This window comes from Gobio gobio (assembly GCF_949357685.1).
Source record: "Gobio gobio genome assembly, chromosome: 5".
In the NCBI taxonomy this organism is placed as follows: Eukaryota; Metazoa; Chordata; class Actinopteri; order Cypriniformes; family Gobionidae; genus Gobio; species Gobio gobio.
In genome coordinates this window covers 43,393,423-43,520,399 of record NC_137101.1, presented here as the reverse complement: position 1 = coordinate 43,520,399, position 126,977 = coordinate 43,393,423, and the positions used below count along the sequence as shown (strand labels likewise).

At 38.9% G+C, this 126,977-nt stretch overlaps 4 protein-coding genes across 4 annotated transcripts; all 4 read right to left on the bottom strand.

Annotated features, from left to right (window-relative positions):
• Nucleotides 1–7,282: 7,282 nt before the first annotated feature.
• Nucleotides 7,283–15,179, bottom strand: LOC307126309 (uncharacterized protein; the record flags this gene model as incomplete). Its single annotated transcript, XM_079816772.1, has 20 exons — nt 14,320–15,179; nt 14,057–14,196; nt 13,733–13,937; nt 13,525–13,629; nt 13,174–13,364; nt 12,936–13,077; nt 12,071–12,712; nt 11,573–11,853; nt 11,378–11,497; nt 11,246–11,293; nt 10,634–10,714; nt 10,480–10,557; nt 9,334–9,384; nt 9,201–9,245; nt 9,000–9,064; nt 8,675–8,879; nt 8,059–8,247; nt 7,852–7,940; nt 7,671–7,736; nt 7,283–7,292 (listed from the first exon to the last, which is right to left on the bottom strand). Exons 1-20 carry the CDS (start codon nt 15,062–15,064, stop codon nt 7,283–7,285), a joined length of 3,498 nt encoding a protein of 1,165 aa, XP_079672898.1. The 5' UTR covers nt 15,065–15,179.
• Nucleotides 15,180–31,158: 15,979 nt separating this feature from the next.
• LOC307126543 (uncharacterized protein) lies at nt 31,159–48,571 on the bottom strand. Its single transcript, XM_079817129.1, has 3 exons — nt 48,412–48,571; nt 40,657–40,802; nt 31,159–33,048 (listed from the first exon to the last, which is right to left on the bottom strand). The coding sequence occupies exons 2-3, from the start codon at nt 40,739–40,741 to the stop codon at nt 32,264–32,266; spliced, it is 870 nt and encodes a 289-aa protein (XP_079673255.1). The 5' UTR covers nt 40,742–40,802; nt 48,412–48,571; the 3' UTR covers nt 31,159–32,263.
• Nucleotides 48,572–49,039: 468 nt separating this feature from the next.
• Nucleotides 49,040–81,909, bottom strand: LOC307126540 (uncharacterized protein). The gene is made up of 3 exons (XM_079817123.1): nt 81,854–81,909; nt 80,518–80,622; nt 49,040–53,571 (listed from the first exon to the last, which is right to left on the bottom strand). Exons 1-3 carry the CDS (start codon nt 81,888–81,890, stop codon nt 52,766–52,768), a joined length of 948 nt encoding a protein of 315 aa, XP_079673249.1. The 5' UTR covers nt 81,891–81,909; the 3' UTR covers nt 49,040–52,765.
• A 22,182-nt stretch (nt 81,910–104,091) lies between these two features.
• On the bottom strand, nt 104,092–116,560 carry LOC307126523 (tripartite motif-containing protein 16-like). Its single transcript, XM_079817086.1, has 6 exons — nt 115,918–116,560; nt 110,955–111,050; nt 110,635–110,868; nt 110,075–110,234; nt 108,422–108,469; nt 104,092–104,952 (listed from the first exon to the last, which is right to left on the bottom strand). Exons 1-6 carry the CDS (start codon nt 116,488–116,490, stop codon nt 104,414–104,416), a joined length of 1,650 nt encoding a protein of 549 aa, XP_079673212.1. The 5' UTR covers nt 116,491–116,560; the 3' UTR covers nt 104,092–104,413.
• Between the last annotated feature and the right edge of the window lie 10,417 nt (nt 116,561–126,977).

Sequence of the window (126,977 nt, the reverse complement as noted above, 5' to 3'; positions counted from 1 at the left end):
TGCCACAAAAATTTCATGTGGAAGAACAAAAAGCGAAGCTTTAGTTCAAAACGTCCTAGCACCTTACAGCCAGGAGCGTTTAGCTACAGAACTGAAAAATACCCCGTATTTTTCTGTCTGCTCTGATGCATCAAACTCGGGGAGCGCCAAACTATATCCATACACAGTCCAATATTTCCACGAAGACGAGGGTGTTAAATATGGGCTATTGGAATTTTACGAAGACCCCCATGAAACCAGCAGTGCTATCTATGAACAAATTTTGGATATCTCTGAAACAAATGGCTTGTGTGTCAGCCAGATCACCGCATATGGTGCTGACAATGCATCTGTAAATTTTGGCAAGCATAATTCTGTTTATCAAAAACTGAAAGAAGTCAGCCCACACATCGTAAAGGGCAACTGCAAATGCCACCTGATCCACAACACCCTGAAAAACGCGAACAGAATTCTCAGCGCTGCAGGTTATGATGTTGAATCCATTGTCCTAAAAATCTACAGTGAATTCTCATGCTCAGCCAAAAAAGTAGAATCTCTGAAAGAGTTTTGCGAGTTTACTTCAGTACAGTACAAAGAGACACTGAGGCATGTTCCAACCCGTTGGTTATCTCTATTGCCAGCAATTCAGCGGATCCTAGAGTGTTGGCCTGCCCTCACTTCTTATTTTTTGTCACTGGGAAAGAAGGATTGTCCTGACATTATCTGGAAGGTTGTATGCAGAAGTGGTGCTGATGATGCCAACAGCAATGATGAGGATGATGTGACAGTGTCTGGATGTTTTCTGTTGCTCATGCACAATGTAATGCAGGAATTTGACAGCGCAATTCTGAAGTTGGAAAATGAGAGCGTTACTCTACTGGATGTTCACGGAGTAATTAGCCGATTGCGCAGCCAACTAATCTCGTGTCGTGCAGACAGATTTTATGGTAGTAAAACAAAGCAAGCATTCCGAAAACTAAGTGCAAGAGACCAAACGGAGTTTGCAACACTGGTCGACAGCTTCTTTGAAAAGGCTGTTCAATACCTGGAGGCTAACTTTGATTTTGATGATCCAGTTATGTCTAACGCTAGCTGTCTGCGACTGAGTGGTCCAATGGAATGGGATGCTCTCGAGCGACTGGTCGACAAATTAGCTTTGAGCATTGACGAAGACAAAATGTATCAGGACTACACTGTACTGAATGATGTATTTGAAAGCATTCCAGAAGAGCTGGCACCAGACAATAAATGGGCTTTTTTTTTCAAGAAGGAGAAAGCAGCAACTGAATTGCTCAAAGTGGTATCATTTGTTTTTTCTGTCCCTGTCACCAACGCCTATGCTGAGCGTGTATTTAGCCACATGGAGGATGTCTGGTCAGACAAAAGGAACAGGATGTCAGTGGGGTTGGTCAAAGCCGAACTTCAAGTTAGATTAAACTTTAAATTATCATGCTTGGAGTTTAAAGCATTCATTGAGGGACAGCCGGGACTTCTGCAGGCAGCAAAAAGGGATGATAAATACACATGGAAAAAGAGGTGCGAAATGTCAGTCTTAGGTTGCCCAAATTTACAAAAACAAAAAGTTGTTTATAATCTATTATAATACATGTAACCATGTTTTAATTGCTAAAGAGTATTGCCTATATTTCTACAAATGATTGGATTTTATAATAGATACTTAAGTTAATTATACAGTTAAAGTTTACACAATGTTTATACAAAAGTGTATTTAATGTATGTATTTAATGTAGAAAGTAGTCCCGAGTGAGTGCATCTACGTCAGGGAGTGCATCTACGTCAGGGAGAGCATCTACGTCAGGAAGTGCATCTACGTCAGGGAGAGCATCTACATCAGGAAGTGCATCTACGTCAGGGAGAGCATCTACGTCAGGAAGTGCATCTACGTCAGGGAGAGCATCTACGTCAGGGAGTGCATCTACGTCAGGGAGTGCATCTACGTCAGGGAGTGCATCTACGTCAGGGAGAGCATCTACGTCAGGGAGAGCATCTACGTCAGGGAGTGCATCTACGTCAGGGAGTGCATCTACGTCAGGGAGAGCATCTACATCAGGGAGTGCATCTACGTCAGGGAGTGCATCTACGTCAGGGAGTACATCTACGTCAGGGAGAGTATCTACATCAGGGAGTGCATCTACGTCAGGGAGTGCATCTACGTCAGGGAGAGCATCTACGTCAGGGAGTACATCTACGTCAGGGAGAGCATCTACATCAGGGAGTGCATCTACGTCAGGGAGTGCATCTACGTCAGGGAGTGCATCTACGTCAGGGAGAGCATCTACGTCAGGGAGTGCATCTACATCAGGGCAAATATAGGTAAGAGAGGCAATAGGGAGTCCTACAACTGTTAACATAGTATATTTGCAAATATGGGTTGATCCCCCCCCAAAAAACTAAACAAAAACAAATTTAATCTGAGTGTCCCGGTTTTTCACAAATCAAAGGTGGCAACCCTAGTCTCAGAGCAGTACGTTACACACGTATTCTCATATGATCACGTTGCTGCACGATATTCATATTTTACTTGATGCATCAAGATTTGACACCCCAAATCAAATTTAGTTTTTTTAAATCAGTGAATCATTTGGGTTAGTGTTTTGTCAAAAGTAGCGGTACTTCTGTCTTTTCCGCAATACATTTAGTACAAAGTATGTTCAGTACCTGCTAATAGGCAGCTATTTTCAAACACTCCTGTGTATATCAGTGACTACGTTTACATGCTCCCTCATAATGCGATTATAATAGGATTTTGACAATATTGCGATTAAACTTTACCTGATGTAAATGCAATTCTTCGATCAAACTAATGCGATTAAGCTCATAAACGTTGTAACCATAGTCGCATTAAACTAGGTGGTGTATGCGGATTTTAATCACATTAAACAGGCATGTAAACACATTAATCAAATTATTACCATTCTAACCAAAGTGTGCATGTGTGCGGACGTACACGGATACCGTGTGTTGTTCACACAACTTCATGAATAAACTTCGGGACATTAATCGGAAATTTTCTCTTCTCCAAATATTACTAATAAAATCGCACTTGTTGTAAGAAATTATTTGACCTTCTTCAGTTTGCTCAGTCTTTATATAATTACCATGGATTTCACAAAACAAAGCTTGAATACACACGTCAGAAGGTTTGTGAGCTTAGAAGATTCATACTAATATTAAGCATAAAATGTTCATCTGCGACTCTGGAAGATGCCATGAAGCCAGCTAATTTTATGAACGTCAATGCAAGCAGTTAAAGAAACTGCAGGATTAAAAAAAAAAACTTTTTTTTTTATTTTTTTTTTATCAAACTCCAAGCCTAGCTTTTAAAAAAAGGACACTCTCTCTTAAAAGTTAGTGAAATTCTCCACTGTCATGCTCTTACTACAGAAATTACATAAAGTAGTCAGAATACATATCTCACACAGTATTATGCACCATTAATGATTTGAAATGCAACAAGGCATCGAAAAACTTAATAAAGAAGTGCAGAATCAGCCTTCCAGGAACTTAGCCACAAGACAAGCACAACTATAGACGTTTCGCCAAGTTAACATTGACAAAGATCATCCTTTTCAACAGACGATGTGTAGGAGAGGTCTCCAAGATGTTTCTAAAAAATGTCCTTCAAAGAGATTACTCATACACTTATGAAGAGCTGGGACTTTCAGCCTATGAGGAGCGTTTGTGCAAATATTTCACTAGAGTTGAGCTGAAAGGAAAGAGAGGTAAAGCTCTGGGACTGCTTGTTGAGAAGCGGAAACAATGTGGTGTGCTACAAGAAAATGAATACATCTTCCCATTACCAAAGCATACTAGTTACTACAGAGGTCATGGTTGTGTTAAAAGGATATTGGAGTGTGGCGCAATACTCACACTACCAGCAACACGCAGCAAATAAGCAACGATTGCATTCAGGCGAGTTCTGTTGTTCTGAAATATTCGGTGTCTGAGATTTTCGGTAACACTGGGTAGAGCTTACATGAATATTCATAAGAGTTTCCTGTTTTGCATTAAAGATATTAGTACTCAAAAAATATTAGTGCTCCTCAGATCACAGAAACTTCAACATCAAACTAAATTAAGCTTTTTAATACATTTTCATTTATTACAATAGTTTGTAGATTATCATCACTGTTATGTTTGATTGAATGATTACAGCCGCTGGCTGCGATTTATCGTTAGTAGAAGCTCCAAGTAAACAAGCCAACACCCGTTACCCAGTATTTTTCTTGTTTTACATTCAACGTTCTTTAAAATGGTTTTATTTGATAATTTATGTAAATACATCACAAGGTTCTGTGGAAAGTAATCAAGGTTATATACATTATATTTGTCATCACAGACATAACCCATCATCCACTATTAATATAATAAAAACCTGCACTGTAAAAAAAATTCAGGTCTCCAATTGAAAATTTTCTAGTGAGCAATCACATCTAAAATTTTCAGTTGGCCAAATTAAATTTCTGTGAATTGATGCAATTTAGTTCAATTAAAATTCAAGAAATTCAATTTGGCCAACTGAAAATTTTAGATGTGATCGCTCACTAGAAAATTTTCAATTGGAGACCTGATTTTTTTTACAGTGTGATTAATTTAGAAGGCATACTGTAGACCCAGGTTTTCACGTATGCGTGCGATATTCGCCTGCATACAGGAAAAGGTCAAATTTCCTCCTAGAAGATGTGTTTCTGCAAGCTAGGAAATTTGGTATAATTCAAATATATAATTCAAATATACATACACATTTGTTACGCCTTGCAAACAAACACCCCACATGAACTACCATCTGGCTGTAGGCTGTGTGGTAATGTCACACACGTCCTTGTGGCACCCTGAAAACCCTTTTGATCCATGAAACTCCTTTTATTAACGTAAGAAAAATGGTTATACAACTTATACCTGGTTAGGGGCTTTATATTCTTATTATTGTGGCCAGCCTAAGGCACACCTGTGCAATAATCATGCTGTCTAATCAGCATCTTGATATGCCACACCTGTGAGGTGGATGGATTATCTCGACAAAGGAGAAGTGCTCACTAACACAGATTTAGACAGATTTGTGAACAATATTTGAGAGAAATAGGCCTTTAGTGTACATAGAAAAAGTCTTAGATCTTCAAGTTCAGCTCATGAAAAATGAGGGCAAAAACCAAAGTGTTGCATTTATAATTTTGTTCAGTGTATATAATATTTTTTATTATTTTACATATATTTCTAATTTGACATCCAATAACTCAGGAATGATATAAGGTAGATGGAAATTTCTTTTTTTGGTGAAGTTTCTCTACATGTGAGCTGCATCTGGATCAAATTTTATGGTGATACGATAAAGTAGCCTTTTTGTTTAGCCCTTGACACTCAAAAGGCATTTTTAAAAGAGTTGTTTTCTGAGTGACATACACAAAAGTAAAAACTCATAACTCCAAAACTGTAACAAGGAGAGTCAAAAGGTAGGATTACAGGGCCACCGCTCCCTATACACAGAGTACGCAGTTTGCGTAGGGCACCAATCTCGGTTGCTCAAAAAACAAAAACAAAATATTAATAAATAAAATCAACCTTTTATTCAATATTAAAGGAACTGTGTGTAAGAAATGTATTTCAATTAATCATAAAATGGATATGTCACTAGACATTAAGAAATCATGTTAATTTCAAATACTTATATCACTGACAACAGTTGTCCGGCAAGGATATTGTCATTTTAAAAGTGAAGTTGCAGCCCTCAACTGATGTTGATGTTGACATGTTGGGTTTTGGCCTGAAGCGCCACCCTCCACCTATCTACCAATCACGAAGTCCGTAGTCCGTTCGGCATCCGGCATCCGAAGTCCGTTCGGCATCCGGGTTGCCAGCTCTGCTCTAGTTACCGCAGCTACAAACTTTTTGGATAAAAAATGTCAAATTTTACAAAACCTAAAAGACCTCGTTATGAATCAGAAAAACGTTGTGACAATGTCCGAAATAAAACAAGGATAGGAGATGCCTTTGAAAGATGGAGACGGCTGAAAACGGAGAATAATTTGAAGACTGATGCCAACGTTGCTAATTTTCTCCTGGACAGGTAAGGTTCATCTATGTTTGGCTAACTTGTACTTAATGTAAATGGACATTTCAAATATTCATGACAGTCGAACAAAGTTATGCATGTTCGTGCAAAGTAACGTTAGGTTAGCGCATATGGAGGAGGTGGGTCATTGAATTGAAAAGGTAACGTTAAGGAATTGTTTGGGAAATAAAAACGGTGAGTCGTCATTGCTAACATTAGTGATGCATTATCAGAGCCCGTCTCTCTGTCATTATGCTATGACGCTGAGGAAAACAACATTAGCACGCCCATTATGGCAATGTGAAAACGTATGAGACAGTAGCCTAACGTTACCTCTGTAAAAAGGATTCTTTATTCGTTCTTTGCATATATAGTGGACAACACATGCTGCAAGTTGACCTGTATGACACATAGTGACTTAGGCTTGTGCTTGTACTTTCATTAATGACAGATACCTACCGTTACAAATTAGACTAACAGCTATCTTACTGTTCTAACAATGTAGTCACATACGAGCGTTCATATTTACAATTATATTTGGCTAATCGCCATTCGTAAATTTTTGCGGTACATAATTACTTCACAAAACATCTCTCATGAAGCATAAACATAATTAATAGAAAGAAAAAAAAATTGCTGTGTAGGACTCATCACTTGCCATTGGAAGCTCCTTGTAGCAGCCTACGTTCCTCGAGTCAGGGGGGATACACCCAACATTATCCGTCTGCAATAACGGAGGCTGCACTTTCAGGACCGCATTTCTAGGACCGCATTTCTAGGACCCTATTTTTTTGTGACAGCGCCACCTACCGTGTCGGAGAACTGCAATCCAAGGAACGCATTTCCAGGACCCTAGTTTTGGAGAACCGAAACAAATGCCACCAAGGCAATATTTTGACAAATTTTTTTTTTTTTTTTTTTTTTTAGGTTTTTAAAGGTTTATTACACCCAAATATTGCTTTATTGCAATTAAATCTGGTTTCTAGGACTGTTGACTAATTATTGGGTCCAAGTTGCATAATTTAATAACTCATCAAGTAAAATAAACAAGGAATGGTATAGCCTTTTCAGTCAATCACATTTTCAAGTACAGAGGGAATACACAAGGATGACTCTGGGGGTAGATTTAAGATTGTGTATATTTTATAAAATAATATATAACAAGTTACATTTGAACACACAAAAAACTAATTTGTTCATGACGTAAACCGAAGAACTTCATGGACAACTTCTTCACTGACTCCTAAGAGAGAGAAAGAAAGAGAAGTGAATGAAATAAGGAATATTGAGTTGAACTTGTTCAACTCAATAATTTTTTATTTAAAATTTTAAAGATCTTAGTCACCACAGAGCACACACATTATATACAATACAAAATTATATCAATCTCCATACCAAATAATGTTCATATTACTGTTATTGCATACTGTTCAAAGATTTGGGTGAACAGGTTCTTGAAACATTCATGTCAATAAAGCGCATCTGAACTGAGAAAAAAAATATATAGATAGATGCAAGAAATCTGAATAGAAATAACATGTCATTTCTACAATAATATGACTTTTCCTGTCCTTTTAATATTTAAAGCACACATTGTGATGTATGCTGCAGCACTACCTACCAACTGGATGCTCTCCCCTCTTTTCTCAATTGTTTGTCTATTTTTCTATTAAACTCCTCCACTTCACTGAAATAGTAAATAAAGAACATAATCACTGCTGGGTTAACAGAATGCTGTAAAAAAAATAAACAAAAAGGATACATTGGACATTGTGTAAAAACAATACATTTTCTATTCTTACCTGTAATGATAATGTGGACCAGAGAGGAAGGCCTGCTCAGCATCCTGCAGTGACAAATTCTGAAGCCCAGCCAGGCCATATATGATGGCCTATCAAAAGAAATGTGTTAATTGAAATATGGTCTGTAGATATGCAGCATATGGTATAATGTACAGTAGAGTTTGAAAGGGCAGAAACATGCACAATACATTATACTGTTATGCATACCTCTGGAAATAGAACACCACAGATGAACTGCACTTCATCTGTGAAGCTCAGTTTCGTTGGTGTCTTATGTATTACTGACTTCAGAAAAACAAAAAGGTTGTCCTGTTGTCCTTCACTGTCAAGGTAGACAGGCACCTGGCGAAAGGACTTTGGAGGGTACCACTTTGAAGTCTTCCCATTGAGTACGTCCTATGGACAAATTATTTTGCCACAATTATTTAAGTGTATTGTGTGGTAGCCGTTAGTGAAGGAACAACTGACTTTAACGCTAGAATATGCAGAATTGGAGAAACAAGCAAGACTAAGGTAGATTTTGAAAGCAATCAACCAAAAATATTCCACCCCATACATTTTGGGCTTATTTCAAAGCCAAACCTCCAAAACAAATTAGCATGCACTGCCTAAATACTGCTGGAGGAAGACTCTGCTGAAGATCAATGAGTGCATGGGCAGAGTGTGGGCAGGTACGTATTTAGAGGTAGGCGACCAATCATAGACAGGATTTTTTTTTGCCTGTCACTGCCAATAAATGGGGCGCATAGTTGACAATATTTTTAACAAAAGCACTGGTTGATTTATTTACTGCGAGTCTGTAATGATGAATATGTCTAAGTACCACCAAATGCTGTTCAGCTCCCGGTGACTGTACAATGAAGTCCACCAGTCTCTTTTCTTCTGCAGTGCGGTCAAAGACAGCCTGCATGTGGGCTGGAATTTCCTCAGTGATGGCACGCTTTCTTGGCACTCTGAATATTGGCTGAAAGGTTCCCTGTAACAAGCTTCTGGCCTCATCAGTCCAGAAAGCAAACCTTTGGCCATACCTTTCAAACATCAACAAGATTAATCTAGAATATTGCATAAAAATGTCTTTGGTGTCTACTTATCATTAACTTAATGTAGTCATCAGGTGAATATATACATATTGTTTAGGGCTGTCATACCCATCAATTTTAAAACGCTCCATAAGAAGAAGACACCACCACTTCCGAATCAAAGGCATGTCCATCTGAAAGAAATGTGACAATGATAAGGAGAGTCTTTAGTTTTTAATTTGTCCCTTTCCTTCAATATAAACATGCATGTATATAAGAAACATTTAAAGTATCAATTTCATCCTTATATACATTTCTGAATCAGCTCACCTCCTGGAATTGAAACCCTGTGCCTGTCACAATGGAGAGTGTATACTGAAACAGAGAAGAATGAAAACATCTTATTTACTATGTTGACAGAAACATGCATATGCTTACCACACACACACACACGACACTTTACCATAAGCATAAAAATCCCACAGTCATTGCCACAGATCTGCCGTGGCAAGCCCTATAATCAACCAAAAAAATAAGGAACATGAGACATGACTGGTAGATCAAAGCTACTGTCTTCTCTGTCAGATGTCTTGTATTTGAAATGCAGATTACAAGCAATCATATTTCATTGTAATATCAAATTATGCAATATATTATTCACCACAATATCATGTCCAGTCTTCTCAGTCCAGCTCCCTGGATCAATTTTCTGAGCAAGATTTCTATATAAAAAAATTAAAATAATAATTTGAAACAGATAGATGTGACAACCACTGAGACATTATCAGCTGAAACATATCAGTACAGGCTATAGGAACGTAGCCAAAACATATCAGTACAGGCTATATGAACATAACTAAAACATATCAGTACAGGCTATAGGAACGTAGCCAAAACATATCAGTACAGGCTATATGAACATAACTAAAACATATCAGTACAGGCTATAGGAACGTAGCCAAAACATATCAGTACAGGCTATAGGAACGTAGCCAAAACATATCAGTACAGGCTATAGGAACGTAGCCAAAACATATCAGTACAGGCTATAGGAACGTAGCCAAAACATATCAGTACAGGCTATATGAACATAACTAAAACATATCAGTACAGGCTATAGGAACGTAGCCAAAACATATCAGTACAGGCTATATGAACATAACTAAAACATATCAGTACAGGCTATAGGAACGTAGCCAAAACATATCAGTACAGGCTATAGGAACGTAGCCAAAACATATCAGTACAGGCTATAGGAACGTAGCCAAAACATATCAGTACAGGCTATAGGAACGTAGCCAAAATGTAAATTGCTATATGAACATAGCAAACAGTAAGCCTCAAATGTGGACCTAAATATGGCTCTGTACTCAGCATCACCAAACCCAGACTCATGGAATGTGTACTGCGAGTCTAAAAAGAGGATCTCTCTCAGGAGTGGCTTCATGATCTATAATGTGATAATGGTTAAAGACATTCACATACGTTTAAAAGTCATTAGGACAAAGAGTAGAGCTGCAGTTCACTTTGTTGGAATACACATGAACTAACCAACTTAATTACCAATACGTGTACCATGTAGTATGTAGTAACAGTAACATTCCCTTACACAGAGAACAAAGTGTTCTGGCCCGTTTGCTTCGGTCCAACCTGGAAAGACTAAGAAGTCTTTCATGTCGACATCCTCCTAATATTAATGAAAAATGTTGTCATTATGCAGATCTACATTTTTGTGACACCATACATATTTTATATTCACTCACTGGGAAGTTGTCAGTCATGTTGCTTTGTGTATCTTTCCATGTAGGAACAACGAACATGTCCTCTATATAAATGTCTTTGCCCTATGAGGAAAAAAACAGCAACTTTAAAAGTAGACAATAAAATGACAGAATAAACTAGATGAGACAAACTAAGTTAGCTTGAAAAAGCCAGAACGTTTGGAGTAGTTTTAAAAGCTTGAAGTTTGAAATAGTTTAAGTTTTAGTTTAGTAGTTTAAAAGCTAGCTAGTGTGTGTGTGTGTGTGTTTGTTTGTGTGTGAGAGAGTTTGTGTGCGAGTGAGTGAGTGTGTGTCTGTGTGTGTGTGTGAGTGAGTTAGTTAGATAGTTAATTAGTTAGTTAGAAATTTAGGTAGATAGAGATAGATCGTTAGTTAGATAGATATATAGTTAGTTAGGATAGATAGATAGATAGATAGATAGATAGATAGATAGATAGATAGATAGATAGATAGATAGATAGATAGATAGATAGATAGATAGATAGATAGATAGATAGATAGATAGATAGATAGATAGATAGATAGATGTTAGTTAGTTAGTTAGTTAGTTGAAGAAAAAGTTTATATAGCAAAGTTTATATAAAAGTTACATACATGTTGCTGAGCCGCTTCATGAATCAATTTAAAGCAGGCATTCCCAATCTGCAAGAAACAATTAAAACTCATCAGTGAACAAGCATAAAAGCAAATAAAAAACCTTGTGTTTATTAACTTCCCAGTACTCACATGAGAATCCATGTCTCTTAGCAACCCCAGGCTCCAGAATTCTTCACGCGTGATACATAAGGGCCCTTCTTTCACAATGATTTCCGCTGCAGGCCGTCCGGTGTCCAGCACATAATTGAGCTGCAAATTACAGATATTATTATTATAATAGTGTGTGACATGAAAAACAATTACTATTTATACTAATTAACTTACCAGTTTGTCCTGGATAGGATTCCATTCTTTTGCAAAGGGCTTAAATGTCAAAGAGTAGTCAATGGCCGCTGTTGGGGATGTGCCGAGGGCTGTTGTCCAGGGCGTGCCGAGGGCCGTTGTTGGACGCGTGCTGAGGGCGGCTGTTGGGGGCGTGCCGAGGGCCGTTGTTGGGGGCGTGCCGAGGGCCGTTGTTGGGGGCGTGCCGAGGGCCGTTGTTGGGGGCGTGCCGAGGGCCGTTGTTGGGGGCATGCTGAGGGCGGCTGTCGGGGGCACGGGTTCTGCTGAATTAAAAAGTAGAAAATCACAATATATTAATTCATTAACAGTCATATGTGTTAGTGCAAGTCTAAGAATGTCCAATGTACCAGGTTGAGCAGTGGAAGGTGTCTTTATGACAGTAATTTCGAAAAATATAAATAAATATTTTAACTGTACAAAACAGTGAATAATAATGTGCTGTATTTGTGATAGATTTGTATATGAAATTTGAAAAGTTACCCAACACTGCCTGGCTGTGGATATTCATAGCTATCTTGGTATCGAAAGCCTTTTTTATGTCGCCCAATCGTTGTTTGTTTTTGTGACAATTGTAGTGGTGAATGATATTCCTCATGAGAAACAGATGATTTGAAGGCAAAGCCATGTTTAAGAAGTAATTGTTTTTTTTCATTTTTGCAAACAGCTGTTCCGCAACTTGGCTGTTGACTACTCCTGCAAGTTGCGGGACCAGGCCAAGCTTCCGCAGGGCATCACGGGCATCCTTAGTGTTATCTTCATGAAAACGATCATACAGAGCATAATGTTCTGCTGACCCAGTTATGGGATGGCCATCGCAATCTGGGACCACTTTCTTGCACTTCAACCAAGGAAGTGACACCTTTAGTTTCCCCTCTTTGGCTAGTGCAATGTTTTCTGGAGTTGGGGCCTTCAACCGTCCTTCAAATGGGTTGAAGGGCAACCTTTCTGGCTCTCTCAGATTCATATGTGTTGCTAGTCCACGCGCAAAGTCATATATTATGACATTTGGCATGTATTTCCAAGAAAGCAGCATGTCTGTGAAGTCACGTGGGCTTTCAGCCCTAATGTTGCACTTTATACTGTATACAATGCCACAAGGGCACATAATCACAGCCCAACCGCCTGAAATGGAAAGAGGCAGAAATTAACAGATTGTAAAAAGACAACCTTTGTAAATTCAACTAAAAAGTTTTTCATCCTCATTGATATGTGTATGTGAAATCACTTTCACACTTCAAAGAGTAAAACCACTTGAATGTTTTTTTTGTCATGTTTTTCCACCCTGTGAAAAACTTTAACAATAATAGTATCTTACAGAAACAGAACACTGTAAAGTTTTGCTTACCTGATGCAGCCCAGATCTTTTGAAAGACCTTGTCATACGTGTGCCTTGACTTTAATTCATTCGACAGTCTCAGGAGGAGGTCATTTCGCGATCCAGAGGAATCCAACCCACACTCCCTGCATAATTTCCTAACCACATGAACCTGTCAAACAAAATTAAATGTGTGAGAAGCAGCATGTTTTCAGGTAAAATAATATATCACTCCTAAAAAGACAAATATAATCAACTGTTTTTTTACCTTCTGCTTGTACAGCTCCTCTGTCAGGCGGTCTTCAGAAACTGTTAATTCACAGACCTCAGCTGGTTTCGGCGGACGCACTTTTTCAAACTCAGTATTAAGGACTCGGTTTGAACAGCGTGTGTTTTGGCCTATCCACGGCGCCCAAAAGTGGAAAGATGGCGGAACTTTAAGTGGATTGTGTAGGTCACCTTTGGAAATATGAAAACACAAGAAATATATTAAAACATCTTGATCTTGACATCTTGATAAATGTAAACATGTTTTAATTTGTTAATTAGTTTGTCACACAATTCTTCAGTCATTGAAAAGGGTGTTACATGTTGACAAATTATTCTTGGCTTGTATTACTTGTTATAAATCCTCGACTGATCCTTTCCATTGAAAGTGCCTCCCAAAAATGCTCCATATCAACTTCTCCATTGAAGTCCTCTGGAGGTTGTGCAAGGTCACTTACTAAAGAAATAATGTGAAAAAAAATTACACAAATAGTAAATTCTGAAAGTAACCTGGTCAGTAATTTACATCTAAATCAGTCTATTCCATGAAAACATTTTACCTGACAAATGAAAGGCTCCCTTTTTATGGAGGTCCATGATGACCACTGGAGGATGATCCCCACAGTTTACACAGGAATAATGATAATCATGATCAGTGAGTGCTTCAAAATGAAGATACCCATGAAGAACGGTATTAGCTGAGGGAAACTTCACCCCTGTAGTCAATTCTAAGTATTCTACCACCCTGCTCACTGCAGTATGCACCTATGGGAGAAACATTTTAGTGAATATACAGAAAATGTTCTGTTTAAATTTCATATATTTACCCATTAAAAAGATTCATTCACATGTTATATGTAAATGAAATAAAATAAAATAAATACCTGTATCATGTTCCTTATGTTTAAGCATAAAGACAAATCAAGGACTATCCGGTCATTAAAATTGTGTAGGCCATCTTTCCACTCTTGGTAACGGTAGGAGGTTCCGCATTGATGGCAAGACTTACAGTAGGTAGAGATGTCTAGAAATCAAAAGTTTCAACAATATTTGCAGTACAGTTTACAACACATTCAATAATTAATGAAAGCACAGCAAATCTACCACAGTGGATAGTCATGAGATATAAATAGTTTAATTGACCTACCTTCAACAATACGTGAGTTGGTGAGGATTTTGGCCTTATTTGTAATGAGGATTGGGTCACTCAGGGGCACATTGCCAGGGCACTGCTGGCACATCATCTCCAGTGGAATGAGGTGCCTTGGGTATTCTTTTTCCAATAATGGATGCCGTATATGTTCTGGCAGAACAGCAGGTAATTTTTTGAACTTCAAAATATACTCAACCATGGCTTTGAACTTTTGGTCATCTTTTGGCGGATATGGAAAGGTACCCAGCTCAACCTCATCATGACTGCCTCCATCCTCTGTTGATGTTTGGAATTCCACCTCCTCAGTGCACCGGACTTTCCTGAACAGTTCACGGTGAGTCTGAAATAAGTGCCATTTTGCAATGTACTTGTGTTGGCATGATCTCTTTGTCCTTGCACAAGGGCAGTGCCACGAATTCTTTTTTGTGTCATACGACACCATGACTCTTCCTAAACGACTGTAATATGAAACAGTCGGCTCAAAAACAGATATGTATTTTTTGGACTGAGGGATACCAATTTGGGAGTATACAGACAGAGGTATATGGTTGGCATTCGCAAGGTTTTGCAGATCGAGGCAGAGCTTCTTTTTATCCTCGCCAAACCACCGGCTGTTCACCATCTCATTAAGTGTTTCCTCACTAAGTACAGGAGAGGAGACATAGGATGTGCAGTAAGTTAAGGATTTAAGGTGTACGCATTGATGGGCTTTCAACCCACTTCTCCATGCCAACTCCATGTTCACCTGGCACTCAGCAGATTCACAGAAAACATGTTGATTTTCCCCCCAGACTTTATTTTGGACATGCAGAGGTGTAGAAGCCCCGTGAAAAGATTTGTGAACAGTATAAACTCCATTCTCTGGATCTATGCATTCACTTGGAAGGTGTGAATTTGCTGTAATATCCTTATGTTTTCCTGTGTGTTTCCTCTGTATGTGCCTTTTTAAATTAGTTCTGTTCATGCTAAGCTGGCATATGGGACAATTTTTACGCAGTACTTGCTTCACACGGACCCTTTGTATTTGCGTACTTGGGGTGGCTGGCACAGTGAAGGTTGTTGGAGCTAGGATGGCGGAGGTAGTTGGAGCTAGGATGGCGGAGGTAGTTGGAGCTGGAATGGCGGAGGTAGTTGGAGCTGGAATGGCAGAGGTAGTTGGAGCTGGAATGGCAGAGGAAGTTGGAGCTGGAATGGCGGAGGTAGTTGGAGCTGGAATGGCGGAGGTAGTTGGAGCTGGAATGGCGGAGGAAGTTGGAGCTGGAATGGCGGAGGTAGTTGGAGCTGGAATGGCGGAGGAAGTTGGAGCTGGAATGGTGGTGGTTATGGCAGGGTGCTTACCCTTGCAAAAAGACAGATGCTTCATGAAGTCCGGTTTACGTAGCAGCATAGAATTGCAGTGGATGCAGTGGTAATGCCACTTTGGTCGGCAATCTAATCCACATCTGTGAATGGTATAACCTAAAATATAAGAACAATAAACTTTAGTATCATTATGATGGTCATCAGTGTAAATTATGAATACCCAAAATCTGAATCAGGTTAACATAAACAAAACTGAGAAAAATTTTTGAATTAATTGCTCAAAATGAATTGATAATTATATTGTATTTCCCAAAAGAATGTTTGCAAATGTTACCATCATGAAGAACTGCACGTTTAAAATGGCTCTCCAAATGACATTTTACTTTGCTCAGCTTCGTTGGTTGAAACAAAGAAGAGCTGCAGAACGGGCAGTGGAAATCCTGACAGCATGTAGTGCATCTCTTCAATTCAGGAACGGCTCTCCCTTCCTGGATTGTTATATGTTTCTTGAAAAACATAAAAAAAAAGTTAATTTCATGTAAATAAATAGACATAAATTAGGGCTAAGTCTAGGACTTGACCAATTAATTCATCTTTTGTCATACTTCTGCCTGCCCTGATTTGTGTCCTTGAAAGCACTTAGAGTACGTACAGTACACAGTATATGCCACAATCTAACACGTGGTATTTTAACAGTCAATTATTATGAAGGCCTCTGTTATTCCTGACTATAAAAACGTCATATGTCTCAATCAACATTATAAAACTATGTCAAAATGAAGAGACATACCCATAACATGTATTGTGTGGTAACTTAACGTTAAACAGGCTGACTGTGAGCATGTGACAGCTAAAACATTGAGATTCATTCAACTTACTTAAAATGAAGAAAAAAACAACAACGAGTAACTAACAAGCTTTCACAACGAACGTAATACAGTTGTCTTGTGCTGTCACTAAGTCAACACAAGCTTTCATGCAAGTTTAGTTAAACGAATGTGCTAACAATTCATTTACAGCACTATTGACTATTTAGCTAATCACGATCACTTCGGCTACGTTAACTTTCCAATTAAATGCATCACGATTGTTTTTAATGTTAAAATAAAAACTGATTCACATGTGGTACTCACACGCTGATCGTCATCCATCTTTGCTGGTCCTCTAATTCGCTAGGTGGCGTTGTCAATAAAAACCTAGGGTCCTAGAAATGGGGTCCTATGAGTGCGGTCCTGAAAATGCAGCAGCCTCCGGTTGTGCAGGCAGATGCTACTCGATACACCGCTCTACAGTAATTTGAAAGTGATTGCAGTACCAGTTTTGGCCACAATCCTATATACAGTTCCTTTAATAATAACATAAATATTAAAAATGCATTTTACAGTGAATGGACTAGGCAGTAAGCATACGTGACGCGCCATTCCCGTATGCGCCTGACACCACCTGTTTATGGCTGACTGCAAATGATCATAATTGATGGACAGCTATGCCTGGGAAAAGACAACAGCAGTCTAGCGCTGAGAAAAGAAAAAGGAAAAAAGCCTATGCATCACTTTCAGGTATGTTCACAAACCGGTGAAACTTATTTGGCTGTTGATGTTAATGGCGGAGATTAATTAATTTTTAAATAATTTCACTACCACCCATGCATGATCTGCCTGAATATTCTCTCTTGTGATGTTCACAAATTCTTCTCAAAGAAATGACAGTGGCTGTAGCATTTAAAGAAGTGGCCAAATATGAAATGGACATTTTAATTAATTGTTGTTCGGCTAATATTGAACAAGGATTTGATCACGCTGTAAAGGCCAATTTATACTTCTGCGTCGAGTGCACACAGGGGGTACGGCGTACCCTACGCATAGACGCGTTGGATACGCCGTACCACGACGCGCACCTCTCCAAAAATGTAACTACGCGTCGCGTTGACGCAGAGCGCAAGATCTGTGATTGGTCGGCTTGGTACCGGCGCATTTCCGGCGTGTTATTTCCGGCATGTTCTTCTCTGGTTCTTCTGCGCCGCCCGCCATTTTTAAATCCCGCAGTACAGCGAACAACATGTCGAACGTGGATATGGATCAAGCGACCGAGCGTTTAATTGAGGAGGTGAGGAAATACAGCCATTTATACGACTCCTCTTCAGCCGATTATAAAGACTGCCAGATGTCCGCGAATTCGTGGAGAGAGATTTCTTCCAACGTTGGTTTGGAGGTGGCTGAATGTCTAAAACGATGGAAGAGCACCAGGTACAAGTACGTTCGCCTTCGCAAAAGACTCGCCACAAGTTTTATTTATTTCTCTCCTGGCTGGCCCCCCACGTGAAACATCGGCTTACAGAGTCAAACTTTGACGATAAGGTAAATTTTACATATCCTTTGTTGTGTTTAGGCTAGCGTTAGCTAACTAGCAATGCTATCATGCCGCAAATGGCGTTTTCTGCAAAGATGATGCTTATGTGAAACAAAGACCATGTATGTATGTGTCATAGGTTGATATAGGTTTTGTAGGTTGTATTACATGTAGGTTTATAGGGTGTAATTATATCTGGCTTGCAGATAATGCAAACAGAACATAACACAGCAATTGTAATATAGGAATATGCAGTAATCATAGCTTTGTTCATCTGTGAATAAACACTGGATGCATCAGTGGGATGTATACTAACGTGTACTATTTGCTATTTCTTTCATAATCACAGGATGGGAGCGATGCAAGCTCGACCTCCTCATCCTCCACTGCTTTGGCTGTTGTGAGACCTCCAGCCAACCACGACAACCTTCAACCAGCAAGCAGTAGCCTCCATCACCAGCCAAGTCCTCCGTCCCCCCACCCAAGTCCTCCGTCCCCCCTGCAATCTCTTCCGTCACCCAGCCCAAGGATGACACCGAAAAGAAAGAGGAAGGAACATGATGACTGGATCCAAACGCAGTTTACTCGTCTGGAGGCTCAATTGGAGGAACGGCGGGTTGAACTGCACCAGCGATTGAGTCAAGGGAGTGATGAGAGCGACAGGTTTGGGCACACTGTTGCTGACATGCTGCGGAGGGTCTCTGAAGAGCACCGGGCGCAGGCAATGTTTGCTGTGTCCAAGGTGCTGTTTGAGTGACAGCAGAAAAAATAAACACTCATACCCACTTCAGCAACTTTGCACCTTTTAATTCTGTGCACTCAGGACATTTATTGCACTTTAGCATTTTTTTTTGTGCAGGTTGTATTTTTTTTGTTTTTTGTAGTTACTTTTTGCACCGTTTGTGCAGGTTGTATTTTTTTGTTTTTTGTAGTTACTTTTTGCTACATATATACACAATCTGTTTGCACCGTTTGTGCCGGTTGTTTGCATTTTTTGCACCGTTTAAGACCTTTTTATGTGCACCCATTATTGTTTACTTTTTACTTTTTTTGTGGACATTTTAAGATTTAAGTGCATTTATTGTGCCCGTTGTTGTTGGCATCTTTTGTACCCTTTCATATTGTGAACATTTGCACCTATTGTGTAGGTTATAGTTTGCACTTGTTGCATCTTTTAATACGTTTTTATGTGCACCTATTACTTTTTAACATTGTGCACCCATTATTGGTTTCATTTTTTTGGGACATTTTACTCTACTTATGTGCATCTATTGTGCCTGTTATTGTTGGCATTTTTTGCACCTTTTCATATTGTGAACATTTGCACCTATTGTGCAGGTTATAAGTTTGCACTTTTTGCATCTTTATATATATATATATATATATATATATATATATATATATATATATATATATAGAGGCTTATCTTCTGTGTACATAAAGCTCTTTTTAATCTATTTTAATATAAAAATGTTTAGACCATTGCACCTTTAATACATTGCACTATATGTACACACAGTGTGGCCATTTGTATATATGGTTTTGACTTTTGTATGTATTGTGCAGGTTTTATCTGTATATATACACACACGTGTAGTTTGCACTTTTGTACTTTAAGATAAAAATACTGTCTGTTCCTGATGTTTGCAACTTCTATTGTGCAAATAAAGAACAACAAAACAATAATATGGTTGCATGTAATTTATTTTAAACCAGTACAATTTACTGACCAAGCAGACCACGACACACTATGTTGTTCTGCCATGGAACAATTCCGTGGGGTGACTGGAAGAAGGCCATTCCGCACACCAATTGCAGCTCGGGTGGAGCGGGCCCTTGAAAGGTGGCGTGGATCCAGTGGTTCCAATAGGTTTGTGTCCCCTGCCACCACTCTGCGCCACTCGCCTAGCTGAGGTGGCCCTGTAGTGTCCGAGTCTGAAATTAGCAGGGATGTATCTGCTAACAGGAGTACTGACCTCATCAGTGTATGCCAGGAAGTTGTGTAAAGCAGAACAAGCTTTCACAATGTCAACAGCTTTGTCTGGTAGACATTCTAATGGTCGCCCAAGGATTCGCCACCTTGCCACCAAAATGCCAAAGGCATTCTCAATCACCCGCCTGGCTCTGGAGTGCCGGTAATTGTAGGTCTGCTTATCCATGGGCAGGTTCATCCCTATATAGCAAAGCAAAACATTATTAATGGGCAAGCATTATACACAGCAAGCAATGGCAGTCATTATATATACAAACAAAGTACAATTAAAGTAAATACATTTTGTCTGTGACATACCTTGAAATGGACGCATGAGGTTGTTGTGTAGGGGGAATGCAGCATCACCAACTATCACATGTGGGATTTGGACTCCACTTCCAGGAAGATTGGCTGGTGGGGGCAGATTCAGTTTGTGTTCGAGAAGCTTAGAACCAAATCGGCTCTCCTTGAAAAACACCACCGTCACTTTCCCGCCCGTACCCCCCGACATCCACCATGGTGAAGCGATATCTGGCGTCACAGGTAGCCATCAGAACAATAGAGTGTGTGCCCTTGTAATTGTAGTAGTCGCTCCCGGCGTGCGGTGGTGCTTTTATGTTGACATGCTTTCCGTCGACGCTCCCAACACAGTTCGGAAAGTTCCACAGTCGCCAAAAATCAGCAGCAATACTTTCCCATTGGGCGACTGAGGGGCAGGGAAGAAACTCTGGCTGCAGTGCTTTCCACAAAACTTTACAGACTTCCGACACTATGGAAGACACGGTGCTTTACGACACTTTGTAGCTAGCTGCTACAGCCTGTTGGCTTCCACCCGAAGCCAAAACTCGCAGGGTGATTGCTAGCCTCTGTGTAATGTCTACAGGCATACTGTGTGTACACTGATGTAAGATAAATGGCTGCACACGTCGAACCAAATCGTCAAATCTAGCCGCCGACATCCGAAAATATCTGAAGTGCATTTCCTCATCGAGATCTCTCAGTGGCCGGACAAGCACAGAAAATTCACCATCCTTCTGCCTCAACTGGTTCACAGGTCGCACGTACCATCTCCTCCTCCGACGCCTTCTCTCGTTTCTGCTTTTTAATTTGAGTAATTTCAATAAAAGTAACTTTTTTTCAGTATCGATCAGCTCTAATTCCAACACGATCCGCTCTGTTTCATTCGCCATTTCTTTTTGCCCGAAAGAGACAACACAGTGGAGCATAGAAACCCCATCGCCCACTAGCGTTTCGGAGGTGTAATTGCAGAACAACGCAGAAACAATGCAGAAGTATAAATGCTCACAACGGCGCCGGCTACGCGTGTAGCCTACGGCGTACACTACGGCGTACACTCGACGCAGAAGTATAAATTGGCCTTAAGTCTAAGAACAACAATCAACGGGCATTTGGCGCCCTCTGCAGGCATTTGTTATATTACGTAATGTACATAAATGAAATTTATATTGTTACATTATGCATTTTAGCACTGTTATTCAATGAAACCATATAATCATATAGTTTCTTTGAATAACAGTGTTATTCAGTGTAAACAGTATAATAACAATGAGGCAATAATAATTGGAAACAATTTGTTTCCAATTATTATTGCCTCATTGTTATTATATAATGTATTTTAAGTCATTTTAAAGGCTGTTGTTCACTTAGGTCTATTTTTATTACCACAAAAAATATGATCTGAATACTACTCTAATATTACTCAGAATATTATCTATATAATCGACTGATTACTTGATTACCAAAATAGTCCTTATAGTGACAATCCTAGATATTTCTGTGGTGTGGTGTGTTAAAGGGGTGATGAATTGAGAAATCATCTTTCCTTTGAGCCTTTGATATATAAAAGTTCATCATGATATAAGAATATCCTGTAAGTTTCAGAGCTGAAAACTTCCTTGTTAGTCAAAGAAAATCTTTTATTGACACCAGGCCCAGAAAACGAGAGATCTCACAATATGTTGACCACTTACGTAATAGAATGCAGAAGCACCGCCTCAAGCCCGCCCACCACTCGTGGAGCTAAACGATGCCGGTTCCAGCTCACGTGCACAAGACATTGCGTTTGTTCGCTTCATTTCACAGCGGAATCGATTGTAAACAAGATAAGAGGTCGAGACTGGATTTGCAGACATATTGAGATTAAAACATAATGCTGTGCCTTCTATATTGGATCCGACAGGAATGGTGCAACACATTTTTTTTATATGTTAGTATTGCATTGTTACAGATCGTTTGATTTCTATTGATTATATACCTTAGCATGCTGTCACAGGCTGGAGAAGGTGTTATTAGTTCATTCGTGATCAGACTCGGACTTGTAACGCCAGCTCACAAAGCCCAACGTCCTGGGGATATGTGTTTCTCAGACAGGCTATCACCAGCCTGCCGACAGGCTGTAGTGAAATAACATTCCATTCTTGCTCGTGCGTGTTTACGGTTTGCGGTTATATTCACTGACGATCAGGCGAGCAAAGTAATGCACAAATAAATACAAAGCAGTATCAAGATGCATGTTGACTAAATTCAAGCCTTAAAGAGAAAACAGTGTCTTCACTTTTATCTTTTTAATTTCCCACATATAATTGAATGAGGAAAGGAAAAACAAAAGAAAACAGCAACAACAGACTAGCATGTTGACTACTTGAACATACATTTTGCTCTCCTTTCTTTCTGGCTAACAAATTTCTCAATGACTCTCTGATTAAAGTCAGTCATCTCAGTAGTGTCATGACGTTTGCATATTTCAGTTAGATATTTGAGGTCTCTTACCCCCGTTGTTGTCCACAAATCTTCAGTACCGACACTTTGAAATAAAAGACAGGGAAAGCAATAAAGGGCATTGCTAACAACACATCCAGCCAGCCACCTACGTTTCTCATAACAAGCGCATGGAGCTCTGAGTGCAGCTGCGTCCTCTGTCACTGGCCTGCTGCTGGATTTGTAAATCGCGTTGGTCCAGTTCGGGATCCTTTATCCTTTTTTTCTTCTTCTAGCGAACGCCTTGTGAAAGAATTTGGTTTAACTGCTGCCATCTCTACGAAAGTGATCATCCTAACAGGGTTTTGGCGGAGTCGGAGTGATGGTGTCGCCCACGCACTTTCGCTTTAGTGGCCAAGAGCGGAAAGTTGAATGAAAGGTGACGAGAACCAATCAGATTGAATAAAATACCACGCATCCAATTCTGATTAGCCAGGGACGCAGCGACCTGTGTCCGGAGGAGGATCTTTAAGAAACCAATTATAGACCAGCTTCAGGTCACATCCTGTGCATGAAACCGCATGAAACATATTGAAGAACATATAAAATAGTTAACCGATCAAAGCCAGTTTTTATTAAATGCTGAGGCTCTTACTAACAGCCGGCACGTCGTATGAGTAAACTATTTCATTTTTATATAATTTTTGTATACATGTATATTTCTGGAATTTTGATGGGGGCGGCGCCCCAGCGCCCTCTATTGACAAGCCGCCACTGAAATAGCCTATTACTTATTAATTGTGATGTTTTTGAATGTAAAAAGCATGCGAACGTCATAAGTTGACCTCAGACAACAGTATATAAAAAAAAAACGAGTTCATGACACCTTTTAATTATAGGGCCTTATGCCTAGGTGTTTTCTTCTTTGTGAATTATTTTTTGAAATAACAAAAGTGCTTAATTTTCTTTTGTGTGATTTCTGAATGATTTAGAGTATAAAATAAATCGGAATAAACAGGAAATAATCGTCTTTTGTTTTTGTTAAAACTGTTGTTTTATTACACTACTACTCTTAATCTACTTATGTTTTTAACCAACAATAACTGTTTACTTAAAAGTGCTCTCAGTGATTCTTGAATGACTAATATCGTCTGCTTTATTCATTTTAATGCAGGTTCAATGCTGAAATTTGTTACAAAAGAGGATGAAGTGGTACCGTCCAGCACTGATCCAGAGGGATCCAGCAGCTACACAGTCACTGACACAGGATTCAGCACTGAAGCAAGTTCATCAACACGCTATGTAGGTACAGATGCAGTGGCCACAACTGTCAGTCTACACTCTGGCAGCAGTTCTATGTAGAAACTGATAGGGTGCCCCTTCCCAGTGCTCTTCCAGCTGATCCTTCGCTCTAGCCGTCTCATCTAACAGATTCTGAACATCTTGAATTTGTACAAAGAGGACCATATAAAGTAGAATCTGATTTTTGTTTTCCAAAAGACAAAGATGGATGGGGTTTTAATTGTATGCAACAATGTTAAGATTGTTAAGAAGCTGGTTCATTTGTGTTTTGTTTTGCTTGTAAACTCTTCAGTACCAAAGACACAAACCTTTCAATGGAGGGTTTTAGTAACTGGTCCAACCTCAGCAAGAGTCTCAGGAGTCACGACAATAGCTTAGACCATACACAATCCATGTTGAAATGGAGGGAACTTGAGATGCGCCTAAAGAACAAGACGACAACAGACAATCAAGAATTGACTCTCTTGGAGGCAGAGAGGAAAAGATGGCGAGATGTCCTCACACGATTAGTCAGCATCACAATATCTTTGGCATCTCGAAATCTTGCTTTTAGGGGCTCTTCAGATTGTCTCTATGAAGCTAACAATGGCAACTTTCTCGAGGAAGTCGAGCTTCTTGCACTATTTGATCCTGTGATGGAAAATCATCTGTCAAGAGGACAAAAGTACTCGCACACATTGCTTTGGACAGCAAATCCAAAATGAGTTGATAGAGCTCACAAGTAACAAAATACTGAAGACCATTGTGTCCCATATTCATCAGGCAAAATACTATTCCATTATTCTTGACTGCACCCCAGATAAAATTCATGAAGAACAAATGTCAGTCATATTACGGACTGTAGCCTTGGAACCAAAGCCAGAGGTTAAATAATACTTTTTAGAATATGTGGAGGTCTTAGAAACCACTGTGATACTGGACAAGCTTCAGGAACTTCAGATTCCTTTTGAAAATTGTAGAAGACAGGTGACAATGGTGCTAACATGAAAGGGAAAAGTCAAGGAGTGCCCTGCTAAAGCAAAACCGAAGAGCTTTGTTTGTGCCTTGTAGATAGAGCACATTCAACGAATCTTGTAATAGCAGATACAGCAAAGGCATCTAAGGATGCTATTGGCTACTTTGGTTTTGTGCAGAAACTCTTCACATTCTTTTCAGGAGCTACACAGCGATGGAATATATTGTTAAAGCATGTCCATCTCACATTGAAGTCTTGGAGTGATGTAAGATGGGAAAGCAGACTGCAAAGCATTACAGCTGTCAGACACCAAGTGAAGGAGATCAGAAATGCCCTCATTGAGGCAAGGCAAACTGTGAAGGATCCAGTTGCCAAAGTGGAGATTCGGGCCCTGGCAGAAGTGGTTTCATTTAGGTTTCTAATATGCACTGTTGTATGGTTTGACATCTTAACAAATATTAACCAGGTGAGCTAGATGCTTCAGTCTTGTACAATGCAACTTGATATTGCCGTTCGACTTATTGAGAGCGCAAAACATTCTCTCTCAAAATACAGATAGTCTGGATTTGTGGATGCTCAGTCAACTGGAAAGGAACTCTGCAATGCCCTAAACATAGAGCCTGAGCTTAAAGAGAAGAGGCTGAGGAGCACTAAAATGCATTTTGCCTATGAGGCTGCAGATGAGGCCATCAGTGATGCCCTCAAAAAGCTTGAGGTAACATTTTTCAACAGTGTTGTGGACTCTGCTTTGGCATCACTTCAAGAGAGATTTGAAATGTTCTGTCAAGTCAAAGAGAGATTTGGAGTGCTGCTTGATTTCAGCCAAGTTCAAGGAATGTCTGAAGAGACTTTACAGAAACACTGCACTGAGGTAGAGAAGACACTGACTACAGCAGGAGAAGGAGGTTCTGATACTGATGGTCAAGAGCTTGCTCAAGAAATCATAAACCTCCCACAGATGCCACCAGTCACAACTACTCTGGAGGTGTTATCATTTCTTCATGACAACCACCTGCAAGAGTTGTACCCAAACCTTTGGATTGCTTTGTGCATAACAGTGACACTCCCTGTGACTGTTGCCTCTGCTGAGTGAAGTTAAAATTAAAAAAGTTAAAATTAAGCTAATCTATGGCACAAGAGCGCTTAAGTGGTCTGGCAATAATCAGCATCAACTCTGATTTAGCAAAGACATTATCATATGATGAGCTCATTGATGACTTCGCTGCCAGGAAAAGCAGGAGTGTGCCTTTGTAAATGTGGAATGCTCCAGCAAATATTTTTTGATTTAATTTATTATTGTTTATTTTGATAATATTTATTCTTTTAAAATGTTTTTATTCAATGTGTATAATTTTAGTTTGTTGTTTCTTGCTGTAGATTCAGAGTATAAAATAAACCTTACATTACATTTGAACATTCTCATTGTGAGAAACTGATAAGAAAATCTAAATAATTTATATATTTTTTATTATAAATTTACATATCTTTCTGATTTGACATGCAATAACTCAGGAAAGAAACAAGAAATAAGTTAAATGTATTAACTAAATGTGAGCTGCATCTGGATCAAAATCTGTGGTTATATAAAAAAAAGTCAAGTCAAGTCAACTTTATTTATATAGCGCTTTTAACAATGTAGATTGTTTCAAAGCAGCTTTACAGTGTTAAACAGGAAAATAATGCAGCATAATTTTATTCAGCTGTATAGCCATTCTGGAGAAAACGCTGATGTCATCAGTTAATTTCAAGTATCATACAGTGACAGTGTGGGCTTTAGATCAATAATTAGATCAGTAATTTAGTTTAAATGGTTAATTTAGTTTATTAATTAGATTTATTTCAATGTTTAGTTGAAAAATTTAGTGTCCCCAACTGAGCACGCCAAGCCAGAGGCAACAGTGGCAAGGAAACCAAAACCCCATCAGGTGACCTAATGGAGAAAAATAAACCTTGGGAGAAACCAGGCTCAGTCGGGGTGCCAGTTCTCCTTTGGCCAATTAACAAACAGCGTATTATTATTATTATTCTGGCAGCTTTACAGCTCGGAGGTCATAATAGATCAGAATATTCGAAGGACCGGGGGCAACATGCTGGAGACGGGTTTATTGAGGATGATGTTGATTAAATAATTATTAAAGTGCAATATTCGAATGATCGGAGGCAACACGCTGGAGACGGGTTTATTGAGGATGACATATCGATTTAAGTATTATTTAAATGTAATATTCGAACAATCTGAGTCAACACGCCGGAGACGGGTTTATTGAGATGCCGTGTCGATGAGGCAGTTGCAGGGGGAGTCTAATCACGGTCTCTGCAGACACTTCGGGGTCCTGTGTTGGTCTTCTCTGGGCGCAGGTCATTTATAAGCATATCATTTATATTTGATAGTTAATCATACATTTAATCGTTCCGTTTTAACCCTTTGTTGCAATTATACCATTCCACATTGGAGATAGTTAATAATTACAGATTAATTCAGAAAGGATCAAAAATGTAACAATTTATTAACAATCAAGTAAATGTAAAATGTCAATTACATAATAGACAGAGATCTCTTTTAAAAGGAAACACAAATTCTAGTTATGGTTACACTTAAAATAGTTTCAAATAGATGTAAACATAAACCCTTAATTATGCTCAGTAGGCCTCTGCCTAGAATGTTACCTGTGAGATAGAGAGAGAGAGAGAAAAAGGGAGAGAGCTAAAGAGCAGCTCTCTCTAGAGAAAGCCAGAGAATCCAAAAGAGAGCGAGCTACAGTTGAAATCCTCTTTTATCCTTTTCCCTGATGTCACCAAACTCAACTATGACTCTTTTAAAACTGACCAATCAGACCAAACCGTAAGACGTTTGAAAGTAACCAATCAGACGAAACTTCTCCCATTGTATCAAAGGTGCGAAGACCATTTGGCCAGCCAGCCATTCTTTGTTCTTCTAACTCCAACTGGCCCCTCTGATGCCGTTAAGGGGGAGGGGGTTGAGTCAATTTCAAATATCTTGATCACGACGATGGCTGCTAACAGCAAAGCAGATGATTTTGTTCTATTTCAAATATCTTTGATTATTTTCCACCTTACATGTTTAAAACTACAAAAATTATAAATTAAGTGTTTTATAATTAAAGGAAACACAGGACATATGTGGATTGCTTAATGCATAGTGTGACACTCTTAAATACTTTTTATGTGTAGCGTTGCTATTCTACCACTAGATTATCTGCGTAAGAGGTGTGCGTATATTTACACACATTTCTACGTATAAGAATAAGTTGGTAGATCCCACTTTGCGTGAAATCTGTGCATATGCACCGTTGATAAATGAGGGCCCTGGTATTAGTATGATTTTCCGTAAGTAAAATCTCCTTTTTCAAAGCTGCTCCTCTATTTTAATACTGTTAAACTTAGTTTTTTTGTTGTTTTTTAAAGCTGCAGTCTGGAACTTTTTGCCCTCAGAAATGCATGCGTCTTGCATTGAGAGAGATTGAGAGAAAAAACAAAAAACCTTCCATTGGAGTCAATGGACTTGTCACGACTCTGTCTATACCGCTCTGCACTGCTCTAGAGTCCAGTGGCGGTGTGCGCTACACCACTGCATCCCACGCTTTGCATTGCACTTGGTGATGTAAGGCTTGGATGCAGCTGCTCGGCTATAGAAACACATTCCATGAAGCTCTCTATGCACTGTTCTTGAGCTAATCTGAAGGCCACCCAAAGTTGGGAGGTCTGTAGCTATTGACTCTGCAGAAACCTGGCGACTTCTGCGCACTGTGCACCTCAGCATGCGCTGACCACGCTTTGTGATTTTACGTGGCCTACCACTTTGTGGCTGAGTTGTAGTTCTCAATTGCTTCCACTTTGTTAGAATACCACTAACAGTTGACTTGTGAAATTTCCTCAGTATTTTAATATTTCAAGTAATTTAATGTTTAATATTACAGCCCAGTATGGTAACTTGGTGAGTAATAAAAATAAGTTACAGAGAATAGTGAAAATGGCAGGAAAAATAATAGGATACCAGCAAACACATCTTGATAAACTGTATTTTCTGGCAACACACAGAAGAGCAACAATGTTTGTGTATTTGACTCCACGTACCCACTCATCTCAGAATTTGTAATGCTTCCATCTGGCAGAAGGTACAAGGTCACAAAATATCGTAGAAATGTGTATAAACATTCCTTTATACCAGTGGCAAATACAATTTCAAATGAAGGGTAAAGAAAGTCCTTGTGAGAATTTTTATATTGATATAGTGGCCCTCATTTATCAATCTTGCGTAGAAACGAGCGTATATGTTGGCGTAAGATTATGCTTACACTCCTCTCACCGCCTGATTTATGAAACTGTGCGCACCTCTGAAATCCAGGCGTACACAATACCTGCCCTTGATAAATGCCACGGCGGAAAACGATCGTCATTAGAATAACACGCCCCTATATATTCAAGTCTCTGCCTCCCCCACGCCCTCATTTTACGCCATGGACACTCGGAAGACGGCAATGAAGCGAAACTTCTCCAACGTGGAGATCGAGACCATCACCAGGGAAGTGGAAAAAAAACTAAATTGTTTTATTTGGGAGTTTAAAGAGTGGGATTAAAGGCGCCCACAAAAAGGTGTATGGTGGAAATCCAGTTTAAATAGCTGTTTGGATGAGAAATTACCTATCACAATTCATTATTTTACAGCACGTGTTTTGAAATAATATGCATTTAATTTCGTATCACATCACATGTATTGGGGTGTACAATAGTGATGATGATGTGATGTGGAGTACCATTCATTCACATTAATATAATTGCATGACAATTTGTTAGATTCTTATTATTATTATGATTTGTATTATTAATGACGCTTATTGTTATTTAGAAGAATTTCGTTATTATTATTATTTATTTTATTATTATTTAAAAGAAGAAGAATATCATTTTTATTATTTTGTCAGTCTGAATTATTTTCAGTCCCAGTCCGTGCGCAGCTGCCGGGCCTAACCAACATCAGGTAAAGCGCACAGGCTCGCAACTGGAGGAATACATATGCCTACAAATCAAATGCTTTGGTAAAGTCACACAAATTAAACATTGAAGTCCATGTTGCACAAAAATAAACACTTAAGTTTATAATTACTTCCCTATTCGCACGGGATTAGTATATGTGGGGACCTCTGGTGATTTGTAATAATCGCAGAGAATGTCTGTGATCTTAATCCCGTGCAAATCGGCCATGTCTGTAATATGTAAAGTAAAAATTCCCCCGCAAATGACCTACCATATTTCACCGAACACGAGGTCCTGTGATAATATTAGTCCTGTGCGAATCGGCATCTATTTGGCCGGGATTAGGCGGATCGTATATCATTTTTGCAAGGTTTTTGTGTCCTGTGCGCATTTCTATCTTTATCTTTCAGGAAGAATGGAGCTAGGCTGCATATAATGCGCACCGTTATGACTTCTCGTGCGGCCGCGCGGATTATAGGCTACTACTTTCACTTTAGAATGAGCACAATTTGGGAGTAATTGCTTGAATGGTGTGTTTAATATTATTCTTAATGAAAAACACAAAAACAGAACAGTACAATGACAACTCGCTTAAATGGGCACTTTTACATTAGCTTTGAAACTGAATCTTCCGTCGTATATTGTTATTATACGAAATTATTTGTATTAGGCTACTATAAAACAATCAAAATGATATCGATACGACTGTTTATAATTTCATACAGCTATATAACGAAAAAACATTTTCAAGTAACATCATATCCGGGAGATAAGTCAGTAAATTCGAGTAAAATCACAGCGTATCCCGTGCGAATGCGCCACGCAAAATTCAGATGTGGGGGAGTAATTTCTAAATCACACGAGGTCCCCAGATAATACTTATCCCGTGCGAATAGGGCTTTATTTGTTGTTGTTGTTGTTGTTTTTTTTACAGTGGGTCATAATATAGCATATCTTTGTCAGTGCGTTTTGTGGTGTTAGGAATTGTTTTTCTGCGCATTTTCGCACTAACTCAAAACGTGCGTACACCACCTCCTGAGCTGGCGTAGGATTTGAGCGTGCCGTACGCCAATGTCCATATTGATAAATCTCAAAGTCACCGTGGTTTTGGGTGTACGCCAGGTGTACACTGGAAAATTGGTGTACGCAAGATTGATAAATGAGGGCCATTGTGTGTGTATAATTTGTGTGTGTGTATAATTGTGTTTTTTATGAGAAGCCAAAGGAGAATTTCCACATCGGTGGACAATAAAGTCTAATCAATCAATCAATCAATCAATCAATAAGATAAAACTGTTAAACAAATAAACGGTATACAAAAAGTATTGTAGAGTTTGCCATGTGGTTGATGCCCAATGACATTAGCTAAGCAGAAATAACTCAACATTTATGCAACCATGCAGATTTCGCTACGTCCTATGATTTGTCACTGCTTTAAGCCAGTCATGACACTTATCATATTTCAGATTTTTGTTACAGAGTTGCTCGAAACTCACACTGTTGGCATGTGTCCGATGTACTTCAAGCAAAACTGAAGAACAAACTGATGTAACATTATTTTGAACAAAATCATGCCAAACCAAAGTTTGTTTGGAGCTCGTTTTGAGAGTTCGAAACAGCCTGCCAAAGCAAACTTTCCTGTAAAGTTCGCTCCAACTGGTAAACACCTTTGTACACTAAACACTAAAGCCAACGCATGCAACGCCAAGCTATGACCGCACACTTCACTGTCAAGGTGTAGTTTCTCACATAATGGAGAGAAGTATAAATAGACACAATTATCCACAGGTTTAAGCAATCAATCCCAGTCCAACAAACAGTCAATTAAAAATTCTAAAAAAGACTCCAATATTTATTTACTTGATACACAAGTTGCTGGTGTTTGGAATTGAATGTGTAAAAAATTAACACTTGAGAGATGCTATATAGCAGAAAATTAAGTTGTATATCTGATTAAACGAGGCAATGACACTGTTTTTCATGTTTAATACATGTTTAATCTGCTTGATTTTAAGCAATCTATTTTATAAAGTGAGATATAAATAAATGTCTTTACTAGAATTGCCAAATTGCAGGGCTTGTGCAAACATATATTTATATTATATTTATGCATTTGACAGACGCTTTTATCCAAAGCGACTTACAGTGCCCTTATTACAGGGACAATCCCCCTGGAGCAACATGGAGTAAAGTGCCTTGCTCAAGGACACACTGGTGGTGACCGCTGGGATCGAACCAGCAACCTTCTGCTTATCAGTTCCATGGTTTAACCCACTGGACCACCATCTCACCATCTCATACATATCCACGTTGACATATGATCAGATGCTTTTCTTATGCTTTATTTAAAAAATGTTCGCTGTTTTCTCAATCTTGTTGTGTGTTTGTTTTTCAGAGTGGTATATTCTCAAGTGCCTGTTCAGATATTCTTTATGAGCGAAACTTGTTCCACACTGTTGGCATGTGAAAGGCTTCTCTCCAGTGTGGATACTCAAGTGCCTATTCAGGTGTGCTTTATGAATGAAACTTTTTCCACACTGTTGGCATGCGAAAGGCTTCTCTCCGGTGTGAGTTCTCACGTGACTGTTCAGGTGTGCTTTACGAGTGAAACTCTTTCCACACTGTTGGCATGTGAAAGGCTTCTGTCCAGTGTGAATACCCAAGTGCCTGATCAGGTGTCCTTTATGAACAAAACATTTTCCACACTGCTGGCATGTGAAAGGCTTCTCTCCAGTGTGACTTCTCATGTGAGTGTTCAGTTGTCCTTTCCGAGCGAAGCTTTTCCCACACTGTTGGCAGGTGAACGACTTCTCTCCAATGTGAGTTCTCATGTGAATGTTCAGGTTTCCTTTTTGAGTGAAACTTGTTCCACACTGTGGACAGGGGTGACGCTTCCTTCTAGTGTGAACTCTCATGTGGACTTCAAGGTTTCCGTTCTTTTTGAAACGTAATCCACACAGATGGCAGGTGAAATCACCTATAGTTCCTGTCTTTTGAGCACTTTTTTGTGAGGAAGTTTTTTCAGTCTGTGAGATACTAAAAGATTTTTCTTCAATTATGAAAGTCTTGTACGGATCTTTCTCTTCCATTTCATTCAGATCTTGACTCTCCTCTTTCAACGGCATCAGGTCTAAGACAAAAAAAAAAGACATTGTAATGCCAGTTTAATGCCACAAAGCAACAGACATCAAAACATTTAAACACGTAAAACATTAAAACTAATAGCACGTATGCTAGATCCTATACACAATCAACTGTTTTTACAGTTTTACGGCTTTTTAAAGGCGGGTGCCAGTGTTTTTCCATACATTCGGCCAATCTATGTACATTTGCATCACTGTTAATTCCTATTGTGCAGAGTTTGACCATACTCTGAAATGGGAGCTAATTTAGTCCCCCAAAAGGCTAAATATATAATTCTCTATAGCTAAAATCATTCTCAGTTTCTGCAGTGAAAACACTAAAGTGGGTACTTCCGCCAATAGTAACAGGAACTACGAAAACATTCCGTGAATGCCCCTTATTTATTTTGTTGGAGCAGGGTTGGAACTTAACTCTGCAGGACTCCAGGAACATGTGTTTTTCAGCCCTGCTATACGTACTATACAGGGAATCACTTGCATTTTTTTAAGAGCAGAAAGAACTTAAAATAGTTTTTTTGTCATACAGATAAGAGTAATACATTATTTGATACTGTAAGGGGTACTTTTATTTGGGTTTGTTCACAACAACAATCCTTCTTTCAGCCACTGGCTTCGCTGGATCTGACTGATCTTCTTCCAGGTCTATCAGCATTTCTAGAATCTCCAGGTGCTGCTTCAGAGCGAAGCGAAGATCCAACTGGGTTGTGAACCGTCTCTTTCCTGTGACCATCTACCCCTGAGTATTTCACCCTTTCTTGTCCCTCCATTGATTGTTTCACACTGGAGTCTAGTTTTTCTTGGTAAGTCTGTGTATTTAAACGCATGCCGTATGTCTAACCCTTCATCTGGCATTCCCAATATAATGCGTCATGTTGACAAATCCAAGTAGCATTATTTTCCTGATTCCCTGTTTGTAGAAATATGATTGTAAGGAAAACGTCTGCTTTTTAACGCTTCTCATTTTTAGACTCCAGGTTTATGAATCTCACATATTAAAATGTTTTTGGTACAATTTGCAGTTCTATTTTCTGAACTTTATGAAGTGGAAGAAGATATTGGACAAAAATACTTCGGCACTGTGCGTAAAGGCATCTGTAAATCCGATGGCCAGCAGGTAGAATCACTCTTGCCATGTTCATCAACTGTACCATATAGATCAGTGCTTTCATCTAGTGAACTTAAAGAATAACTTCATTTCCTTTTGCAGGTCGCCATCAAATGTATCACTAGGCGTGAAGCAGGCCAGTATACAGACCGCTATATCGATGTTGTAAGTTGGCAATGTATATAATGTATATATTTAAATACAAATAATATATCTTAAATATAAGTGAAAGTCAGCTAATGGTTTGTTGACCTCTTTTGACTTAAAGAGAATGACACATTTAATATTTAAAAAATAATTTTACGCCTGGAACTCAAGGAAGTGTTGTGACGCATTACACAAAAAATAAAAGACTGACAGTAGGGGTGTGACGGTACACAAAACTGACGGTTTCGTACGTACTTCGGTTTTGAAATCACGGTTCGGTACAGCAGTTTTACAAAATTGCTTTTTATTTATTTTTTATATTTAACAGTGGTTTACTGAAGAAGAAGAAAAAATGTCTGTCCTTGAATTAATTAAATTATATCTAAAAGTTTATTGAAGATATTTCTGTAAATTATATAGGGAGCCCTTACTTGCACATTAATATTAAAGGTTAACAACAGAGCCCAAACTATTAGCCTAAATTCAGTTGCTATTTATCTTTAGGTATAATAATCAACATTCAAATAACACATTGTATGCAAACATGTCAACTTCACATAAGGCAGTTTTTGCATTAACTTCTAAATCTAATTATTAAATAGTTTTTTTCTCCAATTCGTTGTTGAAAATATAATCATTTATACACAGTGTCTGTCATTTTCATGACAGATTTATTTAACATGCATGAAATAATCAAGACATCACTAACAGGTTAAGTAGAATATAATGAATATATAGGCTAATATAGAGCTTATATTTAGTGAAACAGTTGATTTCTCTAATAAATACAATTCTGTGGACACTGAATGACTGCCGTAATGAATAACGTAAATGTGATGCTAACAATACACGACATTGTTTAGTTTACAAGCAGTTATATTGACGTCTTTCCACCGTTGAAACACTGATTGAGCGATTACACCACAAATGATACATGACAGTAAGTTGTAATGCATCCTCAACACACTTTCAGATGGTCATTCATGTTTATTCTTTAGTAAGAGATGATCGATCGCCTTCACAGATGATCACGTTCACGCCACCGGCCGCTTGAACTGTGATCACTGATCAGTCACGCCACATAGAGAGTCAACACGGCATATATCGTTTGAATTTCGTGATAAAATGGACTGAATAATTCATATGTTCGTGTAGGAACTCGGATTGAAGTGTGTTCGGTGCTTAAAACATGCCGACTGTGAAGTGTTAAAGATTGCACCCGGAAACCGTTCGGTAACGTTACACGCGTGCACCGAACCAGGAGTTATAAGTACCCTGACTACTGTACTGTCCTCGCTTTAGTCAAACGGTGGCAGTAGAAGGTGGGAATCGAGCGGGATTTTGTTTTGCTGTTGATTTGCTGTATCTTTTTAATGATAGGCCTTGCACATTTGTCAATCATCCCCGCTTGCTATTTGGGGAATTAACCCAGTGCTATGATTGGTCGAACTCTTCTTCTTTTTCTGTTGCTTAATTTGAGTACTGCGCGTTCACAGTAAGCAAGCGGGGATTCCCCATCATCAGGTTTTTGCAAAGTTTAGAGTGACAACTCTTGCCAGCATACTTTGATGGCAAAATGCGTGTAGTGACATATACAGAAAGGCTCAAGCCTAAAATTCTTAACATTACTAAACTGTATGAGCTAGAGAAATCAGGTTTATAGCTTGGCCCTGTTCTCTTGAGTCTGTAAGAATCCTTTACTTAAGGAACACTCTACTTTTTTTGAAAATAGGCTCATTTTCCAAAAGTTGAGTTTTACCGTTTTTGAACCCATTCAGCCGATCTCCGGATTTGGCAGTAACACTTTTAGCATAGCTAAGCATATATCATTGAATCTGATTAGACTATGAATTAATTCATAGGGAATTTTGAAAGAGTCTATTTTACGGCCGAGCAAATGACTCGTCCAGCGTTCATTTGAACGGGCTGTAACTATCAACTCTGCAGTGGAAATTAATATCCAAACAATAGTGAAACACTATTTAACAGCCAGGTAACTTAGATCGGCAGTTTAAGACATTAAATTAGTTAGCACATAACACAAGAACACTTTTCTTTAAATACAAACAAGACTTTATTGATTACTCGAACACATAAAACTAAAATTAAACACGCACACATACACATTCACACGCGTTGCAGAAAGGAAGAAAGTGAGGAAAGAATGAGTTTTAAGAGAGAGAAATTATGAAATCCCAAGTTTCTATCAATATATGCATTTATAACATCATTAATTTAACCCTCCTATCATTTCACGACACTCAACAGAAATAAAATAAACTTAAGTAAAAGAAGGGAAAGTGAGAGGAGAGTATTCAGATGGCTTGAAATTAAATCGTTAACCCATTTTCTCTGATCTTGGTCTGTAATGATCATCTGATCGTCTATCTCGTCATCTTATGTCTCCTGCATCTTGACTCAACTTGAACGGATTCTGGAACTGCCTAGGAACTAATTCTTTGTTCATGTTCTGAGATTTAAACTCAAAATGTCTGCCCATCCTCCTGGACAGGTTGACCAATTGGTAAACATCTTTGGTTCAGAGGGGACTGTGTCCCCACCCTCATCGTAAATTAGATTACCTGTGGTCTCTTACTTTCCTGCTCTAAGCAGAGAGTACATTTAGACCTGATTCCTTATTATAAGAACATGATACATTCTACACTTTCATTCACTCATTCAATAGTTACATAATTACAGCAATTGTGAGTGATGCAAGCCAGGATGAGCAGACATGGATTCATCAAGCCAGGTGAAACCAATCCTGGATAGGTGCGCGCTCACGGCTCACTCAAAGAGACCCGCCACCGATCACAGATTCACCATGGCAACTAGAGCGGCGTACTTTTCGTCAGAGGCACAAATCCTCATGGAGGTATACGAGGAGGTAAAAGACATAATTAAGAAAGGCAACACCGCCACAGTGATAAAGCAAAGAGAAAAAGCGTGGCAAAGTATTGCAGACCGCCTGAATGCGTAAGTAGTGCACAATTACACACCCACCGCTCCGCTGAAACATCACAATTACAATCCAAATAGTTAATTCACATCTCCAAAAACGCAGCTGTACTCTGATTATGAAACAGTTGAATTTATTTACATGGACTGCAGATATGAGTTAAATTGTGTAAAGTGACTCCATCACACTGTATAAGGCTTTGATCAATTATTATCAAAGCCTTACATTATTACTACACTCAGTAGTACGGTTTATTCTTAGCCGTTGTACTGTGCTTCTTAAGTTGTCCACCGATTTTTCTGTGTGTTCTCCTGCTTTTATTAATGTAAAGCTGCTTTGAAACAATGACACAACGCTATATAAATAAAATTGAATTGAATAAATAGATGAGCTAATAACGACCACTAATATCACTTTAATTTATATAGCGCCTTTCAAAGGACCCAAGGTCGCTTGCTCACTGACTCCATTGAATGTTCTGGTGTGATAAAGAAAGTGTCTCTTTTTGTGTGTGGTGTGGTGTGTGTGTGTGTGTGTGTGTGTGTGTGTGTGTGTGTGTGTGTGTGTGTGTGTGTGTGTGTGTGTGTGTGTGTGTGTGTGTGTGTGTGTGTGTGTGTGTGTGTGTGTGTGTGATGTAGATTAAACATGACCGGGCCAAAACGGACATGGCAGCAAGTCAAAATCAAATACAAGAACATTCCGCAGAACGGTAAGGGCCCTGACTAATGCTTAACAATACACAAGCATATATTGTACCCAGAAGGTGCCTGCTCACACATCGTCTGTACTGTTTTAGCAGTGAAAAAGAATACCCACAGACAAGGCATCAAAGCATTAGATGTCTTCATCTCCTTCCCTGGCCACAGAAGACTCTGTGACATCAAAGAGGAGTTCTATAGGATTGCAGGTAAGAGGATCTACAAATTACAGGACAGCTGTTAACTCTCATAGTAGGATACTCATTTGTGTGACCAGTTTCCCCAATGTTATTGGTGCACTGGACTGTACACATATAAGGATAAAAGCCCCCTCAGGTGCCCATGAGGCAGATTTTGTGAATAGGAAATCCTTTCACAGCATTAATGTTCAGGTGAGCATAACTTTTTGATATTGTCCATTGATGAACACTGTGCATTGCCAGTGATGTGCATTGATTGGTTTAATATTCCTCATCTTATGATTTCAGATGGTCTGCAATGCTGACTGTGTGATCAGCAATGTTGTGGCAAAATGGCCTGGCTCAGTCCATGACTCCAGAATCTTTCGGGCCTCTGAAATCTATCAGCGCCTATCACAAGGTGAGCCACACATACAACCCCTATTAATAACCACTTTTTACATCATGACTGTGTCAAGAATATCACTGTTTATGAGGTAGTAATGGTGAGATTTTGTGTTGACAGGTGAACTCTCTGGTGTGTTGCTGGGAGACAGGGGGTATGGCTGCCAGCCTTTTCTCCTGACACCTTTCACAGACCCCCAGGAAGCACAGCAGGCCTACAACCATGCCCATGCCAGGACCAGGGCCAGAGTTGAAATGACCTTTGGCCTCCTGAAGGCACGCTTTCACTGCCTTCACAAATTAAGGGTCAGCCCTGTGAGGGCATGTGACATTACTGTGGCTTGTGCTGTCCTCCACAATGTGGCCTGCCTGAGGAAGGAGAGGGCCCCCAGAGGCCACCAGCCATGGACTGGGACAATGCGGCAATCTTCCCTGATGACGACAGTGGTCCCTGATGAGGGACCAATATGTGTTGAATTATTTTAGTTAGTATGTGTGCTTTCAAATTTGGTTAAATGTCCTGCGGTGGCAGAGGACATTTTTTTTTCTTTTTCAATTTGGCCTCTTATGATGTTTGTGCTATATACTGTGTGTAATACAAGCTCGCAGGGAGGCTGCATCCATTCATTTGTCTGTTCAGTTGATGTGTATGGATTTATCCCGCATTTATTTCAGTGTGCAGACATGCGGGGGTGTGTTATATACAGACCTTTGAATGTGAATTTATCCTTTTGTTGTATAATATGCTTCGATTCTGTGCTTTACCTGCTTTGTTTTATCCTTATTCAATAAAGGAACATAATGTTACACTTTGTGTTTTTAAATTTTTAGGGTGAATTCAGGGTAACTGGGACACTTTTTGCCATTGAGATGACTTGGAAAAAGTGTCCCAATCACCCTGAATTCACCCTATGGAATGTGCATTTTATACGACAGAGTATTAGGGCCACACTGAGGAAGAAGGAAAAAGTCATACATTTATTAGGCTGGTTCTTTCTGTGGAAAAGAAAAATGGGTTATATTATCATAATATTATGACTTCATTCTCGAAGTCTGTGAATTTTCTTTTTTTTCCTCTGTGGCCCTAATATTCTATAATTTTATAGCTAGCCTTATAGTCTATGGGAAACTGTAAATTATCTAATGATAGCAACATCATCTAAAAATCATAATTTATCCAAAATTATTTGAAATTGAAATTAATGACAACAAACGTTCAAATAATGACAGTGGGTCTAGTGATTGATAACAATATATAGTGGGCAGTGGAATAACTATTGGTTTCCGTTTGTGGTGACTGCTGACTGACATAAGGGATGAGATTAAATAGATCCTGGAATTTAGCCTGGTCTGGAGCAGGCTAGCTCCACAGAATGAATCTCCATGGTAATATTATACCATAACATCCTACTGTCCCCCTATCCAGCTTTAGTGCAACCGGATCATGGATAAATTGAGCCAGGATCACCAAGATATCCAGGCTTAATCCCTTATCCTAGTTTTGTGCAATAGGCCCCTGTTTTTTTTCTTTGTCTTGTGATCAAACAACTTTGTCGTTATCTTGATTTGTTTCTAAGTTTGCAAGGCAATAAAGCATTTAGCTGGGGTTGTAGATGGTTGATTTTTGAGGGTCTGGAGTGTTGAGTTGGTTTTGGGTGGAATTATGTTTGAACTAATCATCTGGAAGATTAATTTGTGTCTGATGCGCCCTCAATTCCTAGTTTCAATATTTGTCCTATTTAAAACTTGACTCTTCTGTAGTTACATCGTGTACTAAGACCGACAGAAAAAGAAAAGTTGCGATTTTCTAGAACGATATGGCTAGGAACTATACTCTCATCCCTGCGTAACAATCAAGGAACTTTGCTGCCGTACGCAGCACCTGAAAATAGTCCTCAGCACGCTCCCTGTGCAAGCAGGTTGTCACGTTGGTTATGTTTACGGAAGTTAGCCTATTTTCAGGCACTGCGTAATATTGCGCCTGCTGCACAAGTGTGAACACATCCTTAGAAGTAAATATTTAGCATATCCTTCATTTCTGTAAAGCTGGAGATTTTAATAAGGATCAAATAACTGAGTTCAGCTTTGAGAATGAAACCAACCTGTTTGTTCCTCAGTTTCTTCTTGTTTCACTCTGAACGTTTCTTCAATCTTCATGTCTTCACTCTCCTCTTTAATAAACGCCATCTTTATAATAGTGTCACATGGATCTCAGTCACTTCATCAGGAGTTTTTCTGTGTGTTTGTCCTGTTTAATAATTAACAGAAAGAAAAATTAATCCACACTACATCTTTGAGAGTGAACTACTGAACTAGAGCTGGTTGAGACAGTCACTGGTAGGAAAAAAACTAACACTGCAAATTAATAAAAGAACAAGCTATATAGTAATTTCATATTTAGTCATACCAAATGTAGAACACTGCAAATTAATAAAAGAACAAGCTATATAGTAATTTCATATTTAGTCATTTATGATCTACATTTGGTATCTAATGATTTATAGATTATATTTAAATGAATACAGTTTCCTTAGCATATTAGCAGCTCTTTTTGTAAAAGTTGTTATTACACGTTAGTGTTTGAAGTTCTCGTTTATTTGCACTGTTTGAGCGGCACGAGTCCTGATTCCCGCACTTTGAATCACTGAATTGTTTTACAAAGTATTTAATTAAATTGATTCAGAGTTTCGAAAAGCTCAGTTTCTCCATCACTACTAGCCAGTGAACTAATTCGACTTTATGATAAACTTATACACCTTACAGAGAGTGAAATGAGACGCAGTTTAACGTTCGTTAGACATTCAGTTTCATACCCATTAAACTCTGTGCATTTCAGTTTTCAGCCCAAACCAACTCAGATATGCACAAGGCTTAATTACTACAAATAAAATATATAATAATTACCTCTATAAATCATTTAAACAATTTAACTGTGACATTATGTTATCAAACTAATGCTACAATGTTCAGAAAAATATCATTTTTATTGCACAAGGCTCTGTTTTTGGAATTAGCATTTTCCATATGTTATAATAATTTTGAAAATTAATATATGCAATACCGTAAATCCATTAAAATGCAACACCGTTTGGCCTAAAAGTATCAAACCCAGCTGTAAATTACTCCGAATATTATTCTCTATGATGCACAAGGCTTGTTTTTCACATTATTTATCAGGAATTTTTTTATAAAGCTTCTTTTATCAGATTAATAATCTGGTATCGTTCATATACAGTACTGAATCCATTTAAATAAAAAAATCTGTATTTTAGCAATTATATCTTTTGTGCATTTTTAAAGTTTTATTACTGTTTTGTATAACATTAAATGTTTTTTTTCTGTTGTGTTACATTGAAACGGATAAAACAAATTTTATTCAACAACAAGACTTAATACTATTGCTGAATCAATGTTGGGGTTTTTAAAAATAAGTTTTGGGGACACTCGAAACAGTGACTGCGTGTGCTGATCATGCGAACAAACAGCCAATCAAGACCCTGCATTAGGTAAAAGGTTGAGCATCCTTAACACTAATCATGCAGGTATACAGCCAATGAGGACACAGAGGATATAAATTATCTCAGGACTTTTAGTTTAGGTGGATAGAGATAACAGCCTTCAATTTCTTAAAGGCCTAATAAGACATGAAGGAGAACAGGCCATGGTCGACATCATAGATGAAGAGTACACTGATACCCCTTTTCCACCAAAGCAGTGCTAGAGCTAGTTCAGAGCCAGAGCTAGTCCCAGTTCATAGTTGGTTCGACTGAGGAGCCTTCTAAGAACCGTTTGCTTTTCCACTGCTGAGAGCCACAACAGAGCCAAGTCTTATGTCACTGTATACGTCTCATCTTTCTCAGCAACGCTAGCGAGTTGCCGCGGGCTACTTTTCATGACCGCGGCTTGAAGCGACCCCAATTATGTGATATTTAGCCCCGGGAATGCAAATTTTAGTAGGCAACCATGCCAAAAAAACACATTTTACCCCCAAATGTGTTTTTCACCGGGGAAGCCCCCCTGAAACGCGATTGGGCTTGTTTTGAGTAGCAATTGGGAGGGTTTTGTTGTGAAAACCTGGCAACCCTGGGCAGCGGGAAACACAAACACACCAGGCTTGTTTGAGATGCATCGACGCTGCGCAGACTGATTCACGTATGATATATAAAAAAAAAAAACGCATGAGTGAATCAAAAGCATAAGGAGTCATATGCTCTCGCTGGACTCGTTATCATACAGCGATCGGTCTCTGCACAGCACCGCTGCGAACAAGCCTTCCATCAACAATGCAAACGTTGCGTTACTATTCATTCACATGGCTTTACGATCCTACATCGGCATCAAAACACAACGAAAACACAGCGAATCCAACGCATTCATGCAGTTTGCCGTAATTTGTATAGACGGAGATTACAAACGGGCAGCAGCTGTTAGCTCCATTAGCTGCTATTTCAACAATGGCGGATCTCAAGTTTGTGTTGGTCTTGTTGACCCCGCCCCCAGCGCCTGACGTAATTGGTTTTTACTTCTAGCCCTGTTCTAGCCCAGCAATGTTTTGGTGCTACTTAAGAACCACTTTTCCTGGCTCGGAGCTGGGGCTTTGGGTGTGGAAACACAAAGAACCGATTTGAAACTAGGCTCTGGCTCCGATCTAGCTCTAGCACTGCCTTGGTGGAAAAGGGGGTTGACATGTGGGAAAATGAAGAACGAAAGAAAGGAGGTCAGCCAAGACGATTGTGGGTAGATCTCCATATTCAAGCCTGTTCAAGAAAGTCTTTGAGGAAGCGAAAGACAATGTTCACACAGAGGAAGATGAACACAACTTTCCTAATGGATAACTCCAAGGGAATCTACTCACTATGGAGTGGAGTACTTTTAGGGGATTTGAGGAAATATGCATCTGACAAAGAGGACACAGACCATGCATCAAACTCAGACAAGACAAGAGACACCAATTGTCGGAACATGGTTTGTAATCGTGAAAAATTCCATTCTTCACAAGAAAAAAAATTCAGACCAGCAGAATTAATTCAAAGAATGTATGCCTCTCTCAAAGGGAGATATAGAGAGCACATCATTAATCACAATCTACCTGACAACCTCCTTGTTGGGCCATTGAGGCCAAAGAAGAGTGTGGTGTTTGCAGAGGAAAGCTTGGCTAAACGGGAAGATCCAGCATCAAGAAAAGATCGGAAGTCAAAGTACTATTCGATTCCAGAAAGAGCCCAAACCTAAAACGAAAGTAATGCCCCCCAAAAAGGTTGATAAAACAGACAGCAGCCTGCCAAAAGACCGAAAACTATGTGAAATGAGTGTTTCTGAACAGGCAAGCCATGCAACAAAATAACAATTAGAGTTAACGGCAAACATATTCCTTATCTAATTTTTTGAAATATGCAAATCCTTCTAAAATCATTTGATTCTACCTATTTTTAAGTGAAGTTTTTGTGGACATGTCCAGACACAGAGTTGGTTGTGAGACGTGCAGAGTTCAATACTCTGTCCACAAAAACTGATAAATGGTGAGGTAGGTCTGTGACAGTACAAAGGGAGGGAAGGAAAATGGGATATACATAAACCTACCAACATACGTGGCATAATTTTCAGAATGACTTATCGCGAGATAAATAGTCGCATAACATCGGTTAATGGAAACGGCGTCATTACAAAAAAGTTTCTTAATCGACATTTAGAAAATATCGCAAAAGTTTGCATAAATCTGTAATGGAAACGCAGCTAAAGACACACAAGTGCACACACATTCATACACTGTAAAACAAATATTTTGATGATTTGTTATCACAACATTTTTCCTTTTGTCAAATCAACTTAGATAATTTATGTAGTTTAGATAACACAATATTTTGAGTTTCTGTGATTAAACTAATCTCCTTCATTTTATTAACTAAATGTTTTAAATTTCAATTAACTTAAAAACAAGGCAACCAGGTAACTTACTTTTTTATGTTAAACCATAATTCATTTTTTACAGTGTACTTTTAAAGAGTTAATGTAGCATTAATATTATGTTTATTTCCTTTTGTGAGCAGTATCTTGACACTTTGTCGGGACAAATTTCTGTTGTGGATTCTACGACTGAGGGCCTTGAAGATTCGAAACGAGCTGGACAGAAATTCCAGTAAAGCACAAAGGTTACACTTCAAAGATTATTGAGGAATAGTGGCTATGACCAGTACCTCTGAATTTATTAATTCAAAAAGTATTTCAGAATGCGCCAAAAGATGCTTGAAAAATAAGACTGGACCAGGATCAATTGGCAGCCAGGAAAAATGAAAAGGATGCTACTAGTTGTGGGGTATTTTGTGATGGGAGGTAAAATAAGTAAGAAAATAAATTTGCAGTTGTGACCCCCCCACCCCCCTTAAATTCCTACAGATGGCAAAACAAACAATTGCCCAATTCCCCAACATTCCTGTGGCTACCCACTACCCAGGTAAGTTCGAGATTAGTTTGAGCAAACTCTGTTTTTTCGGGCTCACGAAGGTGGATTGGTTTTTAGCAGTGTTCATCCCAGTGTTTCCCCTACAATGTATTCACAGCGGCGCAGCGCCGCCGCTGGATTTTCAGCGCCGCTGCAAAATCTTTACATGATCAGTAATATCACGACATTCACTTACACACTGTAAAAGAGAGAGAGAGATTGACGATTGCCAGAGAACTAAACAAAAATGTAGTCTGCTTACACTTTAGGACTGTGATATTAATCTTATTTTCGCTTTATTTTTATTTCCCCCAAGGATTATGAAAAGATATGAGGTAAAACTATTATAAAATATACCCGCGTTCCGTCTAGCGCAACTTCCTTCCCTTCACAGCGCGCGCTGTCATTTCTCCCCAAACATGCATTAAACGTCAGATTCAGCACAATCCGTGATTGGTGTCAAATGCTCTCTCCACTATGGCTAAATTGCAGGACGTGTTTGATAAAATTAAAAGCACAATAATCCGCGCAATAGACGCCGTTTCCAAGTTCAAGGCGGGGGTATGTGTGTGTGTGTGTGTGTGTATGTGTGCGCGCCGCGCACGCTGCGAAACGGACCGACTTGCGCGACTAAACCATCAAATACACAACAAATAGCCTATATCTCAAAATGACCAGCATGGAGAGTATTCACTTAAACACACATTTATCTTAAATGGCCGTAAATAGTTGGGAGAAATCAATGGGAGAATGATATGATTAGATCTCCATTTTGGTCTAAAAGGGGCAGCATCTAATAAACCTGCTGACGATTGAGCCATTAATGTGAATCAAACAACAAAAGGCAAAGAGAAAATGACTTGCAGCTCTTGTATGTTATGTGATGCTCTTTTCTTTTTTTTTATTCTTTGATTAATAAAAAGTTACAAAGAACATTGTGTAATAATATTTCATATCTCTCAATCTTCAGAAGAGAAGTGAATTGCACCGTCTCTCTTGCGAGAAGTGAATCAAACGGACACTGTGATTGGCTGTTTGCCACACGTGTCTCACTTTCAGGCGCATGTGCTTCAGAGTTAATCACAAACTCTGGATTAAACCTGAGTTGACAGAGAATGTTTATGCCAAGCTTTGAGAGACCGTTGAACTTGATCTAAACCAGGTTGAATTTATAAACTCTAAACCTACTGTGAAACTCAGTTTGTTCAGCTAGCTTCATGCAACAGGCCTCTGATGTCTTGGACATTAATCCATCAAAAATATGAATTTTTAACGCTACATTAATCCGGATAGATTTGAAAACGGAGTTTTCGTTTCAAAACGCTCTCCGTCCACACTAGCTTTTTCCAAAAGTTTCTCATCCACACTGAAACGTCAGTAAACGTCAAATTCAACTTATTGCGCATGCGTAAAACCTCATAAAAGCTCACGGAGATGATACAGAAATTATAAAGTTACCACAAAATTCTTCTGGCAGGATAATTTTATATAGCAAAATATCTCACCATTCACTGATGCGTCCAGGTCGCAAACTCAGTCAACCATTATTATGTTTGGTCTAAAACGCAACTCCATTCGCGTTTGGCCACAGTACTGCAAATGCAAGTACATTTTCTGCCATCCTTGCAAAACTGTGATATGAAGTGTGCAAAGTAATATATTTTAGCAACTGTGTGAAAATTAATAGCACAACACAATAGCGGTATAAACATAGGCTACATATCTATTGGTACAATATGCGTCACGTGACTAAACATGCATCATCGTTTTCAAATACCTCCGTCTTCACAGTCCACACTACGACGCGGCGCGAAGAAATTTATCCGCGTTGGAGAGCATTTTCGTTTACTTAAAACGCTGTCTCAGTGTGGACGGAAGGCCAAAACAGCGAGGAAAAATATGCGATTTCAAACGAAAACGTATTAGTGTGGACATGGCCTAAGCTTCGAAAGGAAATGGCAGCATATTGCTATCTGCCTCATTTGTTCAATATAATTTTCACACAACATAAGTGCAATATTGAAGTGCACAAATGTTACTGTTTTGTTTTCGGTTTCCTTCACATGTATAATAGATTCAAAAGATGAGTACTGTGGTTTGTGTGTGGGCTAAAAGAACTTCCCAAAAGGAAGAAGACTAAAGATCCAGTCATTAACTGGGTATATGGCTTTTTCGTACCATTTAATGTCGGTAAATTGAATGCCTTTGAAACACTTTGTGTAGTATTACTAAGGTGTGTGGAATTATCTTCTAGCATGTTTATATCTGTTTTTCAGACTCAGTGCGTAAGTTGTGAACACTGGTCCGAAGATGCCTGCATGACTTCACCTGTCCCTGACGCAATCTCCATGGTGTTGTGTAAAAACCATAAAAATAAGCCATAAGGAATAATCAAGAAAACGTGTTAAGGATTCAAACGTGTTAAAATAACATGTGATATATATATATATATATATATATATATATATATATATATATATATATATATATATATATATATATATATATATATATATATATATATATATAACTTTATTTAAATGGGTTGCATAATGTATATTTTTATATATCAAACTTTACAGTAGGTTTGATTAGTTTAGGTCAAACGGTTCAGTACTGTATATGAACAATACCAGATTAATAATCTCATAAAAGAAGCTTTATAAAAGAAATACCTGATAAATAATGTGTAAAACAAGCCTTGTGCATCATAGAGAATACTGAGTGATTTAGTTGGTTTGATACGTTTAGGCCAAACGGTGTTGTCATTTAATGGATTTAAATGCGTTCAGTACGGTATATGAACGATACCAGATTAATAATGTGAAAAATAAACCTTATGCATCATAGAGAATAATATTCTGAGTAATTTACAGCTGGGTTTGATACATATAGGCAAACAGTGTTGCATTTTAATGGATTTATGGTATTGCATATTCAAATTTCTCAAATTACTATTAAATATGGGAAATGCTAATTCCAAAAACAGAGCATTGTGCAATAAAAAGGGATATTTTTCTGAACATTGTAGCATTAGTTTGATAACAATGTGTATAGTTAAAGTGTTTAAACGATTTATAGGGCTAATTATTATATATTTTATTTGTATTAATTAAGCATTGTGAAACTTTTGTTTATTCATATCGGAGTTGGTTTGGGCTGAAAACATGAAATGCGCAGAGAGTTTAATGGGTATGAAACTGAATGTCTAACGAACGTTAAACTAACTTTACTGCAGTGCAGCGCTGCTGTTTCTCGTGAGTGAATGCACTCCCACAAAATATCCATCATTAAAGTTAGATAAAGCATAACAATGTAACATTCAATACTGAAAAAACTAATTTCACACCGCTCGTAAAAACTACATAACACTGAATGGTTTATATCGATTTAAACAGCTTAAACTCTTAAAACAAACCTTTCCTCAGTCCAAACAGATGCAGCAGCGCGACGCAGCCTTATGACGTCATACATCCAGATCAAAATAAAAGTCCTGTTCACTCTGCTGTCTATATAACAATAGAATATGTATAACTATTTTTACCAGATAATCCCTGTATTAAAATTAAAATAGTGACAAATGTGAAGCAAAAAAACAAACATGTTAAAAAGAATGCACGAGTTCATAAAGCATGAATTAACTCATAAAGAACTGAAACACAGAGCGAGTGTTTTATTGCCTGTTAAAAATGTGGACACAATTCATACCTGCTCCACAGAAAGCTCCCCGTCCGCTTCAAATGGTTTCTGCTATATGTATTTAAATCAGCCAGTTCAATAAATGTCTTATTTATAAATGATACACAAATATATTTTTTTCATATTGTATCGTATTAATGTGTTTTCCTGAAATAGGTTAATATTAAGATTCATTCTGAAGAGGCAAACACACAAGAAAAATGATTGTGAAATAGTGTTAGAGTTAATTTTGACTGCGATCATCTGCTGTAAATGTGTTCATGGTTTATTATTAATTGTTTACTTTCATGACTAATTTTTTAAAAGTAGACTTGAAAATGTAAAATCCAAACAATGGATGTAATTCCTGAAGGTTGAAGTTTATTGTAATGAAAATATACATAAAACTATAAAATAGAACACTTAAATTACATTTGACAACACAACACACACTAAAAATGCTTTATTTCCCTTCCTTTTTGTTGTTTTACTGTTGGTTTGTTTAATGGTGATTTACATGGGTGTTTTTTGTTTTTAAAATTATCAACAGATTAAGTTCTGGTAACACTTTAGTATATTGTTTGATGCCAAATATTCACATTTATCTATTTTTGTATTATTCCCAGATTAGGTAAGTCGAATCTGATCTAAATTATAAGCACTTTAAAATACTTACAATCAGATAGAAGCTTGTTCTGTGGTCTGCTCTTGCTCGATGACTTAAATAAATGACCCAGGAGGCAATCTTTGTTATTACAAAAGTGTATTTATTATTTCTAGCAGTAGAAGTATTCTACGAGTAATGTGACTTTAATTATATAGACTGAAAGACCAAATGTTATGTTGGCTTGTTTTAAAGCCAAGTTCAATTCTTGTCTTAAAATTTAAAATAGTTTTAGAAGTTGGGTCAGAATGGATAGATGTTCAGGGTTTTTGCTAAAGTGCTGCAAGGTTGTTGCTATGCATTTTCTTGGATATTCTGGGTGGTTGCTGGGTTGTGCTATGCAGTTGCTAGGGTGTTCTGGATAACCTTCCATACTAACATTTCCACCTCTGTTAATAACAGAAACACTAAAAAAGGTGCAAACCGATCCTGTGAGTGCTTTGATAATTTGGAATTTCTTTCAAATGTTAGCAAATTCAAAAGATTTTGGTACTCTTAAAATTGCACTGAAACTTGTGATTTATATATCATCCAAGTTGCCTATGTAACATTGGTAAACAACTTTTCTTCTTACTGTAATAATGATAGTCATACTCAGAGACATTTAGAATCTGTTGATGTTAAGACTTACATTGTTTTGACTTGGTGCGTCAGAATCAAGAATGGGCACGTTTTGGTGTTGCCACCCCTCATAGTCCTCATTCCACCATAAAAATAATTGTCTAAATCTGACCCTATTTGCAGCAATGTTTTCTTCTTTTAAAACTCCTCCAAGTAATGCTCTGTATCCTGCTATGAGGTACTGAGACCTAGCTAAAGTTGAAGAATCAAGCAGTTCTTTAGTCAATGGGATGTTGAAAATCCCTTTATGAAAAAGGAGTTTATGTAGATGCTGGATAATCTGGTTACTTGTATTAATGCAAAGCCAATAATAAAAGTATATAATCAGATGAAACAAGATAATTTAGTCAGCCAAACCAAACTTGGTGTAGGCAGTTTGGTCTCGTCCACATGTGAAAGTTTTCACACAAGCTCAGAATCAGGAACATTTGCTTTACAAACAAGTCTGTGTTGTTGTATATAAGTGATGATTTGCCACTATCCAAGATTGCACATATCGCTTGTGCTTTTCTCTTTGCATGTGCAATTACACTGGCTTAACACCCATAGAGCCACATTTAAAGCGTTTCTTACAAATGCTGCCACAGGCTTTCAAATAATTTCCTGGTACTTGTTTTAACCAGTCAGAGAATTAAAAATGTTCAAGCCATTTGCTGTTAAATTTACATTTCTCCATTATTTCTTGTCCACATAAACACACCTAAATTGATCTAGCAGCTCTTTTAGCATGCAAATCAGTTACCATCACAATCTTCAGCCAATCAAAAACATGCTTGCCTTGCGCTTCCCCCTACTATTTATGGTATTTAAGACTTTTCCCCCCGGTTTCACAGACAAGGCTTAAAGGGTTAGTTCACACAAAAATGTAAATTCTGTCATTAATTACCCTAATGTCGTTCCAAACCCGTAAGACCTTTGTTCATCTTTGAAACACAAATTAAGATATTTTTGATGAAATTGAAGAGCTTTCTGACCCTTTCATAGGCAGCAACATCATTGCAACTTTCCAGGCCCAGAACGGTAGGTCAACCTTACATTTTATGACGAGAATACTTTTTATGTGCAAAGCCAAATTAGTGTAGAAAATACAGTGCAGCGCTTCAGAGTTCTATGTCAGAACCAAGCGTCAACCTCCCGCAGTTTCTCTTGAAGCCAATACAGAAGTGACTTAAACTGAAATTCATCGACTAGCCGCTAGAGACAGGCTCCAGAAGGAAGCAGAATCTCATTGAGCCCCATGTTAAAATGGCCAACTTTACAGCAGAAGAACACATGTTTACAGTCTGGTACAAATTGTGGTTTTGGTCTATACGGCTCATTTTGCCCTTCATGACAACTGTGAGGGGGGTGAATTTTTTTATAACTCATTCGTTTACATTATATAAAGCATTAAAGTTCTGCATAATTAAGGGCGTGGCCACTTTGAGTGACAGGTGGATAGCCATTTATCTGCTGTCTGTTAGTCATTGCGTCACTTCAGCTCTGCCCACGTCACGCCTTTTTGCCCATTTTCCGGGAGTGATGCGCTTCTAAGATGGCAACGGCCAGCTCGACCCTACTTTACGCTTCAAAATTGCACATCAGAATCCTATGGGTGACGTCACGGACACTACATCCATATTTGTTATGGTCAGAATGCTATCTTACCATTGGCCGGCACTGTTCATGTAACGAATGTCTTATGGGTTTGGAACAACATGAGGGTGAGCAGTTATTGACAGAATGACAGAATTTTAATTTTTGTGTGAACTAACCCTTTAAGTCTAGTCCCAGACTAAAATTAATGTTTGTGCTGTTTTAACTTAAAGCAACTTGCGCTGCCATTGTTTTGTCTCAAGATACACATCAGTCATTTTTTTCTAAGGCAGGTTTATATTAAGATATTTAAAATGATACAACTAAAGCCTAATCCTGGCTTAATCTAAGCCCTGTCTGTGAAACAAGGCCGAAATGGATTTATTCAAAACATTGCAGTGTTCTAAGGGTGCTTTCACATCTCTAGTTCGGTTCATTTTGTCCGAACCAAGGGCAAACAATTATACATTGTAGCATTTTTCAGCTTTTTTGGTTCCTTTTCACACCACACTGATTGCTTTGGTCCGAACCAGTTGAAACGAACCAAAATGCAGTCACATGACAACATCCACATCACTCATTGGCCATGGCATATTTCCTAAACTGCGACTGCGCGGGCTGGTTTTGTCCCTGGCCATAATCTATTATATTGTTTGTATACACCACAATATGCAAACAATACATTTCTATAATGCAGCGCGGATGCGGCTTGAAAACAACATTCTAATGCACTGCAAACGGCGAGCGCGCATCGCTCGTCACTTCAAGCGAAGATCGCGCTGTTCTTGTGAGTTTTCAAAAGTTGGGACCTAATATGGTCATCAGACCAAATTACTATGAGGCTCCGCACCTCCTCACTACTCCAAGTTTGTCCGCGAGCTGCCATGCTAAACTGCAAACTGTCAAAAAAAACTTCCTCATCACATAATGCACAGCGCAGCTGACTACGGCAGCTGGTTTAGTCCAAAAATGATCAGTACTTTTTGCAGTTGGGTCTGTTCGAGGTTGGATCACGTTCTCACCACAAACGAACCGCTCCTCTTCAAGGAGGTCTCGGTACGCTTGCTTGGTCCGCTTTTGGTGCGCACCCGAGTGCGATTGCTGCTTTCACACCTGACCAAACGAACCGCGCCAAAGGAGAAAACAAACTCTAGTACGATAATGAGGCAGGTGTGAAAGCACCCTAAATGTAGTGACTTTTCAGATCTATTTGATGTTTGAACCTCTTCTCACACTAAAGATACGTGAAACGCTTTCCTCCAGTGTGAACTTTCATGTGGCTATAACGAGTTCCTTTATGTGTGAAACTCTTTCCACACAGTTTGCAGGAGTACGGCTTCTCTTCAGTGTGACTTCTCATGTGAGTCTTAAGACTTTCTTTTCGTGGGAAACTCTTTCCACACTGTTGGCAGGTGAACGGCTTCTCTCCGGTGTGAACTCTCACGTGGACTTTAAGGTTTGTATTGTTTGCGCAACTCATTCCACAGTGATGGCACATGTAAGGCTTCTCTCCGTTGTGAGTTAGTACGTGGCTCTTAAGGTGTTTCTTGTCTGGGAAACTCATTCCACACTGATGACATACACAACAGCTGTCTTTTACATGAATCCTCACGTGGTTATTAAGGCTCTCTTTACGTGTGAAACATTTCCCGCACTGATCACATGTGAACGGCTTCTCTCCAGTGTGAATTCTCATGTGAGTTTTAAGATTTCCTTTTCGATTCAAGGTTTTTCCACACAGTTTGCAGGTGTAAGGGCTCTCTCCAGTGTGAACTTTCATGTGGGTATAAAGGGTTCCTTGATGTGTGAAACTCTTTCCACACTTTTGACACGTGTAAGGCTTCTCTCCAGTGTGAATTCTCATGTGAGTTTTAAGATTTCCTTTTTGAGTGAAACTCCTTCCACACTGTTGGCAGGTGAAAACGCTTCTATTTTCTGTATTTTGAGCTCTTTTTGGTGAAGTTTTTTCATGTTTCTCAAACTGATCTGTTCCTTCTGTTTCATTCGGATCTTGACTCTCCTCTTTCAGTGCCTTCAGGTCTAAGGCAAAAAAAGAACAAATACATGTTAACCCAAGTTTAATGGCACAAAGCAACAGACATCAAAACATTCAGAAATTCTAAACAGTGTTACCAGGCTTGAGCACTACGGCACCATCGTCACATGGTGGACAGATGCATTTAAGTGGGTAAATAAACAAGGACACTTTGCACCAACTGCAACCGAACACATTTTTTGACATCCCCAGATATAAAGAATTGCAATAATCCAGTCTGGATAAATAAAAGCATGAATCACATATCTCCATATCTTTAAAAGTCAAGAAGCTCTTCAAGTTGGCAATGCTCCTCAACTGAAAGAAACTACCTTTAACCACATCATTAATTTGTCTATCAAATTTTAGCTCAGAATCAAAAATCACCCCAAGGTTCCTCACTTCCTCACCTCGGCTAAAGGGCCAAGGTGAGGTATGATCTTTCCGGCAAGCTTTGACGGACAAAAGATCACCTGATTTAGACTCATTCAGCTGTAAAAAACGAGATGCCAAACAGGCCTTAATCTCATCCAGGCAGTCAAGCAAAGCTTTAAGTTTGGAGTCGCCATCACAATTCAGAGGTAGATTCAACTGGGTGTCGTCGGCATAACAGTGATATGCCACCTTATATTTTTGACAGATTATTCCCAGCAGAAGCATATAAGGAGAAAAGTACAGGGCCCAGACATGAACCCTGAGGAACCCCTGATATTACAGGCTGAGACAGGCATGTGATTGGCTAAGGACAAAAAAGCAGGAAAATATACTGAGAGCCCCCCCCCCCCCCCCCCCCGACCGATCAAAATGGTGGCGGATCAATATGGACAGTAAAGCAGGACCCATAACAACTTATTTGAACAAAAAAATAAATTTTATTTTATTGCTAGATGTGCAATGTGCAACTTTTTTTGTACAGTATGAAAAATAACAAATTATTTGGTGGATGCATTTTTACCCAACTTTAACAGCTAAATGTGCAGTTAGCACACTGGTTCTCTAATTTTGCTAAAGCAATTGAGTGAGAAAGTGTTTCCCTCAACTTGGACAGTATCCAGCAACCAGCTCCATTTGAACCGATTCTTGACCCCCTGTTCGATAGACTTTAATTCAGGGCTGTTCAGTGCTAGCTTGGCCATGAGTCTGTGTATGCTGGAAATCAAAAATAATGGAAAATTTTCATTAGAATGTAAGAATCCATATCAGAAAATATATAATTTTTTACATGTTTGACTATGTACTGTATGTCTATCCGCTCTTCAGAAAGGTTGAAAACTAGAGCAGAGGTGCGCGAGCGCAGAATGGAATAACACTTGCTATAGCTTAGAAAGTTAAAGCTGTAGTCTACGATGTTGAAAATCAGTCGAGAAAGCCTGAATTTTTTAAAAAACTCATCCCGCCCCTCCACACGCACACCCCTCCCCTCTGTGCATCACTCCAACAACAACGTCACTCAGTCAAGCAGGAGTAAACATCGGAACAGAGATGTACCATGTGCTTAGTCGCTTCAATCTAATGACCGCGCTAATGACACATCATATGTAAAGTTGATTTTCGACACTTGAACTTAGTTGCTTCATCAACAATTCAATGTCACCATTGTCGTAACAAAATAGCTCAGAGGCACATGTTTGAGTTCACGCCCACGCAAGATTAGCAACACATGCAATGTTCTATCGGCTCGAACAGAAAACCGCTAACGTTAAGACTATTGAAACAGTCAAGCACTTCAAGAAATATAATTACTTTGACCCGTGATAGGCGATGCTAAACGGCTAACATTCCAATGCCGACCGGCAGCATGATCATGTTGTCAGACTGATAAAAAGCTATTTATGTAATACACCACACCATAAAAGTATAAATAAATGCATACCTGCTCAACAAAAAGTCAGCGTCGGTTTTAAGTCCAAGGTTTCTCTGAAGCTTCCTCAAACGGGCAACGGTGGACCCTATATTGATTCGGCTTTGAGTCCGGCGTTCTTCACTTTTTTTTTTTAAATCTCTGCTCTTTCCTCAATTGACTTTCTCTTTATTCCAACCTTGATTGTTGGGGAGAGCAGGGGCCGCTTTCTGATGTCTGTTTGTTGGTTTTTCTCCATTGCTGAGTTGATGCTGCCTACTTGCCCGCAAAATTTCATGTCGCAGGAGGGGGCGGGGTGGGGTGCGGTGGGTGGAGACGCGAGTGGAGCAGGGATTGGATGAGAGCAGTAAACCAATGTAAGCTGTCCGGCCGGACAGCTTACATTGGTCAATTTCTCTGCGGGTGTACACCCAATAGAGTGAATGGATTTTTTTCATTCTTTTTTCTCTTCATATTGTTAGGATTGTACTGTAGAACCATAACCAGCATCTAAACGAGGTTATTAATAATGAACAATCTTTGAAATCGTAGACCATAGCTTTAATACTTTCCATGTCTGCTCTGCCATTAAACATATTGGATCCACAGGGTCACTGGGCTCCTCATGTGAACAGACAGGCACAGAAGTGCTGCGCGATTAAACTAAAACACCAAATAGACTTATGTCCCTCACATTAACCCTTAAATGCATACCTCGGGTCGTTAGTATTTTTTAAAGTTAGACATCCACCTTCTTAGTATTCCTCAACCAATCCATTTTAAACAATATAACAAGAAAAAAAATAATAGAATTATAATTGAATGCCTGTTTTTTCACTAGTTTTTTGTCAAAATGTATATGATCACTAACGATCCGAGGTGTGTAGGATTGTACATATATTTTTTTTGCACAATGATAAATTAATCTATAATGATGAAATAGGTGTAATTCACCTTTATTCCACAGGGTGGCGATGTCTGATACACAATGATGAAGTGACGTTTCACTCATAGTTACCTCTGACAGAAAACGAAACAATAATAATTATAATCTGCAAAACTTGAAATGGCTTAGTGATTTACTGCAGAGAGCAAGTGCTGAACACAATCAAATATTAGTGTCACTGTCTCTGATGATGGATGTGGTCAAGAAGCTGTCAGTGAGCAAAATATTGATTTTGAAGACGTTGAAAATGAGTTGGAGAATAAGCGTGAAATCGCGAATATGAGGCAGATGCTGAATGTACTGATATGATGATGGTATTAAACATCTGCTCAAACTGAACCCTTCCAAGCTCCAAAAGGTAACGAAATACGTTTTATTTTATTCTCCTGTAGCTGTTACTCTAACATCAGGAGTTTTATATATTATCGCGACAGGTAGAGGTCTCTCCATGTTAAATATAGATCCGGGTCGCTAACGACCCCAATATGTAAGAATATTTGGCGAAACATGCATTTAAGGGTTAAGCTATGGAATGGCTTCAGATGACTTTGTCACCCAAACTGACGTGAAAAAGCGGGGGGCGCCGAAAAGCGCGCTGTTTGCTATAGCTAGTGCTAGCAAATACAAGTAACGTTAGCTGCTAAGTTAATGTTAAATGCAGCTTAAACATCCTGCCATAGTGGAAAATCAATCAAAATCGATCATCTTATCAATCGACAACAAAGTAAAATTAGTAACTTATAGGTTATATATAGACACAAGCAATAATACATACCCAGATCATCCGATCCGGCGATGTTCTTGTCACGATACAGTCCTTGTTGCGCATCCCGCGATTGTGGTTCCGTCCCGGGTTACCATGGTGATGGCTGTGAGATGACGGCCAACCCCCCCCCCCCCCCCCTTTTTTTTTTTTTTACAGATCTGCATGATTCACGTAGGTCACATTTTCAGGTCGGAAAATCCGGAATTCCGGATTAATCCGGAAAAATCACATCCCTGCTGAGAGGATGAAATAGAATTCCCTAGTTCCACAGCAACGGTTCTTTCATAGGAGGAGAACCATTTAAGAGCATGCCCCCTGATACCCCCCCACTGACTCAAGCGGTCGAGAAGAATCCTGTGATCCACCAATATCAAATGCTGTGCTGAGATCAAGAAGCACTAAAACAACACAATTCCCAGCATCTACCGACATCAGGAAGTCATTTGAAACTTTGAGAAGGGCAGTCGTAGGATGAAATCTATGGAACTTAGGGTCAAATTTGATTGTACATGCAAATATATATAAAAATGTAAATATGTGACCCGTTCTGGTGAAATGAGTCGGAAGTCGCAACGTTCTATTTTAAGATATGGGCCAATAATGTGGAAAAACAATGAAAAAAATAGTTTTAGTTAGCTAATTTCAAAGAACAGGCATTCACAAAATATCCCCTAAAGTTTCGCAGTCCAGATAATTGAGTTAAGGTATTTGAATGACTATTAAAGTTGACAAAGTTTTACTAAATTTGCTGAAAATTTCTTTTCTCAACTCTCATCACTTCTGAGCATTACCCTACATTCCAGGGATCCCCTGAAACGTCACTATCTCCAAATACGGTGTTAAACGTTGTCTACAACCAATCAAAAAGCTTAGAAATGTGCACAAACAGTGATATAAACACTGATCATTTGTCAATGGGAAGCCCCGTTTTCAATAGTTCAATACTGTGTAGTGTAGTATAATGTAGTGAAGGGTCAAGGGCAATCATTCCTTGGTACACCTCTGGCAAACAACTAGATAAGGTAGTATATTTTATTATTAGACTTGTCTGACTGGAAGAGACTGGGTTAGGGGAACGGGAGAGCTTTATTTCAATGGGAAATAGGGAATAATTATACTAAGGATTGTGTTTCGGCTATCTCTGAGTAAGTCGAGAGCTTTTTGAGAAACAGAAAGGGGTATAAGAAGTCGCTCCAGTAGGCCAATAAGTTTGGGGAACGGGGTGCAAGTAAGGCATGCTTAAAGGGGAGAGAGCTGATTAAGGGCTAAGGTGAAGACACCACTCCTAAAGGGGCATGCGGCACTGGACAAAGGGGACCAGTGCACCACCACAAACCTTCTCCGTCTCTTCCAACTCAGACAGGGGGCCCCCGAATTTAGGACAATAGACAGTTAGGGATTAAGTTATTAGTTAAACAAAATAAAAATAGATTCAGGGTTGTTTGCCAGGGATGCATCAGGAACGATCCTGAGTAAAAATGTAAGGTATGACCCAAATTGGAATGGACCAGTAAGTGACTTTTTCGTATAAGTGTACTTTGCAGTTTCATCACGCAGAAGCCACAGCTGTGTTGGTTAAAGATCGCCGCCTCCATCTCTGCTGGTATAAAATATATCCAATATATATCCAATATAAAATTGGAGTGATATGATCAGTCCAGATAAAGATTTTGAGACGAAAGACAGCAAACGCTGTAAGCAGCGCTGCTCTGAAGCCCTGACGTCAAAGAAATTTGAAAGAATTATTAAGTAAATGGACAGCAAAGGTTTTAATTCTAATTGGAAAAGTTAATCAGCAACTTGACTGGCTACAAACAAAGAGAGAACCAGAAAAATTCAAATTTCTAACTGTTTGTACTTATTCGTGGATTTGTAAAATGGGTGGGGTACCATTAACCCCAGACGGACAAATCCCAGAAGTAACTGATATGCAATTGGGTAACTAAAAATTAGGTTGTTGAAAAAGCAGACAGCGCCATGAATTGCAAGCCATTGTATGTTTTATTGGATCACGAGCTCTCTTCTCAGTCTGTTCAAGTGGTTGCCGCTTTAGGCACTGCCCCTGAGACTGGGGACCAGACTGATGCATGCAGGTTACTGAATGACAGAGTGTGTTTCAATTGTGGTCAGCAGGGCCATTTTGCACGTAACTGTAACAGTGAACCCATAAGGTGTCAAAATTGTGGCATTCAGGGCACCTGGCTAAATTCTGTAAACGAAACAAAGTAAAAAGAAAGAAAGGAAGAAGAGATTTACACTCTTTCTTATCTGCCCCCTCTCAGAGCAGCTGCAGATAGGCACTGACACACAGACTGAGAATCAGACTGAGGGAATTTAAACAGAGGTGCGCAGATTGAAAATAATGAAATGGTAATAGTAAGTTCAATAAATTGAAGTCTTAAGGAATTCCTTTTAAAAGGAAAGATCCATGATCATTTTAAAATAAATTATGAAGTTAAAAATTAATGGCAGTAACTAAATAATTAGAGACATAGAGGGTTTAAATGATAAAAATGTTAAAATGACTTGTGAAAAATTCTGATAAAGTTTATTTGACTGGATGTTGGTAAAAACACTGTAGGAGAATTGGTGTTACAAACTAAAACCCTAGAAGCTGATGTTTTGGTTTCATACTGAGCTGTAATAAAACAATTCGCTTATCTGAATCTGCCCCACCATGTCATTTCTGGTGCTGGGGCTAAAATTGGAAGTAACTCAGACTCAATTTGGATGTTTGAAGTTTAAATGTATTGTATGGGCAAAAGACAAATATAAAATTATGATTATTTGGAAACGTCAACTCTGGCAAAGGATAGAGTTAAAAGGATAATGTCTGATGTTTATTGGAAGATAAATGTAATCTCTAGCCAAGTCTTATGCTGTGCTAGAGTGACACGTTAAAAGTTTATGAAAATGCAGTACCAGTACTGAATGCATAGAAGTCTCTCTCTTTCGAAACCAGCTCAAGGCTGATATCTGAGCCTGTGCCACAGATGATAGAAGATATTGATGAGTAAAAGCACATGGCATCACTTGAAAATAATAAGACATGTTTTAGGGAAAACAGTGTTTAAAAAGGTATGAGATGAATTTCACATTGAAGTTAAAGTCTTACTGTGCGTTCACACCGCCGCCGGCGAGAGCGTCAAAGTGGCCGGAAGTCATTCATTCTCAATGGGAGCCCGGCGGCGAGCTCCGGCGAGAGCGGCGCGTCTTGGACGATTTGGGCGTCAAGGAGAGTTGAAGTCAGGTCAACTTTATGGTAATGAGCTATGACGCGGTTCGGCGGCAACCAATGGGAATGTAGTAGTGCTCCGGTTGAGATGATTCTAGAGAACGCAGCGCTGTAAACTTCGGTTCCTACCACATTAGTTCCCAAGCAAAATAGAGGAGCTTGATCACTGCTGGTGCGGCGGGTTTGATAAGAAGACGTGCAACATTATTTATCCACCACACAAATGGCTTTTAATTGGTTTATTTCGTTAGCAAACATGTAACTATAATTGTTAAGTTATTTCCATCAATCTGCTTTTTTTAAACTTTCACATTTAAATGATTTCATGAGGTTACGGTTATACCCTACTTGTGGTCAGTCAGCACAAATGCCGGTCAACATGAATGTTTGCTTTGCAGCCCCTTTTAATGCCGTTTCAAAAAAGACCAAGCATTCGATCTACGTCAGAGCGGCAGCGCGTCCACGAATCTTTCCACAGCGTCGATGGCAGGGCGGCCAGAGCGAAGTTTGACGCTCTCGCCGGCGGCGGTGTGAACGCACAGTCAGAAGACTGTTAAAAAGGTTATAGAGAGAGAGAGAGACTGCTTGTGGAAGCAGGGATGGTGCAATTTGTTATCGCCCTGCTAAAGCTGAAACAAAACAAAGAAATTATATCAGAACCAAAACAACCCAGCTGACTTTTGTAGAGACAAATTAATAATGAGCAGACGTAAAAGCTCAGTTTAAATAATAATTTGAGTAAACACTAAAAGCTAAATTTGAGAATGAGCAATTCATGTTTAATGTGTGTGTGGGTGTGATTGCTCTTTATGTTTTGTATGTGTTGTATGTGTTCCTAGAACTGTTCTGTCCTAATTGAGTGTCATTAACCTCTGGAATGAGTATTTGACCATTACAGATGGGTTAAGGTAAACGACAACCTTTAGAGAAACTGATAATTTTGAAGGAATCTGGTGAAAAGATGATCCAGAACAAGGGACGAGCTTTAAATGGATTGTTATCCAGCTCTGTCTGTTATGACGACTTTTGTCATTTATGATGTTGATTTGAATTACTCTCTGGATTAGTTAAAGTGGAATTGTAAAGTTAAAATTGTCGTCCATCATGGGTTAAAACCATTGTCTAAATTCAACTGAGGGCTTAAATTTAATAATGTCGATTGATTAAAAATAGTAGGCGTAAATGTTATAGACTTGACGGCAGAGACAAAGTGACAAAAGGCTGAAGTCACTATCTAAATTATCCAGAGACTCCCTCAAAATTAAGAAAGGCCGGAGAGATAACTTCTAAAAATGAAAAGTTTTATTTTTACTTTATTTTAATTTTTTATGATATTTTGATTTATATAGAGAACCACAATTAATGTTAAAGAAGCAAGTGACTTTAAGTCTTTCTGTGTGACTGGGATTGAGATAAGAGGAATATAATATTTTGATTTCTGCAGAGCAGTAGAGATAAGAAACAATAATGATTAGGGGTGTAATGATTCATCTACTACATCAATGTATCGATTTATATTCCTATGATCTAACTACATCGATCTGTGCTCGGCAACTTGGCCTTCCGGACGACATGTATCGATCTAACATCGTTTTAAAAGGTAATCAATCGATTGTATCGATCATAGGAAATAACGCATTGGATTTAAGCACGTCAGACTTTATATGGATGTTTTTTCTTAGCACTTTTAATGATAAAGGCGTCAAACGTTACTCGATTCAGTCTGCCTATCTGTGACATCATCGCCTCGCACCAGCAGCAGCGCTAAGAAAACAAAACATAGCATGGCGGATGGCAGAGGAGAAGCCAACGAGCGAGAAATGATCAAGCCACCAGGAGAAAGAGCTAACGCTACCTGTACTTTCAACCCTGGCTTGTTACCTGTGCATTCCAGCACCAGTGTGTTTTAGTACTGCTGGAGACATAGTGAACGCACAGAGAAGTGTTTTGCGGTCAGATCATGTTGATCAGTTGATATTTTTGGGAAAAAAATGTAATTGAGTCATTGAAGAGTAGTTGGTTACATTTTATCTTTTGTTAAATATTGTTTGTTACTGAGAGTAGTAGCAGGTTCAACCAGTTTATTCAACCTGAAGAAATGTTGGTTGCACTTTATTTTTGATATTAATATTGTATTTATATTATTTTAATGTTGAAAAACAACAGCAAAAGTAACAGGTAAACCTACTATTAATTAAACCTGAAGAGAAGTTAGTTGCACTTTATTTTTTTATATTAATATTGTAATATTTTTATGTTGGAAAACAAAAGCAGAAGTAGCAGGTTAACCTACTGTTGAAATGTTGGTTGCACTTACTGTGCTTTTATTGAAAATGTATTGAATATTGAAAATGAGAGCAGAAAAGGTTAACTTCCTGTTAATTCAACCTAAACTGTTGGTTGCACTTTATTCAAATAAAATTTGAATGCATTTGCCATTAATTGTTGTTTACTTGTTTGTTTATATCCATAATTAATTTATACCTGATTCCCTTACAAGAAACAACAGGAATCTAGGAAACTTCACCTGCACTGAGCAGTATCCAGATATTTATTTCAGTCACACAATTTTTGGCCAAAAAGTTACTGAATCGATTTCAAGTCACTGAATCGTTTCGGATCGTATCGTTCTAAATGAACCAATATCGTCCTTGAATCGTATCGACAACCTCAAATCGTGATACGAATCGAATCGTTGTTAAAACGAATCGTTACACCCCTAATAATGATCATATTGTGTGGCATCTGCAGATTGATAGAAGAATAATGAGAAATAGCCCAAAGATTAATGTTGTGAAATAGAATTTAGGAACACCCGTAAAGTTAAATGGAAAAACAGCTTTAAAGAAATTGATGATGACTTATAGTCCAAATTTAAAGTAATATGGGAAATTATGAAATCTGTAAGTTCTTTGTTATGACACGTTTGGGTGTAAGTGGCAAGATAAGGCTAGTGAGGATTTGATGAAGTATCACTACCAAGTGACATGAATTAAGAGGTTTAATATTTTGGTAATTTGGAGCTTACACCTGAAGAGTTTTAATAGACAAGACATTGAGAATAAAAGAAAAATTTAAAAAAGGGTACTTTAAGGAAAACCCTGATGAATGATCTTAAAAGTTTTACTAATAACATGGTGATTAATAATTTGGTATTTAGTATGATTAAGCATAATGTCAACAAGATAAAGATGAGTGAACAAGCTTATTGAATGGAATACGAATTGATAATCAAGTCATTTTGATGAAAAGGTTTTAACATTAACTATTTTATTTTTTATGGTTATGTTCATTTATGGTTAAAATTTATGTGGGATATGATGGGTAAAAATGGATCTGTTGGGAAAAGTAAATTTAGCAAAAGGGTTCTTGAGTAAAAATTAGGAACAAGTTTATGTTTTAAGTGGAAATAATGAGATGGATGATATGAATGTTTTCCTTTATTTTCTATTCTTTTGAGGTGGCGCATGCTATATGAGACTGAATTCAATTGGATGGACTATTCTGTTGTTTATTTTTATTTATTTACTTTTTATTTTTATTTTTTATTTCAGGCCACTATTGAGTTTTATACCTGAAAAGGTCTGTTTTGAAATTAGGAACCAGCCTAAATTGGTAGACCATTAATACCCCCACATTGGCCTCAGTAGAAACTTAAAGGGTGGGTTCTAAAATCCACTGCCTCTCCAATATAATTGTATATATATATATATATAATTAAATTTTTAATCAAAGACTTAGTCAATATTTATCTTTCTATATTATTATCATGAATTGAATGATCCTCCCTAGGTATGATTTTGTTTCTTCCTTTATATTTTCTAAAGTTTGTATTTGCTCTCTGAGTGGTGACTGAGGGTCCGTCCTAGGTGTGTGTGATGTCTCACGAAAACACTCGTATCAGGAAAACTGTGTGATCAGGAACTATTATTAACCTGTCTCCATGTTTTTACTCATTTGAAAGCAGACCCCGGGCTCTGCTGACTCTTAAATGCACTTTCCAAAAGGCTCCAGAGAATATCGGATCCTGTTGAGGGTCAAAGATCTTAAGCGATGACCAATGAGCATGAGGTGATTCCCCGATGACGGGTAAGCTCTTCTTTTGGCCAGCGGAGGACAACCTAAGCCAATGGGGGTCACCGCCATTGGGGCACCTCCCAGAAGTGGGGTGTTCTTATGTGAGGTGTGTATGAGAGGTGAGGCAGATGTCTGTGAGGCCAGCAGCATCACTGTGGGGAGGGGAAGCTGTGTTTCGTAGGGGCCAAGGTCAAGACTGGACACAGCAGCCCCTGCCCTAATATTGGCCCCTCTATACCGCTCACCAAATACAGCATAAATTGAGAGCCAGAAAACATTGGCATTCAAGAGCCAGCAGAGACTGAGAATTCTGGTCACTTTAACCTTGCAAATTTCAGTCATGTGTTCAGATTTTGGAGGCATCACACACCTCTAACCTGATGGGAATGCAGCAACAGAGAGTGCTCGTTTAGCCCGGCTTCCAGAGATTAAATATGGATTTGTCTTTCATTTTATTTTATTTTATTTTATATTTCCTTTTACTGAAACCCTAAAGAATTGTATGAATACTATTGTACTATATTGTCTGTTCCCCTCTCAATGAGAGAAAGCACGTTATCAGTATGTTGATCAGGAGTTTTGAGAAAAGAAGAACATTGGGGCCCTGTTTGTGAGTGGAAGGGGTAAAAGAGCCTCAAAACGGGGACTGGTCTTTTAGTGGCCAGCATGTCCGTGATGAGGTGAAGAGACAATTGTAACCCGGAAGGGAAACATCTGTCACCACTTGACCTTCCGTAGTGACCTCACTTGTAGACCAGACGTGGCGGTATGGGACCCCCACATATGGTCTAAAAGGGGGGAATGAAGGGTCAAGGGTCAAGCCAAACATCACTTGTCTCTTCATCAGACACATATCCTTCAAGAATGATTTTATGTTCAATATTAAAATAAGAATGAATGATAATCAAGTTATAACCATTTCCTACATTTGATAAATCAGTTCTCTAAATTCAAGGAGTGTTTGGATATTGTAGTGTTTTAGTTGCTGTGTGCTTTTGAATCCACATTCTTTAGGTGCTGCTCTGAGTCTGTGTCAAGACGTGCTGACAGGCAAATGTCCTTGGTGTTTGACACTCCAGGGAGTGAAGAGTGCTCAGCATGTGTTAACTGTATGTCTTACTAAAGTGACCCCTGGGGTCATCTATGTCACATGGGACTCTTGTGGGGACTCAGAGAAATGTACCTCTTTTATATGCTTTTCTTACTAAATAGAATAAAATTCACTTCTGTACTAAATGTAGTATCACCATGTTTTGGAGAAGTGCTTTGTTGATAGTTAGTTAAGATATTCCCAACCTTGAGGAAACTGGTATTCTCTGGAGTGTTGTGTGTGTGCGTTGTATGATTCTGTGCAGATCCAGTATTGGAGATGGGCCTTCCTGCAGGCGATGCCAGACCTTTAGATGCTTTTCTGTGACCTCCGAGGTCACTGGGGACTAATCTGGGCCTGGGCGACATCAAGTCTACGCATTTTTAGAGATATATGCTCCTATCTGTCTACGTGTGGAAAGTTGCTTACATTGCATTTTGTTAGAACCAATCAGAATCATTCCACATGGCAGTAATGACGTGTCTAGACCTTGAAAACAGTATAACTGTTCAGAAAATTGTATGTACGTTAGACGGAGGCGGGGAGACTGTTAGAGGGAGTGCGGCCTACGAACTCCTCTTGAGCTGGCTTCTGCTGATGAAACTGCAAACTATTCTTCAGTAAAATTTTCTTTAATTAATCTGACTCCTGACTCCTGGTCTTCATTTTTCACTACTGGTCCTGGGTCCTAAGCTGTTACCCCAACAGTAGTATACTGTGTGTAGTTATTTTTATTAATTTGAGAAATGTCGCTGTCAAAAGAGAGAAAAGTGACTGCGTGTGCATGGGCGTCTACACACGAGGTGACAGTCAAGGATGCGGATGCATGCACGCACACACCCGATCTCAAGCAAAAATGTAGCACCTCTGTTCAATCTTTCTCATTTTAATACATCTTTGTAAAAGTGCCTTTTAAAATGTTTATTCAAATAAATACTTTAAAATAATTTGAGCTTCAGTCTGGTTTAATAGCTTAATTTGACCAAAGACATTTGTATATATATATATATATATATATATATATATATATATATATATATATATATATATATATATATATAAGCTGTAAAATAAATAGTTTATTCCTTTAAATGCAAAGGATTTTGAAAGATATCAACAAAAAACGGGCAAAAAACTTTAGAAGCGATTTTCTCAGGTTTTCAATTGTAAAAGGAGGGCAGACGACCATAATTCAAATGGGTATATCTTTAAAACCATTCAAGATATGACTTTGAGTAGGGTATCATTTTAAAGCTTATAGTCTCCTCTCAATTGAAATTTGGGTCACTGTGACTCATTTTGCTGGATCAGGTCACAATATTACAAAAACGGTTTGCTCTCAACGGTGTTCAGTTTAGGAAACGATATTAGTGAAGAATTTTAATCAGTATTTAAGCCCCAACATAGCACAGAAACTGTACTTATTAATGTTACAAATTACCAGCTTTTGGCATCTTTTCTTTTCTCTGTTGTTTTTATGCTGGAGCATGTTTGAAGGATTACTGTGAAACCATGATATTTTCTTAGACTGTTATTGCACCAGTGCTACCTTTAATTGTCTGATGAAGAGCCTGTATGCTCGAAATGTCACCTGTGTGAGAGTCAGTGATGCGCGGGTCAATGTATAAACAACCCGCACCCGACCGACGTTTTCAACTAACCCGCCCGCAACTCGGACCGCAAAAAAAAAGAAGAAAATATTGTACCCGACCCGCATTTTTTAAAAGTAGTAAATGCTCATCGTAGCTCATTGGGCCATTGAGAAAATGTTTCAGGCCCTGGCGTGGTGCGCTCAGAGGTGCAGCAGCGAGAGCAGGAAGTTCTTGAGGCGGCCCATCATTTTCCATTTCAGCTCCAGATGCATATTATTGATGAACGCGATGTTTATGTTTCGACCCGGCTTGAAGAATTCATCAGCCCACATTTGGAAAACATTTGGAAAAGTGTGAAAGCCCTTAGGAGCGCAAACTGTTATTTTTCTGAATGCTGTATGATATAGCCTAGTGTTATGTAATACAGGCTTGATTTATTTCGTTTAATTTTCTTAACAATTAAGATGCTGCATGTGTTTATCCAGTCTAATCGAAGTGTGTGTCTCTCCCCCGACTTTCCCAACAAAAATCCCGCCCCCTCTCAGAAAATACATAAAACTGACTTTAAATGCGTTTAAAAGTAGCCTATTAAAATGGTACAATGGCATTGCTCAGTTCAACGTTTTGGGAAATCGGGCATTTTGTCCCGCGTCAGCATTTATTCAAAAGTTAATAACGCTCAACATTCAAAAGGTAAATAAGGATTTATTGACGATCCGACCGACCGTGACCCGAATATCATTAAAAATATTTTTGGATGACTCGTAACCGCGGGTAACCGCGGGTGGCCGCGGGCACCCGCTCATTTTGGATCAACCCGCGCATCACTGGTGAGAGTCCATTATTTAATTGTTGCACATTTTTTAAGCCTTGTTTTACCGCCTTTTTTCTGTTTTTCTCAAATTTCCAAAATTTCTCCTGCTCTATATCTCTGAATTAAAATTAACTGAATGCTATCTATGCTAATCTTATTCTTTTTGCCTCCCTGTACTTTCCATGTCTTCAGCATTTCAGTCTTCCATGATGAACTTCACCCAGAATGAACTGCTGCCCCTTCCAGCCATTCAGATAAATAGTCTTCACCTGCAACTGCCTACAAGCTGGTCTATGAAAATCCAACTGAAACCAAAGACACTGCACCTACGGCATGACTTTAAATCAAATCTCCATCTTGTGGACTCACATGTCATTGGTGGAACCCAGGGCTGGACTGGGGCTAAAATTCGGCCCTGGCAAATCCAGCCCATCCAGGCCCTTGAGTCCCTCTTGAATGTTTTAACTGGGGTTAGGGCCTTAAATTGGAATAAATAAATAAATCTAGGACAGGGACAACTAATGATGGATATTATCGAATTTACTGTAAATGCAGATAACAAACGTAATATTGCACTTTTGTCACACAGAAATGCACTTGACAGTAAACCACTGATTTTGAGCTAGGATACATTAAAGTGAATTTACTGCTTTTAAAATCTGTCATCATTTATTCTCATGTCGTTCCAAACCTGTATGACTTTCTCTCTTCCGTGAAACATAAAAGAAGATATTTTGAAGAATGTTTGTAACAAAGCAGATAGAGCAACTATTGACAACCATAGTATTTTTTTTCCTACTATGGTAGTCAATAGTTGCTCTATCTGCTTTGTTACAAACATTCTTCAAAATATCTTCTTTTGTGTTCAGCAGAACAAAGAAACTCATACAGGTTTGGAACTTGAGGGTGAGTAAATGATGACATAATTTTCATTTTTGGGTGAACAATCCCTTTAATGCATGGGATCCAGGCTTTAAAGCTGTTTTGTTGAATTATAATTTAATTACTCTACACTCAAAAAAAAAAGGTTCTATATGGCACCAAAAATGTTTTTTTTAGTGCTATATAGCACCAATTTTGGTGCTTCAGTGGTTCTTCAGCGGTTCTTCAGAGGTGCTATATAGCACCTTAGTCAAAGAACCGGTGAAGAACCTCTGAAGCACCAAAATTTGTGCTATATAGCACTAAAAAACTTTCCCCTATGATTACGAGCCAAGAACCATTTTTGGTGCCATATAGAACCTTTTTTTTTAGCGTGTAATGACATTTTAACTGAGTTTAACTGTAGGTCAGTTTCATTTAACTGTGGGCATAGTTACAGGTAAAATCATGCTCCCCATTACCATAGGTATATGGTTTCGAAAATAAATAAATAATAATAAACTATTGAATTTGGTTGTGCTAGAGTGACAAGTTTGTAGTTGTGTGTATTGCTGTTTTCCAATTTACCTCGTGATGTATTTACATGGTCGCGGCTGTTTTCAGCTGATTCACCACAGAACCTTTAATGTTCCCATATCACACGATTGTATAAAACAACATTCGGAGTCAAAGTGCCGGTTCATCACTTCATAGAGCAGCAGAAACGCAGCGCACGTTCGTCAGCGGCAGCGCTATTGCAGTTTCATGCGCCCAAACTTTTAAACAGCGCCTACACAGTCTATGGAGGAGGGAAGGTCTCTCTCGCTTTGGCCTGTCAATTCAGAAGACAAACCAATGGGCCACTGTCCCTGCATGATGGGCCAGTCCGTGGCAAAAAATTTAATAAATAAATAACCTTGTATCGGCCCCAACGTGCGTCGGCCCACCGGGAAAATGCCCGGTATGCCAGATTACCAGTCCAGCCCTGGTGGAACCCATGCAATGGGATTAGATTAAACACCTTAACCCTTGTGTTACGTTGCGGGTTAATTTGACCCGTTTTGATTTTTAAGTTGTCAGAAATATCAGTTAACCGAGGTTTTTTTTCTTAAAATTTTGTGACTTTTTCTCATTTAGGGTCATGAACATGCATGCAAAGTTTCAACACACGCTGATGTGTTTTGACATATACACACACATTTACTGTTACGTTCGTGATGTTCACGGGTCAATTTGACCCGCATATTTTAATGTTCTAAGGCAATTGTAGAGACCCAAAATAACAACATTTCTTGGTTATATTTTATTTTATTTTTTTACTAACCTATGAAGCTAAAAAAAAATAGCTTTTCCCCATTTTTTTCAATACAGAAATAATTTTTGTATGCCACAAATGGTAAAAATGAGCTATAATTTCTTTTTTCAATCTATCTGAAATACTACCTAACCTACATAGTTTTTCTTGAAATTGTGTGACCTTTTCTCATTTAGGGTCATTAACATGCATGCAAAGTTTCAACATGCTGATGCGTTGTGAAATGTGCATATCAAAATTTTATACACTCTTGCTGTTTGTGGGTCAATTTGACCCATATAGGACAGCTATTCAGAAGCAACTGTACAGACACAAAATACAAAACACTTTGTTGAATCTCAGAGCTCTTCAACTCTAGTCCTGAAGTGCCAGTGTCTTGCTGAGATTAACAACTTCATGAAGCAGTGTTTTGAAATCGGCCATCACTGTATAAGTTGTAAAAGTAAAGTTTAAAACAAGTTATAGAAGTTTATGAACATGTAAAATATATAACATATATATATTTATATTTATATATATATATATATAAAAATATAAAAAAATATTTTTTATATAAAATATACATATTACAAAACATGTTCAATTCTAAAACCTCAAGAAAATCAAAGCTAAATATCTGAAATTCTGTACCAAATTTTAGGTTGATATCTAAAAAAAAAAAATTGTGCGCAGTACCAACGTTTTCCACTAGATGACATGTAGACTCTTCGATTTCCATATATGGTTTGAGTGATCTGAACATTATATTTTCATACTTTTCAAAATATCTATGAAGTACACATCCTATTCAGAAGTAGTTTGGGCAGTAATGTTAATATTTTATTTGAATTCAATCTCTAAAATGCATATAAAAAACGATATGGAAAGAGTCAGAGCGCGCGTTATAGTTTGGCACTGCATCACAAATGACGAATCAATTGCTATTTATCTACTGCTCTGTTATCTCTTTTGAAAATCAGTCACCAAATATGAAAATTAGAGTCTGAAAGCTTTAAAATGCTATATAGTTGGTCAAGATTACTTTAGGTTTTAGACCAGTGTTTCTCAAACTTTTTCTGCCATTCCCCACTTTGGAGGTAGTGAAGGGTTCCGAGCCCCACCTGTCCCCAATCGCCCCAACAAAGTTTTTCCAAACTATCGGTATCTGCATTTATGATGGCCGATAAATTAATATTTGACAAAATTATAAAAACGGACAAAACACCGCTCAACCACATTATGAGTGTTGGCGTTTCATAGTTTTAATACATTTTATTTATCAGAACTTTAATATATTTTTATGTTCATCTGTTCTGTTGTGACCATAATGCAGTTTAAAAATAAACTTGTTCGTTTTATGACATTATTTTAGAGAGGCTGAGGGATCATGAATAACTACAAATAACTAATGTAAGGGAAATCTATATGCGTTTCTGTGTTATATATATATATATATATATATATATAATATATATATATATATATATATATATATATATATATATATCAGCCGATATATCAGACGAACTTGACAAACTTGCTTACCATGTCATCAAATCTAATAATCCAATTCTCAAATATGTGTAAGTGAGTGTGTTTTTCCATTTAAAAACCTTCATAAATTATCTTGATTTTGATCTATAACGTGAGATGGGCACCTATGTTTGTTTGCGTCGCAGTTCAGAGAGTCCTGTCAGTCGGATTCGCGTGAATTGATCAGTTTCTCCCGAAACACATGCAAGTAGCCTAAGTGACCGGTGAACTGGGAGACGAATAGAGTAAACTTTTTAGTTACTTACACTATGTGTATCTGATATGAATAAAACGTCAGCAAATTATTTTTGAATGGATTGTTATTGCTGCTTCCAGTGACACCAGTGTGTATTTTACAAACTCTAAATGTATTGTTTTTTACAAGCTGAGGCAGATGCTGCTCGCAACGGCGCTCACAAACAAAACGGGCTAATCGAAAAAAAAGCGAACATGCTGTTTGTCTTACCTTACACCTCTCTACAAAAAGAATATAAATCCGATCTTCAATTCCCGGCCTGAGCTATATGCACATTTAACGTAGTTCACGTCAACGAAAGCAACAGATGAGCTGCATTAGGTAGGATATATCAGCTCATTTTAACATCAAAGACCGCAATATGAGAGAGCGACCTAAGCACTTGTAAGAGCATTTAGTCTCATTCGTTTTAATGAAGATGATTGTGTTTTTGTCTATTTTCAGTTTCACTTGCGGTAGTTTGCGTGTTGGCTTGCTTTAAGCCTTGTTTATACTTTCGCCTGGCTCCACAGCGCGAGCCTCCGCTGACTGCGCGTGCTCCTCCCCAGACTCATTTACTCATTTGTGGCGATGCGTTGCATAGCTCCAGCCCCGCGCCACTCTAAACACTGTGCGAGCCGTCTGGATAGTCGCGGTGTCATGGTCTCATGTTGTTTCCACCAGCGCAGCACATCTCATCTCAGGTGCACCGAAATAAAAATCCAACATGTGGGACCGCTCAAATGGTAATAAAGATGGGCTCAAAAATTACCAAATTTCCTTCCGTTTGTCGCGCCCCACCTGTCGCGTCTCTATTCCCCACCAGTGGGGCGCGCCCCACACTTTGAGTAACGCTGGTTTAGACAAAGATATTATTGTTCTAAATGTATAAAGGCAAGTGTTCTAAGGGCCAATCTAAAAAATGTGGTTAAAAATATTTTTATAAATCGTAAATTCAGATATTTATTCTTTGTAATGTGTGAAAAGTATTGATATTAAAAGTGAATTGTTTGTACCTGATTGTATGTGTTTTTTCATAGTGTGATTTTTGGGGAATTGTATTGAATCCAATTAGGGTCAATTTGACCCGGACCATAATGAGTGTAACCAGAAATCGAACAGTGCACGAGGGTTAAAGGGATAGTTCACCCAAAAATGTAAATTCTATCATCGTTTACTCACCCTCAAGTTGTTCCAAATCTGTATGAGTTTCTTTGTTCTGCTGAACACAAAAGCAGATATTTAGAAGAAAGAGCAACCATTGACTACCATAGTATTTTTTTCCCTACTATGGTAGTCAATGGTTGCTCTATCTGCTTGGTTACAAACATTCTTCTAAATATCTTCTTTTGTGTTCAGCAGAACAAAGAAACTCATACAGGTTTGGAACAACTTGAGGGTGAGTAAATGATGACAGAATTTCCCTTTTTGGGTGAACTATCCCTTTAAGCCAGGAGTGTCAAACTCCCTGTATGGAGGGCCACAGAGTTTATGCTGCATTCACGGCATGTCGTTTTAATAGAAAAAACATTAAAGTAATGTGGAATTTCACTGTTAATTTTTTTTTTAGAAGTTTCTTATTTTTCTATTAGACCTATATGATAAATATACTATATAATAAATCATTAAACTAGATGAGAAAAAAAACATGCTTATGGGTCGACATTCTCTTGATTTGTGCTTATAGGTGAAAGTGCAACAATAAATACATTTCTCAAATGACAACAATCCTTGTGGTTTATAATTTTAAGCAAAATAATCAGGATTATCAATGCAGCATGACGAAAAGTTTTCATTGATGAAAACTAGACTAAAATGCTCAGACATTTAGTTGACTAAAACTTGACTAAACAAAAAAAGGACATGGTCGACTAAATATGATAAAAACTAAAAAGCACAATTGACACAGGACTAAGACTGAGACTAAATTAAAAAATAGCTGCCGAAATTAACACTAATGTAGTTGAAACACTTCCAGTTCCAGCACTAGTGTCTCAGTTTCAGCTTTGAAGCCCACAATCCATCCAGACACAGTCTGAACACTGACCACAAACCTCAACGCACTTTCAGCAACTGCTTTGATCTAATGTGATCGGCTGCTTTTATACAACTTCCACAAGTAAAAGACTGAAGACAAACAATCAGTCTGCCTGGTAACAAAGTAATATTTACAAGACACCAGTTTGAAATTTGAGGATGAGAAGAAGAAAAAATCACTTATGGACAACAAAGGAAAAATTTGTCACATTCAAACAAAAAAAATTTGTAAGATACTGTTACATAATTAAGTGATAGAAATGTAGAAGTAGATACTGGGTTTAATGTTACTCAAGATTAGGGCCGTCACAATTCTTCGATTAAAATCGAGTACTCGATTTAAAAAAATCCTCGATTGCAATTTGCCTGTGTCGAGTAACCGGCAAAATACTAGAAGTGGCGCATTCCACTGACAAAAATCCATGAACCGCATTATTAAACCGTTTTCTAAGGCTACACAATGTATTAAAACCAATTAAAAACCATAGAATATTGTTGTTGTGAATTCACAAAGGCATATATGCCCCGCTGGTTTAATATGCGCTTCGTTTACATGCGTGTAGACTACTTGCATGCGTCTCAGAGCGACTTCATTCTGCTACACGTGAACTGTTATCATTTACATGAGTAGAGAGTCTAAAACTCCATCTCTGAATATGCTGTGAGTTTGGGTCGCTTATAACATTCATCTGTTGTTCATCGCCATGTGCGCCATTTCACCAGACCTGTAAGGTAAATAATTTATTAACCTACAGAAACACAGGAGAATACATCAATATGTTTCTAAATATGCAACTGTTCATTGCATGCGCGAGAATATGACGTAGCGCCGGGGGTTTGGGAATCCATGAAATGCACACTTAAGCCCCATTTTGAGCACTACGCCGAGACCTAAAGCACGATCAATGTAGAATCCAACAGCTTAGACACGCGCGTCTTCCTCTGCTCGTAAACAAATCGCTTCTGGGTCATATGTCCGAACGCCGGATCTGCGTCATATTCTCGCGCATGCGTCGTGGAGGCACACACGGAAGACAATAACAAGTTGGATAAAGGTGTTATTTTGATTTTTTTTGCGCACAAAAACTATTGTCGTTGCATCGTAAAATTATTGTAGAGTCACTGTGGTGAGATGGACTTTGTAACGACGTTTTAAGTGCCTTTTATGGATCTTGGAAGTGTGAATGTACTGAATGCCAATGGAGGCCTATCTGAAGCCTTTCTCAGCCATCAGCTTTCAACAAAAAAATCTTCATTTGTATTCCGAATATGAACGGAGGTCTTACGAGTGTCGAACGACATGAGGGTGAGTAATTAATGACAGAATTTTCATTTTTGGGTGAACTAACCCTTTAATCAGCAATGCCCAGTATATGATTATGAAATGTATGATTAATACAGTTAGCAAACTAGCAAACGGCATTAACTCTGACACATCATAAAGCTGTAAAGTGGGTCGTTAAACAGAGACAAAGAAAACCTTGTCTCGCCAAAAGTCCACACCTATGATAGGTCAGTTCAGGAAACATAGGTCAGTTCAGGAAACATGGGCGTATGTTAATGAGCCTTAAAACCACAGGACAGGACTTTGGGCTCTTCACTCTTGTCTTCGCATCTTCCTCCCGTCACATTAGGGATGGTTCGATACCACAATTTTGTCTTCGGTACGGTACTCCAATCTAATACCGAAGTACCGATATTAAATCGATACCATAAAGGGTCTGAATTTTGATGCGGGTATTGCGCATAATTTTACTCACTCTCGCAAGTTTTGGGTTTATGAAGTGGGAAATTACAGCAAATGTTTATTATCAAATTAATCAACAAAGATTATCACATCAATCAGTCATTTGGCAACTTTTTTGTAAGTAATTTCAGCATTACTGCGCGTCTCCACTATCTCAAAATGAGCAAATTGCTTCTGGCTTCAAAAGACATCGCACCTGCACTATAAAAGCATCTGCGCGCTCAGATTCAACACTTTCGCTTCCATTGCAGGACAGCTGATGGAAATCACGGCCCACGTCTTCTTAAACCTCGCCAATTTGAACATGTAAGCGATTTTATAGCATTTCGTAATACATGGGATGAGAGCTCTTTGAGAGAGAGTTTTCTTTGCGCTCATGCCAACAACAAACACACACACACACACACACACACACACACACACACAAGCCTAAAGAGCTCGCGCATTCCAAATTAAGTTGTTATTCCTCAGTCAAATACACACAAAATTATGTCAAATGTCAATCTTTAGTGAGTAGTTACATAAACACAGTCGGGTATGTCTTTCGCGGATGTAAATAGTGCAATAGTATGCGTGCAAATATCATGAGGTCTAAACGTCACTGGTTGAAACGAACGCTGGAGATTTCATAATATTTAAACGATACAATCTTATGTATGTGCGTTAATCAGTGTTAAAAGAAAAATGTCTAAATTAGATCGTTAGAATGATGCCCTCACCTGTCGATCTCTTAATGTCTTACAAGTCAGGAATTAAGTGACCGATGCTTGGCAAGGTTTGATGGTTCTTCAGCAGTTTTATAAGCAAAGTAATTCCAAATTTCACGTATACTCCTCTCTTTATTAATGAGTTTTGTGCGTGTTGAGTGAGATTCAACTGCTGTATTCATTTTGTTCTGTTGCCACATTTGCCGGTTTCACGTCAGTTTGGGTAGCGCGCTGCCACCTAGCGGTAAACTTCGGAACAGCAGCATATACCGAAATGAGCAAAATCATTATATCATACCGTTTGAAATAAAATATATACCGGTATTTTTCCAGTACCGGTATACCGCGCATCCCTACGTCAGGTCAGGTCAGGTCAGGTCAGGTCAGGTCAGCGCGGCTCGCGGGGCTTCGTCCCCAGCGCGGGCAGCTCAGCCAAGCTGTTTTTTTCCTTTAAAGATCGACATGCTCTGCGACACGGCCGGCAGCACGCTCCATCCAGGCAGCGCTTGAGGAACCTTCCCAGCTCGGATGAGATGAACTTTCCCTTCCTCCCTTTTTGGCAAAGACACTCGCTCCTAAACACCTTTAAATCTCCCGCGGACCGACCAAGCTCCGGAAGGACCAAGCGGAGAGAGAGCTTCAGCGCACGAACACTCTGAGAAATGCCAACGCACACATCTTGCTTTACACGACACAAAGAAACCATGCAAGTATCAATTCTATCGAAATTTAGATGCGCGTTAAGATTTGAACCCGTTTAAGGTGATAATTGCCATTCCTCTGTCCTTCCTCTATTTCCATTGTCTTCATTCTTTTTCGTTACTTTCGTTATTCTGTAATAGAGGATGGATACCCGACCCGAGCCCATACTAGCGAGGCAGTGGGAAACAAAAACACACCAGGCTTGTTCGAGATGTATCGGCGCAGCGCAGACGATCAGCGTATGATATCAAAACACTGCATGAGTGAATCAAAAGCATAAGGAGTCATATGCTCTCGCTGGACTCGTTATCATACAGCGATCGGTCTCTGCACAGCACCGGCGCGAACAAGCCTTCCATCAACAATGCAAACGTTGCGTTACTATTGATTCACATGGCTTTACGATCCTACATCGGCATCAAAACACAACGAAAACACAGCGAATCCAACGCATTCATGCAGTTTGCCGTAATTTGTATAGACGGAGATTACAAACGAGCAGCAGGTGTTAGCTCCATTAGCTGCTATTTAAAAAATGGTGTTGGTCTTGTTGACCCCGCCCCCAGTGCCTGACGTAATCGGTTCTTACTTCTAGCCCAGCAATGTTTTGGTGCTACTTAAGAACCACTTTCCCTGTCTCAGAGCTGGTGCTTTGAGTGTGGAAACACAAAGAACCGATTTGAAACTAGGCTCTGGCTCCGAACTAGCACCAGCACTGCCTTGGTGGAAAAGGGGTATAAGCTGCATTTGTGTTACGTTAATGTTTTGATCTGTTAGCTTGGGCCATTTTTTGGTAGACCTTTGTTCATTTAATTTCAATTGGCTATTTGAACGGGCGCTGTGTTAACATGTGTATTTGTTTCCCAGTCTGCACGCTGATGCGCTCATCTGTAATCATTTCAGAATGCCTTCCTACAGTTGCTTAATAAAAGCGGGCTTTCCACACGAAAAAACGTACATGTGTCATTAGTATGAGAAAAAAAATTGATTCGGGTTCGGGTCGGGCTCGGACACAAATATCTTAATACCTGTCGGGCTCGGGTCAGGTTCGGTTACTGCTCTGTTAGGTATTCCCCTTTTTTGGGTAATTTTGGAGATTTATGATTCGATTATAACCTGTTATGATTAATCATAAATCCCTAAATATTAATACCCATAATTCCCTATTGAGCTAAATTTTATTTAATAATATATGTAACCCTAGCCTGGTTAAAACCAGACCATTCTCAGTAGTAACTGAGTAATGGTCTGGCAAAGCTTCATAGACAAATCATTCCAAAGGGGCGTCACCAACGGGCGTCGCTCAAATGCCTCTGGACGCAATTGGATAGACCTAAAAACAATCAGAGCGACGAAGGAGATGACGTATGCAGAGCAACGGAGAAACATCTGAGACTCTGGCCGTTTCTCAATATGCGTTTTGTCTGTACTTGTGTTCTCAAATAGGAAATGTTAATGTTTAATTATTTTTAAAATGTAAACGAAAAGAGGCAGGGTGTTTTATACTTCGTTTTATTATGAATATATAAGATAATCAATGTAGGCCTAACTACGCGTTGCCTGAACCACATTTGTGTGGCTAATATGTTTTTTTTTTTTTTTAATGAAATGAGGCAGTGGTGTTTTATGACATATTTCGTACGCAAACTTCTGACTTGCATCCGTGACTTACCAAGTTTGACCCCGGAGAAAGAACAGCGTTCTTGACAGTATCACTCAGTATATATTTGTACATTTTAGGCTACAATAAAACAAAATAATGATATTTTAAATATTAAACATATTATAGCCACACAAATGTAGTGCAGGCAATGCATATTATCTTCAATGCACGTATATAACAAAACGAAATATTAAAAAACCCGGCCTCTTTTCGTTTACATTAAGAAAATAAAAACATGTAATATGTGTGCATAATATAGCCTATGATTATCACTGTAATACAATGAGATATGACATAAAACAAAACCCAGTCTCTTTTTGTTAAATGTTAGTTTAATGCGTGATCAATATCCATTATAAAAGTATAAGTAAAAGGTATAAGAAGCTATACAATACATAAAGCAATTCAGTCAAAGAAAGTAAGCGCTACGAGACTACAACGGAAAAGTTTAATAGCTTACAAATATAAAGTTATGAAACTTCACTTTGCCCTCAGACAAAACGATCTGTCAGGGAACAAATTATAGATTAATGAGAGCAAAGATCAGCCGTTAGATCTACACAAAACGAACCATATCTTCACATCAGAGCCAGCGGCAGACGGCAGAAGGACTGGCCGAGGAAAGGCGCCTCTCGGCGGGGTTAATGAGCGATTGAGTGCCGCTGATCCACTGGAGCTCACAACTCCAAAAACGGCAGATCATGTTTTCAAAAAGGCGCTCTCTTTACAAATAAACCACAGATTTGAGCTTTAAACAACTACATTCTCGCCTGAAAAGGACTTAAAACTATATTTTGTGAAACATTAACACTACCAGAGGGCTCTCGCTAAGACAAGCAAGCTGGTATCAGACTTTTGCCAAATCCAGTCGGTAAGACAGCGATAACATCTTTTTTAGATATGAAGTGTTGTTCTTTGCTCGGGTTTTAACGGAAAGGAAAAGTTTAAAATCGCTTAAAACAGCCGCGATAGCTGATTTCGAACGAGTGATGTTCCACGGCTACATCCATCTTTGTAGTGTACAGAATCTGCTTCACTGTCACTGCGCTGTCATCATCGTGTAAAGCATGGGTTTGAACGGGCTCTTTGCCAGACTACTTGCAGAGCAAATCTAAATTTGCCGGAAATTGTCTGGGTTTTCCCAGGCTAATGTAACCCTAAAACGCTACACCTTCGCTCTGAGTTTGCCTGTTTTCTTGTTTAAGAAATTACAGTGTCTGTAGCATTGCTATCGTAAAGTATATTAAATATTAAGTAAACATTAGAATTAAATGTTGTTTGGTCAAAATTAAACAAGGATTTGATCGGCTGTAAAGTGGGACAACAACAGACTGTTGGCGCTTTCTGCAGGCATTTGTTATAATATAATGTACACACGATGATTGTTTATATTTTATATATTTTAACAGTGTTGTTCTATGAAATCATCTGATTACTTTATATACATTATTTGAACTAAATATTATTTCCTCGTTGTCATTCTATATGTATTTTAAGTAATTTTAAAGGCAAAAAATATATATCCGATTACTCGATTATTCGTCAAAATAATCGACAGATTACTCGATTACAAAAAATAATTGTTGTTTTGTTTAGACAACTTCTGTGTTATTTTTCCTAAATTAATGAATGATGTCATAATCACCTCTCTGGTCATGTGATCTCAACATGTCTGTCCACAGGAGGCGACCCGCTCCATGTCAAATTAAACCAGTTTAATTAGGACACTTCAAAAATATCAGTCATTTCTGTAGAGCTGGACATTTTAACAAGGATCAAATGAGTGAGTTCAGCTTTGAGAATGAAACCAACCTGTTTGTTCCTCAGTATCTTCTTGTGTCACTCTGAATGTTTCTTCAATCATCACGTCTTCACTCTCCTCTTTAATAAGCGCCATCTTTATAATAGTGCTTTGTCCTGTTTAAGATGAGAACAATTAATAGAAAGGGAAAAATAAATGCAAACTAAATCTCTGGGTTTTAATAATCAAACCCTCCCTCGCTAACATTCTATAGGCCTGTAAGTTTGCATGCTTGGGTTGTATAAAAACATAAACAAATATTAAATATGAAGTGTGGCATGTGACATTTCATGCACTTAATTGTCACAGCTTTAATTACGTAGAGGGAGGGAGAGCAGCGATTAGACTCAGATGACGGCTGTGTCAATAGACGACGATATTATGTATCAACAATGGTCAGAGATATCACCAATAGCTGATGCCTTTGACAATATACCTAATATTGACGATATCACCACATTATCGACATGGACACGTGCATGTGACTGAAGACTCCAATGAAAATGATTTAAAAACAGACCACAAAACTACATCCCACATCAAAATAGAATTGCAAGTTGATCTAAAATCACAAATCATCACGAGAGCTTGTCATAAAAGAGACGCATCATTCTTATAACTAGTTGTTCGAGATGAAAACAACATCATAACATGTCAGCATTTTGTTTTGTTCGTATAACGCATTAACAAAACATTTTAATGACACTACTATAAGAAATCATTATTAATAATATGATTATTTAGTTAATAATAACAGTCTTTAATAGGCCAATAACAGCACAATAATCAGTCAATCAAACATTGACTTTAAAATCTTGATTCTTCTACATTTTCTACTATCGTTACTGTACGGGACACAAAGACATATTAAGGCAATTAATACAGTTGATAAACCGCTCTCAGCATATGATGAGGTATATTCAGCTCGTCGTGTCTGAGAGAATGAATGCTCTGTAAATACAATGACATAAGTCAAAAGCTGCTCAGCTTTTACTTTCACTTTCTGATTGATATCTGCTCGCTAAAAGATGGTCACTCACGACTCTCATTTCCCGATAGTAAGTAATTATAAAGGAGTAAATAAACCACCAAATAAATAAGTCGGCTAAATTAATTATCACAAGTAAAATGTTGTTTATTTTACTGACGACACAGGGAGTGAAATGAGACGCATAACGTTATGTTACTGTTACTCATGTATGGCTGAGCTTTACTCACAAAAATATCGTGTTAGATAATTACAATGTTATATTCAAAAGCACTCGTTTTTATAGTTCATTTAAAAACGATATAATTACCTGAACGGTTTGCATAGATTTAAAACTTTAAATTATTAAAAACACAAACCTTTCTTCAGCCGAATCACAACAGAGCAACAGCGCATGCTGATGACGTCACACTGGCACACCAAAATAAAAGTCCCACTCACACGCTCAAATAAAAAAGTGTTCAGAAACTTGCATGCATACTTAAAATAAGACTGTCAGAGGAATACATATTTAAACATGTTGTCACAAATATAAATTAGTCAAATATAAAAACTGCCAATGAAAGAGTGTATACCACATCTAATATGTGAGATTAAAATCAAAACTGTAAAAAAAAAAAAAAATGGCCACAAACGACTTTATAAACACAAAGACAAAACAATACAGTATGTAACAATCAATACGTAACGTTGTGCAGTCTGTATGGGTCATTCCTGGGATTGGGTAAAATGTCAACGTGAAAAAATACCTTTTTTAAAGGGATAGTTCACCCAAAAATAAAATTTAGCCCATAATTTACTCACCCTCAAGTCGTCCTAGGTGTATATGACATTCTTCTTTCAGACTAATAAAATCGGAGTTATATTACAAAAGTCCAGGCTAATCCAATCATCAGAATTGCAGTAAATAGTTGCTCTGTTTTTGAAGTCCATAAAAAGTGCATCTGTCCATCATATAACTGCTCCACGCGGCTCCAGGGTGTTGATAAAGGCCTTCTGAAGCGAATCCACGCGTTTATGTAAGAAAAATATCCATATTTAAAACTTTATAGAGTATACTTTCGGCCATTTAAAAAAATAAAAAAATGTTAATACCCCGCACCTCAACTCATGCTTTCCCACCTCAGGCATTAAAGCTACACTGTGTGATATTTTCCCCCATCTAGTGGTGAAAAGGTATATGACCATCCAGTGAACTTTAGTTTCTGTTCCTCTCAATTCCGATTTCGTTTCAACTCCTACGGTGGCCGATTTAGTCCAAGATTAACATGGCTTCCAGTTCGACCTCGTCCACATTCGACACGGTGCCTGTGGGATATTCTGTGCCCAGTGGGATGGTTGGAACTCAACTGGCCTAATTATTCGGCTAGAAAGAACTGCAGCTAATCCAGAGTGAACTTTGATGCTAGTAATGTTTATTCAGTCATCCAATTGCAAGGCATAAACAGGTTTGCGTAGATATGTACATAAATGTGGTTTCTGTGAGAGAACAAATAAGGATGGTAAATATACATACACAGTTAAGAACTGTATAACTATACTTATAAGTTACATTTGTATAATGTAACCGTAAACCAGAGCTTATTGTACCATATATAGGCGCTAAAGGCAGCTGCATTAAAAGGAGCTGAGCTGCCGCTGCTAACAAGCGGTGTCTGGTTACAAAAGTGTGTGCGGCGCTTTAACGTTAGCACTGCAGTGCGCTCTGTATAACAATTGTTAATGTGCCGATCAGACCTGATACATATTTCCATCAACATACATTACAAGCAAATATTTTCTATAAACGAATAAACATTGTTGATAACAAAATAACTGAATGATTATTCAAATAGGTGAGCATTACGCTATTGTATGTTGACACAAAAATACTTCTGAGGTGACATCAACTGATTTACGCGATGACACACTCTGAAACACATCTACAATGACAATAACTATTATTACTTATGGAGTTATTAACGCACAGAAATACCACACAAGGAAAAACAGACTTTTGAGGAATAAACAAGCCAGGAAAACTCCGTATAACTCTGTTACTGGAGCTGCTGAGATGAAAACTCTCTGCACATGCACCAGACAAGTCTGAACAAGTTGACGCGCACATGCGCGAGGCAGAGAATTTTGTACAGTGCCATCGAGTATTAAAACCGGTTAAAACGCGAAAAGCGAAGCTTGAATTTACGGGTATGTCCCTCTTTGGCTAATGTACTTTCAAGATGGAGGGGCAACATGGCGACCACCATTAGATCCCATTACCTTATGTATTTTCAATGGCATATTATAAACTTACGAGAATACTTTATTACTTGAAAGAAGTAAATATACATTAATGAGCACATATATTTTTGAAAGAACTAAGTGTTTTTAGCTAAGAATAGACTAAAAAAGTTACACAGTGTAGCTTTAAAGCCTTTTATTATTTGACACATTTTATTCTCAACCCCATAATGGACTAAATGAAATTGGTTTTAAAAGGATTTTACAATGAAACTGCATCAGATAAAAGTTTATAATAAAAATCTAAATAAAGATGAAAAAAAAAGCATGTTAACACAAAGATGACTTAACGGGGCCTTGCAATCAACAATTACAAAATTAAAAAAAAAAAGTTAAAATATGTTGATGGTTACCATATTTTGATATTAATGGTCACATGATATACACATAAGCAATTAAAATATTTAAATATGTTCTAGTTTGTTTTTACATTTTTATGATTTAACTCATTGGGCCCTATCTTGCACCCAGCGCAATTGACTTTGTACACCGACGCATGTGTCATTCCTATTTTGCACCCGCGCAAAGCGCGCTTTTCCCTCCACAGAAGCACGTCGCTAAACTAGTGAATGAACTTGCGCTCCCTGGGCGGTTCAGCGCAAAAAAGGAGGCGTGTTCCGGCGCAAACAATCCCTGGTGCTATTTTGCTGTTCCATTAAACAATTGCGCCACTGACCAGAAAAAACCTAGTCTAAAGTAAGTGGCGCGTTGCGCGTTGTTCATTATGCTATTTTAAGGGCGCATGCTTGACCATAATGTATAGCGTGCACAACGCGCATACACTTTGCTCATGTAATCTACACAGATGCAACAGTTATTTTTGCAAAACATAAATTGTTACACTAAAAAAAATTAACACATGAGATGACGGAAATCATTGTGGTGTGCCACGAAGATGTGAAAAAATAGTCATAAATCTAGCTTAAAAATTATTCAGGCTAATTGTAGTCTAATAATTAAGGAGACCTGTTTGCCCAATAGTGGCAACTTCTGGCAAGAAATATATGTATATAAGGACATCTAACAAATTGGTTTGTCCGTCAAGAACCAGGAAAAAAAATGGGTGAGGGTGGACGCAGCGATGTCCTCTGCTGGCGTCAGGTCCTGAGTAGAGGCAGATCCACCTCCCGTTACACGGCGTGCCTGATTGATGCTGGCAAGCTTGGACTTTCCCCGTCTTCTGATGTCATTGTAGCGCTTGCGGCACTGGTGCGACGTCCTGGGGATGCCAGCTGATGAAACAATTGTGGCTATTTCCTCACACGCCTGTTTAACCGACGCTATTTTGGGTGGGTTTCTCCCATCCCCATACAACACAACTTCTCTGTCTTTCACTGCTCTTACAAGAACATCAGTCTCCTCGGCTGTGAACCGCTCCTGGCGTGCGCCTGGTAAATACGCCATAATAATAGCAATCCATAATGGAACTTGCGCACCTGCTTTTACAGGGAATGTTGGATGACGCTCTGATATATTTATTCACGTTACGCCCAAACCACACCTATGAATAATGAAGCTACTTCAGACCAACCCATTTTAGATTTGCGCCGGGCGCAAGAGCCATTTATCCCGCCGGGAAAATAGCAACAGCGCCGAGACCCGCCCACAAAGTTACTTGCGCTTCGCGCTTTGACACTTGCGTTTCAGATCGTTAAAATAGGGCCCAATATCTTTTCATCAACTCACAAACCCCCTGCAGTTCCTTTGTTGACCTCCAGGGATTTGAATGCACCAGTTTGGGAAACCCTGCATTAGACAATTCCACATACTCTATACAAAATACTTTATATTTAACAAGTCTTCAATAAGTATTTTAAATGTGATTTGTTTTGTCATGCATTATAACTGTATTCTAATATTAATAAGAATATGCTAATTTGTCTCTTGAGTTATGTCACACCAGTAGTACTTCACCAGTAGTACACCAGTAATACGTTCTTCTTCGTGCCAATATCCGGATTCCAACTAACATATCAACATCTTAAATTCAAAACCCAGTTGACTTAGACGATATGAGCCACATATATTTAAGAGATACACAGTATACTGTATTAGCAATGTAGTTTCTGCGGAATTACAGTTGCATCTAGCGGAATTACAAAAATAAAGCAACCTGGCAAACATACTTTCCGCACGTTGTGGCTAAGCCTCAACTCACGCCGGTTTCACACTGCACGCGTTAAGGCCAATTTATACTTCTGCGTCGAGTGCACGCAGAAGGTACGGCGTACCATACGCATAGACGCGTTGGATACGCCGTACCCTACGCCGTACCCTGACGCGCACCTCTCCAAAAATGTAACAACGTGTCAATTCTACGCGGACCGCAAGCGCTGTGATTGGTCTGCTAGAACCCCTTCCTCAGGTCAATAAATAAATAAAAAATCTGCGATAGGAGTGTGTGTGTGTGTGTGTCCAGAAATGGGATGATAGTTCCTTACATCTGCTATAACACAATATTTTGTAGTCCAGCGATTCTTTATGGTAGTAAATAAATACATAGATCCGCTGAGTATAATTTATTTATTTTCTCATTAAAACCAAAGATGTTAATCAGTGATTGCATATCAAGAAAAGGGACACATTAGGGTACATTTCGTGAATGAAGTCTCCGCAACAGCAATCGATTTGCTTGAGCCACCGCTAGTGAAAACAGCGGCCACGAGCTCTGCATGATTTCACAAACGCATTCCAGCACCAGATCGCCTTATTTAACTTTACTAATCAACTAGAGATGCTTCATTTGTATTAGATACAACAACTCAAGCTGCAAGAAAAGCCGCTCTCTCACTGCTGCTGATAATCTGACATGAATGTACACATTCTAAGCTGCTTCTTCTTCGGCTGTTGTCTTGATTACACCAACATGCCCGAGGACACTGCCTACGTCTGCATCTGCATGTGTAATTGCACATTGACGCGGACAACAGTGCAGAAGTATAAATGCTCACGATGGCGTCAGCTACGCGCGTAGACTTCGGCGTACACTCGACGCAGAAGTATAAATTGGCCTTTAGCATGGCGTAAGCAGTGCGTGTTTTTTTCACAGTGGATTGTTCTTGATCAAAACTGACCTGATTAACATGGAAAATAACAAATTTCACCATGAAATCATGTAGTGAAGTGTCCCGTGTGTTTCACGATCACCATATGATATCCAGCGCTGTGAAAAAATTTAAAAAATACATGAAAAAACAACACTGCCAGAAGTTTATGCCCAAACTTGAAAGGTCCGTTTAAATTATTAAAACTAGAGGCTTATCTTAACTTTAAAGATTACTTTTATCATGTAAACTACTATATATATACTATATATATATATTATATATACTACTATATACTATATATATATATATATATATATCTTAGACGTGGAGGAAGCATGCTGCCCATCATAAATCAAAGCACGAGACAGACAGGGGTTGGGGGAGAACACCGGGAAAGGTGACAATGGACGATATTCGTCTGTATTTGCAATATACAAGCCGCAGTTCAGCTGCGCGCGACAAACGCTGCCAGTGTGAAAGCACAAAGGGTGCGCGCGGCTCCCGCACTCCATACGCTCCGCTCCTGCGCTGCTTATGCCCTGCTAACGCGTGCAGTGTGAAACCCACGTCAAACATCACAAACACAGCTCGTATGGGGGCTTGAGAAGGCTCGTCTCAACAGGTAGAAGTAGACTACATTAAAGGGGTGATGAATTGAGAAATCAACTTTCCCTTGAGCTTTTGATATAAGAATATCCTGCAAATTTCAGAGCTGAAAACTTCCTTGTTAGTCAAAGAAAAGCTTTTATAGACACCAGGCCCAGCAAACAATCGATCTCAGAATGTGCCCGGCTATGACGTCAGAGTGTGGTGAAACACAGCCTCAACAGAAGAAGAACAACGCCTGATCCTGTAGCCCCGCCCACCGACTCGTGCCACTAACATGACATAGGCCTACATAGAGCTGAACTAAGCAATAAACATACAGCATAAGCTTAATTCGGATTCCAATATTATGAATGCATGGATGAACTTTATTTTTTAATGAATATCCAGCTCACATGGGGAAGGCATTGCGCGTCTCTTGCTTCATTCAGATCTATCTGCTGATGTAGTTCATTGCGGAGATTGGCTTGCGGTCATTTATGACCAGAACTGGTGGTTAGCAAAGGCTGTCACTGTGGCCACTCATCATCAAGATGTGGAAGTGGAGTTTTTCCACCCTCATGGGCCCAACACACGATTCTATTCAAAAGGAGGTGGAAAGGATATGTGCTTCATACCATTTGACAATATTCTGGTCAAACTTGTGGAACCGTCATCACCAGGGGCCTTATGTACAAAGACTTGCATTGAATTCATACTAAAACATTGCGTACGGACAAAGCTGTAAATGTGCGTATGACAAATGAGTGTACCCGTTAATAAGGAAAAGACTCAAATCACAGTTAACATGTGCCTGTGTTTATTTAGACTCATATGGTGCAACAGCCGGAACATCCACTGGCACGCACTCGGAATCTGCCCCTCCTGACCAGCCAGCGCCCACTGTACCCAGCGTTTCCAGTGCTCCCCCCAGTGCTGAGGCCCGTCCGTCTGGCCGTGTCTTGACGCATGCTGTTCTGGAGTCACACAAGCAAATCGTTATGGTCATCTGAGAAATTAACAGTCACCTGAAAAATATCACTGAAGCACTCACAGACATAAGCCACTCATTAAAGGAATTGGTCAAAAAATGAACTTTGTCTCCGATTACCATTTGTATTGTCGCAATTACATATTGACTGGCCTGAATGGCTTGTTGGTTGGGCTGCACATACATTGGTCCTGGGTCAGGGTCATCTGGCGGTGTTGCGACCTCACCAAGTGGTATGCCTATGCCATGCCTGTGCGCGACATTGTGCAGCACACCACAGGCCAGCACAATGCGGCACACCTTGTCAGGGCGGTATAACAGCATCCCCCCAGTCCTGTCAAGGCAGCGCCACCGACATTTCAGCTACCCAATCACCCACTCTACAACTGACCGAGTGCGAGAATGAGCATCATTATATCTGTGCTCTCGGTCAGTTTGTGGGTTGGTTAGGGGGGTTAACAGCCACGTCTTTATTGGAGAACCACAGTCTCCTGAAGGGTTGTTGAATAATTAAATGCAAATTTAAAAAAAATACAATTAGATAGAACCATAACTTTAAATGCATCACTCACCAAGAAGCCACCCATCGCGCACCCTGCCAGCTTGGAGCCTCATCCCAACCATGCTGTTTGTAAGGATGAATGAATCATGGGCCACCTTGCCACAATATTTCATTTGTGCATCACATATTATCTGTACATTTATTGAATGGAAATATTTCCGATTCACATATGCAAATTCTTGTTCAGATGGCGTCTTTATAGAAATGTGTGTGCAGTCGATCGCTCCGATTACATTAGGAAAACTGGCTATCGCTACAAATTACGTTTTAATGTTTGGCTAGTCAACTGCATCATATGGGAATCTTGTACTTGGTAGACATGCGGATGATCCCATCCCATACCGCTGGCATTGCGCAGCTCAAAGACAACTGGCTTATTCCTGAGCGGTCTGCCAGTTCCCTTTGGAAAGAACCAGTTGCCAGGAAACCAAGTGTTGTCAGCACCTGCAAGGGAACGGGTATTGTGTGGCTTCTGGCTGTCTCTCTCTCTAGATTCGGACCCAACTCAGCACAGAGCTCCAAGAGGATTCTCTTCGGATTCTGCCATTAGCAATGTCCTCTAATAGGGCCAAAGCTGCCATTGCCATAGACTAAGAGTTGTATCAATTTGCATATGCTTTTATATGTTCTTACTTAATTGCATAATTGATAGAATATTCCCATGAGGCTCGTGTGACAATAGGATGTCAATTATTTTATAAAATGCAAATTAATAGCAATGCTTCCCACAGGTGGTGGTGCGATAGACTTGTAGAACAATTTGTTGTGTAATGTTTGCAACTTCACTTCATTGCCTGTAGTCGCCAACAGAAAAAAACAATGAGAAATGTACGTACGCCAGACATGAAGTTGGCTTGGAGGAGCACACATTCTCACGTTCATTTCACTGTTAGTACATCCAACCGTGAGCGTGAAAGCTGGCTCAAAAAAGCTGGAAAAATGTTTTGTGCGCACACAAGGTTGATACATGAGCCCCCAGGTCGCGCAAGCAGGACAAGGGAGATATACATCCTGTCTGCTGAAGTCATGGACTTCATAGAGGAGAAACATATACACCATATACTTCCTGATAAAGCTAAATGAGTGGTGGAGTGATGTAAATCAGTCAGGGAATACTCACAGGAGTTCACATATGAATTATTATTGATTAATAATTAAACAATATATATGTTTTGTGCTATTTACACAGAATGCTTTCTGTATTCTGAAACATTTCAGCTTACGGAAAAGAGACTGTAAGATGTAGTTATTCATTTATTATTTCAATTTATAGTCTAGTTTACAGAAGAATATGTTCTATAAGAATATAATCTGTATTATTTTATGAGTGGGGGGCACTACATGACCATTAAATATGAGGTCAGTGATGCACTTTATTGCTACTGCTGGTAATGATTTATTTTTTAATTATTAATGATAGCCTATTGCTAATTGAAGCTATTTGTTTTTTTATTGAATGTTTGCCACAGTGCTCACAATTGTTGTTATCTATGCTTCGCATCCAATATACAGTTTACAGTCCTGTTTTCAGAAGGCATTATTCCTACTGGTAATCAGTGTTGTGCAAGTTACTTCCTAACTGTAATACATTATAGATTACTTGTTACTGTTATTTAAAAGTAATTCTATACCTTAAAATATTACTGTCTCAGAATTGTAATGCATTACATTACTCCTGTATTACTTTTGAGTTACTTTCAGCAAAACAACTACAGAAGTAGAACGTAACATTCTAAAATGACAATGTACTACAGAGCATTTTACATCCAGTAGAAGGCGATATAATGTAGCATAATGACTGTGGGCTATCCAGGCTACTAACAATATAGCATATCATTGGCAAAGTGAAGGCTCAAGACAATGCAAAAAAGGATGAATCACAAATTATCTGAGTCTGTTAAAAGTATAGAGGTAAAGTGATTATCTGGCAATATTTGGCAATATTCTGGCAATATTCTTTTCTCCAGAAGCCGCTTAAGTGCAGTTATGGCTGGAATGAAGCAGCGGCTGTTGCGTTCGAGGAGCTAATTTCTTTTGTGAGTTCCTCAAAAGGTGCGAGCAGGCTCATGACGCTCTCAATAAGCCCCCACTGATGCGCGCTGAGTGTGGCTGGCAGATCATGTTCCGCAGCGTATGCCCCCAAAGCACGTCTCTGTTCCAGCAGCGATTGCAGCATATAGTATGTGCTATTCCATCTCGTTGGAATATCTTGCTGCAGTCTTTTACTGGGCTGACCCAACTGTGCCTGAATGTCATGAAGTCGTGAATAAGCGAGGGTTGAGTGTTTAAAATGTCAGACAATCTTCCTTCCAGTTGCCACTACATCATTGATGCTTCGCTGGGACAGCAGCCCCTCAGTCACAACGAGCTGTAACGTATGTGCCATGCAGGGCAAACTCGGCAGGTTGCCATCGTCAAGCACTTTGCTTATGTTTCTGCCATTGTCACAAAGCACAACATGTACCCTGTTCTTGTCTAATCCCCACCGCTGCAACATCATGTCAAATGTTGCTGCTATGTTGGCAGGAGTATGAGACCCCATCATTTCTTGACAGTGCAACAGTACTTGTTGTCGCTGGAAATCTTTGTCCACCCAGGTAGCAGTCAGGCTCAACATTGACATTAGGCTTATGTTAGATGTCCAGATATCAGTTATAAAACTGATTGCTGTATAGGGCTCGGCTTGTAACAGGCTGCGTGTGTGACACGACACGAGATTAAACAGTTTTGGTAGTGCGACGTCCGAAAAGTGCTGCCTACTTGGTATTGTGTATTTTGGGCTGAGGAAATGTATCAGATTTCTGAAGCCTCTATCGAGAAGGACTGGTCATCCAGCGCCATGAATTCCATAATTTTCTTAGTAATTGCTTTGGTCTTTTCGCTGCTTATACCAAGGAAAGATATGAGAGGCTGCTGACTTGTGGCTGGCTCTGAGCTCTGGCCAGCTTTAGCCGTTTTACCTTTACTACCTTCTTCAAACTGGGCAGTTCCGCGGGGTGATGGAGTTTTAAGTGTCTGATTAGGTTGGTCGTGTTGTGTGCTTTCCTGGTGGTTCCCCTGCGGTTTATTTTAACCTTACAAGCTTGACAAATGGCATAATTAGTGTCTTCTTCGCTCACAGTAAAAAACTTCCATACCAACGACATGTTTGCATGCGGCTGTGAGCGCGAGTGCGGCTGTGAGCGCGAGTGCGGCTGTGAGCGCGAGCGTGGCTGTGACGTCAACATCGCGGCCGTGCTCGTGCTCACAGCCGCATGTAGACGGATCGGCTCAAAATCGGAGACACGTGAGACTGATCGGCCGATCACCGATCAGGCTGATCATGCAGAAAATCGGCCAATTCCAATCCCTGGCCGATCAATCGGTGCATCTCTAACCAAAAGACATGAAACTGGGAAGAACACTCAGAATTGCACTGTTACACTAGACAAGACTTAGCAATGAGTGACAGAATAGACCAGGCTTTATAGGGTGAGCTAACAAGGTAAATGAGACACTGGTGGATGTAATCAGGAATGATGTGTCCGGACAGTGAGTATTGTGGGTAATGTAGTCTGTGGTGATATGGCAATAGTCTGAGGTGGAGTGCCTTCTCGTGGACTACACAGGCACTCTCACTGGTGATCGTGACACTATGTGAAGCAGCATTTTCTGATATGAATGTGATCAAATGTAAATTCAGAACAAGACTGACAGATGAACATTTAAATTATTGCATAAGAGTGAACCTAAGTGCATACACACCAGCATATACCTCTCTTGTGGAAACAATGCAGTGTCAGTCAGCTCATTAAATGTAAGAACATGTGAATGCACATCATATGTGTTCCTTCATGAACTTTTGTCATTTAGCTACACTCTTATTTATGTAGCATACATATTAGTTCAGAATGAAGACCAAACATTTGAAATTGTTCTACTGGTTTGTTTTCCTGTTTAATTTACTTTGAACTTTACTTTTATTAATGCATACAAATGAACCATATAGTTATGTGCAGACAACAACAACTCTGATTCTGTAAATTTAAACTTTTAAAGAATGAAAAATTATACAGAAACCCAGGTGTATTTTAGGTAGTATTTTTGCTTTTTGAGTTATGATGATCTATGTAACTTATTTGTTGACAACTACAGTATAATTTGCAAAAAGTACTGTTTTTCCATGAACTGTTATCTGATTGTTTTGTTATATAATACGAGTAGCTCTCAGCCACTTTCATTTTAAAAAGTAGCTCTAAAATTAAATAAGGTTGGAGACCCCTGCATTAGAGGGGGAAAATAACGCAACAGAAGCATGTTGGAGGCATGATCTGAACGTGTAAAGTCTCTGATTTTGTATGCAAAAAAAAATATTGTGCTAACTACTTGGTTTCAGTTACTATTGGTTCTTAAAGCGAGACATGAAAACGGGAGTCCTTAGCAACACATATAACTTACAAAAATACATTTTATATATTCACGGTAGAAAATGTACAAAATATCTTCATGAAACATGATCTTTAGTTAATGTCCTAATAATTTTTGGCATTTCTGCGTTCTGCGATCGACTGCTTTTCATGCCTTCTGTCAGCAGAGCAAGTGCAAAAACCGTGTGCGACGGACTACACTTCAAAGATTGTTTACAAGGTGAAACGGGTGTGACGCAGCCATGCGCACTTACCAGACGCCTCGCGCTGATGTTTCTTTGCAGCCAAATCCAAATTTACTAGAAATACCACATTTGGATTATCATAAACTAGGTCGGAAATTTACGGGGTCTTGGGGCAAAAATGCCACAAAAAATGTATTAATAAATAATAATAAAAAAAGCCCCTGTATGAGTTCTTGATTTAATCTTTATCAGCTGTGTGTTTAAAAATTACTAGATATGAGTGAGTACATCATGAATCCATTTTCCAAACCGTGTTTTTGTCTTATCCCAAATCACTACAGTACACAAATAATAAGTGTTTATATTCTGACAATTTTATTCCAGTTCAGGTCGCACAGCTGCGGAGGAGCACAGTCCCTGTGTGACTCACCATAGACATAAACAGAGAGAAGTAGCTCCGGCTGCAATGTTCTTCCGCAAGACGCACGCAGTTCTGTTTATTAAGCGCCAGAGCGCCAAAAGTTACGGACTGCTATTGCTCCGAGTATTGGCATGATTGCAAATGTGATACTGATCTTGTACAAAAGTCCAATAGACAAGCTGATATTAAGTAACAACGTTTTAGCCACAATACTGTTTATTTTGTGAAACTACACCAGAACTGTTGCGCATCTCCAAGCGATTCGAATGAATCTGCATTTTGAACGATTGAATGAATGACTCACACAGACTTGACGCCACCTACTGGCAGTTTTATTTTCAGATTTAGACTTTTTATTTAAAATATCAAACTTTTAAAGTTGAACTTGTACATAGCCAATTTCTAAAATCAAAAACTTATATTTAAAACATTCATGCAACATTGTTTACCCATGAACTGCATTAAACAGTCTATGTAAATGTGTCTAAATGCCACTTCAGTTAGAGCTGCTGTGCCACTTCTGCAGTGCAAAGATTGATCTTTTGATGCTGATTTAATTAGATCTAATTGAATTTATTGTTTAAATTAACATTTTAAAAACAGTTTATAGTTTATAATTATTATCATATCTTGCACTGATGGCTAAAAATGACGTATTGTGAGTTTTTTCCACTGTCATAAAGGAAAAAATCCATCAGAAGGCGCTGACGACTTCGTCGGCCATGGGTTAAAGAAAACGCAGCCTATTTAGTTTCATAGTTAGGCTATGTTTAAATAGTATTATTATTTTAATTTCATATGTTGATTATGAAAAGTGAGCAGCATGAGTAAGGCTCATAATCAGATGCGCATAGGCTGGGGACATGGATTTTGAGCATGTACTTCATTTAATTTTGTTTCCTATAAAGTCTTTCTTTAAAATTAATTTTGTTTTGTATAAATTGTATCTTAATTTTAATCAATGTTTCAGAAACCAATTGGCTGGATTTAAAGGGTTAGTTCACCCAAAAATGAAAATTCTGTCATTAATTACTTACCCTCATGTCGTTCGACACCCGTAAGACCTCCGTTCATCTTCGGAACAGAAATGAAGATATTTTAGTTGAAATCTGATGGCTCTGAAAGGCCTCCATTGGCACAATGGCACTTTACACTATCAAGACCCTTAAAAGGTACTAAAGACGTTGTTACAAAGTCCATCCAGCAGTAGTTTGACAAGCTACAAGCTACTTATACATGAAAGTAGTTAAACTACAGTCAAGCTACCTTCTGAAAAAGTAGTTAGATACACTACAAGTTACTACCAAAATGTAGCTAGCTACATCGAAACTACTTAGACTTTCTTTTTTTTACAATTAAATTGCATATTTACAAATAACTGAATAATCATTAATGAAGAATGTTTTAAGTTAAATGTTTGGAGTTAAAAACAACACAATGCAATACAATTATGATAAGAGTAAAGTTTTATTTTGTTAACTATCCAAATAGGCCTATACAATACTCAAATGTAGTCTATATCTCAAACTGACTGTCAAAGTGCAAAATCGCTACAAATGTCATGTCACATCAATGCAATAACAAAATATAAGCAACTTTGATACACAGGAGTAGACAAAAATGCATGCATATATATAGGCCCTACATAGCAGGATAATCAATTTAAAAAGGCTATTATTCACCTGTATGTGCTTTAAGTCTTCGACGCAGACAGCGCTTTAATCTTTTGTTCGTATAAATCAAGTGTAACCTTTACTAGTCGATTCGTGTGAAGTTTCCAACCCACTCCTGTACGTCCTTTACATAATCATCAGACGATCTCTTCTTTGTGAACCGTAAAGCGCAAAATGCGGCATGAAACAATAGATGGCGGTAACGCACGATTTTAGTATGTGATCAGAAAAAAACACTGAGCTGCTTAAATGCATTGCAGGCTCGTCAAAACACAAAACCGAATGTAGCATTTGAATGTAGCTACACCGCTATTTGCTGGAAAAAGTAGTTAGCTACTGGAAAAGCTACATTGTTTTAAAAGCAACTGAGCTACTGAGAAGCTACTGAAAAATGTAGTTAAGTTAGTAGCTTAGCTACTTGTAGTTAACTACTCCCCATCACTGCGTCATAGAAAGCAGAAACGCCGCCTCTACAGAAAAATAAGTACGCCTGCTTCTGTAGCCCTGCCCACCGACTCATGGAGCTAAACGGATTGCACCACTGAGCAATAAACATGCTGGTTCCAGCTCACGTGTGTAAGACATTGCGTGTTTGTTCCTTCATTTCACTGCAGAATCGTTTGTAAACAAGATACAGGTCGAGACTGGATTTGCAGATGTGGCATGAGGAAACCTGCACTTCTTATGGAATCGAATAACAGGCAGCTTTAAGAGAACCGACTACGCCACTCTGACATACACAGAGAATAATTAATACCTTTATCTTAAGGCACGCAAGTTGGTTGCATTAGGAAGGAGCAGAGACGTGAATATCATGCACAATAATTCTTTATTAACAATAAAAATCTAATTTAAAATCAACTGGCGTGCCAGGCAGGACATGCCACAACAACTGATTCATTTACTCATTTATATACTCAGGGCAGGAAACATGGTCGTTTTAACAACAAATACTCACAATGACCTACAATAACAGTACATTCAAGAGCTTTGGCTGAGGACTCCAGAATAGGTAATACCTGGCTTCACACACACACTCTGGGGCAACTCACACCACTGCACACAAAATCCGTGCGTCTCACTGCACACAAAATCCGTGCGTCTCACTGCACACCACACCCTGTGTTCAAACCATCACCAATCCACAGGAAAGGAAAAGGAGGATTCCTGACTGGAGCCCCCAGCATCTAGCAAAAGAAACACACTCTAACACACACACACACACACACTCAAACACAATAAAGAAATAATTCCAGAATAAATCAGAGTAATATACACAATAAATGACTAATAAACCCAAATACTCGCCTGGGAACAATAGCTCTCACTAACAAATAATTCCCACATAAAGAAAGAAAAACAAAAGAAACAAATTATAACATCGTCATTAATCAGGGTGAACAAGCAAGGAAGAAATAGACTGTAGGACAACGGCGATTCCTCGCATTAAATAGGCCCTCTGAATCGAGAGCAAAAAGATTTGCTCAACAGATCTCAAACACCTTAAAGGGGAGAAACTCAATGGTTAGTACCCACGGAAATGCTTAATGTCTCAACCCAAACAGGAAAAGCTTACCCGGCAATGAAGTCAGTCAATCGCTCATAATGAACCACTTTTAGATGGTTTGGTTTCACTTTGATCCTGCCGCATAAACTGGTCTGTATATCTCTGAAACAAGCTGTAAGCACCTCCTTTTAAAACTAAATGCGCACACATGCAGAGCCCATCACTTCCCTCGGCCCAGACTTACCCGACGATGAAATCAGTCAAGCACCAAACCGCCCACCAGATTATTTGATCTCGCTTTGATTCTGCAGCGTCGCATAAATGAGTTCACACATGCCTGTAACAAGCTAAACGTCATACCCGCAAGTCAGATTAATACCCAACCACAATTGTCGTAAGACACTGCATTACAAGCACGCGACCGCTGGCGTGACGCCCCACTCGAAATGCCCGCACGTGGGACGCGAAAAGGGAACCCCCGAGTCAACAGGAAGCAACGTATCCTAACAGGCTGAAAGAGGCTATTTATGGCCAATCGGAATTGACGTGTCCCAATACTTAAAGGGAAATGTACGGCGGAAATCTCTGGCTTAATTTATATAAGTGGGCAGCAGGGAAAGGAGAGCATTCGGTCACACAGACATATTGAGATTAAAACACAATGCTTTGCAACACACACGTATGTGAGTAAAACATGCTTTTTATGTGTTAGTATTGCATTGTTACAGATAGTTTGAAATCAATTGATTACATACCTTAGCACGCTGTCACAGGCTGGAGCATCCTCTATTTGAAGTGTTATTGCTTCATTCGTGATCATACTCAGACTTGTAATGTTATGGGCCAGGGCTCGGACTTGACTTTTTTTAAAAGCCCAACGTCCCGGGGCTATGTGTTTTTCAGACGGGCTACCAAACGTATTACCGGCCTGCCAACAGGCTATCTTAAATAGTGAAATAACATTCCTTTCTTGTGTGTGTGTGTTGTGTGTACACGGTTCGCGGTTATATTGTTATATTGCATGTTGGCTTGCTTTACTCATACTCATACGGCGCATGCGCAGGTTGTGAGTGCGTTGTTTGTGTTTGAGCTCCGTCAAATTGATTCATAATCCTTGATTTGCTTCTTAACACTCGCTTACAAACGAATACTTTCTATTATTTACAGCGTGTGAACATATCTCCGATACGATTCTCTATAAAAAACAATCGGATTGCTTTGATATCGCTACTTATATCCGAACTTCCGCTACTAGCCGTAGCCCGCTAGCATTGCACGCGTGGTAACTTGTTTACACCCGGTAACCGCTGATACCTACAATTCGCCATCGTAGCACATCTGCTACAATGGCAAATAACTCGTTGGAGAAGCAGATTTGCGGCCTTCTAGACAGACAAGCTGCGCTGAGAGAGCGACGAACAGCGCTTGAAATATCGCGCGCCGATGCTCTAAAGTCAGTGGATAGTAACCTTTTGACTCCGACCTCGTCTACTCCGCGTGTTTCTCTGCACAGGACCCAAGCACCCAGGACGCGATCATCGTCCCTGGTTTTGTTCACTCCGGCACCGACACAGCACCATGGACCCTGGGTGTTTCCACAGCGGAAGACGCGAGCCAGGACCAGAGCTAGGACCTCTCCGCCCCTCCCGGTCTTCGAGATCTCCACCCGGAACCGCTTCTCCCCTCTTCGCGAGACGGAATGCGACGCTGTGGTCATCGGTACTTCCATCGTCCGGCATGTCCACGCTACCTCAGGTAAAGGCAAGGTAATCACTCACTGCTTTCCTGGTGCTCGTGTTCTCGATGTCGCTGCGCAGGTTCCCGAGATCCTGAACGGTGACGAGCGCATCGGAGCTGTCATGCTGCACGCGGGAACGAACGACACCAGGCTGCAGCAGACGGAGGTTCTGAAGAAGGACTACAGGAGCCTGATCGAGACGGTGCGCAGAACATCGCCTGAAGCAACGATCATCGTTTCTGGACCGCTTCCCACGTACCGACTAGGACATGAAAAGTTCAGTAGATTATTTGCTCTAAATGAATGGTTAATGTCATGGTTTAATGAACAGAAGCTGCTCTTTGTAAATAATTGGAATCAGTTTTGGGAGCGACCTAGGCTCTTCCGTCCTGATGGCCTTCACCCCAGCAGAATCGGAGCGGCTCTTCTGTCAGACAACATCTCCAGGCCGTTACACACCACCACCATATGACTAGTAAGTCAAAGTCCAAATCACAGTATTTGCTGTCCTAACTTAATTGACATAAGTACCAATGTAGAACATTATATAGAAACTGTGTCTATTCCTCGTTTAGTGAGGTCAAACATTAAAACTACTGTAGGATCTAGGAAAAATCTAATTGTGATTAAACCAGAAAATCTCAATATTAGTGAACAAAAACAATTTTGTCCTAACTTAATTGACATAAGTACCAATGTAGAACATTATATAGAAACTGTGTCTATTCCTCGTTTAGTGAGGTCAAACATTAAATCTACTGTAGGATCTAGGAAAAATCTAATTGTGATTAAACCAGAAAATCGTAATATTAGTGAACAAAAACTATTTCTAAAACTAGGTCTTCTAAACATTAGATCGCTCACACCTAAGGCGGTTATTGTAAATGAAATGGTCACAGATAATAGTTTCGATGTACTTTGCCTTACTGAAACCTGGCTTAAGCCAAATGATTATTTCGGTCTTAATGAGTCTACTCCACAAGGATACTGTTATAAGCATGAGCCCCGTCTGATTGGTCGTGGCGGGGGTGTTGCAACAATCTATAGAGATATTCTTAATGTTACCCAGAAAACAGGTCACAGGTTTAATTCATTTGAAGTACTAGTGCTGAATGTTACGCTCTTAGATCTAAGAAAGAAATCCGTATTATCTCTAGCCTTGGCTACTGTATATAGACCTCCATGGCCCTATGCTGATTTCCTAAAAGAGTTTGCAGACTTTCTCTCAGATCTATTGGTCAACGTCGATAAAGCATTAATTGTTGGAGATTTTAACATACACGTAGATAACACAAATGATGCGTTAGGGGCTGCGTTTACAGATCTATTAAATTCCTTTGGGGTCAAGCAAAACATCACTGGTCCCACTCATCGTCTTAAATCACACACTAGATTTAATTATATCACATGGAACCAACCCAACCGATATAGATAGTATACCGCAAAGTGACGATGTCACTGACCATTACATGGTAACTTGCATACTGCGTACTGCTGAAATCTGTCATGTTGCGCCACGTTATCGACCAGGCAGAACAATCCTTCCAACCACTATAGATTGATTCTCAAATACCTGATCTGTCACAGCTGCTAAGTAAACCCAAACAAACAGATGAACTAGAGGAAATGACTATCAGTATGAGCACCCTTTTCTCTAGTACATTAGAAATTGTTGCACCAATTAGATTAAAAAAGGTTAGAGAGAAAACTAAAGCACCATGGTACAACAGTGCTACACATGTTATCAAGAGAGAAACTCGTAACTTAGTAAATGGAAACAAACTAATTTAGAGGTCTTTAGAATCGCGTGGAAAGATAGTATGTCACATTATAAAAAGGCCCTAAAAGCAGCCAGGGCTGAGCATCTCCGCAAACTAATAGAAAATAACCAAAATAATCCAAGGTTTTTATTTAACACCGTGGCTAGACTAACAAATAAACAAGCATCGCCTGAACAAAATATTCCGTTACAGTTTAGTAGTAATGATTTTATGAATTTCTTCACTAGGAAATTAGAAAGCATCAGAAACAAAATTGTAAACGTACAATCTTTAATGTCTTATGATTCAACCGCAATTATCGCCCCTCAAGAACTACTACACCGCTTTACAACTATAGGACAGGAAGAGCTAAATAAACTTATCATTGCATCTAAACCAACAACATGTTTATTAGATCCAATACCCACCAAACTACTGAAAGAGTTGTTACCTGTAGTGGAAGAGCCTCTTCTCAATATTATTAACTCGTCTTTATCTTTAGGTCATGTTCCAAGAATATTCAAGTTGGCAGTCATAAAACCTCTCATTAAGAAGCCACAATTAGATCATAATAACCTAGCAAATTACAGACCAATTTCAAATCTTCTATTCATGTCTAAAATACTAGAAAAAGTTGTGTCCGCTCAATTGTGCTCTTTCTTGCAAGAAAATGATATCTATGAAAAATTTCAAATTCAGGCCGCATCGCAGCACAGAAACCGCGCTCGTTAAAATCACAAATGATTTACTTCTAGCTTCTGACCAAGGCTGTATCTCAATACTAGTTCTACTCGATCTTAGTGCTGCGTTCGATACTATAGATCATAAAATACTATTAGATCGACTTCAAAATTACACTGGTGTTCAGGGACAGGCATTAAACTGGTTTAGATCGTATTTATCAGACCGCTACCATTTTGTCTGTCTAAATGGGGAAAAATCAAAGATAACGTCAGTAGACTATGGGGTGCCGCAAGGATCCGTGCTAGGCCCTCTGCTATTCTCAATATATATGCTGCCACTTGGTAATATTATAAGAAAACATGGAATTAATTTCCACTGTTATGCTGATGACACTCAATTATATATTTCATCACGACCAGATGAAAACGCTAAATTATCTAAACTGACAGCGTGTGTTGATGATATTAAATACTGGATGACGTGTAATTTTCTGCTATTAAATTCAGATAAAACGGAGGTATTACTTATAGGTCCAAAACACTGCCCACAAAACCTCTCACAATACAACTTTAACTTGGAAGGATGTCCTGTCACTTTATCCACTACAGTAAAAGACCTGGGTGTTATATTAGACCGCAATTTGTCTTTCGAAAATCATATTTCATATGTTACAAGAACGGCATTTTTCCACCTTAGAAACATTGCTAAGCTACGTAACATGCTATCTATTTCTGATGCAGAAAAGTTAGTTCATGCATTCATGACCTCGAGACTAGATTACTATAATGCTTTATTAGCTGGTTGTCCTGCATCATCAATAAACAAGCTACAGTTAGTCCAAAACGCAGCTGCTAGAGTTCTTACTAGGTCAAGAAAATATGATCATATAACACCAATTTTATCATCTCTACACTGGTTACCTATTAAGTTCCGTATCAATTACAAAGTATTGCTACTGACCTATAAAGCCCTAAATGGTTTAGCTCCAGTGTATTTAACGGATCTTCTATCGCCCTACAATCCATCGCGCTCTTTAAGATCACTAAACTCGAGGCTTCTGGTCATTCCTAGGATATCTAAGTCCACTAAAGGAGGGAGGGCATTTTCACATTTAGCTCCTAAACTCTGGAATAGTCTTCCTGATATTGTTCGATGTTCAGACTCGCTGTCCAAGTTTAAAACTAGATTAAAGACGCATCTCTTTAGCCAAGCATTCACATTATAAATACGTTTTTATACTACAGTTAAATCGGATCAAAAGCATTAATATTCTGAACAGCAGCTATGCTAATTATTTCCCATCTGCTTTTCTGTTGTTATCTCGGGACACTAGTCCCGAGGTAACTAGTTCGTCAGCTCCAGTTTGTATCCAGCCTCTCATGGAGACTTCAGATGCCCCAACACCTGTGAAGAGACGACTCGACGCCTGTGAAGAGACGACTCAACGCCAGCGTTGTTATGGCCTAAAATAATACATGATTGATTAACTTATTCTAACATTTTTCTTTAACATTCTCTTTCTAACATTTTTCAATGTACATTTATGAAATGCACTTTCTGTAAAGCTGTAGCGTGGCCACATAAGGGGAAGCATATTTATAGTAGATCAACTAATAAGAGTGATTAGTTGGTCATTTGTTTTAAATGCGATCTCCTGTGTTCTGTATTTCTCCCTAACCTGTCTGTGTTATTGAGCTTTATCTCCTGTCTCGCGAGATTCGTTCCAGGGCGAGACGGAGTGTCACGTGATGACACGTCACCCAAACAGGAACTGGGAGTGTGTTTTTAAATATATAGTACCGGCGATCGGGAGCGCGCTCATTCATTCACACTACGGACCCGATCGTATCGGATTACCTGGGTTTTTTGCTGGCTGATTTTTGGAGCATTGACTGCCGATCTTCTGTGGAGTATATCCGTTTCCTTGGACTGTGGATGACTCATTCCGGAGGACTTTAAACAGCTGGACAACACACAGATACTGCTCCCGGAGTTGTCAAACATTGCCGGTGAGACGGATCTGACTTTGTAAATAGCACATGCTGGACATAAAGACTTATGCACCTCGCTCACACAAACACACACACACACACACACACACACACACACACACACACACACACATTCACGATTGAGCAAATGTTATTTTGGGTATAATTTGTTTCTTGTTAATACACTGGTGATTTTGGCTATATGATCTGATTAGTCTTGTGTTTTATACTCCTCCATATTTTTGATTTAGCTAATAGCAACGAGTGGTCCCATTAAATAGTGTAAACTCCACAAAGCTGTTTAGTGGAGTGTTACAAAGCTGCTTTGAAACAATGTGTATTGTGAAAAGCGCTATACAAATAAATTTGAATTGAATTGAATATATTCACTGATCGGGCGGGACAAGTAATAAAAAAATAACATTCAAATCAATCGTGGGTGGATGGGAGATGAATCATTGTGTTTGTTTGATAAAGATATTTTGCAAGTCCTGTGAGCATTTCCCCAGACAATTCCCACATGTACTGAGGGAGCTGAAGCTCATTAAATATGCAAATCGTATCCAATCCTAGCTGTGAGCGTTTACTTTCAAGTCTTCAGTGCGGCACACCCATCAAATCCGAGCGTTTCTTCAGAGAGCCTCAAAACTAAGGCAGAAAATAGCCTATTACTTCTTCATTATGGTGTTTTTGAATGTAAAAACCACGCAAACGTCATAAGTTGACCTCAGACAACAGTAAATATATATAATTTTTTTTTTTTTTTAATTAATCATGTGTGTGATCATTTCAATTGAAGGTAAGTTTGATAGTATCTCAATATTTATGACACTACTATAAGAATTAAATGACTGAAATGGAGCTTGAGAAAAGCAGATACACACCTTCACTCATCGTGACTCACAAACACACACTGATCTGACTGTCTGAATGAATGACAATTTATTACACACATTTATTCTGACATGTTATTTCACTGACAGAAGTTCAGCTGTAGTATTAATGTAATGAAGAGAAAATAATAGACTCTATAACATCTCACTGATACTGATTTATCATGCAGCTCAAAGCATTATGGGTAGAATCTCTCTACAGTCTATTCTGATTCATCAACAGTTTCACTGATGATCCAATATTAAAAACCCTAAACCCAGGATAGAGTGTTTGAGTGAATGTGGTCTGGACTGTGTGGATGAGGCTCATAGTGTCAGAGACGCTGTAGAAGGACAGAGTTCCTGCACTGTGATCCACATACACTCCTATTCTACGGCTGATGGGCTCTACAGGGAGAACAGTCTCTCTCTTATTGTGTCTCAATGAGTAACTGGAGGAAGAGCAGTACAAACTCCAGGACTGATCATTATATCCAAACACACACTCTTTACCCCATCCCTTCCTGCTGATGCTCTTATATGACACTGATATATACACACGTCCACTCCACTCAATCTCCCAGTAACAGCGTCCACACACACCCTCTCTACACAGCACCTGACACACATCAAATCTGTCTGGATGATCAGGATACGGCTGAAGCTCTGTGAGAGTGTATGCAATCCTTCTGTTCCTCTTAGACAGACGGAGGCGTTTATTCACTGTGTTCAGATCAAGAGAGAACTGATGGGAATCTGATGAAGAGAAAACATATCAGAATCAGGAATTATGTATCTGTCTGATCCTTTAAGGAGTAATGCCAAATTCACACTGCACGATCAAAGTCGGCGGATAACCATTGTTTTTAAATGCCGACATCTCTGTCTGTGTTTGTGCTTTGTTTCTGTTTTATATTTGTAAATATTCGTGCTGGAAATTTTTATATTTTTGGAGTTTTTAATATTTTTTATATGTTACTCTCCAAATTAATGTGGAAACAATTTAAAAACAGCATATTTTAAATGTGTTGTAATTAGTGATGCACCGAAATGAAAATTTTGGGCCGAAACCAAAACTTTAGGATGCACTTGGCCGAAAACCTAAACTATATATATATATATATATATATATATATATATATATATATATATATATATATATATATATATATATATATGTATTAGGGGTGACCCCGAATTGTCGAAGATTCAATGCATCGATATCCGGAGCCTTTGCGGGTGTTATGAAACGAGGATCATACCATTTTGGCAATATGGGGGTGCTCAATGTCTAATTTCACACATAACTACTGGTTTTGTACGATTATATTAAGTTATATACAGCCTTTAATTATGATGATGCTGTAAAAAAAAAAACGTGAAAAGAAAGAAGCGTTCAATAAATAGCGCGTGCGTGTGTGTGTGTGTAAATCCAACCACCCCTGTGACAGATTTTAAGTTTCACTTTCCCTGATCCGTGACAGACGAGGTGCATCTTGGCGGCAGGGAATACTTAACAATGTCTGGAATAAGAAACTCTAAAGTGTGGATGCACTTTGAAATGGTAAAGATGATCCAAAAAAAGTTAAATGCAAGTTGTGCCAACAGCTCATGTCCTAGCACTCATCAACAACAAACATGGCTTTCCACTTAAAACGGGCAAGTTTAAGAGCGCACTGCAGCCGGCCAACGTTAACAAGTTGGTTTTCCCCGCACACAATTCAAAAAGACTCAAACGCACACAAGTAGAGTGAAAGAATGGATTTTTTTCGATCGGGTAGGGTACAAGTGTTTTCAAACATTTAAGCCGTTTCTAATTTTAAATTGCTGTGAACACGTTTAGCTAAAAAAAAACTGCCAGTTTAGCGTTTATTGTTGTTTCGGCAGTTAAAAAGAGAAATTTCACAATTCTGGCAAAACTTTCGTTTTTTTTATAATTTATTTATTTTTATTTTATTTATTGATCACTCAGGGTTACTTAATTTAACTGTGGCTTGTGTTTTTTAATATATATTATGTTCTCCTGCACTTTGGCATTTTGCACACATGTATTATGCTCCCTGTGACTTGATTCTGACTTTATTTATTTTTTATTTATTTTTTATTATTAGAAATGTATATTCTGTTCTAATTTAATTCTGTAAATTAATGATTTTTATTGTTTTTCGTTGTCTCGATGTTCCGCTGCACTGAAAGCATGCTGGCACAGCAATTTTGCCGATATAATTTCATTTCGCAAAATGTGAAATGCAAATCCTGTCTGCAGTCGGTGTGTTCTTTTCCTCTCTAGGCAGGTTTTTTTTTTTTTGGTTTATTTATCAAAATTTGCTTTTATATATTTGTGTGATGTTACCTGCATGCAATCCGCGCAAGCAATGGAAAGCGGCCTTCGTTCGTGCGCCAGTAGTCAAGGGGATTGTCGCTTCTGTCAATGGGTAGTTCAGCTGGATATGTCTCTATTTGTTCTCATACCGCTGACATGCTTAATCTTTGATAGGCAGACGCGTCGCGTCATAACAGCTCGACCGTGAGTGAAACTTAATAGCACAATAGCACATCTTAACATTTATTAGTCTTAAAAAAAAACAATCTTTAAATAAACCCATTAGAATTTGGAGAGTAACTGAAATTATAACAATATAAAAATATTAAAAACTTGCGATTAATCGTGATAATTACAGAAAACAATGCGATTAATTAGTGAAAAAATTTTTATCGATTCCCAGCTCTAAAATGTATATATTAAAATACTGATATTGTGGTCTATAACTCCTCCCTGAACCTCCCGCTGCCCTGTATCTTGCTCTCCCATTGGCTGTAGGTCATTGCCGATGTCATTTTCAGTCAGAACACATTTCAGACAGCAGGAGTTTGAATCGCTGACAGGTCCAGATATTTGATAATTCAAACTACGTGATTGTTACTCGCGTGAACGAGCACCGATTTGCCTATGATTTTGAGCATTTGTCTGCAATTTTGCAAAACCTGTTGGCGAGTAAAAATCGTGCAGTGTGAACTCTGCATAAGTTCACTCAAAAATGTCAATAGCCCATGATTTACTCACTTTCAAGCCATCCTAGGGGTATATTGAAAGGGGTGGATCCTGAAATCCACTGCCGCTTAAATATACATACAGTAGCTCACAAAAGTGAGTACACCCCCTCACATTTCAGCAGCCATTTTAGTATATCTTCTCAAGGGACAATACTATAGAAATGAAACTTGGATATATTTTAGAGTAGTCAGTGTGCTGCGTGTATAGCAGTATAGATTTACTGTACTCTGAAAATAACTTAACATACAGCCATTATTGTCAAAATAGCTGAGATACTGTATGTATATATATATAGAGTAGTCAGTGTGCTGCGTGTATAGCAGTATAGATTTACTGTACTCTGAAAATAACTTAACATACAGCCATTATTGTCAAAATAGCTGAGATACTGTATGTATGTATATATATATATATATATATATATATATATATATACACTAATGAAATTTATAATTTATATATATACAGCCTTAAAGGGTCTTAAAACAGCCTTAAAACGCCGGCGCTACATCATATTCTCGCGCATGCGTCTTGGAGGCATACACGGAAGACAAGAAGAGGTTGAATAAAGTCGTTATTTCGGGTTTTTTTGCGCACTAAAACTATTGTCGTCGCTTTGTAAAATTATTGTAGAGCCACTGTGGTGAGATGGACTTTGTAACGACGTTTTAAGTGCCTTTTATGGGTCTTGTGAGTATAAATGTACTGAATGCCAATGGAGGCCTATCTGAGGCCTTTCTCAGCCATCAGCTTTCAACAAAAATATCTTCATTTGTGTTCCGAAGATGAATGGAGGTCTTACCCAAACCCAAACCAACCTAAAATTTGTCCACCCACCCAAACCCATTTTTACCCACCCAAACTGTCAACACTGAACTCCGATTGTATTCATTTCAAAAGAAGAATGCCATATACACCTAGGGTGTATATGCTTGAGGGTGAGTAAATTATGGGGTAATTTAAATGTTTGGGTGAACTAACCCTTTAATGTAGCTGAACTCTTCATGTTCAATATATCAGCAGTGTCTCCATACAGTTTACCAGATATACTGCAAATCATCATTTACATTATCAACTCTAAAACTCTTCTGTCATGTTTTCTTTCACCTTCAACAGGAAGAACATGAACACACTCAATGAGTTTTCCTGCTTGTTTTCTTAGTGACTTACATTGTAGGAAGTCGTTCCTGGTCCTGGGAACAATGTTGGTGAAAGTGACTGTGGAAATCAACAGACATGAAGAGTGTGATTATCATGTCAAGAGAAAATTATTCCTGCATCTGTTCATAAGACATTTCTAATATGATCTTCTACATGATATGAGATGATGGAGGATCATTTCTGAGAGCAGATTGAAGTAATTGAAAATAATCAAAGATATTTGATATTTGAAATCCAACAAAGAAATTTGGGGGTTGGGGGAGTTTGGTCTCATTGGTCAATTTGAATGTTATGTTTGAGTTTGGTCTGATTGGTCAGTTTGAAAGAAATACCTTTGGTTTCTGTCACATGGTCAAGGAATAGAAAAAAGAGGATTGGAACTGTGGCTTTCTCTCTTTTTTCCTCTGGCTCTCTTACTCTCTGGCTCTTGAGGTCATTGGGGGCTTCTGTTCTTCTCTCTCTCTCTCTCTCTCTCTCTCTCTCTCTCTCTCTCTCTCCCCCACTCTCTCTCCCTCTCTTGCTCGCTCTCTCTCTCTCTCTTTCTTTCTCTATCCCTCAGGTAACATTTTATTCATGCTGTGAACAATTAATGGTATAAGTTTATCATCTCATACATCCATTTTGAAACTATTTTAAGTGTAACCATAACCAGATTTTGTCATTAAATCCTTTCTATTACGAATACTGTGCTCCTGTGCTACTGCCACCTTATAGCAACGCTCTCCCACATATTTTGCTATTATAACTGCGCTTATCTCCGTCATTGGTATAAGTTGCAGTGGGTGGTGAAACGGATTGTCTCTTCTTTTATACACATATCCTTTTCAGTGATTCTTTTATTATATCCATAACATGAATAATCAAGGATAATCAAAATAAATATCTCTTTCTCTGCTTTCATATGTAATCTAGAGATGATTGTAATTCTGTGTGATTTCATACCTTTATATATTTAGTTTGAGGATGATTTTGTAGTATTAAAACTAGTCTCCCCAGCTGCTCTGGGTTGACCTCCAGCCATGCATGGCTCCCTCTCGCGATAGTTATGACGGAGTCGTTGTTTGGGTATTGACTGTTCTCTAGATAAGCGGTATGATGCCCTAGTGCTTGTATGTGTGCGTTTCACAAGTTCTGCGCAGGTTTGTTGGAGCGATCTGATTGTGGCCTGACCCCCCTCCCGACATGCAGGCGCCCTTTACGACTTCCGAGGCCAATCTCACCCTCCTGGATAGGATGTTGTGACGAGCATCCCGACTAAACTACGCCATTCCGGCATGTCTATACATGTGTGACAAATGTTTAGGCTTTTAGGTCTCCGTAGCCAATTAAGGCTTAGGCCATCTGTTATTGTTGATGTAATCAATGTCCTTGTAACCAGTATAATTGGTGAGCAAAATTCTCTGTGAGTTAGACTCTGACGCTGGCTTCTGCTGATGAAACTGCAAACTATTCTTCAGTAAATTTCTTTAATTAATCTAACTCTTGACTCCTGGTCTTCATTCAACATATCTGGTCTCTGGGTCTAAAACTGTGTCCCCAACAGTGGAAATAGACGAGAAAAGTACAGTCTTCTTCCATCTTTCTGATAACGTTTCTTTATTCTTCTGGCAACCCTGCAGATTGAACCATCTGCAGGAGTCCACTCTTACAAGATGAATTTACCTCTGTCAGAAATCTTCTTCAGCTCTTCTTTGCAGAAATCCTCCAGTTTGTCTCTCAGCTGACGGACAGATTCTCTCACACCATCAAAAGAGGAGAGAGAACTGAAGGGATTGTCATTGACGTCTGTAGATTCAGGAGGAGCTGAGAGAGACTGGAAACTCTACAAAAAACAGAAATCACAAAGCTCATCACCTCCACACTCCAGACAATAACCTGCACTACTGTCAGATTTGTGCAGCTCTTGTTGATGTTTAGTAACTCTCCTCAATCCAGCACTTTCACAGCATCAGCTTCATTCTTCTCATATTCATTATATCATGTTAGAGCTACAAGTTTACACTTACACTACAAAGGCAACGAGTAGATAGGCCATTATTTATGACTTTTGAGCAGTTTGTGTATCTGAAATTCACAAGGACCCTTAGGAGACTTTTGGTTTTGTGGTTTGAGTATGCTCAAGCATCGCTAATATACAGCCTCACTTCATGGTCAATTTTTCAACTTGTTACATATCTCTTGCTCCAGTCTACTATGATCCTGTTCTTCTCAATCTCTGTTACCTGCAGAAAAAGGATGTGATTCTGTGTGTGTGAAAGCTGCTCCAGCTCAGCGCCTCTCCTCCTCAGATCATTGATCTCCTGCTCCAGTTGCTCCTTTCGTCCTTCAGCTCGACTCACTGCAGTCTTTTCCTGATCTCTGATCCGCGGTGTGGCCTCAGAGCGTTTTTTCTCAATGGAGTGGATGAGCTCAGTGAAGATCCTCTCACTGTCCTCCACTGCTGTCTGTGCGGAGCGCTGTTAGGACACACATCACAATCACACAGTGGCTTCATTGAGTCCTGACTGAGACTTCTCAAACTTCTCTTCTTCTCCAGACTCACCTTATGAGACTCCACAGCCTCTCTCAGCTGCTGAAAATCTTTCTCTCTCTGCTGGACTCTCTCCTGGAACAACCTCTGTGTCTTCTTCAGCTGGAGCTAAAGCACAAACCAATAACAGGAGAAACATCCCATTAATCATCTAGTAAACAGATATGAATCCAGTATCAGTGAAGTGCTGAGACTGAGGGGTTAAAGATCTTACATGGTAATGTTATTATACAGGTACATCTCAAAAAATTGTAATATTGTAAAAAAGTTTGATGTTTTTTGTAATTTAATTCAAAAAGTAAAATTGTCATATATTTTATTTTACTTCGATGTAAAGTAAAATATATAAAGCCTTTTTATACTTTATTTTGATGGTTATGGCTTATAGCACATGAAAATAATAAATCCAGTATCTCTAATTATTAGAATATTTCTTAATATAAATCAAAAAAGGATTTATAATACAAAAAAAAATCAAGTTCTGAAACGTACATGTTCATTTATGCACTCGATACTTGGTTGGGGCTCCATTAGCATGAATTACTGCATCATTGTGGCATGACTTTGAGTCGATCAGGCTGTGGCACTGCTGAGGTGTTATTGAAGCCCAGGTTGCTTTGATAGCGGCCTTCAGCTCATCTGTTGCATCTTCCTCTTGACAGAAGATTCTCTATGGCAGGGTTCCTCAAATCTTACCCTGGAGGGCCAATGGGCTGCAGAGTTTAGCTCCAACCCTAATCAAACTCACCTACCTGTAGTTTTCTAATGAACCTGAAGACATTGATTAGCATGTTCAGGTGTGTTTGATTAGGGTTGGAGCTAAACTCTGCAGCGCATTGGCCCTCCAGGGTAAGATTTGAGGAACCCTGCTCTATGGGGTTCAGGTCAGGCGAGTTGGCGGGCCAATCAAGCACAGTAATATCATGACGAGCAAACCAGTTAGTAGTAGTTTTGGCACTGTGGGCAGGTGCTAAGTCCTGCTGGAAAAGGAATCTGGCATCTCCATAAATTATGGACCAACACCAGCAGATGACATGGCACCCCAAATTATGACTGTGGAAACTTCACACTGGACCTCAAGCAAGTTGGATTCTGTGCCTCCCCACTCTTCCTCCAGACTCTGGGACCTTCATTTCATCTGAAAAGAGGACTTTGGACCACTGAGCTACAGTCCAGTTCTTTTTCTTCTTAGCCCAGGTAAGGCGCTTCTAACGTTGTCTCTGGTTCAGGAGTGGCTTGGTATTAGGAATGTGACAGTTGTAGCCAATTTCCCGAAGACGTCTGTGCATGAGTCGATCTGGTGGCTCTTGATGCAATGACTCCAGCTTCAGTCCACTCTTTGTGAAGCTCTCCCAAGTTCTTGAATTGGCTTTGCTTGACAATCTTCTCGAAATTGCGGTCATACCCGTTGCTTGTGCACCTTTTCCTGACACACTTTTTCCTTCCAGTCAACTTTCTATGAATATGCTTTGATACAGCGCTCTGCGAACAGCCAGCCCTTTCAGCGATGACCTTTTTGCCTTTCCCTCCTTGTGAAGGGTGTCAATGATCGTCTTCTGGACAACTGTTAAGTCAGCAGACTTCACAGTTGAGAGTACTGAACTAGACTGACAGATACCCAGTATTTATGCTGTATGAATGGTAATTTAATTAAATTCGATATGAAATATTCTAATATTTTGAGCAGTGTTTTTTTTTTAGCTGTAGGCTGCTATTATCAATGTTTTCACTTTCTTAAATAACTGATACAAATATTGCACTTTTCCACGAAATGTCATGAACTGGCTTTTTTTTTTAAATTATACTGTTGTCTGAGGTCAACTTATGAAGTTTGTGTGGTTTTTACATTCAAAAACATTATAATGAATAAGTAAAAAGCTATTTTCTGTCATGGTTTTGAGCCTTTCTCAAGACACGCTCGGTTTTGATGGGCGTGCCGCACTGAAGACTTGGAAGTAAAAGCCCACGGCTAGGATTGGATAAGATTTGCATATTTAATGAGCTTCAGCCCTCAGTACAGTACAGTACATTATTTCGAAAGCGTGTGGAGAAACGCTCACAGGGCTCGCAAAATGCCTTTATCAAACAAACACAATGATTCATCTCTCATCCACCCGCGATTGATTGGAATGTTTTTTTTTTTTTTTATTACTTGGCTGGCCCGATCAGTGAATAACCGCGACCCGTACACACACACACGCAAGAAAGGAATGTTATTTCATTATTTAAGATAGCCCGTCGGCAGGCCGGACTTACGTTTTGTTAGCCCGTCTGAAAAACTCATAGCCCCGGGACGTTGGGCTTTGTGAGCCCTGGCCCATAACGTTACAAGTCCGAGTCTGATCACCAATGAACCAATAACACCTCAAATAAAGGATTTGCAACAATGCAATACTATTACATATAAAAAACATGTTTTACTCACATAAGTGTGTTGCACCATTCCTGTCGGATCCAATATAGAAGGCACAGCATTGTGTTTAAATCTCAATATGTCTCTTGTTTAGAAACGATTCCGCGGTGAAATGAAGCGAACAAACGCGCAATGTCTTTGCTCGGTAGCATGATCCGTTTAGCTCCACGAGTCAGTGGGTGGGGCTACAGAAGCAGGCGTACTTATTAATCTGTAGAGGCGGCGTTTCTGCATTCTATGACGTCAATGGTCGACATATTCTGAGATCGGGCGTTTTCTGGTCCGGGTGTCAATAGTAGCTTTTCTTTGACTAACAAGGAAGTTTTCAGCTCTGAAACTTACAGGATATTCTTATATCATTATTAACTTTTATATATCAAAGGCTCAAGGGAAAGTTGATTTCTCAATTCATCACAGCAGGATGAATAGGGACCATAGGGACTTCATTTTCACTTAATTTTTTCTTGATGCTTCAACTTCTCATAACTTTATGATATATATTTTGTGAATATATGTTTTTGTGTGTGTGTGTGTGTGTGTGTGTGTGTGTGTGTGTGTGTGTGTGTGTGTGTGTGTGTGTGTGTGTGTGTGTGAACATGCAAGTTGCATTTGTGCTCTAGTATTAGTTGATTGTAGTTGATGTAAATGTCTGATAAATTGCATTAATAGTCTCCTACACAGTATTGCATTTATATGCTAATATAAGACATTGAAGTTCTACAGTGTCTCCTTGTCTGTTCTGCTTTTATTTGGAAAAAAGCGCAGTTTTTCTTCTTATGTTTTTTGTGACGCTAAACTTCCTGCAACCCTCTCTCTTCACAATGTGGTGCTCGCGCATCGTCGGAAGAATGGTAAAACTTGAAAACACATGAGTTATTTATCATTTTCATCCATTTTGAATCTTGTAAAGAAAGAGTTTACATTTTGATTTTGAATTTTGTATTGTTCGTACATGTTATTTCTAAGAGTTCCGAACTGTGAGAGTGTGTAGAGCTAGAGAGCATGCTAGATGATGGTGGAAACACTTTAATTAGCGCCCTTGGAGAGCGGAATGAGGTATGAAGAAAAAATGTGTGGAGTGTGTATTATTATCAGAAGAGATTTTGTTTAAGGTAAGAGAATGTCATTACTTCATTTGTTTATGGGTTAGTTGCACAGGTCATCAATATAAAAACACATATTTCATATTGGTTATTTTATATATATATATATATATATATATATATATATATATATATATATATATATATATATATATAATTATGCATTTGGCAGACGCTTTTATCCAAAGCGACTTACAGTGCCCTTATTACAGGGACAATCCCCTGGAGCAACATGGAGTAAAGTGCCTTGCTCAAGGACACACTGGTGGTGACCGCTGGGATCAAACCAGCAACCTTCTGCGTATCAGTTCCATGGTTTAACCCACTGGACCACCATCTCACTGGACCACCATCTCTATTAGTTAAAACATGATTAATATGTGAACATGATTTATTTGCAAATTATTTGTGAAGCTACATAGAAGCATTTTGTATTTCTTCTGTTTTATTCTGTAGTTTTCACGGTGTTCATGGTGCTTGTGCTGCAATATGCTCGTTGAGAGGAAAAAAAACCTGTTTGAAACTCTGCGTCTTGATCAATAAAACCAAGGTGTCGCTACAGTTGAATTTTTGATTGTATTTGCCAATTTCTATAAAAATGCTCTCTGTTGCACTCACACGTGTGTGTGTGTGTGTGCGTGCGTGCGTGCGTGCGTGCGTGCGTGCGAGAGAGAGAGAGAGAGAGAGAGAGAGAGAGAGAGAGAGAGAGAGAGAGAGAGAGAGAGAGAGAGAGAGAGAGAGAGAGAGAGAGAGAGAGAGAGAGAGCTTTGTGTTTATGCTCTAGGACCAGACCTTGATTTAATTGTAGACATTTTCAGATTTATACTGGATTTATTAAAAACAATTTTTGACAAACAAATAAAAACAAAAACATTTTTTACATTTTTACATTCCTTACCAAATTCTAAAAAATGCCCCAGACACCTGTGTATGTGAGTGAACATGCTTGTTCCATGTTGCATTTGTGCTCTAGTATTAGTCCTTCATTTATGTATGGCAATTTTTCAGATTTATGGCAGTTTTGTTGATTTTATTTGCCAATTTCTATACAAATGCACTCTGTTGGAGTCACACACGTGTGTGTTTGTGCGTGCATGTGTATGAGATTTTGTGTTTATGCTCTAGGACCAGACCTTGATTTAAATGTACACATTTTCAGATTTATATTGGATTTTGTTTTATTTTTGTGACAAAGTTAATGTTTTATTTTTATTTTTTCATTCATTTTCAATGTGGGGTCAATCTGACCCCGAGGACCTTAAATAGTAAAATAAAAAATGTACACACCTTAAGAACAACCAAATCAAGCCCAGATTTTTTGTGCATGTTTAGATAGATTATTTAGGAAAAGTCACAGAGTCTCATACCCCTGAAATGAAGGGAACACTTTTTAAAAATGAAGGAAAAGTCCAGTGGGATCAGCTAGACCCCAAGGGGTGATTAAGGGTTAAGTTCATACCTGTTTCTCTGTCCTCTGAGCTTCAGCTGATACGGTGTCGTGGTTTTTATGTTCATCCATCATACACTGCGCACATATACACATCTGATCAGTGCAGCAGAAAACCTCAAGGATCTTGTCGTGCTTCTGGCAGATCATCTCCTGCAGTCGTCCAGTGGCATCAGTCACTTTGTGTCTCTTTCTTTTAAAGAAACTCTCATGTTGTTCAAGGTGATTCTGACAGTAAGAGTTTAGACACTCCAGACAGGATTTGACGGCTTTGTGTTTTCTTCCAGTACAGACGTCACACTGCACTTCTCCAGCTCCAGCGAAACAGTCAGCAGGACGTTTACGCTTTCCCAGTTTCTCCACCACTTCAGCCAGCATGGTGTTTTTAGCTAAAGCAGGTCTTGGACTGAAGGTCTCTCTGCACTGAGGGCAGCTGTAGACTCTCACATGATCCTCCTGATCCCAGCAGCCTGTAATACAGCTCTTACAGTAACTGTGTCCACAGGGAATGGTCACTGGATCCTTCAGAAGATCCAGACACTTTAAACACTTGAACTCATCCTGAGAAATACTGGCTTCTGCCATTTTACTGCATGAATACAGAGACACAAGCAAACAGCAGCTCTACTGCACTTCAGTTTCAGTTTCTTTGAACGCACATGTTTTTCTGTTTCCTGGTTCTGAGTTTGAGTGACGCGAGTGTAGGGGAATTTTGAAGTATATCAACTATATCAAACCATAGGAGGCGTTTTTAATTATATAACTTATATAAGATGTTTTTGTTAAATGTAAGGGGAATTCAATTTTTTGTTAAATGTAAGGGGAATTCCATTTTTTTTGTTAAATTTAAGGGGAATTCCATTTTTTGTTAAATGTAAGGGGAATTTTGTTTTTTGTAGTAAACACATTTTTTGTTTGATAACCTTTATACTTTTCTAAATAGAACTAGTGTGTTCGTTGTCTGTAGCCTTGAACAAGTTCTCAGAAAGTTTTGTGTTTTCACTCAAGGTGGGACAGCTGCAGATAACACCAATTAAGGAGTTTGTTATTGTGTTTTTGTGTTATTGACAAAGAAGCCCTCACCCACTGAAATGAGAGTATAAAAGAACGAGTGTGAGGCTTCCACTTACAACCTGTATGTCCAAATTGACCTTCAAGAATTAAAGCTTTTAAAAGACACTTTGCTTGTGTTTTTCAATTCCAGCTTCACCATTTCTTTTTCCACGACATGTGCAAAATAGGCATGTCTGTAAAGCAGTATTTTGTGATCCAGTACACAACAATTGTGCACAAAATTAAATAAAATTTACAAGGCAAGAAAAAAATAAAATAGCAAAAAAATATCTATCTCTACAGTGCCAAGCTGAAAAAAAACTTAGTTTTAACTAATAGTTTATTCATTTATCTGTGTGTTAATTGTGTGTTGAGTTTGTTGGTTGTGTTGTCGTTGGTGGCACATCAGTTTCGCTACCGGGGTTAATAAAGTGTTTCAATCAATCAATCAATCAATCAAGATGCAAAACATCACGAGGGCTTTATGAAATCAGCTTTATTTTTTCCCCAAATTAGTGTTTTCTGTTTAAATTTTTTGGAATCCATTTTAATAGTCAAATTAGATTTTTAGTAATCAAAAAGCATGTCTAATTAATTTAAATAATAAAACTTATACAACAATTTAACAAAAGTTACATGTTTATGACCCAATGAAATATGTTTTTCCATCCAATTCTGTGTTATTTTTTTTACCAAATTCTAATTTTTAATCATTTAATTACATTTTAATAATCTCAAATTGTGTCTAATTAATACACTTGATAAAAACCACCATTTTAATATTTATTTAGTATGATTTAATTTCTATGAAAAAATTTTCCCCACAAATTCTGTGTTGTGTGTTTTCTGCAGCGCGGGAATCATCTTCAGAAGAGTCAGCAAAACTACAAGCACCTTATGGGCTTTGCACTCCGAGTGCTCATGTAAAACCAACTTCAGACACAACTCTGAACCGTTACACTAACAGCTCTGCTCATCGGGGAAACACTGCCCTCAACTGTAAACGCCACACTCATGTCCTGATGACCCAATGACCACGAGTCAGAACTGATCAGTTAGAAATCAAAGCTCAGATCAGCATCGAGTCAGCTTTATTTCTGTAGCGCTACATGAATGTGGCGTTTACAGTAGAGGGCAGTGTTTTCCCGATGAGCAGAGCTGTTAGTGTAAGCTTTGTTTGCTAGCCATGATATTACTGTGCTTGCACTGCAAAAAAAGGCTAATCTTACCTAGTAATTTTGTTTTGTTTCCAGTCCAAATGTCAAAAAAATTCTTAAATCAAGCAAAATGACATAAGATATTTAATATTGATTCAAACTCCTGCTGTTTTCTGACTGAAAATGACATCGGCGATGACCGACAGCCTATGAGAGAGCAAGATACAAGAGCATCTGGAGGTTCAGAGAGGAGTTAGAGACCAGAATATCTGTATTTTAATAGATATATTGATAATACTATCAAACCTAAACCAAGCACAAACATTTGCTTGACCAGCCGTAACAGCAGTACATTGCAAAATTATTTATTTACCTCCAACTCTCTTTTCAGAACACAATCCTTGCTCCCTGTGTCTCCCCAACCATTTCCAACTTAATTTTCACTGTTTTTCCCACATATTTTACACTTTGTTTCTGTTTTCACACCATAATAAACAAAGGAAGTCAAATACAATTGTTTATACCGTACATCTATGTCACTAAGTAGTTTAGGTACTTTCCACTCATAGCATTCAAGCATCAAAGTAATTTAGGAGATTTCCTCTCATATTGCATTTAAGCATTTAAGTATTTTAGGAACTTTCCACTCGTATAGCATTCAAGCATTTAAGTATTTTAGGAACTTTCCACTCGTATAGCATTCAAGCATTTAAGTATTTTAGGAACTTTCCACTCAAATAGCATTCAAGCATTTCTATTTTAACCATATATGGCATTATCTTAAAAGCAAGCAAATTAATATTTAAAACTAAAAAGCAATAAATAACAGGGTAATAGCAAAATCAATATCCTAATCACACCCTTCTTGCTATTTCCTGGATCAATCTATCACACTCATAAATCTTTTAGTTTTATTTGCAAATAGACTTTGAGTATCTTGGTTATTTTATTCAACTTCATCAATTCTATGAACACATCACCTTTTATGGTTATTTTAATTTTCTCAGTAACATTCATGTACTCGTTAATCCAAAAATTGTCCTTTTTTGGTTTTAACACATCTTCTCTTATCACTCTATCCCTTATAATTTCAGTTTGTTTCTCGTTTAGTTTGTGTTGACACGCTCCAATGATATACAGCCTTTCCCTTCACTCTCACACTTTTTATATTGTCCGATGGTTGGGATTTGGGTCTCCAGTAGGACGCTGGCTGCCTTAAAAAGGCAGCTGGCTGAAAAAACATTTATTTTTAGGAGAACTTAAATGATCTTAACTGTAGCACTTTGAGATTTGTTCCAAATGTAAAGTGCAGTACAAATAAAATGTATTATTATTATTATTATTATTATTATTATTATGGGTTCCTGGGATTCTGCGTATGTCTATGAGATAAAACATCCCATTTCGTTTTACAATCTTTTTTATTTATTATTATTTCTTTAAAGTACCATCCATTGAAAGCACATACAAAAATTTGGTTTCCTACTTTTTTATTTCTCATATATACATCTACATATTGGTATATTCTTTTACCTCATTCTTTTTGGTTAGTTGTTTCCATAATTAACACTTTTTAACACATTTTTCTATTATCTCATTACAATTGCACATGTTACTAAATATAGTCAAAATATTATCAATACCAATATTTTCCCTAATTAACCCTCTGGGGTTCTTCATTTATGGGTCACACTCAGGACCTTCGGGTCAAAAATTACCCGGAGGGCTGGATTAAGATAAAAAAGATTTGAGTAAAATCAATCAAATATATTTTTGTTCAATAATATTTTTTCTTTTCTTTTTTGGTGTTTTGAGATAATTTTATGATTTATAATTAATATTTATGCAATAATTATGACCCATTTTTTCCATTGAATATAATTAAGAATGTATGTGTAAGTATATATATATATATATATATATATATATATATATATATATATATATATATATAAATTTTTTAAAATTTTATTAAAGCTGTATTTCATTTTAGAGTCAAGCCTAGGCCTCATGAACAGGGGCGGGTCTAGACATTTTTTTGTGGGGGGGCCAGGCTGGGGCACAGCCTCAGAGAGGGGTGGCACATTTAAATACATGTAAACAGTGAACCAGTATAAATAGCCCTACACTGGAGTTAATAATACTGTATATTATTGATAACAAAACTTAATTGAAAAGGAATTAAAAATGAGCAACTTCAAATGTGATATGAAATAACAAATAACTCAACAGTAGTAGAAGCACATGGGCTGTGGTAAATGCAATGCAAGCAAGATTTTTTCCATTATAGTTGTGTATAGTTTTAAACAAGATGGACCAACATAATTGACAACAGTAGAAAGGCTTTTGAGTTCAACAAGAAGCTGTAGCAGTGTTTATTCATATTTATATTACATAATAAATATATTATTTTTGTTTCCCACAGGATTTTGTGAGACTATGCTGGGTAGACATTGGTCCCTCTAGGCTAGGGGGTCCCGGGGCGTGCTCCCCAAAACAACATTTTGTTCATTTTAAATTTAAATGCATAAATCTGGTGCATTTTGAGAGAAAATTAAGGGACTAGATTCATGAAGAAATTTGTTTTTTGTAAACTATTTTGTACTTTATAATTTAGTAATTTATTTTTTGGTTGCATAGATATGAATGGTGATGGTATAGGGCTAATACATGAGTTCATAAATGGTAAAACATGTAGAGTATGCATTCAAACCATCAAAAATACACAGCAAAAGAGGTTACCTTCGTTGAATGAACTTATTTCTAGAATAATTAGTGGGGGCCTGTAATACATATTTATTATGTGAATATTTAGGCTACTAGGGGTCTAACTGTTCAAATTACTCATGGTTCAGTCTGTATGTGCTATATTCAGGGAAAAAAGAACTACTGTCAATTAAAAATAAAGAAAATAAAAAAAACAATCTAACTATGCAAAAAAAACAAATAAATACAATCAGAGCAAAGATACTTATAAAATAAACACTGCTTTTTAAATTTTTCTAGTAGGTCTAACATTAGTTCTCAGGCACAGAAATTGAATATCAGTAATCAAATGTAAAATAGCATTGCATAGTTGACTGTATAAATAAAAGATTGTTATTAAAGTTACACAAGCTAGAGCAGTGAGTGATTTCCTTGTCTTTGGTTGTTTGATTAACATTAAAAACACAGACAGCAGGAATATTAGTTTGCTAGAATACTCAAGACGCTCATGTTGACAATTTTTGTGTGAATTTGTCTGTTTAAGCGCAAGACTTTAAAGAGAACTCAATGTTTGCTCGCTATCTGAGACGCGGGTTTGCGTGCTTCGGATGAGCGCACACACGCACAACTTCTCATTCGCCTTCTGGCTCCTGAATTGGCTTAGTTTTAGTTTATTTTTGTGCGCAAATGTTTTTTTTATAAGCTTTAAAGCAGAGAAACCAACCACCGCACTTCGCCATCCGTTTGCGGCCACTATTTACTCCGATAACAACACGTCACGGTAGAGTGGTTCCTCTCCAGTGTGGAGGCGACAACCACAACAACAACGAGTGCAGTGAGTGCAATGGCCACTTGCATGCATACAATAAAATATAAATAAATCAATGCACTGTAAAATATTAGTTTTAGTTAAGAAAAAGCTGGAACTACTAGTAAAGAATTAATAATGACAAGTCCAACAACATATGACCTTACGACTCTGATGGGTGGGGGGGCACTTGGGGTGGCCAATTACATTTTGGGGGTGGCCCGTACCACCCCAGGCCCCCCCTGCTCATTAAAGCAATTCTTTAAATGAGCTTGGCGCCATCCGGTGGACACATTGAGCATTTTTATCACGCAATAGCACATTTTTACCACTATAGTGGATCTTGCGTTTTATAAAAAAAAATGTTAAAAATCGTTCAATCATTAATTTCCTAGACTTTTCAAATCCTGTCCCCAATTTTTTTGGTTGTTCATATACCAAGTACCAATAAAGTCACCAAGTTTCGGACAATTCCGATGAAGCTATTTATAAAAAAAAAATATTTAAAAAAATTTGGGTCAGAAATGACCGAAGAGCCCCAGAAGGTTAACCCTCTAGGCGCCACGGTCGAGTTTACTCGACAAGATGCAGCACTGAATAAAACGGCCGATTTTGTCAAATAGGGTGTCAAATTTCGTTCGACCTCCCCTCCACTAGATGTCAGACATGTCATACTTCATCCCAACTCAAAAAAACGTCATGCTTCTAAACAAAATCTTCGAGCAAGAGCGCATTGAATCGGTGTGAACAAACGCGGAGCTAGTGTGCAAGTGAGCCATTTTATCAGAGCAATATTGTCAATGTCAGCAAGTATTTGCATTAGTTTGTTATTATTATTATTTTCTAATGACATCAATAAAGCTTACCCGCAATGAAGTGTTGGGTCTTCTATTCGCGGACCCTGATTCTGAAGGGGAATATCTGCCGTGATTCTGAAAGTGAAAGTATAGCCCTACACCAAGCACAAACGGTGAATCCTTTGCCCAATGTAGATGGTCCTTTGCCCAATGTCAGTGGTGGGAACACAGTGGTGTTTCCCGGGGTCGGAGTGTTCATTGCGAAGTTAGCAGGCGTGTTACGCCCGTTGTGCATTCACACTGGCAGCGTTTGTCTCGCGCCCGCTGAACCTCGACTCGTGTATTGCAAATACAGTTAGGGGGCAGGGTGGAGGCAGGGTGGAGAGTCGCAATGACAATCACAGTCTCTGCTGTGCAACTGTGCACACTTGGCGGGCGGGCACGCACGCCAGTCTCCAGTCTTGTCTCGTCATCTCACTCATGATCTCTGCCTTGCCGTGGCGAGTGATCTTTTGAACTAAACAGGTCTTGTCTACTTGTGTTTGTGTGTCATATGAATAATATATGTGTGCCCCATACATGGAATCAGAGTGCCTACTGTATGTAGTAAATGGAAAGTCACTCGTTACATGCATTTGGTTTGTTTCTACCATTTATTAGTAACGATTTACACAGTTTATTTACTATTTACCTGAGCATTCAGTATTGTGCAATATAGCATATAGAAGGCGAGGGACATTTTGGGGGGAAAGAAGTGCTACATTTATCATTTAAACATGTGACTTTTCATAAAAATTCTATAATCCAAGGTGACCACCACCATATGACGTCATAATATGCTAATTAGATGGGAAAATGTAATCCCTACATAAACTTTGGGTCATCCTTAATATTTCTCTAATTTACAGAAAGTCTCTCTCTTTTATCACTTTTAAGATGTAGCCGTTTCAAATTAAGATGTCAAAATCGAACGTTTTAGGAAAAAAAACGCTGAAGGGTTAAATGACCCTTTGTTTTTTTAAATTACACCAATTTATACATTTCCCATACTCCATATAACATTTTGGGTAACACTTTACAATAAGGTTCATTAGTTAAACATTAGGTAATGTATAAACTAACATGAACTAACACATTTGTTACTGTATTCACTCATCGTCATTAATGTTAGTTAAAGGGTTAGTTCACCCAAAAATGAAAATTAGCCCATGATTTACTCACCCTCAAGCCATCCTAGGTGTATATGAAATTATTAAAAGTTATTAGAGTTATTAAAAATGTCCTGGCTCTTCCAAGCTTTATAATGGCAGTGACTTGTTGGGTAATTTTTGAAGTCCATAATAGTGCATCTATCCATCATAAAACTGCTCCATACGGCCCCAGGGGGTTAATAAAGGCCTTCTGAAGTGAAGTGGCGGTTTTGTGTAAGAAACCTATCCATATTTAAAACTTTATAGACTAAAATAACTAGCTTCCGGCCCTCAGTGGTACGCAAGTCTACTTACGCTACAAGAGTAACCCCTGACGCGATGTACAGGAGCATCGCAAGCTTTGACGCCTCTTGCGGATAGGCCTGGGCAACAAACTCAAGCCCGGCCCCGGCCACACAATAGATATGTGTCCACAAGACTTTTGACTAATGGGTGTTGTTGCCTAGCGTTTTTGCTTCAAAGTGATCTGCAAATATCTCCAAATATCTGGACCTGTCTGCGATTCAAAATCCTGTCTCCCCAACCATTTCCTCCTCCATAATCTTTTTTTCTTTCTTCTTTTTGATACAAATCAGCGCACAGATAATTTTGATCGCAAGCTTATGATAATTTTTATAATGTCAATTCCAGTCTCGTGCGAGAATTCCGTTCTGACGCACGTGTGATCTCGCGTTGTTTCCTTGTCACATCTTGCGTGTGTTTGGTTGTGAAACTTAGTTTGCGGATGGGACCGAGTTTTCGGCGATCCTTCCTCTTGAAAAGTCATGTAATGTGAAACCCCCTAACGCCATTCCATCATGCAGTTTGAGCACAGCAGTGACTGAATACTACCCCAGAAAGTCATGCAGTGTGAAAAGAACTGCGATCTGACTACTTTGAAAATCGTGACGTGTGAACTCTGCATAATTTTCATGGGAACCATCTCCTTTTCTGAATCCTTGCTGAAACCAATGATACCAAACATGCTGCTGTTACGAGTATGCTCAGGCAGGAAGGCAAAGACAGGTAAGTAGAATACTCAAACGAAGTTTAATGACCAGGATACTCACTTTACATAAACGTGACCAGACAAAGAATGAATGAACAAAGAGGAACTTGAATACAAACACAGATGAATAAATGAGGGACAGGTGATTAACTAAACACAGCTGAACAGAACTAGACTAACAAGGGTAACCAAGGAAACAGACAAGTGGCGGGAAACACAGACAAAGGAACATGTGACAAATGAAACCAGGAGGTACATGGAACAAAACACAACAGAGACAGACTAGATATGTGACATAACGCCCCCCTCCCTGTAGGCGCATCCTCGCGCCTTAGATAGACCAACTGGGGAGGGGGGGAGCCTGACTGGGGGGCCTCCAGGGTGGAGCCGTGGGCGGCCATGGCAGGACAGGAGCTGTTGGCGGCCATGGCGGGACAGGAGCTGTTGGGCGCCTAGGCGGAACTGGAGTCTTTGGGCGCCTAGGCGGGACTGGAGTCTTTGGGCGCCTTGGCGGGACTGGAGTCTTGGGCTGGGCAGGAGCCTTAGGCGGAACAGGAGCCTTGGACGGAACAGGAGCCTTGGGCGGAGCAGGATAACTGGGCGGGCCGGGAGCCGCGGGCGAATCCAGAGCCCCACCCACATGTTCCCCAACCACTGGCTTATAGCCCCCCCAAAAATTTTCTTTGGGTAATTCAGGGGTGGGGTGGAGAGCTTGTGGAATGGGGTGGCCTCGTTGGTCGGAGTGGCCTTGCAGGCTCGAGCGGTCTCGTGGAAGGCTGGAGCGGGCTCGTGGAAGGCTGGAGCAGGCTCGTGGAAGCCTGGAGCGGGCACAGGAGAGTCTGGAGCGGAATCCAGGAGACACGGAGCAGGCACAGGAGAGTCTGGAGCAGAATCCAGGAGACACGGAGCAGGCACAGGAGAGTCTGGAGCAGAATCGAAGAAACCCGGAGCGGGCACAGGAGAGTCTGGAGCGGAATCCAGGATACACGGAGCAGTCATAGGTGAGTCTGGAGCGGAATCCAGGAGACACAGAGTGGGCACAGGAGAGTCTGGAGTGGAATCCAGGAGACACGGAGCGGTAGGATCGCTCCCAAAGTTTATTAACCACTCCTCACCCTCCGGTGTTGCGGAGAATGCTGGCTGGTTGAGGGCTGGAGCCATAACTGGACACTGTACTGGGCCTGGAGTGGAACTGGGTGACTGTGGCTGAGTGGCGGTGGTGTCCTCATCCACCTCACCGACCGTAAGGGGAGAACCACTCAGCCACAGCAAATAGTTATTGGGCCAGGGAGCATGTGGGTGCTGGTGTAGGTGCCTGGCGGAACAGGTGGTTATCCAGCCCAGTCCAGAAAATGCCCTTTAGTGTCCCATCTCCCCATGGTACCTGGTGGGTCAAGATGAGGAACTCCTTGACGCACTCCTCAATTGGCCGCTGGTCCTGGGAGATGGACATCAGCAGGTCAGCTGGGTCTCGGGAAATAAGGCCCATGCTGCAGTCGGTATTTGGTCTGGTCATCTGTTACGAGTATGCTCAGGCAGGAAGGCAAAGACAGGTAAGTAGAATACTCAAACAAAGTTTAATGATCAGGATACTCACTTTACATAAAAGTGACCTGACAAAGAATGAATGAACAAAGAGGAACTTAAATACAAACACAGATAATAAATGAGGGACAGATGATTAACTAAACACAGCTGAACAGAACTAGACTAACGAGAGTAACCAAGGAAACAGACAAGTGGCGGGAAACACAGACAAAGGAACATGTGACAAATGAAACCAGGAAGTACATGGAACAAAACACAACAGAGACAGACTAGATATGTGACAGCTAGGTTTCGCCAACATTGTGGTTTGCTCAACATTGTGATTTAGCCTTTAGTCTGATCAAGCAGGAAAATCTAAATCATAGCGAGTTGACTAAACGTAAATGTTCAAATGTCACATTTTTTATAGTAGGTGGCAAAAAAAATGCAATTAAAGTCAGGTGTGGATTATTTTTTATATGCTCATAAAAACAAACCTATAATTATTTGACTACCTTATGTATGGGGGCACCTTGTTTGCTTCTGTTGTGCTTGGCCCAATATTTATTATTATTATTATGTTACTTAGAGTATATATTTTTATTATAACTTCTAACACATTTTTATATCAAATTTCTTAGAGCATGCTGTCATTAGTACATCAAATAAATGTTTCCGAGTGATATCAGATTGTGTACGTCTTTTTATTGTGTTTACCCTGTAACTACATGAAACAAGAGGGAAACAAACACCATTTTAGTATACAGCCCGCAGATTCACACTTACCCTGTAACTACATGAAACAAGAGGGTAATAAACACCACT

Excerpts from the sequence above, each read along its gene's own strand:
- LOC307126543 (XM_079817129.1), bottom strand. The coding sequence starts at position 40,741 with ATGGCGTTTATTAAAGAGGAGAGTGAAGACATGAAGATTGAAGAAACG. Across the intron at positions 33,049-40,656 it reads AGAAACTGAGGAACAAACAG|ACCTGATGCCGTTGAAAGAG; the intron begins GTTGGTTTCATT and ends TTTTTGTCTTAG.
- LOC307126540 (XM_079817123.1), bottom strand. The coding sequence starts at position 81,890 with ATGCGCTGTTGCTCTGTTGTGATTCGGCTGAAGAAAG. Across the intron at positions 80,623-81,853 it reads TGTGATTCGGCTGAAGAAAG|GACAAAGCACTATTATAAAG; the intron begins GTTTGTGTTTTT and ends CATCTTAAACAG. Across the intron at positions 53,572-80,517 it reads AGATACTGAGGAACAAACAG|ACCTGAAGGCACTGAAAGAG; the intron begins GTTGGTTTCATT and ends TTTTTGCCTTAG.
- LOC307126523 (XM_079817086.1), bottom strand. The coding sequence starts at position 116,490 with ATGGCAGAAGCCAGTATTTCTCAGGATGAGTTCAAGTGTTTAAAGTGT. Across the intron at positions 110,869-110,954 it reads AGGCTGTGGAGTCTCATAAG|CGCTCCGCACAGACAGCAGT; the intron begins GTGAGTCTGGAG and ends GTGTCCTAACAG. Across the intron at positions 110,235-110,634 it reads ATCACATCCTTTTTCTGCAG|AGTTTCCAGTCTCTCTCAGC; the intron begins GTAACAGAGATT and ends TGTTTTTTGTAG.